Source organism: Cornus florida, unplaced genomic scaffold, assembly GCF_030987335.1.
Source record: "Cornus florida cultivar Cherokee Brave unplaced genomic scaffold, ASM3098733v1 CherokeeBrave_3.0.0_Hap2_Chr11, whole genome shotgun sequence".
NCBI classification, from domain to species: Eukaryota; Viridiplantae; Streptophyta; class Magnoliopsida; order Cornales; family Cornaceae; genus Cornus; species Cornus florida.
Genome location: NW_026775581.1, coordinates 98,728,908 through 98,873,086, shown reverse-complemented (window position 1 = coordinate 98,873,086; position 144,179 = coordinate 98,728,908). Strand labels below are relative to the sequence as shown.

Sequence of the window (144,179 nt, the reverse complement as noted above, 5' to 3'; positions counted from 1 at the left end):
CAATTTATTGTTTTATGCATTCTGAATTTGTAGTTTAGTGACAAACAAAACAAACCCTCTATGAACACCCCTTATCACTTTAAAATGACTCTAGACACTTAGGTTGCCATAGATTAGCGCAGTCCCAGTGGTTCGATTTACCCGGCCAATAGCCCTATTTTACAATGATTCGTGCTATTGCGAAGGTTGATGTATAGTTAATCAACCGATCAAACCTACTAACCTTAATAGCGATTCCACAATCAACTCCGACTCCAATCCCTTGGGACGATCCCTACTCGCCCTAGCTATATTTATAGTGAAAGGTAATAGTGGCTTTTAGAAATGTAAAACTTAGCCCTCGCCTAAATTGCACGCTTCTCCAAGCTTGTGGTCACCGCGACCTACTAATATAAGGACCAACATTCATTAATTTTTATATACCTAGTTCAAAATAAAAGTTTGTTTATACCTGTTCGGTTGGTGGAGTCCTGGGATGACTGAAGTTAGTGGTAGGACAATATGTCATTTGGTCGATATTTGTTTCCGAATGTAAACGTGCACATGGGTGATGATCTTCGTAAATCCAAGTGGCGTCGCTAGGAATGTCACAACCCTTATTTCAATATAAACATTCTTAATTAAGAGATTATCGTACTGAAAATTATAATAATATATAAAAAATAAAAAATCAATGTTTTCATTTAAGAAAAGGAGAAAACTCACATTCAGACGTACAAATGTAATAGGTGGCACGGTACCACTGCCACCTACCCCTGCACCAACACTGTTGTTGCCATTTGATTTTATAAAACAATAGATTTATTCATTGTAAAAACAAAATTATGACATTGCTAATATCAAAATGTTAATGACATATACTAGAAAATTAAATTATCAAATAATAAAAAATAAATTAAATTAACCTTTCGTTTCGCATAGTTTTTTTTTTCTCTGCATGTATTATTCAAACTTATTCTTCTTTCTGCGCCTTGGTCCCTTACCACCTATTTCTTTATTCTTTATACCCTTGGCATTACTTCCGGTCACGGCTTACCCAATGATTCTTTCATTACGTTCATGATTATTACTTCTTTCAGTTGAAAAAGCTGAATTGGTTGCCTCTTGTTCAACATCGGAACATTGCCTTTCAACATTAATGTGTTTCCTTTTCCATTTCATCCCCTTTAGCATCAAATTATTGAATACCTCTTCTTTCTCGGATGCAAATGAGCTAATTTCTGTAAAAAAAAATGACATAACATCCTATACCTTCTGCATACTTCAAGTTTAGGATCAGCAATAACTTCATATCCACGGATGTCTTGTACGCTGTTATCCCTAGCTTTTCTCGTCCACCTTTTTAGTATATACATAGAAGGTAATTCTTTGAAATAATGAGTGTCGTCTTTCAGTACTTTAAGTACATGGTTGCACAAAATACCCTCCATTGCATATTTCCCGCATGAACAACTTAGAAAGCCATCATCATACCTTGTCACAGTCTGATCCATACTGTCATCATGAACGGATACTCTAGAAACACGTAATCCATTTTCATCTAAATTTGTTCCTTCCACGGTAGCAAACACACAAGCTTCTATGAATTGGTCTTGGAAAAGTTCAAAAATCTTCAACATGTATATAGTGCCCACTTGTTTTAGAATGGGACAATTTTGTTTAAGTCTAGGTAGCTTACTGAGTAAACCATACTCAGCTTGATATTCCTTGTACAGTTTGTCTGACAATAGCCTGTCAAGGTACATGAAGAAATCTGGAATACTCATTTTCCTGGTTAAGTACTTTTTCAAGCAGCTATTTAGACTTTCACTCAGCTGCGTTGTCCGCATTCTAGCAGTAAACCAATATTTAACAAATGGATACCCCATTTTTCTCTCAAACCAAACAAATTGTTCAACAATGTGTTACCAACAACATTGTAGTCCCTTAACATTACATCCCATTGTATACAAAAATCATCCTCATCATCATAACAGTACATGAATTGACTCAGCACACTTTTAATCCCTTTATCATTCCTAAAAATAGTGCCTACATGCTTCTGTGCATTTGCCATGATGTGCCACGTGCAAAGTAATTGTCTTATCCTCGGCATAACTTGTGCCAACGCCTTTGCCATTGCACTATCTTGGTCAGTAAGAATCATTTATGGTGCTTTACCTAACATCACATTCAAGAATATATCAAAAAGGCATGTAAATGAATAGGCAATCTTATCATACATCATTACTAAAATTTTTAACAGTATTGAAAATTTAAAGGCAAGAATATTATGGCCCAATAAAATATCTTCATTTGAAAAAATAATTCACATAAAAAAGGTAAAAAAGAATGGTCATGTTCAATTATTAAAGGCTTAAAACATATCTATATATATATATATATATATATATATATATATATATATATGATGACCAAAATAATTGGAAGAAGAAAAAAAAAATTACATTTATAATATTTACCTGACGTTGCATTCAAGAATGAATCAAACAGCCACGCAAAGGAATTGGCAGTCTCGTCATACATCAATGCTAGTCCAAAGACAGCAGTCTCCCGATGATGATTTAAACCAAGAAAAGCCGCAAAAGGACGATTATTTTGGACGAGCTTGTACGTTATGTCGAATGTGATGACGTCTCCAAAATGCCCATAGTCAATTATCATGCTCAAATCTGCCCAGAAGATATTAGTTATCATTTCACCGCTATCTAACTGCACAGTGTGGAAAAATGAAGGATTCTCACAAGATTGAATTTTGAAATAATTCATCAGCCACGTCTTCTCTCCATATTCTAACTCACTCAGTCTTCTTGTCCTTAGAAAATTTTGTTGATCAACTTTGGTGTAGCCAATTGATTGCCTCCCACCAGCCTGCCTGCTCATTAACTCAAATGCATTACCGAGTGGAACTCTAGATTGGCAGGCCAATTCCACATCAATTGCTTGGGCAACACTTATTCTTCGTTGTGATGGCATCATATGTGTGCATTCTTCAATTATCATAGGATGATTGTGAGATTCGATAAAATTATATACAACATACTTTCCCTTCTTGCGGTCATATCTAATTTTCATCAATGCACCATAACCGGTTCGAGTTTCAGCCATAGGCTTTCTTGTATGGATATCCCTCTTGTCCTTCACCCTAAAACCTTGTTTGGAACACACAAACTTGCTTGTTGTAATATTTCCTGTTTTACGGCTTTTATTTGCATAATCCTTACGAATACTGAATCCAACTTTACCCTAATAAGCATTGTAAAAGTCGTATGCTTCATCCTCAGTGTCAAACTGCATGTTCAATTTTGGTGTGAATTCTATGTCAATGGGATTGACAACTTCTGCTACTAAGTTTTCAAAAATATTGATTTCGGCAATGATTGGAACGCTTGATCTTACATCATTAATACTTAAGTCGTCGTCCATTGGGATAACTTCAGTATGAATGCTACAAGAAGCAAAAGGTCCATCAAAATGTTAATGTCAGTTTGTATAACTTGTGACAAAAAAAAAATACTAAATATTTACTAAACTAATGAAAAGGCCTAAAAAATCGTAAAATTATCCAAGATTTCAGATACACTAGAATGCTTAACCAATGTCAATTTCAAGTAAAAAAAAATATCAAAATTTACACTAACTGATGACAAATGAAAGAATTAAAAAATGTTAACTTTAGGTATGAAATTAGTTTTTAAGAGTTGTGAAATTAGTTTGCAGAACTATATGAATAGCTTATTTTGATGGTCAAGGTGATCAGTGTCCTTACTTATTAAACTTCACAATATTTTTTTCCTCATAAATATCACATAATAATCTGCGAAATGTGTAATTGCCGCATACAGGAGAAGACAAAATATTTGGATAACACATTGGTACCTAATGAAGCCAACTCAGTTAAAAAAAAAAAAAATTATGGAAGATTTTACATTCACTAGAATGGTTATTGAAGATTATAGAATAAAATCCAACATTTATCCAAGATTTCAAATACACTAGAATGCTTAACCAATGTTAATTTCAAGTAAAAAAAATATCATAATTTACACTAACGGATGACAAATGAAAGAATTAAAAAATGTTAAATTTAGGTGTGAAATTAGTTTTGCAGAACTGTGTGAATAACTTATTTTGATGGTAAAGGTGATCAGTGTCCCAACTTATTAAACTTCACAATGTTTTTTTCCTCACAAATATCACATAATAACCTGTGAAATGTGTAATTGCCGCATAAATGAGAAGACAAAATATTTGGATAACACATTGATACCTAATGAAGCCAACTCAGTTAAAAAAAAACAATTATGGAAGATTTTACATTCACTAGAATGGTTGTTGAAGATTATAGAAGTAAATCCTACAATTATCAAAGATTTCAAATACATTAGAATGCTTAATCAATGTTAATTTCAAGTAAAAAACTATTATAATTTACACTAACTGAAGACAAATGAAAAATTAAAAAATGTAAAATTTAGGTGTGAAATTAGTTTTGCAGAAGTGTGAAATTAGATTTGCAGAACTGTGTGAATAACTTTATTTGATGGTGAAGGTGATCAGTGTACCTACTTATTAAACTTCACAATATTTTTTTTCTCATAAATATCACATAATAACCTGTGAAATGTGTAATTACCGCATACATGAGAAGAAAAAATATTTGGATAACACATTGGTACCTAATGAAGCCAACTTAGTTAAAAAAAACAATTATGGAAGATTCTACATTCACTAGAATGGTTATTGAAGATTATAGAAGAAAATTTTACAATTATCCAAGATTTCAAATAAACTATAATGCTTAACCAATGTCAATTTCAAGTAAAAAAATATCATAATTTACACTAACTGATGACAAATGAAAGAATTAAAAAATGTTAAATTTAGGTGTGAAATTAGTTTAACAGAACTATGTGAATAACTTAATTTGATGGTGAAGGTGATCAGTGTCCCTACTTATTAAACTTCACAATGTTTTTTTTCTCATAAAAATCACATAATAACCTGTGAAATGTGTAATTGCAGAATACATGAGAAGACAAAATATTTGGATAACAGATTGGTACCCAATGAAGCCAACTCAGCTAAAAAAACAATTATGGAAGATTTTATATTCACTAAAATGGTTATTGAAGATTATAGAAGAAAATCTTACAATTATCCAATATTTCAAATACGCTAGAAGGCTTAACCAATGTCAATTTCAAGTAAAAAAATATCATAATTTACACTAACGGATGACAATTGAAAGAATTAAAAAAATATTAAATTTAGGTGTGAAATTAGTTTTGTAGAGGTGTGTCATTAGTTTTGCAAAGGTGTGAAATTAGTTTTGCAGAACTGTGAGAATAGCTTATTTTGATGGTGAAAGTGATCAATGTCCCGACTTATTAAATTTCACAATGTTTTTTTTCACATAAATATCACATAATATCCTGTGAAATGTGTAATTGCCGCATACATGAGAAGACAAAATATTTGGTTAATAAATTAATACCTAATGAAACCAACTCAGTTAAAAAAAATAATTATGGAAGATTTTACATTCACTAGAATGGGTATTAAAGATTATAGAATAAAATCCTACATTTATCTAAGATTTCAAATACACTAGAATACTTAACCAATGTCAATTTAAAGTAAAAAAAAAAAATATTATAATTTACACTAACGGATGACTAATGAAAGAACTAAAAAATGTTAAATTTAGGTGTGAAATTAGTTATGCAAAGGTGTGAAATTAGTTTTGTAGAACTGTGTGAATAATTTAATTTGATGGTAAAGGTGATAAGTGTCCCTACTTATTAAACTTCACAATGTTTTTTTTCTCATAAATATCACATAATAACCTGTGAAATGTAAAATTGCAGCATATATGAGAAGACAAAATATTTGGATCACACATTGGTACCAAATGAAGCCAACTCAGTTAAAAAAAACAATTATGGAAAATTTTACATTCACTAGAATGGTTATTGAAGATTATAGAAGAAAATCCTACAATTATCCAAGATTTCAAATACGCTAGAACGCTTAACCAATATCAATTTCAAGCAAAAAAATATCATAATTTACACTAACTGATGACAAATGAAAAAATTAAAAAATGTTAAATTTAGGTGTGAAATTAGTTTTGCAGAGGTGCGAAATTAGTTTTACAGAACTGTGTGAATAACTTAATTTGATGGTGAAGGTGATTAGTGTCCCTACTTATTAAACTTCACAATGTTTTTTTTCTCATAAATATCACATAATAACCTGTGAAATGTGTAATTACCGCATACATAAGAAGACAGAATATTAGAATAACACATTAGTACCTAATGAAGCCAACTCAGTTAAAAATAAACAATTATGGAAGATTTTACATTCAGTAGAATGGTTATTGAAGATTATATAATAAAATCCTACATTTATCCAAGATTTCAAATACACTAGAATGCTTAACCAATGTGAATTTCAAGTAAAAAAATATCATAATTTACACTAACGGATGACAAATTAAAGAATTAAAAAATGTTAAATTTAGGTGTGAAATTAGTTTTGCAGAGGTGTAAAATTAGTTTTGCAGAACTGTGTGAATAGCTTATTTTGATGGTGAAGGTGATCAGTGTCCCTATATATTAAACTTCACAATGTTTTTTTCCTCATAAATATCACATAATAACCTGTGAAATGTATAATTGCCGCATACATGAGAAGACAAAATATTTCGATAACACATTGGTACCTAATGAAGCCAACTCAGTTAAAAAAAAAATAATTACGGAAGATTTTACATTCACTAGAATGGTTATTTAAGATTATAGAATAAAATTCTATATTTGTCCAAGATTTCGAATACACTAAAATGCTTAACCAATGTCAATTTCAAGTAAAAAAATATCATAATTTACACTAATGGATGACAAATGAAAGAATTAAAAAATGTTAAATTTAGGTGTGAAATTAGTTTTCAGAGGTCTGAAATTAGTTTTGCAGAATTGTGTGAATAACTTAATTTGATGGTAAAGGTGATCAGTGTCCTTACTTAACAAACTTCAAAATGTTTTTTTTTCTCATAAATATCACATAATAACCTGTGAAATGTGTAATCGCCGAATACATGAGAAGACAAAATATTTGGATAACACATTGGTACCTAATGAAGCCAACTCAGTTAAAAAAAAAACAATTATGGAAGATTTTACATTCACTAGAATAGTTATTAAAGATTATAGAAGAAAATCCTACAATTATCCAAGAATTCAAATACACTATAATGCTTAACCAATATCAATTTCAAGTAAAAGAAAATCATAATTTACACTAACGGATGACAAATGAAAGAATTAAAAAATGTTAAATTTAGGTGTGAAATTAGTTTTGCAAAGGTGTGAAATTACTTTTGCAGAGTTGTGTGAATAACTTAATGTGATGGTGAAGGTGATCAGTGTCTCTACTTATTAAACTTCACAATATTTTTTTTCTCATAAATATCACAGAATAACCTATGAAATGTATAATTGCCGCGTACATGAGAAAGCAAAATATTTGGATAACACATTGGTACCTAATGAAGCCAACTCAGTTAAAAAAAAACAATTATGGAAGATTTTATATTCACTAGAATGGTTATTGAAGATTAAAGAAGAAAATCTTACAATTATCCAAGATTTAAAATAAACTATAATGCTTAACCATGTCAATTTCAATTAAAAAAATATCATAATTTACACTAACTGATGACAAATGAAAGAATTAAAAAATGTTAAATTTAGGTGTGAAATTACTTTAGCAGAACTATGTGAATAACTTAATTTGATGGTGAAGGTGATCAGTGTCCCGACTTATTAAACTTCACAATGTTTTTTTTCACATAAATATCGCATAATATCCTGTGAAATGTGTAATTGCAGCATACATGAGAAGACAAAATATTTGGATAATACATTAGTACCTAATGAAGCTAACTCGGTTAAAAAAAAATAATTATAGAAGATTTTACATTCACTAGAATAGGTTTTAAAGAATATAGAATAAAATACTACATTTATCCAAGATTTCAAATACACTAGAATGCTTAACCAATGTCAATTTAAAGTAAAAAAATATTATAATTTACACTAACGGATGACAAATGAAAGAATTAAAAAATGTTAAATTTAGGTGTGAAATTAGTATTGCAGAACTGTGTGAATAACTTAATTTGATGGTAAAGGTGATCAGTGTCCCTACCTATTAAACTTCACAATGTTTTTTTTTCTCATAAATATCGCATAATAACCTGTGAAATGTGTAATTGCAGCATACATGAGAAGACAAAATATTTGGATTACACATTGGTAACAAATGAAGCCAACTCAGTTAAAAAAAACAATTATGGAAAATTTTACATTCACTAGAATGGTTATTGAAGATTATAGAAGAAAATCAAACACTTCTCCAAGATTTCAAATACGCTAGAACGCTTAACCAATATTAATTTCAAGTAAAAAAATATCATAATTTAGATTAACTGATGACAAATGAAAAAATTAAAAAATGTTAAATTTAGGTATGAAATTAGTTTTGCAGAGGTGCGAAATTAGTTTTGCAGAACTGTGTGAATAACTTAATTTGATGGTGAAGGTGATTAATGTCCCTACTTATTAAACTTCATAATGTTTTTTTTCTCATAAATATCACATAATAACCTGTGAAATGCGTAATTACCGCATACATGAGAAGACAAAATATTTGAATAACACATTGGTACCTAATGAAGCCAACTCAGTTAAAAAAAAAAAAACAATTATTGAAGATTATATAATAAAATCCTACATTTATCCAAGATTTCAAATACACTAGAATGCTTAATCAATGTCAATTTCAAGTAAAAAAATATCATAATTTACACTAACGGATGACAAATTAAAGAATTAAGAAATGTTAAATTTAGGTGTGAAATTAGTTTTGCAGATGTGTGAAATTAGTTTTGCAGAACTGTGTGAATAGCTTATTTTGATGGTGAAGGTGATCAGTGTCCCTATATATTAAACTTCACAATGTTTTTTTCCTCATAAATATCACATAATAACCTGTGAAATGTGTAATTGCTGCATACATGAGAAAACAAAATATTTGGATAACACATTGGTACCTAATGACGCCTACTCAATTAAAAAAAAATAATTACGGAAGATTTTACATTCACTAGAATGGTTATAGAATAAAATTCTACATTTATCCAAGATTTCAAATACACTAGAATGCTTAACCAATGTCAATTTCAAGTAAAAAAATATCATAATTTACAGTAATGGATGACAAATGAAAGAATTAAAAAATGTTAAATTTAGGTGTGAAATTTGTTTCGCAGAGGTCTGAAATTAGTTTTGCAGAACTGTGTGAATAATTTAATTTGATGGTGAAGGTGATCAGTGTCCCTACTTAATAAACTTCACAATGTTTTTTTTCTCAAAAATATCAGATAATAACCTGTGAAACGTGTAATTGCCGCATACATGAAAAGACAAAATATTTGGATAATATATTGGTACCTAATGAAGCCAACTCAGTTAAAAATAACCAATTATGGAAGATTTCACATTCACTAGAATGGTTATTAAAGATTATAGAAGAAAATGCTACAATTATCCAAGATTTCAAATACACTATAATGCTTAACCAATATCAATTTCAAGTAAAAAAAAATCATAATTTATACTAACGGATGACAAATGAAAGAATTAAAAAATGTTAAATTTAGGTGTAAAATTAGTTTTGCAGAGTTGTGTGAATAACTTTATTTGATGGTGAAGGTGATCAGTGTCCCCAATTATTAAACTTCACAATATTTTTTTTCTCATAAATATCACAGAATAACGTGTGAAATGTATAATTGCCGCCTACATGAGAAGGCAAAATATTTGGATAACACATTGGTACCTAATGAAGCCAACTCAGTTAAAAAAAAAAACAATTATGGAAGATTTTACATTCACTAGAATGGTTATTGAAGATTATAGAAGAAAATCCTACAATTATCCAAGATTTCAAATAAACTATAATGCTTAACCAATGTCAATTTCTTGTAAAAAAATATCATAATTTACACTAACTGATGACAAATGAAAGAATTAAAAAATGTTAAATTTAGGTACGAAATTAGTTTAACAGAACTATATGAATAACTTAATTTGATGGTGAAGCTGATCAGTGTCTCGACTTATAAAACTTCACAATGTTTTTTTTCACATAAATATCACATAATATCCTGTGAAATATGTAATTGCTGCATACAAAAGAAGACAAAATATTAGGATAATACATTGGTACCTAATGATAGCAAATGAAAAAATTATCCAAGATTTTACATTCACTAGAATAGGTATTAAAGATTATAGAATAAAATCCTACATTTATCCAAGATTTCAAATACACTAGAATGCTTAACCAATGTCTATTTAAAGTAAAAAAATATTATAATTTACACCAACGGATGACGAATGAAAGAATTAAAAAATGTTAAATTTAGGAGTGAAATTAGTTTTGCAGAGGTGTGAAATTAGTTTTGCAGAACTGTGTGAATAACTTAATTTGATGGTAAAGGTGATCAGTATCCCTACTTATTAAACTTAACAATGTTTTTTTTCTCATAAATATCACGTAATAACCTGTGAAATGTGTAATTGCAGCATACATGAGAATACAAAATATTTGGATCACACATTGGTACCAAATGAAGCCAACTCAGTTAAAAAAAAAGAATTATGAAAAATTTTACATTCACTAGAATGGTTATTGAAGATTATAGAGGAAAATCCTACAATTACCCAAGATTTCAAATACGCTAGAATGCTTAACCAATATCAATTTCAAGTAAAAAAATATCATAATTTACACTAGCTGATAGCAAATGAAAAAATTAAAAAATGTTAAATTTAGGTGTGAATTTGGTTTTGCAGATGTGCGAAATTAGTTTGCAGAACTGTGTGAATAACTTAATTTGATAGTGAAGGAGATTAGTGTCCCTACTTATTAAACTTCACAATGTTTTTTTTCTCATAAATATCACATAATAACCTGTGAAATGTGTAATTGCCGCATACATGAGAAGACAAAATATTTGAATAACACATTGGTACCTAATGAAGCCAACTCAGTTAAAAAAAAAATAATTATGGAAGATTTTACATTCACTAGAATGGTTATTGAAGATTATATAATAAAATCCTACATTTATCCAAAATTTCAGATACACTAGAATGCTTAACCAATGTCAATTTCAAGTAAAAAAATATCATAATTTACACTAACGGATGACAAATTAAAGAATTAAAAAATGTTAAATTTAGGTGTGAAATTAGTTTTGCAGAGGTGTGAAATTAGTTTGGCAGAACTGTGTGAATAGCTTATTTTGATGGTCAAGGTGATCAGTGTCCCTATATATTAAACTTCACAATATTTTTTTCCTCATAAATATCACATAATAATTTATGAAATGTGTAATTGCCGCATACATGAGAAGAAAAAATATTTGAAAAACACATTGGTACCTAATGAAGCCAACTCAGTTAAAAAAAACAATTATGGAAGATTTTACATGCACTAGAATGGTTATTAAAGATTATATAAGAAAATCCTACAATTATCCAAAATTTCAAATACACTATAATGCTTAACCAATATCAATTTCAAGTAAAAAAAAAATCATAATTTACACTAACGGATGACAAATGAAATAATTAAAAAAATTTAAATTTAGGTGTGAAATTAGTTTTGCAGAGTTGTGAAATTAGTTTTGTAGAGTTGTGTGAATAACTTTATTTGATGGTGAAGGTGATTAGTGTCCCTACTTATTAAACTTCGCAATATTTTTTTTCTCATAAATATCACAGAATAACCTGTGAAATGTATAATTGCCGCATACATGAGAAGGCAAAATATTTGGATAAAACATTGGTACCTAATGAAGTCAACTCAGTTAAAAAATAATAATTTTGGAAGATTTTACATTCACTAGAATGGTTATTGAAGATTATAGAAAAAATCCAACACTTATCCAAGATTTTAAATACACTATAATGCTTAACCAATGTCAAATTCAAGTAAAAAAAATATCAAAATTCACACTAACTGATGACAAATGAAAGAATTAAAAAATGTTAACTTTAGGTGTGAAATCAGTTTAGTAGCGGTGTGAAATTAGTTTTACAGAAATGTGGGAATAACTTAATTTGATGGTGAAGGTGATCATTGTCCATACTTATTAAACTTCACTATCTTTTTTTTCTCATAAATATCACATAATAACCAGTGAAATATGTAATTGCCGAATACATGAGATGACAAAATATTTGGATAACACATTGGTACCTAATGAAGCCAACTCAGTTGAAAAAAACAATTATGAAAGATTTTACATTCACTAGAATGGTTGTTGAAGATTATAGAAGTAAATCCTACAATTGTCTAAGATTTCAAATACACTAGAATGCTTAACCAATGTCAATTTTAAGTAAAAAGCTATTATAGTTTACACTAACTGATGATAAATGAAAGAATTAAAAATTGTTAAATTTAGGTGTGAAATTAGTTTTGCAGAGGTGTGAAATTAGTTTTGCAGAACTGTATGAATAACTTTATTTGATGTTGAAGGTGATCAGTGTACCTACTTATTAAACTTCACAATGTTTTTTTCTCATAAATATCACATAATAACCTGTGAAATGTGTAATTGCCGCATACATGAGAAGACAAAATATTTGGATAACACATTGGTACCTAATGAAGCCAACTCTGTTAAAAAGAAAAAAAAAAAAACAATTATGGAAGAATTTACATTCACTAGAATGGTTATTGAAGATTATAGAAGAAAATCCTACAATTATCCAAGATTTCAAATACACTATAATGCTTAACCAATGTCAATTTCAAGTAAAAAAAATCATAATTTACACTAACTGATGACAAATGAAAGAATTAAAAAATGTTAAATTTAGGTGTGAAATTAATTTAGCAGAACTGTGTGAATAACTTAATTTGATGGTGAAGGTAATCAGTGTCCCTACTTATTAAACTTCACAATGTTTTTTTTCTCATAAATATCACATAATAACCTGTCAAATGTGTGATTGCCGTATACATGAGAAGGCAAAATATTTGGATAACACATTGGTACCAAATGAAACCAACTCAGTTAAAAAAAAAAAAAAAACAATTATGGAAGATTTTACATTCACTAGAATGGTTATTGAAGATTATAGAAGAAAATCCTACAATTATCCAAGATTTCAAATACGATAAAATGCTTAACTAATGTCAATTTCAAGTAAAAAAATATGATAATTTACACTAACGGATGACAAATTAAAGAATTAAAAAAATGTTAAATTTAGGTGTGAAATTAGTTTTGTAGAGGTGTGAAATTAGTTTTGTAGAATTGTGAGAATAGCTTATTTTGATGGTGAAGGTGAGCAGTGTCCCAACTTATTAAACTTCACAATGTTTTTTTTCTTATAAATATCACATAATATCCTGTGAAATGTGTAATTGCCGCATACATGAGAAGACAAAATATTTAGATAACACATTGGTACCTAATGAAGCCAACTCAGTTAAAAAAAAATAATTATGGAAGATTTTACATTTACTAGAATGGGTATTAAAGATTATAGAATAAAATCCTACATTTATCCAAGATTTAAAATACACTAGAATGATTAACCAATGTCAATTTCAAGTAAAAAAATATTATAATTTATACTAATAGATGACAAATGAAAGAACTAAAAAATGTTAAATTTAGGTGTGAAATTTGTTTTGCAGAACTGTGTGAATAACTTAATTTGATGGTAAAGGTGAGCAGTGTCCCTACTTATTAAACTTCACAATGTTTTTTTTCTCATAAATATCACATAATAACCAGTGAAATGTGTAATTGCAGCATACATAAGAAGACAAAATATTTGAATAACACATTGATACCTAATGAAGCCAACTCAGTTAAATAAAATAATTATGGAAAATTTTACATTCACTAGAATGGTTATTGAAGATTATAGAAGAAACACCTACAATTATCCATGATTTCAAATACGCTAGAATGCTTAACCAATGTCAATTTCAAGTAAAAAAATATCATAATTTACACTAACGGATGACAAATTAAAGAATTAAAAAATGTTAAATTTAGGTGTGAAATTAGTTTTGCAGAGGTGTGAAATTAGTTTTGCAGAACTGTGTGAATAACTTATTTTGATGGTGAAGGTGATCAGTGTCCTTACTTATTAAACTTGACAATGTTTTTTTTCTTATAAATATCACATAATAACCTGTGAAATGTGTAATTGCTGCATACACGAGAAGAAAAAATATTCGGATAAAACATTGGTACCTAATGAAGCCAACTCAGTTAAAAAAAACAATTATAGAAGATTTTACATTCACTAGAATGGTTATTGAAGATTATAGAAGAAAATCCTACAATTATCCAAGATTTCAAATACGCTAGAATGCTTAACCAATGTCAATTTCAAGTAAAAAAATATCATAATTTAAACTAACTGATGAAAAATGAAAAAATTAAAAAATGTTAAATTTAGGTGTGAAATTAGTTTTGCAGAGGTATGAAATTAGTTTTGCAGAACTGTGTGAAAAATTTTATTTGATGGTGAAGGTGATCAGTGTCCCTACTTATTAAACTTCACAATGTTTTTTTCCTCATAAATATCACATAATAACCTGTGAAATGTGTAATTACCTCATACATGAGAAGACAAAATATTTGGATAACACATTGGTACCTAATGAAGCCAACTCAGTTAAAAAAAAAATAATTACGTAAGATTTTACATTCACTAGAATGGTTATTGAAGATTATAGAAGTAAATCCTACAATTATCCAATATTTCGAATACACTATAATGCTTAACCAATGTCAATTTCAAGTAAAAAAATATTATAATTTACACTAACGGATGACAAATGAAAGAATTAAAAAATGTTAAATTTAGGTGTGAAATTAGTTTTGCAGAGGTACGAAATTAGTTTTATAGAATTGTGTGAATAAATTTATTTGATGGTGAAGGTGATCAGTGTCCCTACTTATTAAACTTCACAATATTTTTTTCCTCATAAATATCACATAATAACCTGTGAAAAGTGTAATTGCGCATACATGAGAAGACAAAATATTTGGATAACACATTGGTACCTAATGAAGCCAACTTAGTTAAAAAAAAAATAATTACGGAAGATTTTACATTCACTAGAATGGTTATTGAAGATTATAGAATAAAATTCTACATTTATTCAAGATTTCAAATACACTAGAATGCCTAACCAATATCAATTTCAAGTAAAAAAATATCATAATTTACACTAATGGATGACAAATGAAAGAATTAAAAAATGTTAAATTTAGGTGTGAAATTAGTTTTACAGATGTATGAAATTAGTTTTGTAGAGCTGTGTGAATAACTCTATTTGATGGTGAAGGTGATCAGTGTCCCTACTTATTAAACTTCACAATATTTTTTTTTCCTCATAAATATCTCATAATAACCTGTGAAATGTGTAATTGACGCATACATAAGAAGGTAAAATATTTGGATAACACATTGGTACCTAATGAATACAACTCAGTTAAAAAAAACAATTATGGAAGATTTTACATTCACTAGAATGGTTATTGAAGATTATAGAAGAAAATACTACAATTATCCAAGATTTCAAATACACTATAATGCTTAATTAGTGTCAATTTCGAGTACAAAAAATATCATAATTTACACTAACTGATGACAAATGAAAGAATTAAAAAATGTTAACTTTCGATGTGAAATTAGTTTAGCAGAAGTGTGAAATTAGTTTTGCAGAACTGTGTGAATAACTTAATTTATGGTGAAGGTGATCAATGTCCATACTTATTAAACTTCACTATGTTTTTTTCCTCATAAATATCACATAATAACCAATGAAATATGTAATTGCCGAATACATGAGAAGACAAAATATTTGGATAACACATTGGTACCTAATGAAGCCAACTCAGTTAAAAAAAATAATTATGGAAGATTTTACATTCACTAGAATGGTTGTTGAAGATTATAGAAGTAAATCCTACAATTGTCTAAAATTTCAAATACACTAGAATGCTTAACCAATGTCAATTTCAAGTAAAAAACTATTATAATTTACACTAACTGATGACAAATGAAAGAATTAAAAAATGTTAAATTTAGGTGGGAAATTAGTTTTGCTGAGGTGTGGAATTAGTTTTGCAGAACTGCATGAATAACTTTATTTGATGTTGAAGGGGATCAGTGTACCTACTTATTAACCTTTACAATGTTTTTTTTCTCATAAATATCACATAATAACCTGTGAAATGTGTAATTGCCGCATACATGAGAAGACAAAATATTTGGATAACATATTGGTACCTAATGAAGCCAACTCAGTTAAAAAAAATAATTATGGAAGATTTTACATTCACTAGAATGGTTATGGAATATTATAGAAGAAAATCCTACAATTATCCCAGATTTCAAATACACTATAATGCTTAATCAATATCAATTTCAATTAAAAAAATATCATAATTTACACTAACAGATGACAAATGAAAGAATTAAAAAATGTTAAATTTAGGTGTGAAATTAGTTTAGCAGAACTGTGTTAATAACTTAATTTGATGGTGAAGGTGATCAGTGTCCCTACTTATTAAACTTCACAATGTTTTTATCCTCATAAATATCACATAATAACCGGTGAAATGTGTAATTGCCGCATACATGAGAAGACAAAATATTTGAATAACAAATTAGTACCTAATGAAACCAACTTAGTTAAAAAAAAAAATAATTACGGAAGATTTTACATTCACTAGAATGGTTATTGAAGATTATAGAAGTAAATCCTACAATTATCCAATATTTCAAATACACTATAATGCTTAACCAATGTCAATTTCAAGTAAAAAAATATCATAATTTACACTAACGGATGACAAATGAAAGAATTAAAAAATGTTAAATTTAGGTGTGAAATTAGTTTTGCAGAGGTGTGAAATTAGTTTTGCCGAACTGTGTGAATAACTTAATTTGATGGTGAAGGTGATCAGTGTCCCTACTTATTAAACTTCAGAATGTTTTTTTCCTCATAAATATAACATAATAACCGGAGAAATGTGTAATTGCCGCATACATGAGAAGACAAAATATTTGAATAACACATTGGTACCTATTGAAGCCAACTCAGTTAAAAAAAACAATTATGGAAGATTTTACATTCACTAGAATGGTTATTGATGATTGTATAATAAAATCCTACATTTATCCAAGATTTCAAATACACTAGAATGCTTAACCAATGTCAATTTCAAGTAAAAAAATATCATAATTTACACTAACGGATGACAAATTAAAGAATTAAAAAATGTTAAATTTAGGTGTGAAATTAGTTTTGCAGAGGTGTGAAATTAGTTTTGCCGAACTGTGTGAATAACTTAATTTGATGGTGAAGGTGATCAGTGTCCCTACTTATTAAACTTCACAATGTTTTTTTCCTCATAAATATCACGTAATAACCGGTGAAATGTGTAATTGCCGCATACATGAGAAGACAAAATATTTGAATAACACATTGGTACCTATTGAAGCCAACTCAGTTAAAAAAAAAAACAATTATGGAAGATTTTACATTCACTAGAATGGTTATTGATGATTATATAATAAAATCCTACATTTATCCAAGATTTCGAATTCACTAGAATGCTTAACCAATATCAATTTCAAGTAAAAAAATATCATAATTTACACTAACGGATGACAAATTAAAGAATTAAAAAATGTTAAATTTAGGTGTGAAATTAGTTTTGCAGAGGTGTGAAATTAGTTTTGCAGAACTGTGGGAATAGCTTATTTTAATGGTGAAGGTGATCTGTGTCCCTACATATTAAACTTCACAATGTTTTTTTCCTCATAAATATCACATAATAACCTGTGAAATGTGTAATTGCCGCATATATGAGAAGACAAAATATTTGGATAACACTTTGGTACCTAATGAGGCCAACTCAATTTTAAAAAAAATAATTATGAAAGATTTTACATTCACTAGAATACTTATTTTTTATTATAGAAGAAAGCCTTACAATTATCCAAGATTTCAGATTCACTATAATGCTTAACCAATGTCAATTTCAACTAAAAAAATATCATAATTTGCACTAACAGATGACAAATGAAAGAATCATAAATTCTTAAATTTATGTGTGACATAAGCTAGTCAGTACTATATGAATAGCTTATTTTGATGGTGAAGGCGATTAGAGTCCCTATTTGTTAAACTTTCCAATTTTTTTTTTCTCATAAATATCAAATATTGACCTCTGAAATGTCTAATTGCCGCATTCATTTAATACCAAATTTTTTTTATAACACATTCATACCTACTGAAGCCAATTCAGTTCTAAAAATCAATTATGGAAGATTTTACATTCATTACAATGATAGATCGATGACAAATGAAAGAATCATAAATGTTCTAAATCTACATTGTTCCGTTCAAAACAAAAATTTCACTGTAAATGAACAATATTTTAAATGCACAATATTAATAACATGTATTAAGACTTACCAACAATCAAGCATTAATTAGGTCAATTGTAGATACCAGCTCAGGTCCATTGTAGATTTCCTTCCTGTAGATGAAAAGGTGAAATTGCATTGAAGAAATCAACACACTGCAATCTGGGTTTTGATTCAAAAAAGATAGTAAAAGAGTAAGAATAAAGAAGAGAGGAATTAGGGTTTTCAATAAAAAAAGGAATTCAAAAGCAATATGTTTTTTTTATGGAACAAAGAGAGACGAATTAGGGTTTGGATTAAAGAAATTAAAAAGAAATAATGAACAAAATGAAAAAGGAATGAGGGTAATAACAAAAGCAAAAGGGAAGAAGGGGAAAGTGAAACTGCAGAAGCGCAGGGGCGGCAGTTTATTTCAACTTTTTTTTTTTTTTTTTGGCTTTACAGTTGGCACGTTAAGTTACTGTGCCGTTTGTGGACTTCTTTTTCTTATACCAAGCCAAACACGGCATTAATCAGCTGATAGTAGGGGAATTGAGCCCTCTTATCTTCACCCCAAAAGTCCAATATTTTTCTTTTATCTTTTTATTCTCTCCCTCATTCTCTCTCTCAAGTTTTTCTCTAGTCATCTCATCCATCTCCCTCACACAACCGGATCCCTTCGTGTAATTGCAGAGAGAGAGAAAAAGATTTGATTAATTGTTAGTTATGATGCCTACTTATAAAATTTCAATAAAACTAAATTGTATTACAGAATGTTAATGGAGTCCAAAGTGGTTGTTGAGTCCAAAGTGGTTGTTGAGGCTCTTTGTATAATTTTTAATGATAAAATCATCATATATACGTACCTTTATCTTTTGGGTATCGTCTCTTATTTTACAATCAATTAAACCTATCAAACCCATAAGTTTTTTTATTTTTTTTATTTTTTATTTTATTTTTTGAGTCAGCATGACCCACTGCTAAATATTATTTGTCTTTTTGTGTCACATAGATTCAGCCTAGCAAATCAGCCCGATAAATAAAAAACCTACTACTTTACTGAGTCTATATGGCTACTCATGTGTCAAATATAATGGGACCCATTTTAAAATATAAGGTAAATTTTTTTCCCTAAAATACAAGGTAATTAACTATTTAGAAAATTGTAATCTTTATTCTAAGTTTATCTTAATCTAGTATCTTTGTTGGCAATTAAAGTTTCAACCACCATGTATATATATATTTATTTTATATTTCAAATTGCAACTCTGTAAGGACCATTGAGATACTTTAGATTGTATTTTTTATCATTGATATCCATCTATTACTTTGATAGGCATTTGTTAATTGCTATAATAATCAAAATTAATTAATGATCTATTTAATTCCCAAAAACTAAGAGAAGAAGAGAAATTTTAAATATATATATATATATATTGCAAAGCATGAAAAAATTATAAAACATTGCACTTTTTGCTCTAAATTTTGTGCAAATTAAATTATTAAATTTGAGTACTATGAAACTTATGTAAAAAAGAAAAAGAAGATGATATGGCTATGGAAAACTAAAAAGATAGGGAAATGGGCTAGAAAACTAAAAAGATAAGGAAAGGGAAATGTACTATTTTATGGAAATAAACAAGAGTAGTAATGATATTTATTTAAGTTGAAATTTTTACGTCGGTTTTAAGTCAGGGATATTAAAATCGGTCAAAAATATCATTTTCCTTTTTATAAAGACAATTACACTCATTCCTTATTAATAAAGTTGTTATTATCAAATATAGTAACGTCCTATTAAAGAATACTATTGCAAAATTAGAAATAGAAATATTTAAAAAAATATTTTTATCAAATAAATTTAAAAATAAGTTAATTATGAAAATCAATTTTTTGACGAACACTACTTGCCTACTCACCGGTGATTAGGAAATTCATACTTATCCTGAAATGACGCAAAATTAATGAAACACGTGTCACTACAATATAAAATAATAAAAATGAAAATATTTGAAAGGTTATCCGGATTAAACCCAATATGAACCAAATCCCCCTCTGCCATTCTTTTTGTCTAGGGAATGAATAAAAAGATGATATTGTCGAAAAAAACTATTTTAAACTAAAAATTTTAAATAAAATAATATTACAAAATACAAAAAAAGCTCAGTATGATGAATAGAAATAATAACAATAATACATAAATATTTGTTTTCACCCAAAAAAAAAAAAAAAAAAGACAAGAAATAATTAATAATAATTTATCCTACCATCAACAAATCATCTACAAAACCACGTGAACCAAATTTTATGTAATTGGGTGTACTTTAGATAAAATAATTGATAAGTATATATATAAGGATTACACATTAAATGATAAAATTCAAAACTTCAGTATTAGCATATTAGGGTTTCGGAGTAGTTTGAGAGAGAGTGAGAGTTAAATAAATTTTACTACAAGAAATTTGCTTTTTAGGGACAGTCCATTCTGTCCCTAAAAGCCCTAAAATCGTCCCTAATGATCGATTCAACCGTCCCTAATAGTTGCATCACAAAAGCTTTTTAGGGACGGTAAAAATTGTCCGTCCCTAAAAAAATCGACCTTTAGGAACGGACTTACTATCCCAAATAGGACCGTCCCCTTTTGACTTATTATGGACGGACTTATTATCCCAAATAAGACCGTCCCCTTTTGATTTATTAGGGACGGTATTTACTGTCCCTAATAATTAATACAATACTCATTAGCTGCACAATTTGTACTATCCCCAATAGGATTTATTATTATTATTAAATTTGTGACCCTTATAAACTGTCCATAATACTTGATTATTATTATTTTTATTTTTATTTTTATTTTTTTTTTCCTCTGTTGGATTTGTGTTCTGGAAAAACTACTAAATGACACCCACCTTATATATCAAAACATTGGAACTAAAAAGTAGGTACATCTACAATATCATTCTAGAAAGAAAAAAATAGATTATCATCACAATACAATGCCAACAAACGAGCTCTTAATCTGACGAAGAAGCTACAAATTCTTTAGTTTTGTAAACAAGAACTAAAAGTATCTACTAGCTACTTTAACATCAAATGGTTCCAAACATCCTCAAAAATTAAAACATCATTTTAAACTAAATGCAATCATGAAAATGTTGTTGCTGCTCAAGTAGCTTCTGAATTGTATCCAACTTCTCTTCCAAACCAATGGTGCTTCCCATGCTTAACGGAGGACCTACTATATTCTGGATCGGAATCATATCACAAAGGATAAACTGAGCTGAGCTACCTATCTCCAGTACATCAGAGCAACACATACGTAAAACACTATCAACAAACATCATTTTCCTTATGACATGTGAATATCGAGGTGATGCTGTTGCATAAATAATTTCATCATTTACTAGAACTGCTTTATTAAGTATTAGCCTTAACATGATAATTAAGGACAGACTAGTTGTGAGGAAATAAACTTACCGAAACCGATGAGTAAACATTCTCAAGCTGTTTAGCTATAGAAGTGCATGCATCAGATAAGCTGCGCCTTGTAGCAAACATCATATCAGGATGTTTCCAACCCTAAAATAAAAAACCTGATCTCTTAACCTGGTAATTTTTAAATTTTTTGTATTAAAAAAAAAATTACAAGTATTTGACATGAGTACAAACAAAATAAATAAATAAATTAGGTGTATAACCTGTCCTAGGTCATGCTCAAGCCCTTTGCTGGAAATGGATATTCTTCGTGGTCAAGGTTTGGCACATCTTTTTCCAAATAAAGAATAGGCTAACAAAGTAAAAGCAAAAATAAAAGAAACAAACCAATGAATTATTGGGACCATGTCTGAATATTTGAATTTCAATAAAAAAAACATTGTAAGCCACGGTTCTTTTAAAGTTGACTCTTTTGAAAATTCCTTAGTTTATTGGCATGGCCATGGAACCAAGTCTCCTTGTTACAAACCAGTGCATTGAGATAATATTTGCTATCAATGGAAGGCCAGGCAGAATAAGAAAAAAACAAATTGAGAAAGAAAGCTATCTTTTTACTCTCTTCTTTGTTCGTATAAATAATTCTCTCCCTTTACATTTAGTGCTAATTGAAACAAAGTTGAAGCTACTACTCTACCTATGTGATAGCCCATTACCCCATTACATAAAACACGATACCACGGAAATTTCATAGAACACAACTTTAGTACCAAGGTTTCCACAAAAGGGTTCATCACAGGGTTTAGCTTTGACACTAAGTTTCTTATTTGTGGGCCCTTTTTAATAGCCTTATCTAAGCCCACAAAATCCAATGAAAGAGAGATCTCCATTTTTAGATGTTGCATTTCTCAAGTGGGATTCTTCAATGTGTCATGGAATGGCAGGACTAAAGTGTGATTAATTACTGTGTTAGTATTATGTTTCCTTTTTAACCACACTGAACAGATACTATTACTTGATCATGGAGTTTCAGTGCTAAAACATCATGAACAGATAGATCAACTACTCTAATATGTGTGTGTGTGTATATATATAGATACAAACATATATATACATATATATTAATGGAGACATGATTCACAGTTCATACAAATACGAGATAATCAAGTTTTTTTTTCCCTAAGACAATCAAGTTCACTTATGACATTTTTATCTCTGTTTAATAGATGCATATATACTTGCTAACAAGATTTTGAAGCCATAACTAATGCTAAAATAAGAAGAAAAAATGTTACATATGTTTTGGGAAATTAAAACAATTAAACAAATAAAAAAGAGCTCAAGGAGAAAAATATTCACAATAAATAGCACAAAAGCTAGAATTTATGGTAAAAGATATATATCCCATAATCTATTTTCTGTTGCATTCTCAAAAACCAACTCACGACTAGGAACATTCTTTCCTATTCTTCTAAGTAATTGGACATTAACACCAGTAATCGTCCAAGAAAAGCTATTTTACTACTAATAGATTTCTATATAACTAGTATGATATACATACAATCACAAGAAGATTGAAAACAAATCAAACATGTTATCAGACCACTTATGGGCTTAGAATTTTACTGTCATTCCCAAAAAAAAAAATATTTTCCCTATTTTTCCCATAGCAACAAATTAAATCAAATGGAAACAAATTAATGTTGAATTAATGAGCTTGAAAATTCCATTTACTTGTTAATAAGGATAAGAACACAATAATTTGAAAACTAAGTAGCACAGCTAGCTAGATTCACCTTGAAGGGTTGCTCGATCAAAAGCCCATGAGAGTCATTGTCTTGATGCACATTTGATCTTGGATGCTGAATTGATAGCTCAGGCCTTTTAAGGTTCTCAATATCAAACATTGAATCCTCAGAATTATCTCCGGATGACCCATTATCAAACACATCTGATTGACCTAAATCAACAAAAATAATTAAACCCCTATAATCTAAACTTGTAATGTTTACATCCTTCTAATTAATGTTTCAAAATAATTCACAGCAAAGCTGTTAATTGCTGCATCTGCATCAATCAGTGGGTGTTATGAATATTGAGGAATGAGGTCGTTCTTGGATGTTGCGAGGTTACCCCGTCTATTTCAAGGTGGAACTGTTAGATCTGCAAACACTTATCGACGGCATTCGTTTTTTTTGGATAATGATTCGGTTGGAAAAAGAAGAGAGACATTCGATCATGTTTGGTGGGTAAGTTCGACAAGGATGTGGGTGATAGGGCTCAAATCGCGGCTTGGGTTTCTCGTGTTTGGAAGGTTTCTTCCAGTGCTGTGGTCTTTCCTCTATCAGATTCTTTGTTGCTATTTCGCTTCCCCTCTTCGAAGGAGGTTTCTCATGTGCTCAAAGAAGGTCGCCGTGTTTGGGGGACGGCCACATTACTAGTGGAATCTTGGAGTTTTAGGGTTGGGTGTTCCGAGGTGTTAAAGGGTAAGGGCCTGAAGATTGTGACGTTGTATGGTCTCCCTCTCTATCTTTGGAGTATGCCCTGTTTGTGATGGTCGGTGATCTATGCGATGGTATCATCTGGGTGGAAGTTGATGAAGCAATTGACGCTGAAAGGGTTCGCATCATAGTGTTCGATGGCAAGGTTTGTCCTCCTTTTGTTTTCATCCACGATGATCGTCTAAGCTACAAAGTAAAGATGTGGGAAGAGAAGCCTCCTGAACTTGTGTCAACGACGAATAGTTTGGAAGAAGGTGATGGTTCACACCTGCTGAAGAAGACAGAATGGTTAAGGTGGGAATCTTTGGGGAAGAAAGGTTTGGCTAAGTTTCAGAGATGGGAGGAATGGAGGGACGATCTATGGAAGCGTAACTCAGAATGTTTTAGAAGATTATTCACTGTGAGAAGGATAGAAGGCTTTTCGGATGGGACTGATCTTCGACGGCAAAAGAGATTCTGGGAAAGACATAAGGGTGGTGGTCTCATCGAGTTTAGCCGTCCGGCGTTCACACAGATGTGGAGGAAGGAGCGTCGCCATAGTGTTTCTCACGTCAATCAAGCACGTGGGAAGGGGAAGATTAACGGCCATACACGTGGTTGGTGCAGATGATTTGGCCGTTCAAAGTGGATGACAGCTGCATCCACTTTTATTTCAAAATCTTGGGCTTCGAAAAATAATAAGGCCGAATTTGGGATTAAATCGGTGGCTGGGCCTAATAATGGGCTGGTGGGTAAGGTTTCTGGATCGAACTCATTTTCTTCTTGTAGGCCTATGGTTGGCGAGCCTGGATTTATTGATAAAGGTAAATTGTCATCTTGTGGTCCGGATGGAGGTGGAGCGGCCCACTCATCAGATGTTATATATCTTGGCCAAGGACTCATTGACTTGGGTTGTGAATTGAAGGGAGGACCGGGTTCTCCTAATGTTTTTTCTGGGTCAGTAACGGCAACCGTTACGGGCCTGTAATACCCCTAATTTTAAAAGGATATTTCAGGAATTTAATTTATTATTATTTGATTATCTGCTTAATTGTTTTATTTAATTGTTCGCTTAATTGTTTTATTCAATTATTTGTTAATTTTTTTTATTTTGTTTACTTAATTGGAATTATTTGTTTAAGTGGTTAATTGTATTCTCTTGCATTAATTGTTTAAGTGTTTTTAATTAATGAGTTGTCTTTTACTGTTTTAACTACTATAGTTATTTAATTGATTTAATTAATTAATTTGTTGTGTATTTATTTTTCTTTATCGTAATTTAGGGTTTTGGGTTTTAATGTGGCCGACTCATAGTTAGAATGGGAATAAGGTTTGGTTACTTGAACCCTATAAATACATAAGAATATTGGGGTTTAGGGTTTTAGAGAAACGTAAACTTAAGTCTGTGACACAGAGAGATACAGAGGAGGAAACACAGAGTGACCTTGGGTGCTTAACAAAGCAGTTCAAGGAGGAAGGAACAAGGTTGTTTCTGGGTGGAACCAAATTACCGGAGGAGTAAACCTGCAGTATAGGACACTAACGTAGCATTCAGAAACTGTGGAATTAGAGTTTCAAATCTGAAACTCAAAGACAAGTTTTGTTCTACTCTATCCCTTTAATCTGTGTTCTGTGCATGCTTAGAAAGACTCCAAGGATTAAACTAAGGCTTAATTACATCTGTTATGCATGTTTAATCTGTAATTAAATTCATGAAATAAATCTGTTCTTAGTTGCTTTAAAATTTTAACCTGAAACCTTGCTGCGTTGTGTTACAACTTATGTTTCAATTCAAGTTTTGATTGTATATTCTTGTTCTATAACCAATATGGAATCTGGATGGACTTTAAAACATGTATTGAAAACTACTACAGAGGACTGGTGATTATCAGAATTGGAGAGGAGGAAGATGAAACGAACAGAGGCTGCTAAGAGGAGGGAGAGAGGGCTCCCAAACCTCTTAGAGCCGGCTCCCAAAGGGGAGAGCTGGCTCTTGGTGTTGTGGAGCCGGCTCTAAGAGCCTAGAGCCACTCTAGATGAAAAAATAAAGCAGGCTCCCATTTTAAGAGCCTGCTCTCTCTTAAAACACACAAAAACGAGGTTTTTAGGGACTGTTTGGCGAAACGGGGTTTTCTAAAATTATTTAAAGGCCACAGAATGGTGTAATGCATTGCTAAAAACTTATATTAATGTTGGGAAGTATGTTTTACTCTTAAATATTGAGGACGGAATTAACATAAGATTAAACCAAGATCTGTATGTGGAAGATTGAACAATTGACTTGTATTGCAGACTATTTTAAAAATTTGATGCCTTTGCATGATCTTAAGTTATGAATCATGTTTTACAGCTGAGTTATAAGCATTCTGTTATTTAATTATAAGTATGTTTGGTTGGGATTAACTGACAATTAGCTCTGTTATATATCTCATCTGTTACGACACTGCTTGGAGGAGGTAATTGCATAGTTGGATTCTGTCAATTTAAAGGACTGGGATTTGGTTTCTAAATCTGTTATTGGATGCATGATTTAGTTTTACATATGTTAAATTGTATTTGTACTTGTTTTGGAATGTAGTTGATAACTATTTATACTGTTTGTGTCAACTATGGTAAATGGAGGATAGTATGCACCGGTATGGGATGGTAGCATATATACCAGGTATGGATTAGTCAGACACTAAGCCTACCTAATCTGGATTGAGGTTTGGATTAACAATAAAAGTTAAGTCCGACTTCTGTTAGTGTCAGGTCTGTAAATAACGGAATGACATAGTTGGATTTCTGGGATGAATTGTTATACAGATATCAAGTCACTATATCAGATGGATGATATTTTGTATTGGGAGGACACGGACTTTATATATTTATGGTATGATGCCATGGTATGAGCTTGAGTCTCATGACCATGATTAGGGTGCGTATATCGCCTAGAATGGACAGCTGGACAGTAGTTATTGTTCCCTAGTAGGTTTAGGTACACATGACCACGTAATGTGCGATTTGCATGGTATCTCTACTCAAGCTGAGACAGACCTATTGGACTAGTGAACATCCTATAGTGTGTAATATATACATATATGGACTACTCTAGATATTATTAAGTCTATCTAGGATGTATCTGCGTATCGGATTCCTGTTTGGATCGTAGTAGATCAGGACTTGAATGTGAGCCTGACCCACTCTTTTATTTTTTCAGGTGCTCGTCAGTTCCAGGGTTAGAGCTTGGTCGTGCAGAGCAGATACAGACTTCTATTCCACCGACTACGTAGGATTGCTTACTTATTAGCTTTGGATCTTAATTCAGTTATTTCATTTATAGTTAGGATTTTTATTAGGGGTCCACTAAATGGATTCCCGAGTTGTTAATTGATTGGAGGTTTTGGAGTTTGGATTTTTATAACATTATTTTGAGGATTTTCAATTAGAGTTCTTTTCAGCCATTTTTATTTACTTCTTATTATTTCATCTTGTATTCTGTGTTCGCATTAAATATTAATTGTTTGATATTCTCTTGGGTTTGGGCCTAGGCCTAATCAACCCGTGTCTCGGATCCGAGGGGTATCATAGGGCCTTTATGTGATGTTGTGGAAGACGTTGACATTCATCCATCTAGAGCTTTCCCAGAAGGATCGAGAAGAAATTGGCTTCCTAAGGGCATACGCAGGGACACCGTATGAAGAAGAAAATGTTATTTCCCCCTCTTCACAAAAAATGGTCTAGAAAGGAAAAGCAGAAGTGGATTCCGGTTTCGCAGATTGACTCTAGATCTGGTATGTCTTTTGTTTCGCCTGATCCTTCTCCTTCTCTCTCTTCTCCTTCCTCTTTTCACCTTTGCGGGGTATCACGAAGGAGCTTGGTGCCGAAAAAGGGAGTGGTGTCTTCTGTTTCAAAATGCTTATCCCCGATTTTTGAAAGGGAGCCAGTACCCATTTTTGAGAAAAGACCTGGTGAAGATGGTGGTATTGAGATGGGTTCCTCTCAGTTGTGTGATGTTAGCAGTGATAGAATTACTGTGTGTGTGGGCCAGGATGTGAAGATAAGGATTGATGATGTTTCAGCTGCTGTGCTCTTGAATGATTTGAGGGCTTATCTTGGGTCAAAGGGTTCTCTTATTGAGTAGAATGATCTTTTGGCTGATGAGACCCCACTTTTTTGCTACTCTCCATCTTTGTCATCTGTTGAGTATGGGGATGATGGGTCGTGTTCCTCTGTTCATGGTGATTTGGGTATGATTTTGTGGAATGGATGCGAGTCTGATTTTGATTTGCTTACACCTTTGGCTGTTGTTAGACCGGATGGGAATTTTGCAGAAGGGATGGGATTTGATGTAGGGTTGACTGATTTGGAGAATGATTGGATGAAGGAAAAGAAAGTTGAGATAGGTTCTCTTTTGGGTGTGTCTTTTGAGGGTCGGATAGAGGAGGCGACAAGTTTATTCCTTGATGTTCTTAATGCTCAGTTTGCGGATACAATGGATAGTAGGGGGAGTGTTCCAATAGAGAAAGAGGAGAGAGGGAGTCCAAGTCCCTCGACTCTCGTTACTTATGAAAGGAGGAGGAGAGGGGCTAAGGAGAGAGCCAATGGACAGAGAGGTGAGATGGTTAACACTACTGTTTCCCTATAAAGCTACAAATTCTTTCATGGAATAATGTCCGGGGTCTCAACGACCCGACTAGGAAAATGGTGAAATCGGTGATTCAAAAAGCGGGCGGTCATCTAGTGTGTCTTCAAGAAACCAAGATTGCCTCAATGTCGGATGTGATTGTTCGAAGCTTGTAGGGTGGGAGATTCGTGGAGTGGTTTGCCTTGGATGCGATTGGCTCTTCGGGTAATATCCTGATTATGTGGGATGTTCGTTAGATCTTATTGTTGGACTCTCAGGTTGGGTTTTTCTCAGCGTCTTGTGTTTTGTCCATGGTGGAGGATGGCTTTTGCTGGGTTTTTTCTGGAGTCTATGGGCCTACGAAGGATCGTGATTGCCATTTGCTCTTGGAAGAGCTGGGGGAAATTCGTAGGCAATGGTCGCTGCCTTGGTGTATCATAAGGGATTTCAATGTTGTGCGTTCCCCTTTTAAGAGGTCGACAGGGGGCAGGTGGACGGCTGATATGATGGTTTTTTCAGAGTTTATTGATGCTTTCTATTTGCTTGATTTTCCTTTGGTGGGTGGGCCTTTCACTTGGTCCAGTGGACGTTTTCCTCCTACTCTTTCTCATTTTGATAGATTTTTGGTGTCAAGTGATTGGGATGAAAAGTTTTCTGACGTTGTTCAAGCCACTTTTGCTCATCCTTTGTCCAATCATGTTCCGTTGTTGTTGGATTGTGGTGGGCTGCGTAGCAGGGATCCCCTTTTAGATTTGAGAATATGTGGTTCCGGGCTGAAGGCTTTCTAGAGCGAGTACGATCCTGGTGGGCGGGGTATGGAGTGGCTGGCACTCCTAGTCATTCTTTGGTAGGCAAGTTGCGTTTTTTAAAGAAGGATCTCAAAGTTTGGAACAAAGAGGTTTTTGGTAATTTGGCTTAGAGGAAGAATCGGGTTCTCTCTGAGATTGCTGATATTGATAAGATGGAAAGTCTGGGTCTTTTGACGGTTCCTTTGAAGCTTAGAAGGGTGGAGTGTCAAGCAGAGTTTGCTGAGATTGCTGTCATGGAGGAGATTTCATGGAGACAGAAATCTAGAGCTTTGTGGCTTAAGGAAGGTGATAATAACACTAAATTCTTTCATAGACTTGCCAATGCTCACAGAAGGGGCAACCGCATTGGGAGGATTCGGGTGGATGAGGTGTTGATTAGTAAAGAGGAGGAGATTTGTAAGAGTTTTTCTAAGTACTTTTCGAAGTTATTCACTGAATTAGCAGGTTGGCGTCCTTTGCATGATGGGCTTTACTTGAATCTATTTTGGGAGAGGAATGCTCTATTTTGGAAGAGCCTTTTTCAGAAGAGGAAGTTCTCTCTGCTCTGAAGAGCTGTAATGGGGACAAAGCCCCTGGGCCTGATGGTTTTACTATGAGGTTCCTTTTGGAATATTGGGATGTGGTTCGTGAGGAGCTGATGGGCTCTTTTCACGCCTTCCATGTGCAGGGCTCTTTTGAGAAAAGTTTAAATACAACTTTTATTGTTCTTATTCCGAATAAGGGAAAGGCAATGGATGTTAGAGATTTCAAAAAAGGTGATGCGAAAGTCTTGGCCTCTAGGTTGAAAAAGGTGATGGATGGCGTCATTTCTGACTCTCAGAATGCCTTTGCGAGAGGTCGTCATATTTTGGATTCAGTTATTATTGCTAGTGAATGTGTGGATTTTCGTTTGAGCAGCAGTGTTCCAGGTGTTCTTTGTAAGTTGGATATTGAAAAGGCGTACGACCATGTGAGCTGGAACTTCCTTCTCTACCTGTTGTAGATGATGGGTTTTGGTGGGCAGTGGAGGAGATGGATTCTTTTTTGCATTTCTAGCGTTCGGTTCTTTGTCTTTGTGAATGGAGTTCCGACGTGTAACGACCCTGGGTTTTTTTAACCCAGTGTCCTGTGATGACCCAAACTGGATCCAAGATGCAAAAGCTAGAAACAATACAATGGTCTTCCAAAGCATAACACACTTTAAAGACCCTAAGAAGACCTTTCATGAGGTCACGGAACCCAAAGGGATAAGTGCGGAAGCAAGAGATCGGAAAAGTAACAATTAAAACCCCAGGGGCAAAATTATCATCTGTGAGAATATAGATTCGGGTGCCACTGAGCACACCGGTGGAAAGACAATGAAAAACTAATCAAGATGGACTCAAGAATCACATGATTTGGAGTCCAGATGAAGGAGAAACGACAAGACGAAGAAAAATGAGCACTTATGGCTAAAAGGGTAAAATGGTAATTCCAAACTAAAATGAGTGCCCCCGTGTACACCATTAGATAGAAAATGAAAAATGAATGAAGTTGGACTCAAGAATCACCTGATTCGGAGTTCGGACGGCAAAGATATAAAGTCCTGAAGTCGAAGGAAGGAAAACCCTATCCCGGTTCGAACCAAATTCTGACACTATCTTGCTAAAACATGAATAACTTGAGCTAAAAATGGAATCTGGAGCTCTAATTGGTACCATTGGAAATCTTATTTCGACGCGGTCAGTTTAGACTCAAGAACGAACCAATTCAGAGTTAAAACGAGTGAGATATGGCCCGTTGAAGAAAGATGTCTGGAGCAGGAATTGTTCCCGCGGGAGCCAGCCAAAAACCTGCGGGGGCTGGCCAAATGCGGCAGATTCTCGCGGGCGCCCGCCAAAACACTGCGGGGGCCTGCCAAATGAGGCAGTGGGGTGGTTTGGAACCTCAAAAAATGCAGAAATAGTAATTTTAGCAAAAAAATGAGTTTGCAACGCGGTTTTCGTGGTCAAGATGACATTTTTTGGAAAAATACGAAGAAGAAACTCCCCCTAAAATCACATTTTCTAAGAGACAAAGTTAGGAACGGAATTTATTTCAAGAAGGAAATTCCCAAAATGCCTTTAAGCTAGAATTTTCAATAAAAAGGTTAAACGAGTCGATTGGAGTCTCAAAACACAAACGAAAGGGTTTTTCCTGGAAATGATCATGCACACAGACTTAAATGGTGATTTTGAGCACGGGGGAATAGTCCGCGGCTCCCGAAAATGGCCGAGTCAAAATCTGACCCCCCAACGGCCAAAAAGGCGAAAATGAACTTGAAATGGAAAATATGGAAACCAAAATTAGGAAATGGTTTCAAATGACCGTTTGGTCCTTAGCCACACTTCATACAAGATAAATGAGACCTAGTGGAGGTGCCGGAACACACTTTACACCACCCGAGTTGAAAATGGAGCCTTAAAGGCTCAGTTTATACTATTTTAGCCCAAAAATGCAATATGTGAACTAAAATGTAAAAATGAAAACTAAATGGTGTTTGGCCATTGGCCACACCTCACATATGGCAAATGAATGCTAAAGGATGAATTACATACACAATGCACACACCGGTGCGAAAATGACATATTGAAACCCAAGTTTTCATGCTTTTCTTATTAAAGGCAAAATTCTACATTTTTCAATATACATGGATTACAAATGAAGTTTGGCCTTTGGCCACATATCATATACATAGAATGAATACCAAAAAGTGTGCTTAAGCACATAATACAAGTTTGGAATTAAATATACACATTTGACAAAATGGCTACAAATGACATTTCTAGTCGACCTTTACAAGAATTGAAATCTTCAAGTCTACAAATCGTCCAAGCATGATAAGAATCACGAACTAAGTCTTCGTACCTGATTAAAACCCCCAGTATCTTCGGGGTGAGTAAACAAGTTTACTCGTAGAGAATGAGCATGTATCGACTCGATTTCTTTCAGATTTTTAGGACAAACATGATATATTTAAAAGGGATCACGCCACCTAACGTCTATGTCAAAGATTAAACTCAGGGATCATCCTAAGCTACCATGGAGTATAAGCAACAAGAATCATGATATATGTATATACATATATGAAACAAGTCAAGATTGGGATAATCCAAGAACACGATAAAATGATACATGAAATCAGGGACTAGGCATAATATCTACGCAACTAAATAAGGACGGAACATTCCATGAAACACGAAAAGAGTTACACATGAAATCAAGAACAAGGCATAATATCTATGCAATGAAACTAAGTTGGATCATTTCATAAAACACGAAAGGATTCTTAAATCTTCAAGAAATGCAACACTTGACATGTAAGGAATGAAATCACGAATGAAGCATAAAATCTATATAATGAACAAGGATGGGATATTCCATAAAACACGAAAAGGAGAATACATGAAATCAAGGATAATGCATAATATCTATGCAATGAAACAGGATTGGAGCATTTCACATACACGACAAGTTTAAATCTTCAAGGAATAACAATTTGAAATTTAAAGAGTGAAATCAACCAATGTGGAAAACTCGGATATCGCCCGGATTAAAACCGTACTCTTGAAATCACTTTAGGGCTACTAACCCATGGGTACCTTTCCCCTAGTGCGCACTATAGTGTAGAGGGACAATCCCCCGTACTAGAACCAAGTCCTAGCAATGTCAATTCTTGATTGATATCCCAAGTTCCAAAATCAACAAATTGTGCAAGTCAAGATCGTATCAAAATACAAGAAATGCATTAACCACATATCATGCACAACTAAGATTTTGGAACACACAGTCATGCCCTAAGTTCTCAATTATGATGGCATGTGAAATGTCAAGAAATCAAAATGTGCATCTACATAAACTAGAACCAAGATATATAGCACCAGAAATCCATTGAAGCAAATATACCACAAGTATAAGATACACGACGTCAAGACATGATTAACTCGAGGGAGGCACAAAAGGGAATTTAATCTACTTAAGGGATTAAATTATAAGAACTACAAGGCAAGTCTATATGTTCCACGAACAAGGCATATCAAGGATCATATCCAAAACAAGTTTAACACCAAGTTGTAAGTTCATCTTATACAAGACACGACCATGTGAGTTAAGTTCCATATATGGAAAATAAGTAAATATAAGTTTCAAAACTTATCCGATTATTCTCAAATTGATGCACGTGAAAGAACTTATCAAGGAAATCATGAATACAAGGTTAGAAACTTAATCAAGTACATAGAACCATTGAATGGATTTTAGATTTTGAAACTCGTCCAAATGATCTCAAATTAATATATGTTATTAAACATGTCAATGCTTGATTTAAGAGCATGATACAAGTACATTCCATACAAGTTACGGCCATGAGTATTAAACTTTAATACAAGAAAAATAATAAATGAAAGGTTTCAAAACCTATACGGCATGCACATCAAGAATATCAAGTCAGAAAACCAATGAGATGAATAGTGCACTTGGAGCAATTTAATTAATCTAATTAATTAAATATTACTAGATTTCGAAACACTTCCAATTACTCTCAAATTCACCTATGTTGAAGAGCATGCTAGGGCCTACTATAATATGTTAACACATATTGATTTCAAGCTAGTTAAGGCCACATGATTTAATATTTTATTCAAGATAAATATTAAATAAAAACTTCGTTACTTGTCCAAATGATCTAGATTTAATATATGTCAATCAACATATCAAGGGATAATATTCTATCATGCCACATGTTTAAACAAAGTTATGGATAACCGGGAAAATTAAATCCTTCACGAGAAAATAATAATAAAATCTCTAGATTTTGATATATAAGCGTGTAATCAAGTTGTATAAGCATCACAAGCATGTAATATAACAAGTAAGTAAATTATAACACTCCCTACCTCAATTTGAGATGAAAATCTCAAATCCCCACCGGAAGAAAAGTGTTCTGAATTCGCCGAAACTCCTAGGTTTTGTCGGGGACAACACGATCTATATGAATCCCCAAGAAGCCCCATGAAAATCACAACTTGACTTCAAACCTGAACTCAATAAATGGTCAGAAATGAATTCTAGTAAGGGGGAAAGATAGAACACGTTGAAGGGAACAATAAACGTAAAGGCCGAAGAGTTTTCACTTAGGAAATCAAGTGGAGGAGAAGGAGAAAGGGTGGCAGCCCAAGGAGCTCCCATGGCTGCCAGCCAAAGAGGGAGGAAGATGAAGTAAAAAGTGAATTTTTACTTTAAGTCATCCTATTTCTAGTAAGTCTCAAAAAGTGTCCCACCGGGTCTGGAAAAGTGGGATTTGAGCAAACGCACTCAAACGGAAAAAATCTATGAACGAAAAAGATTCAAAATGAGAAAATATGAACAACGGAAGAAACAACATTAAAAACTAAGGCCCGAGCAAGAGATATGCCCCAAACAAGTTCGGCGGCAACCGAGTCCAGAAACTCTGAAACTGGAAAAAAAAAAACAACCAGAGGGAAATTCTAAGAGTCCACGGCTTGACGAAATGTGAAAATGAATCCCGTACAAGGATCCAGGCTCTAGACGAGACATTTTGCAATAACTTTCGTTAATTGCACAATGGCCCCTCCTTTTACATTGCAGCATGGCCAGAGATTGTTGGGATTTGATGTTTGGTTTATTTGGGGTCCATTGGGCTATGCCTTGTTCCTCTAAAGGGTTGATTGAAGCTTGGAGAGGCGTCTCTATGGGGGCTTCCATTCGTGATGCTTGGAGGGTTACGTCGCTTTGTATTTGGTGGTGTTTTGGCTTGAGAGAAATAGGAGATATTTTGATGGAAAAAAGAAGCTTGTTTCTATGCTTAAGTTCTCTGTTATTTCTACTCTTTGTTGTTGGGTTTCAGGGAGAGATTATAGATCTACGGAGGAGATTATTGTTTTTTTGGCCTCTCTGAAGGTCTAAGGCGCCCTTTGGCCCTTTTGTTTTTTTGGGTTCCGCTCCCCTTTTGAGCGTTTTTAATAAAATCTTACTTAAAAAAAAAAAAAAAATTCACAGAAATAAGCATAAAAGAGTTATAAAAAAAAGAAAGCAAAGTACAAGTTATAACAAAATATAACTAAATTTAACCCACCTACTTCTCATATTTTCATTTTCTTCCACAACTCATGAATCTTTCTTTCATTTCTAATTCTTTTAATTCTAAATTTTCATTTTCCACGGCCAGAAATCAAATTTTGTTCTTTTCTACTATATTTTTTTTTTAAAATAATATCCTACATTTCTATATCAATCAAAGAATAGTAATAAAATTAAATTAAATAAAATTTCAGTTTTGGTATAACTCAATATATAACACGAATCAAATAACATTAATAAAGTTTCAAGACATCACACAACACTTAAAGAAGATATGCTTAAAGATTGAAGATATTAAAGACAAAGGAGAAAGAAATACCTCTAAAGTTGAATGTCATTAAGTCAATATAAAGATTTCTACGCAAGAACAAAGAGGCATTAGAATTATGTGACTTATCTGTCATTATCATTCTTATCAGTCTGCTTCTATAGATACCTTCCTTTCAGACTTCTGTTTTGGTTACTCTGTTAGCAAAGAAATTCCATCAGAAAAAATAGGTGATAATTTAGACTACATTAAAGACCAAATAGAAAATCACAATCAGAATCAGAATCTAGTTAAGTTTCCAAATAAGCAAGAAATTAAAATTTAATAGATGTGATGGATAATAGCAAGCCTAGGGAGATAGAAATTAAAATCAAAGACTAATAGAAAAACTAAACCAAGAGGTAGATATAATTAAAGAACCATAAACAAGAAATTAAAATTTACAGAATATATATATTTACCTAGTGGAAGCTGAGAAACAGGCGATGATGTTAATCCTTTGTCCACTTTCATATTAGCGCACTCTCCACAAGCTATAACAAAAGAAAGCAAAGTACAAGATTCTTGAATAAAGGGGAAAGTTAGAAAGGGGCAATTTTCTTCTCATCTTCTTAAGTAGGAGCAGCTCGTAAGCAACAATCAAAGATTGGAATTGAGTTTAAGCTTTCCCTAGATCTAAACCTTAAAAAGAAACTTGAAAGGAAAATTAAGCGCAAGCCGTCAATATAACAACAATTTTTAGCTTTTAATGACTAGCTTGAAAAAAACTTGACTTGTTTTTTTATGCATGTCGTCAATTAAAGGTCGTAAAATATTTATTTTCTTGTAGTGTATATATATATAAAGGATATATATACATATATATTTATATGTATATAAGGGATAAATTAATAAAGATAGAAAGTTCAAACAACCTGTATGATTTTCCACAGCGATTCAGACTCATACGACAAGCCTTTTCCAGATTTGTAATTTACCCCTTCAATTGTTAAGCCTTTTGCAATTTCGAAACCCTAAAAAAAACTAGGGCGAGGATCATGAACCCAAGTGGGTTATATGAACGTCAAATCGAAGAACTAAAGAGGAAGACATCTGCAACTTTTGAGATCGAAGAACTAAAGAGGTTTGTGATGGTGGAAGAGGTTTGCAAATGCTAATTTTTTTAGATTAAAACGACGTAGTTTGATGGGCTTCCCTATTTTGTAAAATAAAATAATTTTATATATTTCATTTTTGCCGCATACAATAGTGTCAAACAAGAGAATATTGAAGCGCTAAGTTTGGCACTATTTTTTTTTTTTTTTTTTTGTGTGTGGAATTTGGGAAGGTATTAGATAGACTGTGCCAAAAAAAATATTTTTAGGGACAGATTTTAGAGATTTGGTGATGGATCAAATTGATCGTCCCTAAAGGCTGTTATTAAGGATGGTAAAATTTGCTCGTCCCTAATAATAAGATTTTTAGGGACAAGTTTTAGTGCGTCACTAAAAGACTGTCCTAATAGCATATATATATTTGATTTGCATCCTTTTGGGTTGACTCGATAAGCAATTAATTTTTAAAATTTTTATTATTTTCTATTTTAGGGACATTTGCCACATTACTTTTGCGCCACATCAAGGGTAAACATAAACTTCCTACTCACCGGTGAGTAGGTAAATATTGTCTTTTTTTAACAACTGTATTGATAAAAGCAAATCTAAACACAATTTTTTAAAGAGTAATGATACGGCAACCGAATTTAATCACCGAATAAGACCCGAAATTGCCACATCACTCGCTCATTAATTAAATGAAAAATTCTACCATTTTAAAAAGACTACTTACCCTCAAAATATCATCTAAACTCTTCCACGTTTTCTTTCTCTCAAATAAATATCTTTGTGTTCAAAATGGCTCTCTCTCTCTCTCTTTATATTTATATATATATATATCAACCACAACCCCATCGTCTCATCAACAAGTATGCAATTCCCCTCCATGATCTACAATCTTTAGTTAATCCGATTGGGTCAAGCAATGAACAAGAAAGGTTATATCATCATCACCGATCTAATGTTCAATTTAACAATTCATTAGAAAAATTTAAGGGTGACCCATCAAACCAGCAAATAAATCATAATTTTTCTTCTCTCTTCTCTCTTCTCTCTCTGATTCTGACTCTCTTTCTCTCTCTAATTTCGCATCTCTCACATATATGCTCTAATCTTTAACTTCAATATTGCTTTGTGAAGGAAAATGGCTCTACTCATCTATGTCATGGTGTACTATTGATTTTGGTCTTCTTTGAATAAAGAAGACAATAGAAATGAATAGATAATTTGAAAGGTTTGATGGGTCAATGAGAAGGAATAAATTTGAAAGTCTTTTAGGGAGAGATGTGAAGCTAAGGGATTGTGGCAGTGCAACACGGAAATGGTGGTGATGGAGAGGTGGATAGGATAGTGAATAGAAAGATGGTGGCGGTGGAGGTGGAGAGGCGGGTAGGACAGTGACAGAGATGGAAGAATTTTGAGAGAAAAATAAGGAAGGGTTTGGATGATTATTTGAGAGAAAAAACGTGGAAGAGTTTGGATGATATTTTGAGAGTAAAGTAGTCTTTTTAAAATGGTAGAATTTTCCATTTAATGAATGAGTGAGTGATGTGGCAATTTCGGGTCTTATTTGGTGATTAAATTCGGTTGCCATATCATTATTCTTTTTTTAAAATCAAAGCTTAACAAATAAAAAAACAATCCCAAACAGACTCTTAAAAGTAGAAGTTTTATTTCTTATATAGAAGAAACACATGTTTAATTTACAATCGTGTACCACATACAAACGCTTTATTAATTAACACACTTTGGGGTTGTACTCAATTTCTAAAAAATTTACAAGAAATTTGAAAAAAATAAAATAAAAAATCTATTTCTAGAAGTTAGATAGCAAACGCAAAATGTCTATTGCATGAAACATAATTCAACAAAAATTCATCTTTCTCATGAGAGATGTGATCATTACATATATTTATTTGCATTCGAATAAGAGAAAGATTTAAATACACATTACTTTAAAATATATATATATATATATATATATATATATATATATATATATTTTAAAAGAAACCTGAGATCTCAAAGACATCGATCTTGGAGACATTATAAGTTCATGGTAAAATGAACCAAGAATTGGCTTGTTTTTATTATTTCGAACACTCACGGTACATAAAGGCCTTCCACAGGAAGCCCAAAAGAAAAGAAAACAAAGAAAGGCTCAACTAAGTTGTTGACCCAAACAAACCAACCTACTAATCACCAACCCAAACAAAGGAAGGAAGCCCAACGGTGAATTCGAAAAAAGAACCCAAAAAAAAAAAAAAAACATAGGTAAATTACATTGATCTTCCTTGATGTTTTGATAAATCTCACATAATTGAAGCGTTTCAAATTTATTGCTTTAACCTCCCTTAAGGGTTTGGCTGTATGCTCAATAAACCCCCCCGGCCTCTATATTAAAACTTGTAAAAAAAATTCATAAAATGACCAATTTGTCCTCACACCTATTTTTTTGTTATCAGTATTTTTCTTAGGAGGGGATAACGGCAGTGGAGAGGAGAAGAAAGTAATAAGATAGATGAGATAGAATATTTTTTTTTTTTTTAGCTTTTATAATATATTTTGTATTATAAATATATATTACATGTAAGGGTATAATTGACTTTTATAATATTAAGAGAGGTCAAAGTAATAAACCTCGAATGCTCTACCCATGTGAGATTTGTCCAAACCTCAAGGGAGGTATGTAATACCCCTAATTTTAAAAAGGATAGTCCTGATATTTTAATAAATTATTTGAGTGTATTTTTGTTTGTTAATTGTTTATTTGTGTTTATTATTTGCTTTTAATTGTTTTAGTTGATTTATTTGAGATTATTTGCATTTTGTGACTTATTTGATTTCATTACATCTAATTTTGTTATTTAATTAATTATTGTTGTTACATTGAACTACTTGATAAATTGTATGTTTTAAAATTGAATTTTTTGGTAATTGTTAAATTTTAGTAGGTTAATTATGTAAATACGTTAACTAAGGTTTTAAATATGTTTTCAGTTAGGGTTTTTCTTGGAGCCGTCATACAAGTATCTAACATGTATGTGACTTAAGTTTATGGGCCAGCTCTAGTTTAATTAGGGTTTCTGCCTTAACTCTAGTTTAATTAGGGTTTTCTAAGGGCCTATATATATACGTGTATGACTTTCACTAAGGGTTTGGAGAACCCTATTCACGGCACAGTGAAAATAGAACGTAATAGAGAGAGAGTTAAGAGAACAGAGGAAATCGTAAGAGCTACCAAGGACAAGAACAGAGAGGATCAAAGGAGGGTTGTGGTGGATTAAATCACACCCATAGGAGGCTTGAAGGAAGTTAGTAGTTGCCAGAAACTTAGAGATGACGCCGGGATTTCATAACTGAAATCACAGGCAAGTTCTTCTCTTTCTCCTTCTCTTTGGCTCATGTTCTATGCACCTAGATAATCTCTAGGGTTTAATCAATCAGTAACTGGAATTTACCTGTTTAACATATGCTATATTTATGATCTGTGGTGTTGAAAACAAATCTGTTACAGTGCATGCAAGTCTCGTTCTAGTTTTCTGTCCTTTAAGCATGTTGTTTATGTTATAACTTTAGTCTCTGTATTTGATTGCAACTACTGTAAACAAAATATAGGAACACTACTGGGGTTATATAAAACTCATAGGGTTGTTATTATTCTGTTTTAAATATGTGTTGCAATTTGTTCCGTTTCAATTCATGCATGTGGTTTCAGTTGGTACTAACGCATGTTAAGTTCAGTAGCAAGTTTAATCTTTGTAATTGGTTCAAACTACTATAATCAAACCTTGGGGATGCTATTAAAGTGGTATTAAACCCTTAAGATTAGTTTAAAAAACCAACAGAGGGGTAGGAATTGATCAGAGAATGAGCAGACAGATTGAAACGGAGCAGAGACTAAACTGGAGGCTCTCAAGGGGGAGAGAGCTGGCTCTGGAAAGCCAAGAGCTGACTCTCCTTCAGCAAGAGCCAGCTCCAAGGGAGTTTGGAGCCGGCTCCAAGTGGGAAAGAGCCTGCTCTTTCATTTTAAGAGCAGGCTCCAAACTTTTATGCGTTCTGAAATGGGTTCCTACGGCACTGTATGATACTTTTGACACTGTTTGAGTATTTGGATGGTTCTAATGGGTTGTAGGGACTTCACAAAGGTTTTAAGGGTTAACTCTAAGTAATATTAAACTTATTGTTGCATGGTTTAAGACTCTCTGATAAAGGATGAAGCTGTGTAAACATATACAACGGTGCATGCTATTAACTGAAGAAAGGAACTGAATGGCTTGATTAAATTTCAGAAATTTAATGGAACTTCACAGAGGGATTAAATAGTTAATTTAGGGTGTGATTAAAACCTGGAATTGATTTAAGTTGATCCATGGGACAAATAGTATAAAATTGATAAATTTTCTACGCTGATAACGGATGGAGGACGGATTAATTGCTTAATTAAATTTTAGCAATTTAAGGAGATCCAGTATGCTAATAAAACTTGTTTTAAATGCATGATAAGGTTTTTTATATTAGATTGGAACTATGCATGCCTTGAATATTAATTGTTAGAATATTAAATTCTTTGATGCAATTACATGGATTAATACTGGATTTTAATTGCGAGATTGTTAATCTTCTTTCTGCGATTATTTGGATATTTGGTTTGGACTGTAAATTACTTGTTTATTCTATATATGTTGTAATTTACATGGATCTGGAGGATTGTATGCACCAGTATGGGACGGTGGCATACTAGGGACGGTTTAGCTCAAAACGCATAAACCTACCCTAATGGATTAAAGGAATGGATTCAAAATATTGAATTCCTAATTATGTTTGAGGTCAGATGAACTGTGACTAAGTTGAATGGCTTACTGCATTAATGGATTGTAGTTAAGTCGTACCAACTGAATAAGTTGAGTGACTAACTAGATTGTATGTTGTATGATAATTCAATAAATAAATGAATGTCATACCCTGGTTTTAGACGGACTTTATATATATGTTTATGGTACCACGGGATGAGCTTGAGTCTCAGACTGTGGATGCATAGCTGGCTACAATAGGTTGTGGTGTACCCTATTAGGTCTATTCAGGTTGAGACCCCTACTGTAGTACAGTGAATGTCCCTTAGTGTGGATATATATATATATATATGTATGGACTAGATAGATATTGTGAGGTGTCTACGATGTATCTGCTTATCGGGTCACTGTATGGATTGTAGTTAGATTAGAACTTGCTCGTGGGCCTGACCCACTCTTCTATTATTCTTTTCAGGTGCAGGACGAGTCCAGCCTTAGAGCTTGATTGTGTTTGTCGAGGACAGTCTCACATTCATTTGTTGTGTAGGACTTCTCTCGATGATTCTAGCTTAATTTATTTTCAGTTTCCAGTTCGGTTGAGATTTTAATTTAGGGGTCCACTAGTTGGATTCCCAAGTTGTAAACTTAAAGGTTTTGGAGGATTAAATTATAATTTTTATCTGGAGGATTTTACATTTCTTTTCGTGTCCTTATTTAAATTCTTAAATTTCTATTCTGTGTTCATTTTAAAATACTTTAATTGTTTGATATTCCCTCGGGTTTGGGCCTGGGCCTGATCAACCCGTGTCTCGGATCTGAGGGGTATCACAAAGTAAGTGTAATTTACCCAAAAAAACATAGCACCATATATATGAAATTAACCCTAAAAAAAAAAAAAAAAAAAAAAAAAAAAAAAAAAAAAAAAAAAAAAAACTTAAAGTTCACTGAAAGGAGAGTTATTAATGCTATCAGTACCTAGCTCCACCACATTTATAATTATTGATTTGATTTTTATTATAAAAGTGAGTTAATAATATTTAGGTTGTTTTCGTTTCCTTAATTACTTAAATTTGGTATTTAATATGCTTAGCTTGACAAAACCAATGCAAACACATATTATTCTTGCGGAAAAGGTCTTTAAGTTATTTGTACTTGAAAAAGTTGAAAATTTCTTTGCGGTGACGCTTCATTGTTTTGTTTTTCTTTTTTTCTTTTCTTTGTTTTTTTTTAAGTTAAGAGTAAGCTTGTATTGAAGATAATAGAGTAATTACATGGTGCCCTCAAAAAGGGGAAAACAAAATAACAAAAAGGCCGAGGCCATCAACAGAGCAAGACAACAATATATAAGTCAAGGCAATATACAATGCACAACAACCATTGGAGTAAGGTATTAACTAACTTGCTGGTACTGAATAAAACAAGTGATTGACCCAAAGGGCAACTGCTATGTTTCAATCCATCCAACCAATATCTCTGATATCAGCTTTATGTTATCAACCAAGAGTGCCCATGTGTTGCTCCACAAGCTTGAACAAACAAGTTGTGAAGCTCATCCTCAGTTGAAATACTCTTAAGTTCAGCACAATTCTTCATCTTGATTGTTGCAAGCTTAGCTCGGACACAACACTTAACTTGGGAGTAGATGTGATTAGGGCTAGTGTATGAATTCCTGAAGGCTCATCCATTTCTCTCAAGCTAAAGATAATAAATTGCTGCAGACAACAAGAGTTTGTGGACCAGAAAGCTACCAGAAGACCAATGTGCTGAGCACTAATAGATTAGTTCATTCCAGGAGTTGGGAAGAATGTAGAAGCCTGCAACCTCTTGTATAGCATTCCATACATGTGAACTGAACTTACATCTGAAGAATAAATGGTCCAAGGATTCACTCTCAGCCAGACAAAGATAACACCTGTTAACATAGTGCTTATTAAGCATAGGCTTTGAATCCAATGTATACAGCCTACCCCTTACTACAAGCCAAGAAATGCAGCTATGCTTAGGGATATGGTATTTGAACCAAATTAATTTGTGCCATATAAAGGATGGGGAAAGAGGAACAAAGTAAGCAATTGTTTGGGAGAATGAGTAGGCACCAGATGAGCAAGGCATCCACATAATACTATCACTTTCCTCAGAGGGTGGTTGTATAGAGTACAGCTGAGAAAGGAAGTTTAGAGACTGAAAAAATTGAAAGTATACTAGAGATAGAGGTACCATCCAATGTCCATTAGAAATTAGGTTATCAACTGTAACTAAAGAGTCCAGTTGAAGAATTTTCAAGTCATTTAATCCCAACTGCTTTACAATTGGGCCATTTGGTAACCAAAAATCCAGCCAGAGCTTTGTATCCTTTCCACTACCAACCTTGTAAAAAATAATGCTTCTAGCTATTTCCCTAAGTTTCAACAAGTTTCTCCAAAAATCATAGCTGAGTGCAGATGGCTTTACAAACCAGAAACTCTTCCCTTTGATAAGATAACCATAAGACCAGGCTACCCAAAGACTCTCTTTCCTTAGACATAATTTCCATATATGCTTAAGGTTGGCAATTCTGTTTGAGAGCTCAAGGTCAGGAAAACCCAATCCCCCATAGATTTTAGGTTTATACACTGCATTCCAGGCAACCTTAGCTCCTCCTTTCTTCATTTTAACCCCAGACCAGTAGAAGCTTCTGAGAATCCTGTTGATTTCTTCAAAGACCTTCCTTCGTAACACAAATGCTTGAGACCAATAAGCTTGTATAGAGCACAACTTTGATTTGATTAGGACTTCTCTCCTAGCATAGGAGAAAAATTTAGATGTCCAGCTGCCAATTCCTTTAGTGATTCTTCCCACCAATGTTTGGCAATCCCTGGCCTTAATTGTTATAGCAGAGAGTGGCATTCCCAGGTATGTTACAGGGAGTGTACTAGCATCAAATTGTAAAAGGGAAAGAATAGAGGATTTTGTGTGAGAATCAACCCTTGAAAAGAAAGCTTTGCTTTTTTGCAGGGTTAAGTTGCAGACCAGAGAAAGAACAAAACAGATTAAGTGCAGTCACCAAACATTGAACTGAATCACTGTTAGCATGAGAGAATAACAAGAAGTCATCTGCAAATGTGAGATGAGTAATACTCAATTTTTTGCACCTCCAGTGGTACTTGAAGGTAGGGTTCAATCTGATCTGGTGGTTAATTGTGAAGGTGAGAACCTGAGAACCTTCATTGCAAGGACAAAAAGTAATGGGGAGATAGGATCACCCTGCCTAGTACCCCTCATTCCCTTAAAAAATCCAAACAATTCACCATTTAGGTAAATAGAATAGGCTAGGGTTGTGATACACTGAGATATCCAATGAACAAATGTTGGTGGAAAGGCTTTTATAAGGTCAATTTTTAGAGCACAATTAGGAGGATGATTAACCTTGTTGTAACCATTCAGTAATTCTGAGCAGAATAATATTCTCAGTGATGTGTCTCCCTTTTACAAAAGCATTCTGGTTAGGACTAATGAGGTGAGGAAGAATAGGTGCAAGTGTATTGGTTACTCTTCTGTTGAACATTGATCATTTGTTAATACATTGCATGTGACCTTTTATCATGTTTGTGTAGTTGAATGTGGGCTCTCTTTGTATTTTCTATAAAATCCTATATATGTACCTACCTTATCCAAAAAACCAAAAGAAAAGAAAAAAGCGCTTTAAATTTCCCTTGAAAAACATTTTCAGGACTCAAATTACGCGAGGAAAAAAAAAAAATAAGAAAAAGAAGTTCAGAATTGAAACAAATAAAGCATAAAGCATCAAATTTCTTGGCCATTTTCCCCAACTTCTTCTCCACCTGATCATCGGATAGACAGACCCACCGGCACCGGTGCTTTTGCTTACTGGAATGGAATTAGGGTTTTGTATTTCTACTGGCTTTCACTTCTTTAGATGGCCTGTTGATGAGTAGCCAACCAAGACCCATACCCGCACTCAGAGTCAAACCGGAAAACGCAGCCAAACCCACAACCTGAACCTTGGTAATTGGCTTCCCCTGGATATATATATATATATATATATATATATATATATATATATATATACATCATTCAATAATAAAAAGTTAAAAAGTTGAGTTGTGAGGATACTATTACTGGTTATTAATACAAATCATTCCATTATATATATATATATATATATATCAAGTAATTCTTTTCCGAAAAGAAGAAATAGTACACGTACCATCATCATCCTATTGCATATGAGGAGATTCAAATTAGTTCCGACAAGAGTCATTGAAAGAAGAAGGTTACTAGTATCATGTAACATCTGCTGCTAGCATAAATCATGATTAAGCAAAAGAAGTACATCACATTAGTTCATAGAAGAAATTTAAAAAGTATTGGCAATATATATTACACAAACAACATATCCAAAAAAATAAATAAGATCTTTTCAGGGAAAAAAAGAAAAAGAAAAAAAGGAAATTGCCCTAAACAGCACGAAATTCGATCTCTACGTCTAATCTCATACTCCAAACAACACAAATCCACTCGCACAAAAAAATATAAAATAAAATAATAATGATAAAACTTGTTTTTGACATATAAACATATATAATAAGATATATATATATATATATATATATATATATATATATATAGAAAATTAGGGCTTAGAGAGGATCCAAGAATGTATGGCCATGGTGATGATTAGATTCATTTGGTTCACGTTTAATTGCTTGTTCAGATGGATGAAGGACACCTAGATCATTAATACATGTGTTTGCTTCTAGTTCAGACGCATAAAATTCGACATATCAAAACATATCACCAGCGTACGTATCAAATTAAGTACATATAATATATATATATATATATATACACACACACACACATGGATCTTACCTTGTTGTGGGTAGTGGCCGCCATAGAAATAGATTCTTCTCTTCGATACTAATATCTGAATAGATACACAGAGAAGTTTTCTTTTTCTTTCTTTTAAGGGTAATAATAAATAGTAATAGACTTTGCTGACTTGCTTAAGAAGAAGGGGGGAGTTGAAAAGTGGAACAACTCCTATGCGTAGTACACAATATTATTCAGATTTGTCTAACCTTTTTTAAAAAAAATATTAAAATTATAGCAAGAAGAGTACATGACAAAAAAAAAAAAGGTACGGCGATTGAGGTTGAGTTTATCGGGCGTTATTTTTCTTATGTTTTAATATTTTTTTTCAAATATTTTATGACAACCAAACAAACGTAAAAAAATATTTTTATTATGTTTTAATTTTTTTTTTCAAATATTTTATGACAACCAAACACTATAAAAAAATAAAAAAATATTTTACATCCAAACAAGCGTAGCCTACATGTCAAATTAATTATCTCAGCTTCATGGGATGCATTTTATGGGACAATGACGACTAATGACTCCTGCATATATATTAATCCTTACAGAATGAATTCAGAAACAATTCAAAATTGATTTTAATCTTTAAACTATTTTTGTTAACACTTTTAGGATGAATTCAAAGCAATTCGTGATTTTAATTTTAAAACGATTTTAAAACATTGAGATTGTGCACAAGTTCACTAGAATTATTCTGAAGTTCGAATAGGGCATCTCAAAATTCTTGCTTGCTGTTGCTAAATGTGAGTGCAAAAATTGAGGGTTGTGCAAAAATTGAGGGTTCCATTTGACATTGATTTTGATTTTGATGTTTTTTTTTCCTTGCTGCTCATCTATTAAAAATTTATCATTCGTTAATAGAGAGGTAGAGAGCAGAAAATATGTGTTGATGAATCATGTATGTTTCTCAGAAATAGAAAAAAACATGCTTCAAATTATGGTTCAGAATATATGGATATGCTTCTCTGCCCTGAAAAAAAAAGGTTTTAAATTTCCCTTAAAAAAACATTAATTCAGAAGTCAGAACACAAGAAAAATAATCAAATAAAAATTATTGATAGTGGTCATAAACTTCCTTGAAAAAACGACTAAAATCCTCGTCAGAAAACCGAATACCAAGTTCCTCAAATTCTTTCCTTGTCTCGTCTGCATCTTTTGGGTCCTCCAATTTAGGAGGACTAAAGCCGTCATCAGAATCAACAAGTCGTTGTATTTTCTTCCTCATGACCTTGTCCCCATAAAACAAATGGGTAAAGCGATTCAAACCCTCGTTATCGGTAATGATCCACTTCACCACATGGTATGATATTGTCTGCTTTGGATCTGAGCTCGCACAGTTTTGCTCTTGGGCTTTACCCCAAAAGTCCTCAAACCAATTGGAGATAACACACTTACATATAAGCACTTCACATTTCCTTTAGTCAGGCGATGTGGGACTGTGCACCCGTAGCTCGCCAGTGTGGTAGCCTGACAGTGTCTCTTGCACCCGCCCACGGCACACCCGCCCACAAAGTCATCACAATCCACCCCCTTGGAGGCCCGACGTCCCTGTCGGCACACTTCCGGCTGGGTCAGGCTCTAATACCATTTGTAACGACCCACTCCACCACATGATATGATATTGTCCGCTTTGGACCTGAGCCTGCACGATTTTCAAGAATGGGAGACAGTGATAGCATTGCTGGGACTGATATTATTCTAAACCTGAAACCAGCTTCTTCTTCTTTCATCAGTCCCATCTTCATCGTCACCGATTCACCGTGTCCTTTAGCCGACAAAAAACACTAACCACATGGTCAGAAAACCTGACACCAGCTTAATTCTTCAAATTTCTTCAGCTCTTCCTCTGGCATTGGGAGAGAGTGATAGCATTGCTGGGACTGATATTATTCTAAACCTGAAACCAGCTTCTTCTTCTTTCATCAGTCCCATCTTCATCGTCACCGATTCACCATGTCCTTTAGCCGACAAAAAACACTAACCCCAGTTGGATATCTCTGGATATATACAATAATATTATTAATACATAGGATACTAGAAAATTAATAAATATTAATCAATCAAATCAATTAATACTATTTCTTTTCTTACAGTATTGAAATACACGTACCTGCAACTTCCACGCCCCATTAGAACACCGGAAAACATAATATATAGCGCCACCAGCATTTAATACCATCTGTTACCATTAATTTAACCAAAATGAGTACACAATATTTGTTTACACAAGAAAATAAGTAATGTCAATATATATGTATTGTTAGACACGTGTATTTATAACACGTGTGTGGCCTTTATTGCCATATTATAATCACATTCTGATCCACTATACTGACACAACGTTGCACGATTTGGGAAGTTACAGCGATGTGGTTATGGGATGTTGAAGGCGGTTACGATTTTTATTAGAATAAAATAATTGGGTTTGTATGATGGATTACTAGCTCTCTCGTTTTATTCATATAGTATCCTTACAGAGGTCCCATGTCTAACAAAAGCAGTCTGTTGTCTCCATCCATTATACGCATAAAGATTTGTATAGCCGTGAACATCATCAGGATTTCTAAACTTGTTTTGCAAGCATTAACTAATCTGATTTCATGGCTGGAGGTAACGCGATCTCTTTGAACTTAATAGTTTCTTTCATATATTACACGAAATCACTCGCTACAATAACATTTTGAAAAAATAACTAATATCTTCTCAGGGGAAAAAATAAAAATAAAAAGAATAAGAAAGCAACCAAAGAGAGGATTCAACAGAACAAAGCCTTTTTGTCTTATCCTAATTATTTGGTTTTTTGGCTTGCTGGTAATATGAAGCAAAACTGCATTTACTTCAAAACTTAAATTGAGTCGACCAGATGAAGACTGATCAAATATAGTCCAGCTAGTAAAAACCTCTCCTCCCTCAAAGGGGAGGTGAATGGTTTGAGCTTTATGGTGGTCATGAGTGGGTGTGTAGGGGTTGGAGTTGCCTTACACGGGTCTTGTGGATTAGTTGGGGTAAAACTCCAGACACTCCGGTTATCAGGAAAAAAAATCATGACACCACGAAAAAAAAAGAAAAAAAATTCCATTCATTTCCCTTCTCTTAACAATAAAGTAAGGTGTTACTGGCTTCTTTTTCTTCCATCCAACCAACTAAAAAGAAGGAAATGACACCATTCCTTCCCTAGGTATGTCTCATATTCATCCCTTATTCTTTCTTTCTATCCAATTTTCTTCTTTTCTAAGTACTAAAAACATATCATGGGATTGAATTTGATAGAACAATTATTGAACCCTCTAGTGGGCCTCTAAGGGTTAACCCGACTTTGACTTTTCACACCGATTATCAAACTCATCACCATTGTATTTAGAAGGTTCAAAATAAAAAAAATAAAAAAAAATTGGGTAATATTGCCTTCCTGCCTTCCAGCTTGAGCCCACCTTAAACCAAATATTAACGGCCAAAAGATCAATTTTAAGGTTTGACTTTTCCAACGAATAGTCAAATGGACAAACGGAAACCAACACTGTACTTGATAAATGGTAAAGGTGCACACGGTTGTGGTTTCTACAGTTCTTGGCGGAATCGTTGGGAACGATTCGGATTCCGGTTTCGATTGCGGCTCCAGTTCCTTTTTTTTTTAAAATAATAATAATAATTTAATAACTCGATCTAAATCCATTATTCGTAGTGCATTTTGATATATAATACTGTACATGAGAACATACATTTATTATATATATCTCTTGCATCAATAGGCATATATATTAGTAATTATATAATTAAAAACATAATATATATAATTATTCTACGGTTCTGGTTCTTAACGGTTCCTAGAAATTGGAAGAGGAACCAAAACCGAAACTAAAGCACGAACTCCGATTCCAGTTCTTAACGATTCCATCGATTCTGTGTGCACCTTTAATAAACGGATCAACTCAACAACGATGATGACTTTAGTTTTCTTTTGTATTGTACATAAAAGGTAATGAGGGGCTATGAACCCCTTAAGCACAGGCATAACACTCATTTTTATTTTTTATTTTTTCCTAAACTTTCTTGGTAAATGTATCACAAGCCTAGCTACCCACAAAATGAAGTGAGTGATAATAATCAACAAGACAATACTAAACCTCAAACAAAGAACCAAGGGTTTTTGCCTGGTATAGGCGACCCAGGCGGTTGCCTAGGTCTCCAATTTAGAAGGATTCAAAATTTAAGTTTTTTTTTTTATATATAAGGTATAAAATAATTATTTCTTAATATTATTAAAAACTAATTCATATTGAAATTTAATAGTGGGTTTCAAAAATTTATATCTTAAAATAACTTTTTTATTTTCTCTCTTTTATCTCTCCTCCTCATTCACGTTTTTTAATTTAACTCTAATCAATACAAAAATATGAGGCGTCCAAGATTATATCCTTAAATGACTTTTCTTTTTCTTTTTTCTATCTATATATTTCTCTCTCTCCTCCTCATTCAGAATTTTAATATTGGTCCCAAAGATTTATATTCTTAAATAAATTCGTTTTTTTCTCTCTCTAATTCGCATTTTTTTTACAGCTAACAACACAGTAGATATTTAAAATGTATTTAGCCATTGTTTTGAAAAGTGGTAAAACTTTCCATATTTCTTTTATATTTTATTTATTTATTTATTTTCTTATTCCTAACATACTTTCTCTCCTCTCTCAACAAGTCGTCTCTTTCATCTCTCGTTACAAGTTTATAGGTCTCTTTCTTATCCACTCGATCAATACTCATTACTCTCGATTAAACTCATTTTTATTCTATTGAATAATTTGTAGGAGCATTGGATTGGTGTTTTTTAAATCTGTTTCTATTGTTCTTTTTCTTTAATATTTTTTATTTTTATTAATTTTTGTTATTATAAATTTATGTATATATATATATTTCATATTTTTGTATATTTTGACCAAACTTAAATACAAGAATCTAATTAGTAATTTTGCATTTTACAAATAAGAAGGATGATTTTTGAATAAATATTATTTAATATTAATATATTATTAAAATGCCACCTTTTATTTTTTGCCTACGGTCCCAAATTATTTCAAGCCACCTTAGTGTTTATAGTCTCATTTTAATGAAAATTAAGCACTCAAACCTTATGTATAAATACCTCGCATTTTGAAAGTTCGCCTAAGACCTTCAAAATATTTGAAAATCTCAAGATCGGCGCTGGACTTTTGGTTGACGGTAAACCCAATGAATAATACTTTATCCATAACAGAAAGCTAAAGACAGCACTCCATTCCCAAAACTAGGAACATCAACAATGCAAAAGAGAGAAAAAAAAAAATAATAAAAAATAAAATAAAATCATAAATGTTATCTTCATCATCTCCAAGAATTACATGAAAATTCCATTCTAAAAAATAGGAACATCTACCATGCAATATAACAAACAAAGAAAAATCACAAATGCTACTCTTAATAATATCTAACGAATTAATGTAAAATTCCCATTCACAAATGATAAGCAAGAGTGGGTTGAGATGGCATTGGTAGCTACTTACATTTGGAGATTGTGGTGGTGGTAAAAGCAGCAGGTGAATGTTTGCTGTAAGACCTAATTTCTAAGTCCTAGGATTTTTATCAGGGCCGGATCTATTGTGAGCCTCTGTTCCACTGAAATTTTTTTATTATTGTATTTTATACTCTAAATTTTTTTTTTTTTTGTCTTTATATCCATAAATTTTTGAAATTATCTCCATTAAAATTATAAAAAAATCTCTCTATATAAATTTACCGCCTCATAGAAATTTCTAGATCTGTTCTTGATTTTAAAAGCCAGACATATCTCAAAATACAAAGAAGCCTTAGACAAAAATGTTTTTAATCATTTTATGATAAGTCCCCATTATATGTAATATATAATAAAATGATAAAATTCCAAGAATTCAAAAACAAGCTTTCTGAGTTAATTAAAACAAGAAATCAATTAACCAGGAAATAAAATAAAGTGAATCTATATGCATAAAGTAGAACAAAAAACCTAGAATCAAATGAATGCCAACGAAGGCAAAAAATTGATATATCAATACATATAAACAGCATGTATTAAAGTGCATATATATATATATATATAGTTTATAAACATAGAGACAATAGAAGAATGGAGCCTACCTTGTGTCGGTAGTCGCGAATATTTCTTTTTTTTTTTTTCTTTTTTTTTTTAGGGGTAAGGGGAGATTTGAGAGTTACAGAACAAATATATAGAGAGAAGGAGTCGTGGCTGTAATTGGAGTTCATGATTGTGGTCTTTCTATTAATCTTTATCTACAAGGGCGCCATTTTTTTTTAGCTTTTCAAAAAGAAAAAAAAAATATCACTTTCCAGAAAATAATTTAATTTTAAATAAATTTAATTCAAAAAATGAATATAGTTAAATATTTAACAATTATTAATAACAAAATTATCGTTCAATTAAAGAATATTTATTTATATATTTATTTCCAAACATATATGCGAGGAGTTTAATTGGCATTCCTTAATTTTATATTAAAATGGTTTATAACTTAGTAAAGGTTTATAATAATTAAATTTTAGTTAAGGAAATAAAATATTAAATAATATAAAATTTTGAAATCTTTCCAAGTTTTAGTAAAAATTAATTTTATTAAGTTGTAAAATATTCTAAGAACATCTCCACCATGTTAAATTTATAGAGAGTAATATTTGGAGTTGGGAGTTTCACTAAGTTGGGCTTAGATGTATTGGGCCTGGTTTTCAAACTTCTAATACCCTAGTGTAATGGGTGGATGTTTTCTCATTTATTAAAAAATTCAAACTATTGAGTAGTGTTGCATATCTATCCATCTATACACATGTCACTTCCTGTCCGGATCCGATATGTGATAAGTCTTCCCATGTAATATTCTTCCCCACCCGAACCCACGCAATACCTTCGTTGCGGTCGGACCACCCTGTCTATCCAGAGTGAAGACCTAGACGCCCTCCAGGTTCAGTGCTTAACCTGACATTGAATCAAGGACTGAGTCTGCCTCTGATACTAACTGTAACGGGTGGATACTTGCCCATTTATCTAAAAACTCAAGTTATTGGGTAGTGCTGCATACCCACCCGGATGTGGGACAAGACTCCTCTTGTAATACTTAGTCAATACCAATTTTCTGCTAATTTTCTATCCATTGGGCTGGGCTTGTAACAGTAGCAAATCCACCTCTACTGTCTACTGGCACAATATTCTGATGATAGAAAATACAAATAATTCTATATATATATTAGTATATAGTAATTCTTTTCGTGCAAAATACATAACATGCAGCACGGACCACTAGCATTAATGCTAGCTAGCATCATATATGTGGTCTCTTTTTGTTGAAAAAGAAAAGAAAGAAAATGGTTTATAAGTAATACATCCAACTGTAGCATGTAAATAATGTAATTATACCTATAACTCTCTTTTTTTTATTTTTCTTTGAAAAAATATGCAATACCCTACGAAAATTTACATGCCAAAAGCCTAACACACTCCGATTTATTAATTTAGTTTTATTTTTCTTTCATTTTTTTTTAATACTTTTAAATTGTTATAATATTTTTTGTTATGAGTGTATATGTGGGTTAGGAACTTAGGACGGCAAAAGAATCGAGACCACCCACAATGATGCACATGAACATTAAAAAATAAAAATTACAGGAAAAAAATAAAAAATAAAAAAATAATAATAAAACGTATTACCTTGGAGGCAGACTTCGTAGGTCCAAAAACTACACGGGCCTATAAATTTAGGCACATAATAAATGCCCAATCACCCTGCAACTTAATTATCCATATTTAGTATTTAGTCCTTGCCAAGGACGCAGTCGTTTGGCTACTTGTTGCGTCTTCGTTTTGTTTTTCAACTACTAGTTTTGGCTTGGTTTCAAGGCGTTTCCGCAAATCTCTTCGGGCTCTTGTTCACATCAGGTTCGACAAATCATCGTCTATATATCTCTCTCTTAAAAATTTCTCTCTCAAAATCTCTATATGACACTCGTGAATTTGGTTTTATACGTTTGATCGGTTTCTTATTGTTGGTATTGCTTTTGGATTTGTATTTTGAATTTTATCTGATGCGATCCATGTGTATATCTTGTATATCTTGCTTTTGGATTTGTATTTTGCTTAGGGTTTCTAACGTAGATATGTATTAGTTTTGGGCATTTGAATTGTTTACCAAACCCTAATTTGGGTTGAATTTCGATTGTCTCTACTAGTTTTAGCTCAATTTGTGTGTACTTATATATATTGTTTATCATGGCAACACTAAAGAATGATTCCAATCACACTGTAATAGCCCGATAATTCATGCGTGTGATGTAGAATTATTACCTAAGTTATATACACGAAATTCATTTTCAGCTGAGAATCTATTTAATCCCAACTATTGAGTTTGTGCTATTTGTTCGTTATATATATATATATTTTCTCCTATTGGTGCCGTTTAACTCTATCTTTGGCACAGAAATTATAGGGAATCATGTTTCTCTCACCTCATTTTTTCTGCATGCTTTAGTCCTTTTGGTATTACCAACATATAATTAAATTGCTGCTCTTGCTCGGGCATTTGTATCCTCTTTGTTGCACGTGACCTATTATTATAGCGAATTTTTCCTTATCTGGTCCATACTAGGTATAACCTCTATTTCTTGCTTATGCTTTTTCCTTTTCCATTTTCCCCCTAATCTATCCTTGTTTTACCGCATATGAAACATGACACTCCTCTAGGAAGTGTGGTGGCAGTGACCAAAATGGACACGCATGGGGGCACAGCCAAACACGTGTCCTACATGGTTAGAAGTGTTCTGAAGTTCAGTTTTTTTTTTTTGTTAATTGGTTGGACATGGCACAAATACAGCTGGTACATGGCAGGACATTTGGGACACTCTTAGGAGAGGACTTGTGTAATTTTGCAATCATGCTTTAAAAATGGGAAGTTCCAATGCAATTTTAAAGCATATTACTGGGTGAATAGAACAGGTAATATAAAATTTTAGAAAACAAAAACAACATTGATCCAACTCTAAGTTCCGAATTAGTGATTACATTCATTCCTATTAGAGTTTCTTACATTTACAAACTAATTGAATATATATATGATCAGTCTGATGTCATTTGTTCATATTCTCTTGATTGAGTTGCTTGTAGTAATTTATCAGGTTCAATCTGAAGCCTGGTCTCTTTTATTCATGCCAGCTTCATTGTTCTATATTGGTTTCCTTAATTAACCAATCAAATCCACTTCTACGCACGTTTGTTATTAACTCTTGCTATTGATGCACAAACAATTTCTTTAGTTTTTTCCCTTCAAACTTCTCAAAGTCCATCTCTAATTTATTTAACTTATGGTTGCAATCTGATTCTATTCAAACTGTGATTGAAGGTTAACAATTCGGTCCCGATTCGAGAAACAGTTGAACTATTAGTATTGGTTGTTCACGGTTCGGGGGTTAAAAAATTGATCCAATCCAAACTGATCCATAAAACTATATATAAGCATGCAGGGTTTTATTTTATGGTTCTTTGTATAGGTTTCTATGACCTTGCACACAGATGTTCATGGTTATATACGAACTCTTTCTACCAATTGGCTAATAGCCCGATGGTATAACCTCCCTTTGTGTGGGGGGGGTTTGAACCCCGGCATGGGCAGTGTGTGTGAGGATTTACCTGATAAACACACACACACACACATATATATAAACTCTTTCTAACCCAAAAATCTGTTTTCCCTAATCCCTAGACCCTTTCCACGTCATGAATCACCTAAAAAATTCATCAAATTGGAACTTCATGCTTCAATCTTTTTCATGTCATCAATATTAGCACCCTAAATTTCCGCAAAACTATACAAGATATCTGAAAAAGCTTATAGCAAACTTTTTTCACTTTCTATCCTTTGCATATCTTTCTATCCTGTTAGCGATTGCAAGCTTTTTGTGTTTCTTTTTCTTTTTTCTGTATTTTTCATCCCTTATTTTTGTCTTTTGAAGGTTTAAGATGTACGCTGCAAGCGCTCAAGAAGGCTTTTGCCAGTACAGTAACACAAAATATTGTTTGACATATTGATATAGTCTTCAAATGCAAATAATTATGTAAATCTTTGTGAATACTTCCAAATGCACCGTCTTATATAACAGATTCAATTCTATATTCAGCAGAGTGTTAACCACTGCTTTTGCATTTGATAATTTAAAAACCAGTTCTGTGTTCTTTCTTTCTTTATTTATCAGTATTTTTTTGTTAGCCTTTGTTAGGATCCTAATTACTTATGGTTGTACCTTTCAATGTTAGCATGCATATGCTAATTTCCCAAATAAATCTAGTGAGTGCAATATGGAAAAACCAAACTGTTGATTACATAGTGTAAAATATTGGATTTCAGTTTGGCTTGGCTCGGTTTATGCTGTTCTGTCAGTTCGGTATTGTTCCAATTTTCATGGAGCCATTAACATCGGGTTTGGTTCTGGTTTATCCTCTTAACGGAACAAATTGTACAATGTGCACCCCTAATATAACTTACTACTCTGCTCTTTAGTCTATTATTTGTAAGAAAGACATGTTAATTATTATTATGCTATTTTATTCAGCATTTTGAATATCTGATAAGATAGATAGCACCATTTCTTACTCATATGAATTTAATTTCTAAAAGGGCCAAACTTTCTCTCTTTTGTGCTATATTAGGGCTGTCTGTGGGAGCTTATTTAGGAAGAAGCAATTTGATTTCAGTGTAAAAGCACAAGTGAAAATAGTTATTTACTTGGTGACACAAATGCCTTCACAAAAGATTGAAAGTGGTCACCAAGATGTAGTTCATGATGTGGTGATGGATTACTATGGCAAGCGTCTTGCCACGGCATCTTCTGACAACACCATTAAGATAATTGGGGTCAACAATTCAGCCTCTCAGCATCTTGCAACTTTGAGTGGTCACCAAGGACCCGTATGGCAAGTAACTTGGGCTCACCCCAAGTTTGGATCCCTCCTTGCTTCCTGTTCTTATGATGGGCGGGTCATAATTTGGAAGGAAGGTAACCCTAATGAGTGGAGCCAAGCCCATGTTTTTGATGAGCACAAATCATCTGTAAATTCCATTGCTTGGGCTCCTCATGAAGTGGGTCTCTGTTTGGCTTGTGGATCCTCGGATGGGAATATCTCAGTTTTCACTGCAAGATCTGATGGTGGCTGGGATACATCACGAATTGACCAAGCTCATCCAGTTGGTGTTACTTCTGTATCATGGGCCCCATCAATGGCTCCCGGTGCTCTTGTTGGTTCTGGCATGCTGGACCCTGTTCAGAAGCTTGCATCTGGTGGTTGTGATAATACTGTTAAAGTGTGGAAGCTTTACAATGGAGTTTGGAAGATGGATTGCTTCCCTGCTCTTCAAATGCATACTGATTGGGTTAGAGATGTGGCTTGGGCACCAAACTTGGGACTTCCTAAATCTACAATTGCCAGTGCTTCACAGGACGGAAAAGTTATTATATGGACCGTGGCAAAGGAAGGGGACCAATGGGACGGTAAGGTTTTGAAGGATTTTGAGACCCCTGTTTGGAGGGTCTCATGGTCGCTCACTGGAAACATACTGGCGGTGGCTGATGGGAATAACAATGTAACATTGTGGAAAGAAGCAGTAGATGGGGAATGGCAACAGGTGACAACAGTGGATTCGTAAAGTTTAAATATATGAACTCTTATGTGAAGCTAGATCTTGTTTTCAGTCTTATCTTTTAACATAAGTCAGGACCTTATTCTCCAAGCACTGAGTTAATACAGTTGAGAACTTTTCTCAAACAATATTCCTTTAACATTAAAACTTATTTCAGATATTTGAACTTTTAGTTTCTTAGCAAGGCTTGAATGTTTATTAATGTTTATTAGTGTTTTACTAGATATTTGTTTTTTTAACAAATGCTCCCATGATTTTGATATTTATGCAGTAATATTGTAGAACTTTTCCCTTGGGCAATGATTTGATAAATTTTTTGTTAAATGGACGGAATGTGTGCGACTGTGTATGGTGGTACTGTTGATGATAGTGATCCAAGAGTAAGTTTATGTCCTGTACTACCTTAAAGCTAAATGGAATTTGGAGAGAGCGCGGTCTGTTTTCTTTATGAATCATGATCCGTAGGATAAGAAGAGGATGAATGAAGTTATATTTTTTATTGGATATGAATAGAATGAATGAAGTCGTCGTGTGATGCTGTTATTGTGTTAATGTTTCTGTGCTGTTAATTGTATTAATGTTTCGTGTACAATGGAAGAATTTGAAATATTTATTGGGCCAATGTTACTTTATGTTCTTATGTCCTAGCATATGAAGGAATGTGTTGATGATGCTTGCAGTTAACATTGTATTCCAGTTGGAGTACAGATTTTGGACAAGTAAAGCATGACTGGCTTTACGGAAAGAGATGATAAGATCTCTTGGCATGTGAAGCATTACAATTCAAGTGCAGGCTTTAACGGTTGAAATTGAAGAAATACTTGTACGAGGCAGTACTTCCTTGAGAAGCTGTTTTTGCCTAATGTCCAATCCTGGTTTCTGGAATTTTGTTACAAAGCAATGCATGAGATGCATGTCTCATGTGATCCTCAAGGCATAGAAGCAGCAGAGCTGATGTGGCATCAGATGTCACCAATCACCATTAATTTTCCACAAATGATATTTGGAGAACCTCCAAATGGCGATGTGTGAGGTCCACACAGCTGTGAGGCCCACACACCCCATTGTGTAATCGAAAATGTGTCACCATTCCATCCTTTTTGACGTTTTGAAGTTCACAGCAGCTTATCAGAAAATGATTCTCCGGTTGTGCACATACTACATGATTAAGTTGAGTAAGTAGGTCTCGAGTCGATTCACAATTGGCGCAAGACACAAGCATGACTATCATTAAACATTTCAAAATTGTATGGATGAAGTACTCTGAGTCCAAGGTACAAACCTTGAAAGGGCAAACAAATGGAGGGAAGTGAAATATTGATTGGAGCCGTCCTCACCTCACTCAAAGCCACATATCAAGGGGAGAGGCACGTGACTTGCTCTACACGTGCAACCACGTTGGTGATGGGGGTGGTGTAGGTAGACATGCAAGGGGTTGACGCACGTGTGAGAAGCATCAAAGAAGGATGGGTCGTGGGTTGAGGGACACAGACCGAAAATAAAAAAAGCCCATTCCAAGTTCTTCCAGCTATACTTGGAATTTGACCACCTCTGCGTTGGCCCTTTGAAAACCAACCTAATACTATGAACGAACCCCTCTCACATGACTGCTGACAGTACCACCCCACCTTTGTCACGTGCTCGGTTGGACCACATCCACCCATTTTAAGAACACAACACATATTATTATTATTATTTAAAAAAAAAAAAAAAACTCCAATAATAGACTAAACAAAAAGGATAAACACCATTTATCAAGAGTCCAAACAAAAACTAATTCATTTTTTATCATTTAATACAAGAATCCTTAATTAATTATGATATTGATAACTGACCACTAATTTATTCTATTTATCAAAGTGAATTAATTAAGACCAAACTTCAAATGAAATGTCATGTGCACAAGTGCGAATTCACATTTATATAATTTTTTTTTATTTTTATAGAATAAATTACAAATGTTTATGTTATAAATAAATGAACTGTAAATCCCCAATGGATGAAATTTGATAGGAATCAAATTTGACATATTTTATTCATCCACCGACCTAAAGTTATTGCATGTTTCACATAAACTTCACCGTTTTACCACATTAAATGCATGTAGAGAAATGTCTCAGGAGAAAATCAAGGCGTTAAGTGGGTAAACTAGATTTTGTGCTAAATGGGAATGAGAAGATTGAAAAAAAAAAAAAAAAAAAAAAAAAAAAAAAAAGGGTAAAAGCAGATAAGGAGGAGGAGGAAACACGTGGTTTAGATCATGACTGTTGGTTAGGTTAAGCCAAGCTGTAATCGTCGTGCTTAAACGTGGTTTATGGAATATGAGAACAGGAATGATAAGAGGGGGTAGAAAGTACAAATAATTCTATTTAAATATTTCAGAAAATCAGAGTAACAAATTTAAATTACAAAAAGCACGAGTCCCTATGGATAAATAATTAGAGAGAGAAAGTTTAAGAGAGAAAAAGAGAGTGTGTGTAGCGGAATCCGGCTGTAAACTTGGACATTAATGGAAGCGTCACGGCGACAAAGCCTCCTTATGATCGATTCTTTAGGGCTGAAAATTTTCTAACCATTACTTATCTCTTGGTTTTCAACTAGTTTACTTACATTAATTGCTCAATTATATACTAATTAATTGTTAGTTTGTAGTTAATTTACTTATCCACCCTCAATAATATGCTTAGTAATTGTTAGTTTAATATACTTATTCTAGTTAAGCCCACTTATGCTGATATATTGTATGTACCATGCAATTTTGTTTATGCCAGCTAGTTCCGATCCATAAAGTCCACTAGACTAATAAATTTTGAAACATAATGTTTAATTTTTATATTTAAATTTACTTTCTTATATTTGATTTTTTAAAAAAATAAATAGATAAAACTATATTTATTTTCTAATATTTTTATATTTTTATAGATGAATTGATATAATAATTTTTTAAAATAACAAATGTTTTAATCAGATAATTGTCTAAGTAAAAATTGAGATTAGTGTACCATTCTTCCAATTTAGTTGTTTAGCAAATAAGTTAGGAAAATGATATGGAACCGAACCAAACATCCAAATCATAGGCCAAATCAACTTATCGTACCGCACATGAGATGTTGTTATCTCTTTGTTTGTCTCTCTTCTGTTACTCTTCATTTTTCTTTCTTCTTTTCTTGCTCTTCCCTCTTTCAATTCTAGTTCTATTACGTTTTAATTTCTCAAAATTGAAGGTAAAAAAATAACCATTAAAATTTCTTCCAAAACAACATACACCAAAAAAATAAATAAAAAAAAATAATGGAAAAAAATTTGCCTGCCTGGATAGGGCTCTTCACACGGGGATAACATCGGATTCTTAGGGATAGGGAGGAGTTTGGATGTGATTGATTTCCTTGTAAAAGGAGAAAACAAAAGATACAGTCGTGTAGGAAATGGAAAAAGAAATAAGTCATTTGAGTTGGGCTGGTATTTGTTCGTAACTGTTGTTTCTTTTTTCGGATTTTGTATCCATATAAATTAAAGAAAAACTTAAAAAGATTCATCCATTTCTCTTTTCTAGTTAAATTTTTTATTTTTAAAATAAACAAATTGGTTTTCTTTTCAAGTATATTTTATTTTGTAAGAAAATAAATGTCTCTTGTAATGGAAATTCTTGTGCATGACTACCAAATTTTGAGAGAGAAAAAAAAGGTGAGAAGAATTTATGAAACAAATAGAGGAGAGAGAAAGGAAAAGTGGGGAGAGAAAGAAAAATAGATGGTAAGGAATTATTTCACGCGTAATGAGCCTGACATGACAAGTTTGGTGTTTTTTTCGAATAGAAAATTTTGATTTCTCTATCACTGTTCAATAAGTTAATATAATTTAGTTAATTAATAAATATAAGCAGAATCTTTAATAAATTACATCCAAATTACTAATAAGCAATTCCGTTCATTTGTAATATAAAGCGTATGAACATTCTTTGAGGAGTATTATTGCTCTCTTTGACATTATAAATGTCTTGAAATTTGATACATATATAAATATATATATTTTTATATGACTTGATTGAAAATTTATTAGACACAACTAGAAGTATTTTTTATTTTTAGTTATATATTATTAAAAAAAATAGATTTTCATTGTAGTTTTAATATATATTATGAATTAATTAAATATATTGGAAAGAGAAATAGCATTTATATAAATTCACGATCACATATATGATAATGTAGAAAAAATCAAAAAAATTATTATCAATTTAAAAGATAAAATAAAATTTATGAAATTATCATGTTTGTATGATACCGTACTCATGTCCTATAGGTTTTTTTTTTTTTTTTTTTTTTTTTTTTCCAGTCCGATTGGTATGTTTATCCGTGCCCCTTAGTTTGCATAAAAATAAAGAGTTATAGGAGATAAAGAAAAAACAGAAGTGCAATAACGTAATTTGAGCAGCTGAAACAGCTTTACAGAAGTAGCAAGTGACTTGCCATTATTTAATATTTTGCTCTCATCAGGTAATAAAGATGCTTCAATTTCCTCAAATTATAAATTGGCCCCTCCTCCTTTTTCACTCATCACCCACACCACTCCACTTTCAGCTCTTCTGTCCGCCTGTCATCTTCAAACGCAATCCAACGCCTCTTTTCTCTCTCCACCTTTTTCTCTCTCTAAAACTCCTACGAAAACCGTTGCTTTTGCGTCTCTCTTCTGTTTGCCCCCTGCCCTCAAACCAACACACACAACAATGGAAGCTCCAGACTTCTTCGTCGGCAGTTTTTTTGGCAACCAATTCTCGTCCGCAAATCACTATTCCGATCACAAACCGACCGCCGAAAACAACCACTTCACCGTCGAGGACCTTCTCGACTTCTCCAAAGAAGACGAAACCATGACCGACGCTTTCTTCGACACTTTCACCGGAAATTCAACTGATTCTTCCACATTAACCGCCATTGATAGCTGCAATTCATCTGTTTCCGGCAACATTAGCTGCCGGAGTTTCACCGACGCTCAATTCTCCAGCGAACTATGCGTCCCGGTAATTCCTGCTTTTAATTTGTTTCAAAAACAATGTCAATTTCAAGAAAAAATGTAGCTAGTTGTTTAACCAATTTTGTTTTGCTCTGTTGTTTCTTTACAGTACGATGATTTGGCTGAGCTCGAATGGCTCTCGAATATCACTGAAGAATCGTTCTCAAGCGACGATTTGCAGAATCTCCAACTCATCTCCGGAGCCAAAGCTTCCACCGACGCCTCAAATTCCGAAACAACCCACAGTTTTGGCACCGAAACAACCGCCGGTGACCGAAACAACCCGCCAGTGCTTCGACCGGACGTCTCAGTCCCCGGAAAAGCCCGAAGCAGGCGCTCACGCGCCGCCCCGTGCGACTGGACGTCCCGGCTCCTTGTTCTCTGTCCTACGACGTCGTCTTCAGATACAAACAACAAAACGCCTAAAACGATGACGTTGAAGAAGAGAGAGGGTTCAGAGACTGTGGGCCGGAAGTGCCTCCACTGCGCCTCCGAGAAGACCCCGCAGTGGCGGACTGGGCCTTTGGGTCCAAAAACACTCTGTAACGCCTGTGGGGTCCGATACAAGTCGGGTCGGTTGGTGCCCGAATACCGACCTGCCGCAAGCCCGACCTTTATGTCGACAAAGCACTCGAACTCTCACCGGAAAGTTCTTGAGCTTCGGAGGCAAAATGACATCCATAGGTCCCAGCCGCAACACTTTCTAAGTCAAAACACGATTTTCGGAGCATCGAACGGTGATGATTACTTGATTCATCATTCCAACGGCCCTGATGTCAGGCAGATGATCTAGCATGTGCGGTAGTAATAGCAGAACGTTAGCTTTTGGTATCTCTTTTTTTTACTGTTATTTTTCTAATTCACATGTTTTAGATATTTGAATTTTCAGAAGAAAAAAAAAAAATCTAGAAATAGGAAGGCAAAAAGGTGGGGATGGACGAAGTGGTCATTTCACTGTAGACTTTGTAATTTTGTTTTTTTATTGGGGTCCTATCTTTGATAAGTTGAGAATTAAATTTTTATTTTTTTATTATTTCTGAAAATGTTGAGTTGCTTTGCTTGGTGATGGAGCAAAGACGTGAGAGAAGTAATGCGAAAACCATGGGCCACAGAGGAGTTATGTGCCCATATTATGTCAAAAGGTTGACATGTGCACATGGATAGCTCATGGGTTCAACCAAAACCATTGTCTCTGCTATATCAATTTTCGGAGATATTTTCTTTTATGGAACTTAAAATATTATTATTTTCAATTTTTTTTTTTTTGGTCCCTATCCTCACCTTCATATATGTATAATACCTTTCTCTTTTTAAATATTTCAAAATAAATATTTCATTTAAAAAGTTAAAGTACTATTTATTTTATAATATTATCAATTTAATTTCTAAATTTATAAAAAATAAACAATCACATCTGTGAACTCACTAACATAAATTTAATAATTCATTTTATTACAATAAAATCATGAGACTGGTATAATTGAATGTTAAAAAAATGATAAAAGCTCCTAATAGTATTACTGTATTGCAATTGATGGGTTCATTATTGATTTAAACATTTGAAAATATTTTAAAAGAAAAGAAAAAAAAATTCCCTTCATTGTTACATACCATTTTAAAGTATACAAGGGAAAGGAATAAGGCCAAAGCCCAGGACAGAAGAGGCCCCGACCCGTAAAATGGCCTTGTAGAATACAAGTGAGAGATGAGTTGTATAGGGCATTCACTATTCACAGCCCGAGTCTCTTTTAGGACATTCCCATTGCAAAGTACCTATCATTTAATATTTCAATAAATCAGCATTCATTATTTTATAATAATAAAAAGAAAAAAATAATCCGATTTTCTTTTGTTGTGTAATCACGGCATGTGACCGTTGGAAAAAAGTACTCTATTTTATTTTATTTTATTTAAAGTTGTCTTGAAAAATATAATACCGACTAAAAGAAGATTTATTCTAGTTCTTGCTTACCTAACGAGTTCCATAGTCTATTTAGTCTATTTTGTGAGTAGTTTGTTTACGAAGGACCATTGGACCCTAAATATCTAACCATCAAGAGAAGCAAGGAACATCACTTTGGCCAATGGTTATAAACTAACATCTTAATCAAGATTAAGGCATCATATTAGTCATTGACAGTGATTAATCTCCATACATATATGTTAAAAATCATAGAAACAATCATTTTAACAAGAAGTTTAACACTTCTTTTTCTTAACAAAGATCATTAATGCTAATGGAAGTCACAAGTCATGAATTTGTAATGAAACTAAAGAAAATTATGAGTTTGTTTGACTTGTAACTCTGAAAACAATTCTAAAAAATTTAGAGAATAGAAAACATTTTTCAGAGAATAATAAATGATAGTTATTTGAAAATAGGTCTTGTTTTTGTACCAATTTTCTGATAACAAAAAATTATTTTTAGAGTTACAAATCTATATAACTACGATTTTTCTTCATTAAAAACTCGAACTCTTTTGAAAAAAAAATAATAATAATAATAATAATAAATTTGAGAGTGAATTTGAATGATTTAAGTATGACCTGTTTGGCTGTTGAGAAAACAATGAACATCGTGTTTCCTACGTAGTAGTAGCAGCGTGGAAGTGTGGGTAGAATGAATGTGGTAAGAGATCGAGAAAGAGAAAAATGAGTTGGGTCAGGAATTAATTAAGGAGATGGAATTGAAAGATTAAAATAAAATGAGGCAACATCGGGGGAGATATAACTGTCCACCTGATCCTAGACATTTCCTCTGCCATGGGCTCCACTTACATTTTTAAATAATAAATGAATATTAATTAATATTCAACACACCACACATTTGTATATACAGTAATATTAGTACTCCATCAGCTTAATAGTTCTGAATCGAGTTTAGCAATATAATCATTATTGTCAAATATACAAGACATATACAATATTATATGCAAATCGAACTTTAAAAAAAAAAAAAAAACAAAAAACAAAAATAGAGACAGTTCTTCTTCTTCTTTCTTTCCTTTTTTCATTTTTTTTTTTCAGTACGTGAATAAAGTTTGACACACTTCCCTTCTATAATCCATTAGGATAAATAATTATTAATATATTTTCAACTTCTTCTTTTTATTTTCTAAAGTAAAAATGAAATTTGATATATTATGTATATGAGAAAGTGTTCCACATACACATTTTTTAGATTGAAGTGATTATATCAAAAAGAGTAATAAAAAAGCCTATATAAAGTCATGTAATAAACTCAGGTTATCAACTCTATATATGTCACTAATCCTGTCAAAAAAAAAAAAAAAAAACTAGATAATTTTTTTAAAAAGATCTTTGTAACACAGTTCAGCAGATCAAATTGACAATTATTGGGAGCTAAAGATTGTTGACCGATCAATTGGATGCCTCTGCATATAAATAGGCTGCATGGCCTAGCCCCCATGTATATCAGTGTATATCGGCCTACACATATATACAATTTTCTAAAACACCAAGAAGACACAATATATATATATATATATATATATATATATATATTTGTATACATATATAATCAGTGTATGTATAAAGGTACTTGGACGTACAACGTATGTACACTAGAAATGTCAGTGTATCATTATATATATGTATATATATATACACACGTACACTTGGGGGTGGAGTGATGAGTGATGTGTGTGTGTGTGTGTGTTTATATATATATGTGAAGTGATGAGGGTTAGACATGCATGTGGTGGATGAAGAATGGCACATGCACTACGTGACGTTCATGACTATATATATATATTTATATATATTTTTGTTGGATAATATATCCGACCTCCGGCATGTCTTGGTGTCCATGTCTAGGGATCTTTCCATGTTACCATTTGGTAAGAAAATGCAATTGTTCTTGTCTCCTCCCCCACCCTTTACTGACAAATGACTCTGGGGGCATATGTCTTTTAAAAATTAGGTAATCTGACTCCTTAATCTAACATATATATATATATATATATATATATATATATATGAAACAATACAGTAATTAATTAACTAAATTCAATCTTTGAATTTGAAAAGAACCTAAGAACAATCATTTTGTAAAAATAATCATATTGTAATTAAATTTAGTCCATTCCTACTAGCTCTTGCCTCAGAACAGCTAGTGTTTTTTTTTCCTTTTTCTATTGGACTTTTAATTTGAATTGGAGGTTTTGTGTGTGTGTGTGTGTGAATCTGGACAAGCCCATTTGGAGGTGGGTGGGTCACCATCAGTAGGTGATGGTTGAAGCCAAGCAATTGCTTGGCCAAATAGAGAAGTTGGGCGGTAGTACTCTTCTTTCATGTAGTGATATGGCTCCAACCATTGTGAAATATGTAACTAATTAGACCTATTATGATATGGATCCGTATATATTAATTATTGGACTTCAATCAGCCCATCGATGTTATTTAATTCATACTTATATAACCCACCCATCAATCAATTAAGGCAGAAGTTATGCAGAAGAAAAAATATATATATTTTCTTAATTATATAAAAGTGATACATAGTTTGACATTTTATGGCAAAGGTTGTCTTCAACATTGTCTTTATCATTTGACCCAATAGGGTTCCACTAGATAGGAACCCCATGCCACCCCCAACTTAAGCTGAGAAGCACCCTCCATCCACTTAACCAAACACCTCCTAATACACCTATTCTAATTCCTTTTTTTTTGTGAAATAACTGAGAACCTGAGTTGAATGGAACATTTAAAAATAAATAAATAAATAAAAACCCACCATTTTAATATTGTATCTATATACATTAAAATCCTAATTCATTGATCTCTTTGTTCGAGAAATAAGAATAAGAGAATCGAACCATTTCTTTTCTTTATTTTCAATTTTGAAAACTGTACATATATAGTTAGGTACTAATGTATGAAAAAAAACTAAAACTTCTAATAGCAACAAGAATTTCTGATTTTAGAAGTTTCTTAAGATCATCATTGTCCTAAGTCTAAATTAAAAGGTTCTTAATTAGCATTTCAAAAATTTATTTTAATTTCTATAAAAATAATGTTAGAGAGTACCATATATAAACAAATCACAAGACTCACAACTATGCCTATGCATACTCCTAAATTTGCATATAACCACGTGGCGTATTAATTCATATCAAAGCCCCGGTGGCATATTGTAATAAGGGTCATTTGTCCCACGTCAAATTCAGATGGAAAAATGATTAGTTATAAATGGGTGAATATACAGTACTACCCAACAACTTGAGATTTTAAGTAAATGGACAAATATTCATCGGTTACAGTTGATATCAGAGACAAACACAGTCCTTGATTCGGGCTTAGTCCTTGATTCGGGCTTATGTCAAGCGTTCGGCGCGAGTAGGCAGGATGTTCTTGGACCACTCCATAGTTCACATTAGTTAAACAAATGTGCCCTCCCAAAAGCTTTATACTGAAAGAAATTTTCTATATTTTGGTGTGACAAAAAATGTAAGCTTGATCAGGGCATATATATGGACCTCTTAGCATCCTGAATGCCCATCTGATCTTTTGGTCCAGGGCTGAGTGCAACCAGTGTAGCCTTAATTGCCTTAGCCTAAGAGGAGGCCCAAGAGAATTATTGGGTACCACGCCATAATGCTGATGTGGTATATCTGTCCAATCACATAAAGATAGGTCTGGGATCCTCTGCTCTATAAAAAAAAATTAAAAAAAAAAAATTCAAATATTCATTGATGGATGAAATGTTTCAGTTTACGAACACAAGTGAAAAATGTCACGCTGGATTATAATACGTTAATGTCTCATTTGATTGTAACATGTCAATGTCTCATTTGTTAGATAAATTGTCGGACCTCTCCTTTGTATGAGAGGATCCGTATTCCTAAACTTAACAATTTTTATCCGAAAGGATGACATGGAACTCCCAAAATATTTAATAATTTCTCCAATCTTGCAACCTTTGCTAGTACAAAGTTGTAGTATAGTATTTTTTTGTCGTGGTTATAAAAAAACAGTGGACCATAAGAGTCCTGATATTGTAAGCACAATTTGATAGTCGACTTCAATGGCCCACCTCTGCTAACCAATTGAATAAGGAAGGTATAATCCCCGTGAAGTAGTGTAAATGATAAAAAGGGTGAGAGAAAGATGTGAAGAGGAAGTTTGTAAACATGAAAAGTCACGGGATGTGAATGAAATGAGAGTCTCTCTTTGTTTCCTAACCTCTTATTTCACTACAATTTAAGTCAAAAGCTAGCCCGTGAAATTTAACCCAAAATATCCATCTCAATGGCTATATATAGGCAGGCATACACAGGAAGAAATGAAAGTGACATTGTTTGTGGTAATGGGCTGCAACCCAATCTGTTTGCATGAGAGTTTTCGACTTGCGTTTCATCCATGGCCAGTTTTTGCTGCTCCATTGAAATGGAGCCCAGGACATTGAATGAAGGGCAAATCACCCTTGCCAGAGTAAAATCTTCTCGCTCTTCTTATAGCATCAAAACTAGGGGTGCACACAGTTCGGTTTGGTTCAGTTTTGTGATGAATGAGAACTAAACCAATTATCGAACCTTTAAGTGGATTACGGATTCAAAAGTTATATATATTATCTACTTTTTAGTGATTTTTGTAGTTTTTTTTTTCATTGATCAGGAAGTAGCGGAAGACATTGTGCAAAAGAAGGAGCACAATGAAGCATCGGGTATCTTCATTGAGGTTTGCTTCTACTACACAGAGTCACACACACACACACGCAGTGGATTACATATCTATGCATTTCATATCTATGCTTGATAATTTAGTGCAAATTAAGAGGTGCTAATTAAATGGTTTCCCTACAGGGACTTAGACCAGTTGTTACCGTCAAGGAGATGACAGAAATGGCTCAAAATCAAAAGGGAGATTCAATGCTTGACATTATTGGTTGCAAGGAGAAGGCTGCTGCAGCTGGCATCTCAGAAACATCTTGCCAATGCTTACGTGCTTCTGATATCGTCGAATCCCCGGATCAAGCTGAAGTACTTAAGGAGCCACTTTCGGCTCCTTTTTGAAACTTCCCACTGAAGTTGAGATTGGTGGTAAATTGATCCATCTTGTAAAACCAGAGGTTTTGAAGTGATTGGTTTATATTTATTGAATGTTATGTATTAGTTGATCTGTATTAATTAATTAAGCTGGTTAAAGAGTTGATCAAGGATCACAATTATGGAAGACCCTCTCTCTGTTGGCATATATATTGTAATTATTATACACTGCTGTCTTCTAGGCTTTGGACTTGCATGTGTCTAATAAAATGTGCACTTCTTTCCTTGCTGCTTCTTTTTTCTTTTTATGCATCCTGGGATTTTATCAATTCAATGTAACAGGATTTTATATATAATTCATTCATTCTGCAATTAATACAATTATATATCGTAGTTGCAATATTTGATGAGCAATTATGAAAGAGCGAAGAAGAAGAGGAACAAAGTTGAGATCAAGACATTCACTCTCTAAAGAATGTAAATAAGAAAAATCCAATTTACACAAAGGCCTAATTTGACCTGTTCAACATCCTTTTAACTGAATTGAACATGGGATAAGAACCTCTGCATTTCTCATTCACTAAAAAAAAAGAATCTTGCAAATTTCCATTCTCTTAATAGCAAGGCCTATGATATTTGGCCAAATCTAAAAGAATGTGAGTGAAATTAACCCTACATTTTATGTTGTATGCATAGTTATTAAGAGAATGGGCCTTTACAAGTTTGTTTAAAAAAAAAAAAAAAAAAAAAAAAAAAAACTGAGGAGATCCATAGTATCATTTCACAATTCAAAATTAATTTTTGCCTTCTCCGTAATAGAAATATTGGGTCAGTGGGTCACATAAGGGAGTGGACACTGGACAACCACAAAATCACCAGTCATTTATTGTGTGTATAAGCTATACATATACATATATATATATACATATATATATATACACATGGGTTGTGGAGAAGAGAGGTGAGTGATCAGTGGGTCTCTTGAGGTGTCTGAGACCTTGGAAGGAAAAGTGGGTCTGCAGAAGGTTAGGAGATGAAAGAAGATAAGAGTGGAGAAATAAATAAATGAGGGTAATTTTGTTTTGGGTAAAGTACACTAACACTCCCTGAGGTTTGTCAAAAGGACAGCCAGATTAAACTTGCTCTGTTTTGGGACAATGACACCCCCTCATAATATTTACAAGCCAAACAGAGCCTTAAAACATATGAAAAGTCAACATTACCCTTCACTATTTTATTAATTTTAATTATAAAATATTAAAATAATTAAATTCCCAAATTACCCTCAACACCCCATCAATCCTACAACCGGATTCTGCAGCAACCACACCAAAACTCCACAACCACCAACACCCACCCCCAAACCACCGTGCCTTCAAGCTCTCCAATGGAAGGGAAGGATCAACCTTTTGGTCTATCACCATGGCAATGTGAACAACTTCAAAAACACCGTGGCAACGTCAACAACTTCACCTCATCCTCTCTTCCTGAAAAACCCTAACCTTCACCTTCTCAAAAGCCCCAACACAATCACCACCACCCACTTCAATGGCTTCCCCCTCAACCTATCTTCGTGCCTCAACAAACCCATATCGATCACCTATTCAACAACCCAAGTCCAAGATCGCCCAACCTCCACCTCCCAATCCCAAGATCGGGTCTTCAATTTCGCCGCCAGTCCAGCCACTCTACCTGAAAACGTGCCCAAGATGGCCAAATCTGAGCTCTAAAATTGGCGTGGAACCAGAATGAGCGTGATGGAAATGAGCCACAGAGGGAAAGAGTTCCTCTCAATCATCCAGAAAGTAGAGTCAGATCTGCGTACCCTTCTCAGCATACCCTCCGATTACGCAAGGCGGCGCAACCACCCAGTTCTCTGCGATCCCTCTCAATCTGTTGAAACCTCATTCTCTTCTTCTGGGTCGCGGGAACTGTTCGTGCTTGGGTTCGTCGATCTGAACTAGGCTTCACCGGATTTGGGGCTCGCTGGACAGAATCGGGTCTTGTAGTTTGAAGCTTCGTCAGACTGATGGCTCCAATTTTGTGCGCTGCCGTGGGATATATCAAGACCTGACAGAGAGAATCAACCAAGCGAGAGCACTCACCGTCGCCCTCGTCGAACAACTATTGCCACTGCTGCCATTAAGCCCAACTCATGACTTGCGTACTCCGGCGTTAGGTAAGCTCACCGATGGAATCGAAGGATAAAGGCCCGCATCCATTCACCATCGCCACCTGTCTATACATACATATATGTGTGTGTATATATATATATGTATTTGTATATACATATATATGTGTGTATGTGTCTGTGTATATATGTATGTGTGTGCGTTGGTGTTGGGGCGGCGGAAGAGAGAACAGAGGAGAGAGAGAGAAATTAGAACGGGTATCTGAGGATAGAATTGTCATTTCATGGTCAATATAAAAGTCAAAGGACAGAAATGTCAACTCATTACCATTGGGGTGTCTTTGGTTATTATATCAAATTTGAGGGGGTGTCTTTGTCCCAAAATAGGCTAAGTTTCATCTGGCTGTCCTTATCCCAAACTTCAGGGGGTGTCAGTGTACTTTACCCTTTTGTTTTTTTAAGTTTGTTGATGTTTTGGATTAAAATGAATTAAAAAAATTAGAGTTAAAATTATCTTTTCGAATGCTTTTAGTGTTATTAGTGACTGAAAAGTATAATTGAATGTATGTGATAAAAATTTTTTAAAGGTATTTTAGGGTGTGGTATTTGACCAAACTTAAAAGGGTATCAGCGAAGTTAAACCTAAAATGCAAGTGAAGCTGACGAGCCGCTCTCGTGAGCTCAAGACCTTTCCAATCCAGCTTGTGACGAAACAAACCTAATATATTCCCCCAAGGCCGAAAGCCCTCCAAAATTCAAAACAAAAACCCTTCAAAATTCAAAACCTTAATCGATCTCTGCAGCTCAATCATCAAATACAGGCCTCTCTCTCTCTTTCTCTCTTTCTCTCAATTATTTCACTGCTTGATTTGTAGACACAATAAAGAAAAATGAGCCCCATTGTCCAAAGAACTCCCATATCTGGAAGAAACTCAGTTTTCTTTCATGATTTGGCGACACCTGTTTCTGCTCGTAGAGGCGGACCAAAATCCACTACCCCAGGTCAGGCTGAGGCTGTTTCAGCTGTATGGAGTGAGAATTTCCCTAATTCCCATCTTCCACCACCACCAATTTTCACCCTCCAAGACCGCTCTGATTTCTCCCCAGAATCTGGAATTCCAGACTACCGGGAAATCAATTCGGACCCAAGAACCCCGGTCCAGAGCTCGGGCCGCGTGTTTTCAACTCCAAAAAGCAAGTATGGAGCGAGAACTTCATATGCTGTAATGGGTAGGCGGAAGCAGAATCAACAGGGTTCGGTGGCGAGTTTGAGTTGGTGGTCACCTATGAAGAATGGTGGTAGCAGTGAGCAAGATGATAAGATGCAGTGTTCCCCGGTCGAGGGAGTGGTTCAGTCTGGAGCTTTACTTACACTTCCACCCCCGGAGGAAGTTGCGAGGCCAGAGATGCACAGGAATACCTTACCTGTTGGTGATCTTGATGAGGAAGAATGGGTTACTGTTTATGGGTATTGTTTAATTTTCTCTATTTCTAGTTACTATTGTAAATTGCCTTTGGTCTGTTAGTATCGCATGCAAATTGTTAATGTGACAACCTTTGGGAAATTTACCCTCATTATGGAAATTTTGAGTGCAAGACACATACTTGTTTTATCAATGCATGATTTGCCTATTTCTCACACCAATAACATGGTATTTTTTAAATTTGTCTCTCAAAAGTGAGCCTGGTATGCCAAACTTTCTGCAGTCTTGTTATAACAGTGTCAGTTTTCATGTTGTGTATGATGCCAGAAACAATTTTCTATTCCTTGTTATATGCAAAAGAAATTGCCAGTATCTGATAGACACTACTCCTTAAAATTGAATTAAGATAGAGAATGTGGAACTCTATAAATATTGCTATAAAACAGTTGTGCAATCAGAAATATTAGAGAGTCTATGTTGTGCTACTTGCTTGGCGATTGATTAGGTTTGCATTCACTGCAAAGAGAGTTCTTGAAGTTTGTTCTTGGCAGAGGAAAAACAATTTACAAAAAAGTATGAGGGCCATCAGAAACAAATTGTGAGGCTCACAATCACAGATCAATGGGAAACAAAAGGAATGACCTTGATACGAGCAACTTACAGGGGAGGAAAAAGAATAACTTACTATTCGTAGTTTGCAATCTGATGCTTATATTTGAATTTATTTATTAATTTTGTTTTATTGCCTTTTCCCCTCAAATAAATGTACAAAAAAAGAGATACTTTTTCTGTAAGTTTAGGAGAATAAGGATTGAATGAGTTGAAAAAATTCAAAGACGAAAAGACTGAATATAATATACCCCTCTGATGGAAGGATATAGACAGAATGACATGGATATTATTGGAATGCAGTTGTATATAAGCATCCCTTAAATCTCATTTATATGTGTATTTAACAGTTAAATTGTTCTTCTTGGTTTAAGGCACATGCCTTGCTAGTGTTTTCACACTTTTTGAGGCACAAATGTAAGAAAATTAGAGCTTTTATGATCCTCTGTACTTATCTCTGTGCTTGCACTATTTATGCCGTGTCTATTGCAATGTTTATTTTATAATAGCAGCTATCACTAGTTTCAGTCATTTATATATGTTCTAGACATATAACGCGGTGATCCAATCTTCATTTGCAGATTTTCTCCAGGAGATACCAATTTAGTTTTGCAGGAGTTTGAAAAATGTGGTGTGATTTTGAAACATGTTCCAGGTCTAAGAGATGCTAATTGGATGCACATCCTGTTTCAGGTTATTTTGCTCTCCCATAATGTCAAGTTGGAACTGCTCATGTTAGGTTTCTTTTGTTCAACATTCATATCTCTTTATCCTTGTCCATTATATATTCTCTCTCTCGGTCTATGGTATTTCCCCCTTTTTGTCAACTAAAAGTCATGGAAGTCATCTTCATTGCTTAAAAGAAATCTTTATTAATTGGAAATAAAAACTATTAAGGTGGCATAAAGATGTGAAGAATTATTGTGTTAACATAACTAACAGAAGAGTCTTCTTGGGAACGAAAAAATCCAGCAAGCTTTCATCTTCATTATTTGGAAATATACGGAAAAAAAAAAAAAATCAAAAATCAATTTGATAGATGTGAAAAATAGTCATGTTGATTTAGTTAGAAAAGGTATTGTGGGGAACCAAATGAACAGCAAGTTGAACAGGGCACCCTTCTTATCTTTGAAAATGGTATTAAGGTCGTAGTTTTGAGTTGACAAGGAGTTTAACCTCTTTAGAGAAATGTCTCCTAGTGGTATTCTTCATATCATTACTCCATGGGTTTCTGATATTTCCATATTTTGCGAATAAAATTTTTACAAGTTGCCCCTATAAATATATGCGGATTTGGAATAAAAAAATCAAGGTGGTAAATTCAGACAGGTATTGTCTGGGAGCCTTATTGTTTTCACAGTGCTTCAGGTCTGGTAAATGGAGCCGTTAAATGCTTTTTTGAGTTTCCCTATGGGAACCCTGGTTGGGGTGAGTGTGGATGCTATGAGATGGAATAGGGCCTCTAATGATCTATTGGGGGTTAGATCTTATCTTATTATAGAGTGCTATGTGGAGGAATCAGTCTTTGCTTTCAGTTGAAGGATATATCAAATGTAAAAGTGCCTTCCAAGTTGCCTTTTGTTTACCAATGGATAATATAGGATGGAGAGGGAACCTGCTTTCGATTGGTACTGCATGTGCAAGAAGGCAGAGGAAAACACCAATTCATCACCTACTTTGTTGTGAGATTTCTCAGGACTTGTGGCGCATGATTGGGTTGCTTGGGTTATGTCATGGATGTTGGAAGAGTTTTTTTGCTTGTTTGGAATAGGTCTTCCCAGAAACAAAAAAACTCCAGCAAGCATATCTTAATAGTTTTTATACAATTAGCACTTCTGATTTGTCAGGGTGTTCAACTTACTTGGAAATATATATTGTTTTTAGCGTAAAATGTACGAGTTATGCTCTTTGATTTTCTAAACCGGCTCGGTTCACTCTTTGTTGGTTGGTTGCAAAGAGTCTGTAGATTTTGACGACATCTTGTGTTTTATGTGTTCAAACAGTGCTAGAAATAGAAATTGTTAACCCAGTCCTTGTCCATTATTATGTTTATTGGGTTGGGGCTTTGGACCCATTTAGTTGCAAGAATTGACATTAGGTTGGTGTTTCTCAGTCAGGTTATATAATTTTAGTAGTATGATTTTTTTTTGTTTCTGAGTCAGATTATATAATTTTATTATTATAAAAAATGTATAATTTTCTTATATTATGTATTTTATCAGGTTTTATGTTCCTTTGGTCTTTTATTAATAATAACTTGTATAATTAACATGTTTAAACATGTTGGCTATGGATTGAATTTGTTATTAATGGATTGACATATTGAGGGTTTTCATTATAACCACAATGTAGAAATCTTACATTGCCCATACCCACATACTTTGCTTGTTCCTTCCGGAGTTGTCAAGAACTTGCTTTTGAATTTGCCACAGTTGATCTGCCCTTTCCCTAACAATTGTGGCTGTTGCTTATGAGTAAACTTCTTTGCTGGTGCAGAATCGATATGATGCTCACAAAGCTCTCAACAAGAACGGAATGCAAATAAATGGAGTTGTCATCATTGGAGTGAAGGCAGTGGATCCAATTCAACACCAAGCTCTGAATGGAAGGCTTAATAATCAAGGATTCGTGACTTTGCCCCCTGCACCATGTAGTAAAATCCTCGAGTCAAAGCCATTGAGGTACCCCTGTTATCTTCAAAATGGCAGTAATGGTACCCGGGAGTCAGCTGGGACCATTGCCACCCCCGCGAAATCCATGGCGTCCAAGATCATTGATTTAATGTTTGGTGTCTAGTTGAGCTTTCATTTCCATCATTTTTACTTATTAGAGCTCTCTTCATTTTCATTCTATGGTGGAATCTCTTCGGAGGATGGCAAATGTTTAACTTTCCCCTCTGGCAAAAGTAATTCAAACAAAAGTGAAGCTCTCAACAAAATTTTCTACATATTCATTTTTTCCTTTCATTAATTTTTGCCAGTAACTTGGACTATTTAATTAGATACTTCAACTTTCTTGTTCCATTAGTTTGAAAATTGTTGCTATCTTGAATTTGTGGTTATGGAGGTTGTAAAATAAGACTACAGGACTTTACTCTTTGTAGATTCAGAGGTGTCATTTTCTTCTTGTGGTTGTGGTAGATGCACTTGTTTACTAAGCCTGCTTAGCATGTCTTAACTGTAGTGTGAAAAACCCTAAAAGAAATGGATCTGTTCATTTCAATTCCCGGATCATTTGTTTTTCTCTTAGAATTAATTTGGGTAAATTGCCAATAGCCCCTTACTATTTGACTTGTACCAGTAATCTTGTTGTACTAAAATTTCATGCAAAATAATCTCCTTGATCTACCTAAAATATATAGAATTAGCTCACGAATTGTTTGGATTGAGGAAATTGAAGAGGATAAGAAGGGATAGCTTCTGGTGTGTTTGCTTGAAAGAGGGGAAGAAAGGGAGAGAATTAGGTGACAGCATTTGGAACCAAAGGGTAGGAGAGCTATTCTCTATATTCTTCTTATTTTTTAAAACAAGTGAATTCTTGCTTTAAAAGGTTTTAACCATCTTAATTGTTATATTTTAAACATTTAGCTTCTGACTCAAAAATTTAAGTCGTTCAAAAATACTGTATACCTGTTTATATATACTTAATTCATTTTTTTTATCCTGTATACCTGTTTATATATACTTAATTCATTTTTTTTATCCGGATACGGAACACCATTTCTTCTCTCACCTTTTTCATTCTTAATTTTCCATTTCCCTTAGCATGTATTTTCTTTGCAAAACTGAAAACAAAGTGTTTTGTTCCCAATGAAACACTTGAAATGATATAAACCAACTAAATCATGAATAATTATGACAGTACGTGGGCTTCCTTCCAAACTGGAATTGAATCATCAATTAAGTTGATGAATATTACTACTAATTTGTAAGGCTTACGACCTCCTTCACCAACCATGTGGGACATTGGTGTTTTTAATGTACTGTGTAGTCTTTATCGTCATCTGATCATCTGATGTGGTTGATACCATCACGTACAACCAACCGTCTTACTCATTGAAACCACTGCTTCTGAATGAGTACCAATCCTGCACCTTATCCTTCCTCTATGCATCACAATAATTGTACTCTACGTATTGTGACTGTGACCTATATATATATATATATATATATATATATATCAAAATCCATTACGCCAGCACAATTAAAGTAGATCCATAAAAATGGAGTAGTAGTGTAGGTGTCCATTTATGGAGGTTGCGCGTGGATTGTTTTAGCATGCACTTTTGACAGTGTCCTGGAAGAGGAGGGCATGACGCATTCCACTTCCAGGCAACCTGGGTTTTATTGTTCACCACAAATCCTGGAATTGAAGTCAGCCCCACCATTGTTTTTTTATTTCTTGTGCACATAATATAATGGTCACAAGACTCGTACGGAATTGGTAAAATAATAGAAGCTCATAATAAAAACTAAAAATCACATCATAAAAGGTGGCATGATATGGTTGGTAACACCCAAGATTAATTGCCTTTGAAAAATTATTTTCTCTTTGTCTAGTTTTGTTTCATTTAGATTACAACTGTAAAAGAAATTACAGTTCTATATTCAAATTCTATAATTATATGTTATTGATAACTTAATTACTTACTTTTGAATGTTTCAAAAAAATATCTCCACATCAATAACAATGACAGTTAAATATGATTTAAGTATACAAAAATTAATTTTCTATATACATATATATATAATAATCATATCCAACGGTTACTATTGTGGATGAATTTTTTTACACTAGCTTGTAATAGATCATTTTTATATTTAATTAACTGTATTTGATAAAATAGTAAGGATGCAACTTAAAATGAATAAATGTAACTTAAAAAAAGAAAAGAAAAAAGTGATGGCCACTTCAATTATTACTTAAAATCCAATAAATAAATAAATAAATAAAAACAAATAAAGAAAATTCTTGATTCCTAATTTGGACTTCTGATTTAACTCTTAAATCAAACAACACCCTAAATATACTGAACTTTTTTTTTCAAATTATTGTATTGTGATGGAGGGCTATGATCAATGGCATTTGATGTTGTCCAAAGATTAATATTTCAAAAGTTCAAACTTCATCGGGTAAGAACTGGGACGGGAACATGATAAGTCTGTTTTACAAGTACAAAGCTGTTTGTGTCGACTCAATTTTGTCAATATGGATACAAACACCTACTTAAACCAGTGTATACCATTGCTATTTGGGCTAATTCAGTCTTAACTGGACAACAGACGTGCTAAGCCAGCAAGAATGTGGTACCCACCATATTCACCTTGTTCGGTAGCACCACCGTCTTTGAAAACGTTTTCACTTTTGACCAGTATTTACCGAAAGTTTTGGCAATGTACAAAACAAAATATTTTTCAACACCAAAAATAAATGTCTATCAAACATGCCCTAATGTGATGTGCTCCTGCCTTTGCTCCCATTCTATATGATTTAAATTTTATCATTTTTGGGTTTTATTTTGCCATTTTTTGCATTAGCTCTTGCTCCGCTCTATGTGACATAAGTATTACCTAGATTTGGAAAAAAAAAATTCTCTCCAAATTAATTATTAATCAAATACGTGGAATTAAAGTTAGTTAAAATTAAAATATATAAAAGCTCTTTAGAAATTTAATTTACTAATTTGATTAATTAAGCAAGTAAACAATAGAACTCCAGTTTTTTTTTTAAAACAAATAGAAGTCACAGATTGATGAAGATAAATTGAGGTGGTGTAAATTCCAAAAGGGCCTGAACCAACAAAACAAACAAAGCACCAATTCCACCGTACTGAAACTGTTCAGTCACGGACTCTGTGACACACCCAACCCACCTGACTCTGTTCCAACACAAACCCTACACGTGTCTCCTCACTGTCACAGGCAGGTAATCCACACACTCCCCCATACCCGCTTCCCCATTTAAAAAACCCCGATTCTCTCGCTCACACTCCCAAACCCCACTCCTTCTAGAGAGAGAAACTAACACGATGATGATGAGCGGCCGGAAAACACCGTCGGAGGTGGGGATACAGCTGCCGGAGGCGAAGGTCGCGGCGGAGACTGGATCAATGAGCGGCCCGCTGGTTCCGACGAGGCCTGATCGGAACAGTAGCCGGAGAACTGACATCACTCACGTTGTTCTCCGGCTACTGTGTCTGTCGACCTCGGTGGTTGCACTCTCGTTCATGGCCACGGCGAAGAAATCTGCCACCATCTCCATCTACGGCTTTAGCCTTCCTGTGTACTCCAAGTGGTCCTTCTCTGACTCGTTCGAGTAAGTTCGCTTGACCACCTTCAAATTACTGAAATGTCCATTTGATTTCTTGTAAGATATGTTTAATTTGTTGTTAACACACTCCGTTTGGTTGCCCAGAAACCTTGAGAAAAGAAAAGAAAAGACCAAGTTCGAATCCAATGCTTCATATTAAACTTATTTAAACCAAAAAAAAAAAAAATAGTTAAACTGTTCCGAACAAGTCCTAAGCCAGATAGTTGCCTTGGAACCCTATATTCAAAATATTACCTACTTTTTTTCAATTTCCTTAATTTCTTATATTTTCGTACTTAAATCCCTTTCAGTTGTCATTGACTAAAATACCCATGTTTTGTGATTCTATTTTAAAACCTAAAGGGTCCATCTCGCCGTATCTCTTTGTTTGTCTTGTGAGTTGTGATGGAGGTTATGCTGCTGTGGTTGAATTTTATATTGACGACGTTACCAGTGGGGGTTGATGTTTCTGAAAAGCGACAAATATTGGCAAACCCTCTTTCATTTCAATGAATAGAAACCCACACCCGTGAGTGAATTTCTCCTTTGGACATTACTGTACCTTGGAATTTATGGTATTGCCTCCTAGGTCCTCCTTTGGTACTACCATAACTAATTAGCTATGGAAGCCTATGGAAGCTCACTCTTGAGTCTTGAGTTGGGTATCATACCATCTCTTAAACTAACTAATAATTTTGTGAAGTCACTGATTTGGGGCAAAAATAGATATTCCTTTTATGATCTCTGTTTGATTCGTATACATTAAAGGGTCATCTTTGTCAACTCCCTTTGAAAGAAATGCTTATTTTATATAGTAATGCTACGATGGCTTAATCTGTTTTTGGCAATAAGCGGTGTCCAACAAGGACTCTTGCAGAGTAATCAACGATGGCCATATCAGTCAGTTACAAAAATCGAACGGGACTTTTATCATTTTCCATATTTACAAAGAGGTGTCACTCTACTGGCTTATAATTTATAAGTACGTAATTTATTAATGAATTTTTATGAGGTTGAGTGCAATGGGACTACAAGAGATTACGTGGGTCATTATTGCATTGAGTGGGTGAAGTTCATCTAATCAGTGTGATAATGGTACTGGCAAGTATCTGAAACAGCTGTTAAGTGTATATTGAGGACTGTTTGAGCGCAAGGTTAGGTTTAGAAATGTGTTTTGAATGATCAAAGTTGTTGATACTGTGAATTTGTGCTGAACAGGTATCTGGTAGGAGTTTCGGCGGCTGTTGCGGCTCATTCTTTGCTTCAGCTGCTTATTAGCGCGTCGAGACTGCTGCGGAAATCTCCAGTGGTTCCTTCTCGGAATCATGCGTGGCTTATTTTTGCTGGGGATCAGGTAAAGTGGTATTTTCATTTTTAAATTAGAATTAAATGTTAGTGTGTTTAATCTGCCAAGGCACAGGTAGTTAGTCCCAGCAAAAGTACTACTGCATCATGTCATCAACTACCAAACCTTTCTCAATCAATAGGGTTCGGGTACATGAATCTTGTGTTTCCATTCGGCTGAGGTCACAGCCTTAGTTAGTCAATCCACGTACTATCAAAAGAACATGCCTTAACTGTCATTCATTCATATATCTCATATTGCCACTTCATGACCTTTAGCACATCTTCTACAAGCTATGTTGGTTAGCATATCTTTAGTTTCTGCTTATGTTGTGGTTATTTGTATTCTGATGTAATCATGTTTGACAAGTCCATTTATTGTTTTAGGCAAAGCTAGCAGGATTTTGGTTTATATAATCTTCTCAGTAGACCTGAATTGTTCAATTAGGAAGCTAGAAATAGGATCTAGAAGCCCCGCCCTCCAAACAATAAAGTAAGTAAAATAAAAATTATAAGGAAGAACTTGGATCAGAACTATGATGAGATCCTCCAAGTCTCAGACCAGGCAAGAGTATGTTTTTGGGTCCATGAATTCAAATGTCCTGGGGAGGCAAGGGGGGACAGATTCTTTCTTTCATGGTATGACAACATTTTTTTTTTTTTTTTTTCCTAGTTGGTACTCACACACACATGTCTCTTCTGAGACTTGAACCCCTGACCTCCCTTTGGGAAGTAAGAGGCCGATACCGCTAGGCCATTTGCCTGTTGGTCCAAACTTTTTTCTCTAGAAAAGGTTTAAGACTTCTTAATGGAGAACATCTTACTGTTTACATCTTTGGTCCAACTGATTGCTTGAAACTACATATAACAAGAGTGCCTTACCATTTACAGCGTAGGTATCTGTAGAAATTATGATATTGCATTGAAAAAATTTCAGGCTTGATATTTGTTTCTACATTCTCCCCAAATATATGCATCCATATATTTTTCTTGGTCCAACTGATTGCTTGAAGCTACATAGGAATGTATTGCCCTTTTACGAGAGAGACATGAATCAAGAAGGAATTTGGGGCACATTGAATTTGTGCAGGAGCTTAAATGGCATAATTTGAATATTTGTATATATACTGGATTACCAGTTGAGGGACCTATGGTTGAGGCCAGAACATGGGAATTTTTATTTTTCTCATTTTCTTGTTTAATTAGTACGGTAGCCTTATCTTTTATAATGCTGCAGGTGTTTGCATATGCAATGATGAGTGCTGGATCCGCTGCTTCAGGTGTCACCAACCTGAACCGCACAGGAATCCGACATTCAGCGCTACCAAATTTCTGCAAGCCATTACATAGCTTCTGTGACCATGTTGCTGTCTCAATCGCCTTCAGTTTCTTCAGCTGTTTCTTGCTTGCTGCCTCGGCTATTGTCGATGTAATTTGGCTATCCAAGTACTGAATTTCCTTCTTCCCACATACTTTAGATTATGACCCTGTATGAATATGTTGCTTAGGAAGTTATCTATATCCTGTTATCAGTCAAGTGGTAATATATCTGCTTATGGAAGTTCGACAAACCAGGGCAGTGATTGTCCTCTTTAGAAAGCAAAATGGCCGCCTTGTTTGTGATCAGAACAAATTATGCACCAATTATCTATCTATGAGCTGTTCAAAATTAAGTGCAAGCATAGTGAGTTGGGCTGGTGTGATATCTATGAACTGTTCAAGATCAATTGTATTCACATTGAACTCATATATCGAAATGTATCCAATGAGATAGTTGCATACAGGGTGGTTATTTACAACCAATTCTTTAAACAGGGTCCCTGGAGTGACATTCAAAACAGAGGGTACTATTGCAAGTGAAACTGTGAAAGGACAGGCAATCACCTGTTCATTTATATCATGGTTGAGCGGAAATCAATTATGACTGCTGCACAAACCCTAATTGCTGTAACGATTTCCTACTTTGGGCATCATCAAATTGGAAACAGAAATTGAAATCAAGCATTATTTTATCATGGAAACTAACCTTTGCGAGCTTCGTCTACCATAGCCGGAAGGAACGCAACAATCGAATATTCGAAACCTTCCAAAACCTACACTTGAAACCCTTTCCACCATTGTTGAATCTGTTCGAATGCGCTTCTTCTCTACCACACAATGCAATTGCCCCCCTTGCTTCATCCATTGATGCCTCTGTATCGAACATATTCGTTCTCCTTTTGAATTGCTCAAGCAAAGGCAGTTAATGTTGTTCCAAGGCAGTTGGTGACACAGTGGGCTTGGACTTGAACCTTTGGGTTACTTGGGCTCAATCCCATTTTGGTCTTGTTAAATTTTCTGTTTGCTTTTTGGGTGTAAGCCCTTTTGGGCCTTGTTTGGTTTTCAGGCTTGGCCCTTGTACATTCTCTTATATCTCTATATACTTCTTACTTTTAAATCAAAATTAAATTAAAAAAATACGCCAGCCCGTAAGGCCATCTGCAGCTGTCTCTCTAAAATTTTGCTCTCTAAGTTAGCCATATCAGTATTTCCAAGAGCCACGTAGGTAACTTCTGCTCTCCAATTTTTGGCGCTGCAACAATTTTCGCTCTCTAAAAATGATAGTTATTTAATTATATATATACATATATTTTTACCAACGACTATATTTTAACAAGTATATTTTTTCTCTTATATAATAACTCATTTATTCATCATCTGAGAATCATCCTTATATTCATCTCTTTCAATATAGCAAAATATCATTATCCATCTCCTTAAATCTCGAAATTCCAATGGCTTCGTCGTCACAAAAATTTCCTTTGTCAGACTCAAATTCTTCATCTTCTTAATCATCTACCTCATCAAATGACTCTATTGAGGCATTGATTCAATGGAATTGCGATTATACTCAGCAACTTTTGCATTGTGAGAAGCTAAAGATAGTAGAGGAAGTCTTTCAAGTCCGTAAGAAACGGTACATTCATCGTGACCAAGAGGTAAGCCATCGCTAGCTAATGAAAGACTACTTTGCCAAGAATTACACATATCCACCGGAGTACTTTCATAGACAATTCAGGTTGTGACGGGTTGTTTGGGTTATCTTATATACAAAAGATGACAACTGCTATTGTTGCTGTGTATAAAGAGGAGTACTTGCGCACACCCAACGAAGCTGACGTAACACGGTGACTCCAAGAAAGGGAAGAGAGAGGATTCATGGGTATGTTAGGTTCTATCGACTATATGCATTGGGAGTAGAAAACTTGCCCAGTGAAGTGGCATGACACGCATAAGGGACGCTCCCATAGGGCTACTCTCATATTGGAAGCGCTTGTGTCAAAAGATTTGTGAATCTGGCATGCATTATTTAGAATTTCAAGTTCACACAATGATATAAATGTACTAGATCATTACTGATATTCAATAGTATTGTCAATGGTCGATTGCTGTAATACCCCTAATTTTAAAAAGATAGTCTCGGTATTTATTTATTTGTTTTAATTGTATTTTTTAATTATTTAATTAATTATTTGACTAATTGCTTATGTGTTTAATTGAATTAGGTATTACTTGATTATTTGATTATGTGTCTATGTATTATTTGTATTTGTCTATGTGTTAGTTGTTTAATTAGATTATGTGCTTAAATGGTGTTTTGATTAATTGTAAATTAAATATTTTCTTTTCTTTTATTATTTTATTTTATTTTTCTTTTATGGTTATGGTTAGTAGTAATGGGCCAACCAATTGGGTCTCATGGACTACTTGGATAGGAGGTTAGATATGTATGGATTATTACCCATGGATAATGTATGTATATATATTATATACATATATAAAAAGAAAAGTAATTTATTAATTATTTTTATGGTAACTTGGGTAGTAATATTTAATCTAATGTATATGTTTTATATTTAAATAATAAAAATATACATAGATTTGATACGTGTTATATTTTAAGTTACTTTATAATATTATGGTAACTTAAGTATTATTGGATAATCCATTAATAAATAATGGAATATGTATAATTTATTTATTTAATAAACATATACATAAATTATATACGTAACATATTTTACTTATCTTTTTAATATATATATATATATATAAAAGAGAAAGTAATTTATTAATTACTTTTATGGTAATTTGGGTAGTAATATTTAATCTGATGTATATGTTTATTTAAATAATAAAAATATACATAGATTTGATACGTGTTATGTTTTAAGTTACTTTATAATATTATGGTAACTTAAATATTATTGGATAATCCATTAATAAATAATGGAATGTGTATAATTTATTTATTTAATAAACATATACATAAATTATATACGTAACATATTTTGCTTACCTTTTTAATATTTTTATTTTCATTTTTTTTAGTTGACTTGGATTGGGAAAAGGGTTAGGGTTATTTTATTTAGCTTATAAATATATAGCTATAGGTTGTAAAGGGGGGTTAGAAATATTCACGTGATATATACTGGAGAGATAGTGTTAGAGAGGGAAGGAGGAAAAGGAAGGAATGAAGAGAAAAACCCTATAGAGAGAAGATCAAGGAAGAAGAAGTTTAACTTTCGATCCGAAAGTTTAAGGCAAGTTCTTCTTCTATCTCTTTCCCTTTGATTCGTGTTTCTGTAAATGCCTAGGAAATTTCAGGATTTATCAAACACATAAAATTAAATAATTATGCATGTTTAATTAGGTTAGAATATAAGTTTTATGAAATTAGTTCATATCTGTTCTTGTGTTATGAATTGATAAAATGCATGATTTTGATTTGATTTCTTATGTGAATTTTTACATGTTTAAATTACGTATTTTTCATATCTGTGGAATGATGGAACGTAGAAACATGCCTAGGATTCCTAAACATTAAATAGGGACTAGGTTTGGGTTTTAATAAATTTAAATAGACTCAATCATAATGATACTTGCTATTTGAATGTTTTAAACAAACGAATGGATTTAATCTTTTAAAATATTTTAGCAATTGAGATTAAATGTGTAGGATGAATTGGATATAGAGAATCCTTATTTAACGGTATAATAAAATATCATCATGTATAAGATTCAGTTTGTGTAGGACATATGATATAGGAAATTTAAAGAAATAATAAGTCATTCCTATTATGTGATAACTTGATATCATATTTATCATAATTATTTATGAAATGTTTGATGTATTTCCTTAATTGTTACATCAATTGTTGGATTGTGTGGTTTAATGCACCAGTATGGGATGGTGGCATTCTAGGGATGGATTAACTTATCAGTTAAGTCCTACCTATTTTATATAAGGGAATGGATTAACTAAAATGTTAAGTCCTACTTATATTTAAGTCAGGTCAGCTGAACAAGTTGAATGACTTATGGATGATTAATTTATTATATAAGGGAATGGATTAATTAAAATGTTAAGTCCTACTTATATTTAAGTCAGGTCAGCTGAACAAGTTGAATGACTTATGGAGGATTAATTTATACTGGATAGGATGGTCACTAGATCATATATATATAAGTATGGTGCCATGATATGAGCTTGAGTCTCAGGATCAATGGTTAGGGCGCGTATATCGCTAGGGATGTGTAGTTAGATATAGTGTAGTTGTGTACCCTGGTAGGTCTAGGTACTCATGCCCACTATATGTGCGTTTTGCATGTTGCCTACTATTCAGGTTGAGACAACCCTATAGTCTAGTGGGGTTCCTTTAGTGTGTGTATATATATATATACGGACTACTAGTTATTGTTGGATTGACTAGGATGTATACGTGTATCGGATCTCTGCTTGGACTGTAGTAGAGTAGAACTTGTTTGTAGGCCTGACCCACCATTATTTTTCAGGTGTTTGTCACGAGTAGAGATTGTTCGTGCTGAGCGGGGATCAGTCTACTTCATTCTTCCGATGCTACATAGGAGTTCCTTTATGATTCAGTTTCCTATTTTAGATTACTGTCATTTGTTTAGTTTGGATTTTCTAGGGGTTCACACAGTATGGATTCCCGAGTTGTATTTTGGAGGATCAGTTGTATCAGAAGAGTTTATTAATTAATGGAAATATATTATGAGGTTTATTATTAGATTATCATTTTAGTTTCTTGTCAGCATTTTATTTATTCTTCTTTATTCTTTTGTACTCTGTGTTCGTTTATTATCAATTTGTTTTGATATCATCGGGTATTCGGGCGTGGGCCTGGCCAACCCGCACTCGGAAATTCGAGGGTATCACAATTGCCCCTGGTTAATTTTTTGGTGAATGGCATGCAAATCGAATGGGGTATTATCTAACTGATGGTATGTACTTTAAGTGGGCAACTTTGACGTAAAGCATCCCGCACCCAACCACTGCGAAAGAAAGATTATTTACTAAAAAACAAGAGGCCTGTAGGAAGGATTTGGAACAAGCTTTTGGGGTTTTACAGATCGAGTGGGTAATCACACAAGAACTAGTCAAATTTTGGAAGAAAGAAAATTTATGCATCATAATGAAAACGTGCATTATCCTTCATAACATGATCGTCAAAGATGAGCAGCACACCAATTTAGAAGAGATGGACTCCGCCATTGGAGGATACAATCCCGATTCCCACTTCTAGTCAACAACCATCAATTTTAGCGGCACAAATCTACGCTCGACACTTCTAGATTCGCAACCAAGAGATAAATTTTGAAGATGAGAATATCGTAAAGAAAATAAATATAATAAGTATTTGTGTGTGTGTGAATTGGGGAGAAGCAAATACTCTCACATTTGAAAGGATAGCAAGATTAATTTTTGAGTAGTGATAAACATATCATTCTTCTCATAATTTTTTTTTTTTTGCTTTCACTTTTTAACCTAACACTTTGCAACGGAAGCAAATCCTTTTCATTCTGTTTTGCACCAACTATATCGTTTTGAGAGTGCAAAATTATTTTCTTCAAAGTGCAACATTCATTAGAGAATACAACATCTATTATTTCAAAATACAATACATTTTTAATTTAAAAATTCAACACTTTTACTTTGAAGTAGTGAGTATTGCATTCTAATTGCATTTTAAAATAAATAGATGTTGCATTTTGAAAACAAATAAGTATTGCGATTTGAAAACGAATTAACTTGAAAACGAATTGATTAAGTATTGTTAAAACAATGGTGTAGTATTTTTTAAATAAACATCGCTTTAATGCACAACACAATAAAATAAGAGAATAAGAACATAGAAGAATTCAAAACTATTTGCAACTTCTTTAATCGAAACAAGATCAATTTACAATTTTTTTCGTGCGAACAAGTTGTCCATTTCAATCAAATCTTATCCATTAGTACTATAATTGTTTTTTAAAATGTACAAATAAAAATGGTATCTTAGTATGATATACGGTAACTACACAAGAATTTTCCTTTCCATTCCAAAAAAATATAAAGAAAAAAAAAGAGAGGCATTTACACTAGTCTGAGAACAAGTCCAAAAGCTAGAGAAACAAATTGAAAAGGTGATGGGCTGGCGGGAGATAAACCCTATGGCTTGACAAACGTATAATACTCTTTTTTTCTTTGGATTCTCCAACACACGCGCGCGCGCGCACACACACACACTCTCTCTCTCTCTCTCTACCTCGATGGGTTCGCGCGAGAGACCTCTCTATTTATTTCTTCTCCATTTCCTTTCTCCTCTCTTTTCCACTTTCTATCTCTCCTTCTATGGCCTCCCATCTGTCTCTGCAACTCTCCCAATTTTTCTACCACGCGTAAGCTCTTTCTCTCTCTATATATGTATATATATAAACACACACAGATACACGTAATGATTCAGTGAAGTATATGTGATGCTACACTGTTTGTATATTTGTATATGTTTGTACTAATTTTGGACCTGCAACGTTAAAAATTTGAATCTACTGATATCTGATGAGTGATCTGCAATTAGAATGTTTTTTGAAAAAATTCTGGTTTGAATTTTGATTTCTCATTAAGTGATACTTCAGCAATTGGAAATTATGGATTGATTTGTTCTAAAAGGGTTTTCTGTAGTTCTATTAGTAGTATAAGCGCTTCTCAACTGCTTTTGGTTGAACTCTTGTGTAGAATTTAGATCTCGAAAATGTATACACTCTGTCTTGCATATTGTGTTTGTCTTCTTTGGATTAATTGGGTATATGTTAGTTGAGATTATATAATGTCTTATTAATCAGTATAATGTCTTATTAATCAGCTCCAAAAAAATTAAACCCATGTGAATGCTTCTGTGGTTGTTATTTATTTCTATCGAGCTGTACAATTCTGCACTCACCCACCCTTCAATTTATACAGAGAGTAAGTTGGAAAAGACAAATTAATTCCAAATTTAAATCTGGATTACTTGATAGAAAAAAATAATAATAATAAATAAAGCAACTGTGCCTAATTCAATTATTTAGCTTACTTGAGTAAGGTTTTGTCTTTCAGGGAACCAGACCAACAAGGAACATAAGATTCAAAATTTCCTGTTCTTTTCTTTGTCACCGTTTCTTAGTAACTAAAGAGTGCGTCCGAGGAGACAAAGGCCCTTAGATTTTGTTTCTTTTGGAAATTCTGGATGAGAAAAGCTCATTTTTGTCCTTCTCTTCATGTGACAGAAAACCTTTTGAATCTGAAGACAGAGAAAAGTTTAGAGCTGATGCCTCTTCTACATCAAAGTTCAATGTAAAAGAGCACTACAATTGTGGCTCTCTGAGGAACAACGTTTCACATGGATTTCCGCTTACACGTTACACATTTTCATCACGAATTACTGCACCAAAATGGTTTCCTTCAGGAGCATTATCATCCTATGCTTCATCACCTGGCTCTGACCAAACCAATCGTGAAGACAAGCCTTCTGTGGCTACAGCTTACAGTCATGAAGTGGAATTCAACCGGGTTAATTGTCTTGTATGGGTATTGCATGAATCTGCTAGGAGTTTTTCTCTGGCGATTCAAACACTTGAATTGGCTGGAAGTGGTCCAGAACTTGCAATGGCATGGGTAGGGGTGGATGTGCATGCGTGGCACAAACCCATTGCATATCAGGTATACATGAACAACACAATAGTTTTGGCACCATGATAGTTTCTCACTGAAGCATGAAATATATAAATCTGAATAGCATGTGAAAATGTATTACTTTCATTTTTTGGAATCTTAAATGCTGCCACTACTTTTTTCATGTTTGGAATAACACTTATGTGCGCTGGTGCATGGTGTAGCATATTTCTTTTCCAAAATCTGACCTGAACGATTAATTTAGAATTTGATGATTGAGTGGAGGCAGAACATCCTCGTTGAGTCATCAGCATTCATGCAGTAAATGGAAAAAGCATCACCTATTAGTGTGTTTTACAGGTAGCAGTTTATGCTTTACTGAAAGCAGCAATCGAAGTCGAGTTGTTCCTTTCTCATAAACGTTTCAACAACCCTTCGCCAGTTCGTGAAATGTAAGTACCAGATTACTTTTTCTGGAGACTTGTTGTCACTCAATCTGCATGACTTGTGGAAGTTGCAGTAGTTAAACTCATAACCAATTACCTGAAATGCTGAAAATTCCAGATACTTATTCCACTTTCACCACAGGCACACAAGTCACCTAAAACTGGAATTCGTATAATAAATTTTTGTAATACCTATGCTTGATTTTTTCCTTTTGATCTCAGATATGCTTCTAGAAATTGACTGTGTACCTAAAACTGTTATAAGTATTACCCAAAGTCTAAATTAAACCTCTGCTTAAGATCCCATGATTGTCTGTTAGGTCTGACATATTATTCCTTCATATGGTTCAGCTTGTACCCAACTGTAAATTATCTTGAAGAGTGCATTGAAGGTCAATTGAACAGGAGGCATTCGAAATTGGTACAATGGTTTAGAACTGTGGAACTACCGCGAATAGCAGGATTGTTTATTCCCTTATTCAAGAAATGGTCTATGGAATATGCAGGAAGGTTTGCTAATACAGTCCTCTATATCTATAAGATTAATTATATCTATGTGCATTCTATGATTGGAGGATGGAACAAAAATAAAAGTATAGATCTTGTTTTGATCAGTAATCATCCCAACCTCAGCCCTATTGACCCAACAGTGGATTTTATTCTTTCTGCACATTAGTACACATTTCCTCTGGTATGTTTCACCATATAATCGGCAGTTACGGATATAGTCTAAACACAAATGTATTCAGTGGTGTTGCAGGGATAATTCTGGCTATAAGTTGCTGTGCTGCAGTGAGGAAGTTGGGTCCAAGGCGAGTTTCTTGTCCCTTTTTCTCAGTATCAACTGAAGATATATTAGTAGAGCTCATGAACTTGTCGCATAGCCTTGTCTCGGTGGATAAGTTGTACCACTTAGCAACTGAAGCAGGATTTGAGCAAGAATTCCTGTCCCATTTTGGTACAAAGATTTTGCCTTGTAAGAATACTGAAGAGATAGAATTTTGGATTGGGTTGGTTCATGAAAAACTTTTTGTAGCATTCCACAGAGAGAGTGTAATTTCAGGCAAGCTTTCTTTTCGCAACAAGGTTAGTTCCCTGATTCGTTTAATAATCACCCAGATCTCATGTGAAATTGCTTGGAAACAATTAGCTAATCTCAGTTGCATTTTCTTTATAATTAAGATTTTCTATTGAAATTTGTTTTACTTGGATTGAGTAATCGTAGAAAATGTTATAATTTTAAATCCTGATTCTCCATGTGTGTCTATTTCGAAAAATACGAGACCCAATCTAAAAGTAAAGGTACCCATTGTTGGTCCTGTCAAATGGAGTACTGGAAGAATGGACTAGGTATGGACATATGACTATTCACAAATCGAACCCTGAGGGGAACTTTATCCCAGACTTTTAAATTTTAAGGAACTTCCTCCAATGATTAGTTCTATCCTTTAATCTTCATTTTACTAACTTCGAAATTGCTCTCTGAAATGATTTACATGTTGACAAATTATGCTATCTTTGTATCCTAGAGTGTTCTCAGATATAGAATCTTGTCAGGTTCAAGAGAAAAGTTTGGCTACTCTGGGACTTTTTGCATATCTGGGAAGAGAGACGAGAGTATTCTTGTCAGGTATGGGTATAAAGGATCTTGACGAGCAGGTGAAGGATTTCCTCAGGTAGATCCCTTCAATTTTGGATCACACAACTTTTCCATGTTGACCTTGAACAGAGAAACTAATGCATTGACTGCAGCTACTTGGAGTGTGGAAGCCTTTTCATTTGTCCTGAATTTTCCTCCCTATCAGAGTATCAGCTCTTCATGGAGGTTAGTTTGATTTATACTTGAGGCATAAAATCTGAACCATCCTGATGTGATAACTTTGCTGTTACAGGTAGTCACTGATGAAATTAAATGGCTTGATTTTTATGCTGCATTTCGTGGAAAAATCAACCAAGAGAGAAGAAGATCGAAACATCATGCCAACCAAGCGGAGAAGGAGATTGTCATATATACTGTTTTTACTATTTGCTATGATGTTTTTTCTGGGTTTGCTCACTATAGCAATTCAACTAAACAGCCATTGGATGAAAATTTACTTGCATTCTTGCTCCGGAGGTAGTATATATTTGCACAAATATATTATTTTGAATTTTTTTAACACCACAGTTACTTGGCCTCTAACTGACTCTGCTGTCAAATTTTATAGCCAAAGCCTGCTTTCTATTTGTCTGGAGGATTACTGGGCTGCTTATGATAAATCAAGGTCTGTTGGCTGTGCTAGTTAATATCTGGCTTTTTATTGTTTATTGCAATTGGAAGAGCAAGTGCCTCAAAAAAGATAATCGCCTTTGTTGATTTTCTCTGGCAGTGAATTGCTAAAATTTTCGGAAAGAGATTCCGATAAACCAACACCATCTTTAAGAAGTAAAGGCTCAACAAATTCATCTGTAAAATTGGAGGCACAGCAAAAACCAATTGACTTGATAAACAGGGGAAGTCATCAACGTGGATCTAAACTGAGTAAGGTGTGACTGCAAGATGGATGAAGAGTTGTCATGACACCTTTGTTTGGTTATCAATAATATACAATCCCAAATCATGTGGCTCAGAATATATAATGCTGGGAAAATAACAGTCCCTATCAAAAAATATAATGTTCTTTTTTCTAAACTAAATCTCGTTTTTCCTTTTTGGGTATGTGAATATTTTGTTTATTACTTCTATGGCATACTAAAACATTTTAGGACTAAAAAAGAAGCTAAGAACCTAACAGCCTTTAGTAAGTGACATGATGTAGTTTGCACTTTCCCTCAGTAAGTCCATTACAAACTTTGTTTAACTGAACTTTGGTAAATATATTTATGTTTGTCCATAGGTCCAGGTGCTCATACATACTTTGTAAAAATGGCAGGTCAACAGCTCAGCCGGAATGGATCCAACAATCCTTGCAGATATGGGGACAATCCTTGCAGATATGGGGAGTGCTACTGAAACAGGGGCCCTGCATAATAGTTTCCTTAGGAAATCCACTACCAAGCTGGTATCAGCAAGCGCAGTAAGAACAATGACCCTCGGCATTTTGTTGGCTTAATTTGATGTCTGATTGCTAATATTGCCAACTGATCTGTCTTACAGGATATATGGATGGGTAGTCAATTGCTCTTCATAGACATCTTGGATGCTCTAGGAATTCTTATGAAGCAATTGCAAGGGCACAAGGTTACGGAAAGGGAGAGGAAAAAGATTCAAAGAACAGTGTCTGATATCGCTACACTCATCCCAGTTACAATCCTAATGCTACTTCCTGTAAGCACCTTTAACCTTTTACTTTCCAGTCATTTTCTTGAAGCCGTAATTGTTTCTGCACTGGTCACTGTTCAATTGTAACCCGCAGTTAATTAGGAGAATAGGTCACTAAACAAAGAATTACCCACCTTAATACAAGTGTATGTGGACAAAACAGAGAGAGTTTCAGAGAGCCTGTGTAGAAAATCCGATACAATCATCAGATCTTTGATTAGTAATGACATGACAGTCCGTCTTATATTCACCCATTGTGTAAAAGATTTTCCAAACCATTAGGACCAACTGCAGTGTCGTGGCATCATGCTATGAGGGTGCTGGCATTGTTTAACCAATGTGGGAGCTGTGTCATTTACATGAACTGTTGAACTGCACAACTGCTAACAAGACTTATCCTTGGATGCTTTAAAATGCAGATCAATAACCGCATTTTACAATGTTCCTTGAACATAAATGCATGGAAATTCCTGCTTCAGATGTGAATCATTTCAGAATCAATCACCTTTTGTTTATTTGTTATTGTTTGGAATATGTAGAAACTTCCAAAAATTCTAATGTGATCGGAAAAAATCCTTTCAAACATCTAGCCATAATCAATTCTTTCCTCGACTTAGTTGTTTGCTGGATGAAATCTTCTACTCCATTGGCCTCCCATAGAGATGACTTAATTGTTTGAAAGGACTAAGAAACGTGATCCATGCTGGTAAGTTTTAATTAGAATTTGATGAAAAGCTTACTAAAACTTCTTTCCCTTGTGTGTGACTAGGTATCTGCAATAGGCCATGCTGCCATGTTTGCAGCAATCAAGAGATACGTGCCATCCTTGGTAAATTGAGTCAACTTTTACTATGTTCTCTTCTTTTGAAATCATCTCTTTCATCTCATCTTTTTTACATATTTGAATTTGAACTAGATTCCCTCTCCATATTCATCCGAACGGCTGGATATCGTGAAACAACTGAAGAGAACTAAGAAGATGGAAGTTCAGACATGGAGCACCATTGAAGATTCTTCCTCTACAATCCTCTGATGTGAATCATCTTCCCTACTTAATGATGCAAAGCAACTGTATTCTCTTAATCTCTTTGCGTTGAACCAGAATTATGCATTCGGAGTCTGTAAATAGGTGAATGCACATGCAGATACGATTAACTACAATGTAAAAGTACTTTTAGAATGTATAATTTTAGACTTCCATATACAGACATGACCAAGCTGTAGAATGAAAACCTATTATACAGCATTTACATCTAGAACTTATTAAGTATTGTATATGTCATTAATATGATCCTTTGCAATAGTAAACTTGCAATATATCACCAAACTCGTGCACATAATGGTGACAATAGACACGGTTGAATTGTTTCTTAAACCCAACAAACAGACTCTATTCTGTTTTAGTTACATCAATGGAAATCCGACCCATTTAATCTACTTATTTAAATTGTTCTCTTTTGAGTTTTGATGCAAAAATTTAGTTTAAAATGTATTTTCAAAATTACTTTCAATAATTTCTGAACATATTTTTGTCACAATCACATCATCAAGTTGCAAACTAATCCAATTGACGCTGAGCCAAAATAATTAATTTAAATGTAACAAAAAAATACTAGTATAACTCAAACTGACCCTTTCATTGGCAGAATAAGATCGAAACTCAAACCTGATACTATCAGATAAACGCATCTAGAACCTGACATCTTAAGCACAAAGGGATGGTTGAGAAGCCAAGTCATGAATTGCCATCCTAATATCTTTCTTATCAAATACTATTCAAAACAATGCAAAGTTCCAGTTCCAAACCATTTATTTTACTTGTTGCAACTTCCATGATAGTCACCAAGACTACCCTATCTTTTATCGCTGAATCTGGTTTGTCAAGGGGCAGAAATTTTTTTTTTTTTTTTCACCTGAAAATCATCAGCAGATATGCCACATCTATGCACAGCTAAAAGATGCAACATTTATCTCCAGAATGCATGTGACATCAGTAAAACCAATAAAATGAAGGTCATTGTTCAACAACGAAGACCCTGCCTATATATCGGGTCCTAGAAGGATAAGTTGGAAATGCCCTATCTTTTCAACATTATTTTACACAAAGTAAGTGCTTTCAAAAACTCCAACATGCATTCTCACACTAGCAATCTGAGCCAAGCTTTTTCAAGGGGAAGAAATGCAACCAATGCCTCATTACAAAATCCAAAACTAGGCCAACTGCACAACTGCATTCTCACTCATCTCCCACCCCACAATACAAGAAGACACCCATGAACTTCCTCACCCACTCTTTTCAGTTCCAGAAGTTTCCCTGAATTTTATCAATTAAAATACAGTTGCCAAGGAAACATGATCTTAACATCTGCAAATGGAACATTATTGCAAAAATAATATATGATCTTCTCAGCTTAAGGAGAAAAACCAGCTGCAATCATAATTAAGCTGTTGTTGAGGTGACAGAGTCCATGAATTCAATCATCAGCTCTACGATTCAAACCACCCTCTTCGGATCACGAGCTGTTGCCAGATGATCCTGCAATACCAATAGAAATTTCATAAATCATATAATCAAGGAAGTCGTTTGGATGTGATAAACAATTTCTTGGATAATGGAACTGATTGATACCTGATAATAATGATAACAATGGAACAGATAAATATTTTCATTCTTAATTTCTAGATTACAGTATAAAACCATGTATTGCAGAAAAATAAAAAATCTAAAATTGTGCAGCAAGGCATGCATTCTAAAAGACACCTCTTAACCAGTTTTTTAAGTGAAAGAGCAGCAAAAATGCTTTGAGTCAAGGTGTTGAAACTGCTGTCACAAGAAAAGGTTAAGAGCTTTGGCATGACTTTAAGGATCCACCTACTAACCACAAATGATAAGCCATTACCTAGTGCTGGCAGTGTTAACTACAGGGCATGGTTGGAGGCAATGACCGGAGACCAACCTAACTTTTTCAGCATTATTTCTGCACAAATTGGCTGCTCTCAAACTTGAATTAGCAATCTCATGCTTATCAACTCAAGTTTTCACCATTGCACCAAGCAATAGCCCCTACTAGTCTCCAAAAACAATATAAAAATATGCCCTCTCTAAATCAACTTTCATCCTCCTCTTATGATGTCCCCGTGCTATCCCTGTATAAGCTAGCAGATCATCACTCCTCTCACTAGCTCCATCTGCACCTATGAATCACAATAATGCCACCCCCCACACCCATCATGCACACACACAAAATAATCACTAAAAGGATTGGTTGTCAAATGTAAAATATTCACAGGCCAAGAATTTGGCAATTCCAACACAACAGAGACGGCAAATACCATATAATCAATTCAAGAAAAAATAGGAATCTGTTTCTCATGCAAAACTGATTAGGATTCCCAAGTTCATACTGTTTGAAAAAACAAGCACACTAAGACCGTCATATTTATAAAAAGCTTAATTAAAATGGGTGCCTTACAGTATTGGAGAAAAAAACAAAAAGAAAAAATTCATACACATAATTAGGATCATTTCAATCAATTAAAACCAAAAAAAAAAAATTGTATAAAAACCCTTAATTTAAATTTTTGCACCTTTTTCCTTTATTCATGGTTTTCCTACAGCAATAGAACCTAAGAAACATGGGTCAGATACAAGATATGAAGCACAACATAGCACTAACTTGACACGGACAAGGTGAAGACACAGTATAAAATATTTTTTTTTTATATGTAAAAATGTATCATCGTACAAAACATCACTTCAGGACAAGGAAAAAAAAAACACTTCATGACAACTACATCATATTATATTCTATTGAGTGAAATTTATTACTTAACCTTGTCATGTAGGGAAAGTCCTACAAAAGCCTCGACACAGGTGTATACATTTTTTTTCTGTATGTACATAAATATGTATATGCATAACTCCTTTGTCCTCACTCACATGCCTACAGATTTACTAAAACCTCTACATTTTTATCTTTTAATATAGTAAAAACTTTTATAAATTTTCTATAAACCTTTAATTTGAAATTTGTTTCTTGAAATTGTTTTTATTCCATACTAAAAAGAAAGTCTTACAAACATTGGTAATTGGCTGAGAAATGGTGATCATTTATCTGAAATTATCAAATTTATTAAAAAAAAAAAAAAAAAGTCCAAATGTATTTGACACGTGTCCAAAAATGTCTAAGGAGTAAGAAGTATCAAGGTCCAAGACCTGTGAGTGTTTCTAGAAGTGTCGGAATTTCTTAGGTCATAACAAAGATAGAAGGGGTCTACAATGTGTAAAGAACAAAATCATGTTTTTGACGATGAAAGTGAGATATAGGAACTAGGAAGAACCAATTCTAGATGGCATATATATAGTATATGTAGTATATGCATATGTAGTCGTGTTGCAAAGAGAGCTTGATAACAAGCACACGGTGCAACCTTTCTGTTTCAAAAGAAATTCGAGTTTGTGACCGAGCCTAAGAGAGAGCTGGCAACACAAGAAAGGAGGAAGAGATTCAATCAAAGGCATTCTGGCCTATGCAGTATAAGAGAATTCTGCAACACAAGAAAGGAGGAAGAGATTCAATCAAAGGCATTCTGGCCTATGCAGTATAAGAGAATTCTGCATGGAGCCTGGAGCACCAACTGCTCCACCAATATCGTTAGCATCATATATATTAAAGGGAGATTAACCCGTTCTCGTCCCACTAAGAATTTCACAAAATTAGCATCATATATATCATTTATGTAACATTTTTTGTGATCCACATGGTTCCATAATAACTAAACAAAAACAGTGGACCTTTCATTTCATTTATAGATACGCTACTCATATGCACACTTGGGAAGGAAAAAAAAAACATTAATTAAGCTGTTAAACAGAAATTCTTTCCACACAGACCATTTAAGCTTCTCTACACACAATCGGCAGTCATAAAGGAGGCTGCCATGGCCAATCACAACTACCCATCCAATGGAGATGCTTTTAGCAGCCAGCATACACAATTATTACTGCCGACACAAGCTGTCTACTGCTCTCTCACATTTTATGCATCCAGCATCAACCACTGGAATCCCAAAATAATTGAAAACAAGAGTATACCAAGAAAGGGCTATATTGCCGCAATACAGACGGCAACCAAAATTCAACACCAAATGGATTGAAAAGGTGGCACACAATCAGATCTTGTTACTGACAGCCAGCTTCAATGTGCCACAATCCAAAATCCAATAAATAAATAAAATAAGAACCAAAACAAGAAGAAAACGAATAAGTAGATGATCATTGCTAACTGGTGCAGATTGGCTGTTGGAAGGAGAAAATAATTTGATAGTGATGTACTCAACAAGGAGCATTCCCTCTATCATTGGAACAAGTAAATGATATTCCTAAAATTCGTAATGCTATGTTAATATCAATTTATAATATAAAAAACTGTAGAAAAGAGTTAGACTCAGGCTTACCGAGATAAAATCAAATGCTCTTGTATCCTCTTTCTTTGAACTGCTCAACATTGAACTGGGAGTTTGAGTTGGAATGCTAGGATTGAAAATGTCAGGAAGGGGTGAAGGAAGTGCCCCTCCTTTAGTTCCAGCAGCAGGACTAACACCTGCATCTTGCATAGGCAGGTTCCCCAGCTGTTGGAAGTTGGACATTGTTGTTAGAAATTGCCCCTGGGCGAATAAATTTCCCATGGCACCATAATTCATTGGCTGAGAAGGAAATACTGGATTTAACATTATGCCGGAGGGTAAATTATACGGTATGGGACCCAAAGGAAACATAGTATTTGCATTCATCCCAGCGGCTTGAGAACCAAATATGCTGTTCAAAACATCGTTAGAAACCGGATGTGTGGGATTCATAGTGGAATCTGGGAAGATCTCAGAGAGTGCTCCATGGGAGGAGGCCCTGTTCTGCTTTGTCACCAGGGTATTTTCATTGATGGACAAACCAGCCACTAAATCATGAACATCTTTTTTATGGTTTGCATCTTCCTGTGGAAGTTGAGAATTGGACCCAAAAATATCAAAAATTTCAGCTTCATTTTTATTTGTGGCAGTATGGATTTCGGCAGCTCCTGCTTTATCAACATCCATCCCTGAAAATAGATCACCTTTGTAACTGGTGTGGAATGAGACATCCGCAAATGGATCATCATCATTTTTCTGTTCACTGTTTCTCATGCCAACAACCAAACTATCTCCAAATAAATCATCGATTACTGCAGTTGTTGATGTAGTTGGATTTGCAATGCTTTGGTCACTCTGCTCTTCCATGGAATTTTTTGTTCCATGGAAATCATCCGAATCACCAGTGTCTATTAAGTTGGGCATCTGAAAGGCGGCTGTCTCAACCTTCACTGGCTTTTCTGAATGACCCATTCTGCTTCCAGTTCGGTCTCCACCTAGAAGGCTCAAGACCTAGTTATCAAAAATCAGATAATTATTTAAACCACAATATGTACACACAAAGAAACTCTGGCAAGCTATAGGTTGTCATTTAATAACTACAAAATAAAACTTATGACTACAATTTTTGTGTATTTCAAAATTATCAGAGATTTTCTTAGCAAAATGGAAATGAAAAATATAATAAATCTACGAGCCACAGATACTTCTAAAAGAGAGTCCGATACTGATACTCCTTGGATACTCAGGAAATGTCTAGCACTTCAAAAACATATCCATAACTTGAAAATAAATTATTTGGAACACATACACAATGCTTCTCATATGTTAGAGATACGTGTCTGACAGGTTAAGAACATAAAGTTTAACTTTTCTAAGTACAATATCACAATACAATTGTTAGGAATATCATCAAAAGATCTCCAAATTCTTAGAATTTGTATAGAAAAAGAAGAAGAATTGAGATAGAATGAGAATAAATCATGTCCACGACCAAGGGTTGTAGCCTAGTGGTATCTCCTCTACCTACCACAGCGAGGCGAGTCAAGTCCCCATAGGGGCAAATGGGTGTGTAAGTTTCTTACCATGAAAAAAAGGGAAGATATCATGTCCAATCCAGTCCAAAGTATGTGGCCATGCATCATAACTCTCAGCTTGTTTGCCACAATTTTTTTAAGGGAATGTTACTAAAAATATTTATAACATGACATACCGCTCAATCTGAGGCAATATCCATATCTCATATCCAAGTCCGTGTCCATGCTTAAAAGACACAAATTAAGAAGTATAAAGTGAAATTTCGTAAGAACTGCAGCGTGTTGTTAATTTTCTTCAAAATTAGGAACTTTAACAACTAAATAGAGTATATATTGTATCAAGAAACACACTACTATTCTTTTCTCCCAGAAAGGAAGGACTTGTGAATCTTCCTGAAATTTCAAAATAAATATTCCTGGTGCAATTTAGAAGACTCAAATAATAAATACAGAAGCAACTCTTCACACATAATGCAAAATCTTGCAGAATACTTAACAGAAAGAAAAATACGAAGTTGACGCCTTCATCAGAGTTGTTTTAGGACGGCCATTTCCAAGCCTAGAAGATGAGACTCCAAAGTGATTTTGTAATAGTCACATGGATACCAATACTCTTTCTAATTATCATATCCAGGCAATCAAAAGTACTAATATCAGTTTTCTATACTAATAATATCATCAATATACATCAATCCCAGCTAAAAACACTGTTACTTATTAGTTAGTAATCTATGCTGCAAGGATCATATGTTGACAATGCCCAGCAAGAACTGAAAACAGATGAGCATATTCGAACGAATACACATGAAACAGATTTTAGCCTTTGGCTGAAAAGGTTGGGGCGCTGCTCACTTCTCAGAAAATAAAACCTCTAACATCTTCAAGGCATTAGCTAGAACCCTCAATTTGTGAACCCTTTGTATTAATGGAAGTATGAACACACCTAAAAGGCCAAAGTGGCTGCGAGTGTCGAACACAGACAAGTGTCGCACATGGCCCGACATGAGTCGGACATGCCAAAAAACGTGTTTGAATAATTTCTTTAAAAGAGGATTTAAAAAAAAAAGTGTGGTTCAAATATAAAGTGTGTGACACTCTTTGAAAAGTATCAATGATAAGGAGGTCAAAACATAAAAAATAAGAAGTTTTTAAAATGCGTTATCAAGTAGTTTTATTTGCTTAATCTTTTTATAGTTATAACTAGTTCGAAATTGTAAAAGATCACAAAGAGAGAATAGTAAGAATCTTGCTCTCTTTCGCAACCAAGCTTCAAACTATATAACAGATCATCAAATCTATACTGTTGGCAAACCTTCTTTTTCTCCTTCAATAAATCCTCTTGTCAGACTTTTTTTCTTTCTTTTTCTTTTATTTTTGTCTACTTCTTCCTACCACAAACCCCTTTCTTCCTCTACATGTTCACTCTCTCAATATCAACAAAGACTTTTCTTTTTCTCAATAACACCTTACTTTACTTATTTCTTTTTTCTTTAACTCTTGGTAAAATTCTCTTTTCTTTTTTCAACAAATCCCTAATTTTAGAAAGGGTTTAGAAATTCTACTTCAGCCAATTCTCTCTCTTTTTCTTTTCTATTTTCTTTCATTCTTTATACAACTGTAATATTTTGTTTATTTATTATTAGATTAAAACAAATTTTATAAATGGAGCTCAAAAATTATACTTCAACCTACTCTCTCTTCTTGAATAGGAGAATTGTTGACGTATTTCATTAGTTATTGTGATGTTGGAATTTTTATTCTTAATTCGATTAAAAAAAAAAAAAAAATCAGTCTTGTAATATATTATGATTATGAGATCATCACAAATATGAAGTATATTACATTATCCTCTGTGTTCCTGCTAAGTCCTGCCTTAATTGTTTAGGATTTGCCATGTCGTCGTGACTGTGTCATCTCGTATCAATGCTTCTTAGATTAAAATATTGAGGTTGCCTCAAAAGTCCAGGAAAATACTGCTGACCCTTGAGAATTTGTCCGTGGTTCCAAATATTAAAATTCCAATCTGGGACGGTCAAGCAGAAAGATGGTGGTTGCTCAAACAACATGCGATCATTTTCTTCCAAGTTGAATGTTTTTGGTGGTTGCCCAGTCATTGTGTGACCATTTTCTTGAAAGTTGAATGCTTTTTATTAACTGGTCAGACCCAGAATGCTATTGTGTTCCCTCCCTCCTTCCCCCAGCTCCTTTTGATCTCTTATAAGCAGAAGTTGAATCAGTTGCAGGCTATAACGTAGTATATGCACGGGATGCGATCCTCAATAGTTCATTGTTGGCAGAAGCCAATATCCCAGGATCACAGGGACTCATTCTGACTGAAACTGAATCAGTTGCAGCTATAAGGATGTGATCCTTAATAGTTCACTGTTGGTGGAAGCCAATGTTCCAGTGTCCCAGGGACTAATATTCACTGTTTGCAAAAGCCTATCTCATGAGGACTCATTCTGACCGAAAAAAAAAGACACAGGTATTTACTAACCTAAAAATATTCGATTTCAGGGAAGCCAAAAAACGTGAGCCCTACTTCTCTCTCTATTTTCATTGGGTCATTTGGGTTCTGTTGCATATCTAGTTTTCATTTTAGTCAATGTTAAATAAAATAATTGTTTATCACCAACAATTAAAAAGAGAAATGGAGTAGATATAAAAGAAAAACCTAAAAAGCATTACCTTCTCAGTTTTTTCCCTCAAAGAAGCTTGGGGAGATTCGGAACATCTCAGCACAACATCTTTATTTTCACTAAAGTAAGATGCTACAGTCATGAAACATTCAACATCCCTTTTCCTCAAAATTGCCTCAAGGACGCACATAGCTTTCATGCGGACCTGACAGAAGTCACAGTAACCAGAAACAAAAAAGTGAGTGAAGCTATTCAAGCGCACCTGTTATAAGCAATTCAAAAGGAAGAAAAAGTGGGGAACTACACCCAGATTTTTTCTAAAGAAACCAAAGCATTTACAAAGTTACAACCAATTTAGAGCTTTAGTGAAGCTAAAAGATTTCCTCTTGATGAATCTGTGTCTGTATGTGCTTGCGTTGGGTAGTCATACTTTTAAACATCATGTAACAATTACATTGTTATAAAGAAAATACCTGCCACAATGGAGATTGTAGCTTTGATTTAAGGGCCTCGCTTAAAGCCAATGTATCCAACTTTAAGGCCTCCATAAGGAAAACCTGGAGGGCATCTCGAGTTGGTTGTAGACGAACACCACCAGAAGTTACAATGGTCTCCAATAGCCTCTCCTCGCAAGTCTTATTCCTAGTAATACTTGAAGCGGACTCCCCATTGGTTGTATCTGTCTTGGTTATCCTCGAGTCTTTACCCCAAGGTCCAGCATCTGAATTCTTTGGGAAGCCATAAGCGCTTTGAGTTTCACTGTGATGTTCAACTTTGTCATATCTATCTGGATAGTTGGTTTCCGTAGTTAATGACCTTCGAAGTGTAGGACTCTTGTAACTTCCATTGTCATTCTTCCTTGACGATTGAGCTTGCGTTAAACTACTCAATCCCTGCTTTATCGTAGCACTTCCAATATCAACCACCTCACTAAGAAAGGATTTCTTATCCTCAGACACCATTCCAAAGTTTGTATTCCCAAACCCTTCTATCCGCTTATTAAGATCTTCTACCGGTGGTGGCTTGTTGTCATCTGCAGAAAATATTGCAGATATAGCTTCATGTGCAGTGTCCCGCACAGCCTTATTGAGTGCATCTCCCTTCAAAGGATCTGACTGACCCTTGTAGTGAAATAACTGGCGCACAGCCACAGAATTTCTTTGCATTTCCCTCCTGAATTCTACACCAGATTTCCCCACTGCATACTTGATCAGCCTTAAGGCCTAGGGAAAATGTAAGAATGAAGAGTATCAGCATATTATTAAAAATTACACCAAACTTTTAGCTTATCTCACTATCTCCTCCTCCTCCTTTAGCAGGGGAGGTTGAGGGTTCAAATCTAATTGGGACAATAGTGGGTCTGTTCGCTAGTTCTGTGTAGTTACCTAAAAAGGAAAATGTCTTAAAACTAAATATCACTAAATTGCATGATACAACTAACTCTCTTTCTGTGAATAACCAGAATGTAACAGCACAGAAGTACATATGTCTATAGAGTACTACTAACCCCATCTAAATTCGCCTGCATATGTCATTGAATTAGAAACGACATGAATTAGAACTTCGGAAAGGTTTTACTCGCAGAACCTCTTCACATAGTTATAGTGTAGAGCCTTGCAAGTCCAACATCTTTACTAAAATATGACCTCATCTTCCCCCTCCTCCTAATAATTATTTTTTCTGCACTTCTAAAACTGGGGGAATCTTTTCCAATGAAACAAATGGCAGTAAATATTCTCATGACAAATCAAACTAAACCCAATTCTTAAGAAGAGATAAGGAGTAAATTTATCTTTTCAACCATGCAATCAAAGACCTGAATCAGCTAATTAGATCAGCACAACCACAATTTACAGATTTTGAATAAAACTAATTTCTTTGATAAGCGGCCATCAGATGACACAATTTTTTAACATATTCAACTAAACTAGAGTTCACAGAAAAACATATATAATACCTTCTGTTTGACAATTGGGCTTTTATGTTCAAGGCGTTTGAAGATGAATTCGGAGACTTCTTTAACGATACTAAAGTGCGAAGACCGAAGAAGCTCGCAAATCTCTTCCAATTTATATACAGGTGTGACTTTATCTTCGTCCGATGTCGCGCCATCTATCATACGCGATCTCCAGTACGATTCCACGGCTCTCCGGCTCGAATCCATCTCTGTGCAAGCCCTTTGATAGCTCGAGTTCAATTGAAAAACCTTGAACAAAGAACTCAAAAAAGTATGGATATATATATATATATAAATTAAAAGCTGTAGGGTAACTGATCGATCTGAACAGCAATATAACTTCGCCGATGGATAGACGCGTCCTTACAAGATCGAGTTCAATTTGATTATACTAACCCTAAAAAGTAAATTATTTTAATTCATGCACGCATGAATTGGATGAATCTGGATAGCTAGGAATTAGGGTTCTTTGGGAAGGAAGGAAGAAATTTCCGAGGGAGAGAAAGACAGAGGTGTCGTGGAAGGCTTCGAAGTGTTGCAGAAGCTTTTTGGAGTACGGACAAATTTGCGAACCCAGATTACCCCGACATGTGGTTCACGTTTAGAGTGGACAGGACACCCCCGAGCATGCTAGCTTTGGGTGGTTAAAGGAGGAGTCAACAAATGCAAGCAGTACTATTGATTATTGAAGTTGAGAAGGAAACCAATTTGAAGTTTGTTATTTTGGGCTCCGGTTACAAAAATAAAAATAAAAATAAAAAAAATAATTTGTTGGGCTCCACTTAGTGTTAATGCCTAATGGGCCAACGGTGATTTTAAAAATTGTAATTATACTAGAGTGTAATTCACCTATTTTTAGTTTTAAAGAATCTTGTTAAGAAATTCCAATATGGTATTTTGTTAAGAAATTTCTTTGTAAATTAGTTATTTTTCTTAGTGTTTTCTTTACTATTATTATTATACTATCACTATTTTAATTTTCATTATCATCATTTTTTTTGGTAAATAAAAAAAGTAAAAAAGACAAATAATATGTAAAGTTTGTTTGGTACTTACCTTTTATTATTGTAATTAGTGATATTAGTAAATATTAAATTTAGAAACTAGAAATATTGATAGTAGTTTTGTATTAAAAGGAAATGATATAGGTGTTTTTGGAATGTGACTATTAAATTTAATCTAACGGTCATTATAGAAAGTGCAGAAGAATTTTCTTGCTTTACGGAAAGCAAAAGATCACTATTCATGATAATAATAATGAGAGAAGTGTTTTTAATACATATATGTTAGTGTTTGGTATAGTAAGTGCGAAGAATTTTCTTCTTCTTTTACGGAAAGTAAGAGATCACTATTGATGATAATAATAATAAGAGAAGTGTTTTGAATACATAAATGTTAGTGTTTGGTCGCATTGATCGGTGCTCTCGATTTTAAATTAGAAGAAATTTAATTCAAAATTTTAATTAAATTTCTTTCAATCTCAAATCCAAACTACGAATTCAGTACTATCAAACATGATATTTTCATTATTTTGTTATACACTATTAAACATATTAGCAACTATCCCTCGTTTAGAATTTTAATGCGAAAAGAGTGTCATAAAAAATTATACTCAGTAATAATAAGAATCATTGTCTGGCGGGGCCAGCATTTTGTTAGCAAGCATAGTGAGATTAAAAAAGTGAATCATTCCATAGTAAAAGGCTTACAAAATCTTCAATTGTTGAAGCACAAGGGGTTAATATTGCTGGTGGATCTTTACCAAGCGAAGGAATATCATAATTTTCCATGCCTTTTTCTTACGATGCATACACCAATTTATAGGTGAAATATGCCCATGCCCTCTGAATGTTGTTGCTGATATTTGCTTTCACATTGATTCTTTCATTCAAAACCCTAAAATCATACCACCAACGATTGTTGGAGATGTATCATGGTTACGTAGAGTAGATCATGCCAACGATGGCTCCTCTCACTTCATTTCTTTTGCCTCAACATCTTTTAACTTTTTTGTAGCTTACAATTTCGAAAAAAAAAACATCTTTTAACTTTTTTAATTCTTTCATTCAAAACCCTAAAATCATACCAACGACTGGCTCTTGGAGATGTATCATGGTTACATGGAGTAGATCATACCAACGATGGCTCCTCTCACTTCATTTCTTTTGCCTCAGCATCTTTTAACTTTTTTGATTCATTCATTCAAAACCCTAAAATCATACCAACGACGACTGCTGGAAATATATCATAGTTACGTTGAGTAGATCAGACATAATAAACATAGAAGATCAACAAGGTAAACCCACTCTTTCAAAGAGTGTATGTATGATTTATGGCTTCGTGATCCTTTGAGGGTCCAAAGTCAAGTAAACCATTACAAAGGAAAAGAAAGGAAACAGAGGAAATTAGAATGATACAATTTAGGCATCATGTATTGGTTTTGTTATTATGTCAAAAGTGGGAGGAAAGGGAAGGAAAGATAATTGTTTTTAATAAAATTTTGTTAATGCTAATTTTGCTCTTATTTTTTAATAAAAGACAAAATCTATAAAAACGGGTATGATAATAAATTTATGAAAATAATTTTCTTTCATTTCTTTCCCAAACATAATTACTATCCTTTTTTAATCAATCAAATACAATAAGTAATTAACAATATCTTCTCCTTTTCTTTTTTTTCTTTTCTCTTCTAACTAATGTTATCCTTTCTTTTCTAACATGCCTCTGCACAGGGATGACAAGCACAAATCAAAAAATTGTGCAATTTTTTTCTTAATAAAAAAAAAATGGAGAAAAAAAGTTGTACAAAGATTCTCAATGAAGCCCACGAAGCAATTTTTGACACACCTCCAACGGAGAGGAGCAGACCTCACCTATTCCATATAGCAAAATTTTGGATGGATAAAGTGAGCATAACCTCCCCATCCTAGGAGGGGAGAGGGTTTGAGTTCGGGTGTGAACAAAAAGTGTGTGGGTGTGTGAGTTTGTTTCTTACAAATAAATAAAATAAAAAAATACATTACTTTGTGTTTGTCATCCCCATCTAGACTGAGTAAAATATTGGAGATAAACCTACATTTGGGATAATTTTGCAAGTGGTAGTCTTAGCCAAATTCAAAATCATAAGAGGCAGTTTCTAATGCCAAAGAATGGTCAGGCCCATATGGCAAAAGTAACTAGTGAGGTATGGGGTTGTTTTACTTTCAAGGAACAACTTCAGAGAGGTCAATTAGTGCCCTACTCAGCCAAAACCAGTCAAAGTATTCAGCCCTTCAAGCAAAAGCCAATGCAGCTTGAAAATGCACAGGCATTCTGAGTCATTTGTGTTTCATAATTTTATTACTGAAGGCGCCTTTCCAAAAGCATCAGTTCTGAAGTAGATATGATGGTGAGAGCTCCTATACGCAATATCAATCTAGCCAGAAGGCTGACGGTTAGGAAATTCATTTTTGCCATATATATATATATATATATGATGGGCCAAACATGGCCTTAATTGCCGCGCATCACAAATATGAAAATCATGAGAACAAATCAGAATTAATTATGAACTATCCGTGTCAGAAATAGGATTGACTATGAATTCAACCCATAGAACACCGTACAGGTTGTGAAGTGTGTATTGAAGATACCTAAATGGCCAAGGGACACTATCGTCCCCCATTGCATGGACTGGGGCTTTTAATTTTCCCCATCTTTCCTTTTAGCCAAAAAAAACTATAAAAACAATATAAAGAAAAAGTAATATAACTCCGGAATCATGCATGAAAGAATAAGTCATTTACGAAGCTGCACCTACAGCGGTTACAACATCATCAGATTCATCAACAATCATCTCATCTCTAAAAAGGAGTTTGAGGAATGGGAGAACCTTTGGAAGCACATGTAGATCCGCTAAGTTAACACTCATCATATCGAAAGCAATGCATGTTTTATGCATGTGAGTTTCATCTAAAACTGGAATTTTAGGGTATCTCTGGCTGAAGTGTGTAAGGATGGTGCGATATGCTCCAGCAGAGTCCCCCACTTCAACAGCCTCCTTTGTCGTGCTGTGGTTTCTTGCTATAGCCTCCTCCACCATTGCATCCTCAAATGTTGCCTGCACAGCGGCCAGAAACCCAGGATAATGTTAGTCCCTTGAGAAAAGATGAGATGGAAGAAATGCTCAGAATTTCTCTCCCCCCGCTAGTATTGTCATTAGAATTTCATGGCAACACAATCAAGAAGAGTACCATTGTAAAAGGGGGACATAAATGGCTCTTCTATCTAGCCTTGTTATGGCAGGATTGTCAGTTGCGCATTTCCCTTTTCGAATAATGCACTCAGATATAAATAACACATGAATGAGCTGGACAATACAAGTACATTTGTAAACCTAATTCAAGGCAAGATACCAAATTCAAGCTTGGAGAACAATGAACAACTTACTTCATGTACCCGGTACATATGAGGAGTATTTGATCTCCGTTATACCACCCATCTTTGAATTTCAGTTTAAGTACCCAAATTCTAGTCATTAGACAGTCGTGACAATAATCAAGTTTTGCTACAGCAAGGCTCAAGCAATGATTCGAGTAAAAAATTAGTCATCTTTTGCAAAAGTCGAAGTTAAAATTTGTCATATCCTTCCTCTTCCAGCAAACGAAAGCTGGATGAGAACTGTAATGGCTCTTTTGTCATGTTTTTTCATATTCTCTTATTTCCATTTTCTAAGTAATTCTTTATTGTAACATCTATATCACATAGAAGTAAGATCTCATAACACTGTTCTAGGGAAGACTAATAGTATTTGAAAACACAACTAGACAAACACCAAAATGCACAATGATATGTGGTACTTGCCTCGTGTATAAGGACTGTTGCTCCATGAGACGCTTTTACTAGTTCTGGGCAGGGCCTAGTGTCACCAGAGTACACTATCTTCCACCCTGGTATCACTTTTCCAACACGACTGATTCTATCTGATGCCTTCAAGACAACACCAAAAGCCTGTGGACAGTGAACAACAGGAAAACTAATCAAAGCTTCTAAACCAGCTTCTCTGAGCACTCTCTTCAAGTTCTTTAGGATAGGAAGAGCCACGCTATTGTCAATAGGACTACCCGGTCTCTTCCAATAGCTCTGCATACGACTTCCTTTAGCAAACAAAGTAGAATCAATATCCTGATTTGTTAGCTCAACCGAGCTTCCATTGTTTTTATTCTCTAAACCATTTGAACTTCCGGGATTGGATTGACCATTATTTGATTCAGAAGCATCCCATAAAGATTCCACAGTGTTCCAGCAATCAAGGAACTGCATATCTAGATCTTCAAGCCTTCGGTATGCATCTAAAAATCTCTTAAGTTGCCTAGGACCAACGACAAGCAAAGGTTCATGCGGCACTCCCTTCAACAAATCACGACGTAGAGCAAGTATTCTTGCAAGACCAGTATGATGATCAGCATGAATATGAGAAATCCATATACACCTTAAACCTCGCACGGCATTATCGGCACCTTCAACACCAAACCTGCTCTTACGAATTACATAACAAATCCAAGTTTTTAAAAGAAATGAGTTTTTCAGAGGAGATAAAAAAAGTTATATACAGTTGAATGTATTTGAAAATTCCTAAAGGTCATGCTACCTTCTTTTTAGCTGTCCCAGGGTTCCTTCACCACAATCCAGGAGTAAACTTCCTTTAGAGAAAAGGTTAATGAAGATAGAACTAACATTTCGGTATTTTGAAGGCTGGGATGAACCAGTCCCCAGAAGAACGATCTCTACATCTTCTCTTGTTATATCTTCTAAACAACTAGGAAGAACATTTTCATCTAACCATGGTTCTTCAATCATCATATTGTTATCTTGCATGTGATTCGTCTCCTCGTTTGTTTCTCTGCCTCCATGCCAGAGCTTGGTAACTTGCTGCGCAGCATCTACAATCTCTGGAATCTCTGAAATTAACTCATCAATAAGTCCAGAGGGAGTCATTAAACTCGGTATACCAGATCGGTCCAATCCAAGCTGTGCATAAGGACGCAAATGGAACTGTTCCAGACATAACAACAAGAAGCATATTACTTATAGGAGTGCACAAATTCACCTAAAACCATCCAGCTTCAAATAAGTCTAAAAGGTTCAGTTGAGCATAAATGCTTGATACTACATATTTTAAAAGAGAGTTTACATTATATAAAGATTACTTTATTTGGATTGGCTGTATCAGAAGTTCAAAATACGTTGCATTACGCAATCTGAATGATGGATAAAGGGTTTTTTCAGAAGAAGTCTCTATTAGTGATAATGTTCAAATGAACAATAAGTTCATAATACAAAAAAAAAATATATATATATATATATACTGATGCCATCAGCTATTGGGAAGGGGAGAAGAGCTCCCATCCAAACTGGATTCAAGGACTCAATTGAACAAAGCTTGAATTTGTTTCAATTAGCGGAAGCAAAGATAACCAGATTTTATATTGGATTAAAGTTTTAACAGAAGCAAAGATATAACAAAAAATAGCCCCAATCCCTACCCCATTTTCTCTCTCTAAATTGTTAAATTTCCACAATCACTTGAATATTTGGTAAGTGGCCAATATGTCCATATCAGTCAACTACTCAACTCTTCATACCTTTAAGAGATTTTCAGCAGAAACGCTTTCACAAAGCTCTGAAACAGGACCCTAGAAGAGAGGAAGCAAGTCAATCATTCATTTGCCCTGAAAATGCTAAATATAACTATCAACTCATAACCTCCCAATAATAAACTAATCAGTGTCCTCCAACAAACAGACCTCATTAAATGCCCCGGAGCTAGATGCTGAGCACTCCAGTTGTTGAAGAGACCAAAAACCTGGAGCCGGAAAGAATTGGGGACACAGGTAATTAAGCCGTGTTGAAATTCTAGCACTGGATTTTAAAATTGGAATCTCGACATTCTTCCTGTGAATAAAATGTGGAATCAGAAATCAGGAATGATAAATGGAAGTAGAAAAATAATTTTATTTATACGGGAGGAAGAAGGTAGAAGAATAACCTTCTAAAAAAAACGAAGAAGAACAATAACTATATTCATTGAAACTCACATCTCATGTCCTGCCATTATATGTTGGGCTCCACCAAATTTTGTCATCCACCTTTTATAATCACTAGTATTTATGACAGATGCAGGACTTAAGTGAATTATACAGTTCACAATCTTGGAACTCTCTGCTCGGTTGCCAGTTGTATCTGTATAATAACTGTTGAGAGACTGTAGAGACAATAATTGTTGCAAATGTGATATTGTCGGGCAGTCAACAAGGAGCACAATAGGACCAGGAACAGAAGGACCCAGCACATCGCTTGGATGAACCTAAATAAACAGGCAAGAAAGGCTATTCATAAAAAAGAATAGATGAGAGAAATATAAACCAAAAAACATATGTGAAAGCAACAGATCTGCACCCACCATGATGTCTTGATAGTCCGATTTCACTGAATTCCCAAGTTGCAGTTCACGATACTTCGGCCCAGGTCTCAATCCAAGAGCCGCCGCTTTGTTGGTGTCAAATTTGCCCTTAATTTCAGGCAATTCACAAACATAAATTACAGAAATGTCACCAGCCTTTAAAACAACCTCGGCTTCACTATTTTGACTTCTTGGTGAAAGAGGTTCCGGAAATTGATCCCTTCTCTCTCCTACACCCAATTCTGAAGCATTTATTGTATTTGGTTCTACCTTCATCAGTTCAGACCCTTCCGAGCCACTTGGGTGCAGAAGAATAGCTGAAATTTTGACAATTTCATCATCAATGAGGATAATAGGGTCAGGAAACTTCCTTGAATCAGGAATAGCAACACCATTAGAACCAGGTGCATGTCCAAAGCTACGTGTGTTAACCATGGCAGCATTAGGGATGAATGATTTCATTGCATCAACTAAATACTTCAGATCTGAGGGACCCCACACATTCACCTTAAAAAAAAAGAAGGAATATCGTATTAAAATCATGTAGAGTTGTTGTTAATCAATTATATCAAGCTTAATCTCAAAGAAAAGACAGACAAATCAAGCCAATTTAACACTCACTGTCATTCCTTCTTCTCCAATGCCAGCCAAAGTTAACAGAAGACCTGAAAGGTAAAGTGAAAAACAAGCAATTCAGGCTCTTGTAATCATCCCCTTGCATCAGAATTCAGATAGTGAAGTAGAAAACTAGGGTTTATGAAATGATATTTGTAACAAGTTGCTATCATATTTTTGCTTATGGGTAACAGACAATGTATGAGTGAAATCTCTGGTCTGATTTCTAGGCACAAACCTGGAAGTCCACCCGCAGTTTCTGAGCAGACACGAGAGAGAAATATGTGATCAATCTGAAGAAAGAAACATCATCATTCCTCCACAAAGAGTATCACAGTCAAACAAGGGGGAACTTCAAAAATGAATCCAGAATAGAAGAAAAGAAACAAAAAATTAGCAGGTATATCATACCTTTGACAACTTAATCTTATGCTCAGTGCAGAAACGTTGCAATCCCTGGAAGAAGAACCACACCATATTGTTTTAAAGCTCTGTAAACTTCCCTTCGAAGAATGATATGTTAAACAAAAGATAGTTCTAGAAGAATCGAGAAGTAATAGTTTTAAGAAAGAGATAAAATAACCGCCTTTATATCCTTTTTACTTTCTCGTACTAGTTCCTATTGCATGGCTGGTCAACCCTATCAGAATTATGATACAGGGGTAAGAAATCGGATGCCACAACCGAAGGTGGACCCGAATTAATTAGGATCAAAACCAAAAAGTTGCATATCTGATTGATTTTATAATTCCAGAAATGAAAGCTTGAATGGCACTGGCTAAGGGACCCGGGGACAAGCCTTGAGTATGATATCCAAAAGAAATCTAAAAGCTTATTTGTCCAAAAAACTTCACTACTATCTTCTATTACAATGCAAATATCCATACAAGCCTCCCAACTTACTTGACCTCTATGTTAAGCTAATTCACCCCTAAGTCACCCTAAGTTGGATATAACTTAGACACAGAATATAAACCATGTCCAATATATAAGAAACTCATGAACATGAACATCGTCAACATCCTCAGGCTCCGTTTGTTTCAACGTAAAATATTTTTTTCTAAAAAAACATTTGACATGTAAAATAAGTTTTCTGTCTTAATTTTTTGGTGTTTGGTAACAATCCTAAAACATTTTCAACAAAAAGAAAAGAGTCAGTCTGCCATTAACTCTCTCTCTTCAGTGTTCCTCTTGTTATCAACCTCCAACAATTCATATCATCTCTCTCTCCAACATCCAATAACCCCCCTCTCTCTCTCTCTCTCTCTCCTCGTTATTTTCTCTCTCCTGCCCCTCTCTAGACCCAAATCTGTCCCTCTCTAAGCCAAACAACCCCCCTCCCCTTCCCCTTCCCCCTCCCCCTCTCCCTCTCTCTCTCTCCCCTCCCTCGATCGATAGTTTCTCTCCTCTCACTCTCTGCGAAAACAGTCTCCCTCTCATGACCCAAAACTATCCCCCCTCTCTCTACGCTAAATAATCCCTCTTTTCTCGGTACTTTCTCTCTCCTCTCTCTCTACAAGAATAGGCTCTCTATCTCGATCGACTGTTTTGTCTCCCTCTTTGTCTCTCCTCTCACTCGATGCCATGTTGGATAAGAATCCGACGGAAGGTAGCCAGGGAAAACAACTTACCCAACCTTTTTTCTTTTTTTTTCCGATAAGTAACTTACCCAACCTTTTTTGGTAAATCAATTACAGTCATTTGGGGTAACATGATTTACATGGAAAATAATTTCCTAATCTTAGAGTCTTCCAAACACCAGAAAAAAAGGAAAACGATTTCCAAAAATATTTTACATTGAAACAAGTGCAACCTTAATTCAAATTCTTAAGATACTCATAAAATCTAGATAAGCTAGATTATTATAAACTAAATCATATTCTTTCTTCTTTTTTTTACTTTGTTTTTTTGTTTTTCCCTTCTTCTCCTCCTCCTCCTCCTCCTCCTCCTCCTTCAGAAGCCCAATGAACCATCCAAAACAGCACCTTGATCTCAATCACTGAAGTTCCCTCCAATGAAGAAAACCTGACCTCAAGAATAGCAATACTGAAGCATAACGATCCTCTACCTTTGAAGTTTAAGCATTAAAGTAGGAGCTGAAACTTGTAGCCAATGAGATTCCACTTCCTTAATCTGATTTTAGTTAGGGGGAAGTTTATTCTCTTGTATACAGGTAAATTTATCTAGAATAATGAAATTGACAAGTGACAGTTTATATGAAAATACCAAAAATTTATTTTAGAACATAGAAACCGACCATATTCTTGTCCATTGATTTGGTTTTATGCATAATCTTATCGTCTTGTTCATTTGTATTCTTCTGGAGCACAGTATCAATTACATCCATCATTTCTCACCTCACCTTGTTGGTCTTCATAATAAACTTCACAAGAGTTTTTCATTAAAAAATACATAATATATATTTAGTCTGTTAAATTTGATTACTGTGATCTTTTGAACTTTTCATAGACCATTAGCCACAAAGTTGAGACGCTCAACCCTGTCACTGTGATATTGTATATTTGCAACACGTTCAGTAGTAGGCAAATGTTATTCAAAGTAACCGTATATGAGAACGGTTGCTTTGTGTAAAATAGTGCCAAAGATCAATTTTATTTCCAATCCACTAATCAAGCACCACGCTTAGGTGGGTTAAACTCCTGGTAATGGTTATTTTTTTCTCTCAATCTTGATTTTAAGCCTTAGAACTCGTGAATTTAAGCCATTTTGCAGAAAATTCCATCTGCATTGGAACTAAATTTTGAAAGTTTTCAACTTTAATCCAAGAATTTATTTGGGTCCATCTTCAATTGCAGCCATCGAACTCTATACTAGGCTACATTACCTTCATTAGTTTACTATTAAGGGTGGCCATTCATGTTGGCAGGTGATGTTAGTGTTGTGTCGACGTAATTATATTCTGAAATATAGGTCAACATGAACACCACTCGTTTAAGAATCGCGTTAGGAACTCTTGACACGAACACGACCTACTTATTAAACAGGAAAAATGACATGGCCCGTCCGTTTAATAAATGGGCCATTTAACTCACAACATGACACAACCCATTTAATAACCTATTTAATTTATTAACCTGTTTTTTAAAGTATAATGTAGTAAAAAAAAAAAATGAGATAATGGGGTACAAAAGCTTAAAAATTAATGCTTATTTTGATAGCACAAATTATCTATTAACTGTAAGATAGTTATTTTGTAGAGTACATAAAAAACCTATATTGATTATGGAGGGAAAACATTATAAAATAGCTAAAATACAGTAAATATTTTCTATTTTCCAGATAGAAAAACCCCTATACCATTGTAGCCAGTAATAGCATGACTTCCCATGCCTATAACCATGAAATGTGAGGAATATTAGAAGTTCCTATACTAATTTCATTGTAAAATTCAATGAGTGAAAACAATGTGTTTCCCTTCTGTTTGACAGCCTAGGACACTGTCATAGAACAGGGCAACAAACCAGTTCACTTAGAAGCTCAAGCAAATGTCAGTGAATTCATTAGGATCAAAGTTTTAAAGAACTATAACACAGCAATTCATAACAAACTAAATATGACATATACCAGGAAAGGAAATTGCAAACTCCATGTAAAGCATAAAATGAAGCAGAAACTTAGCATTCCATAAATCTTTTATTAGGGACAGTTAACCAGATATGGGATCAAATTCAATTTTAAACCACGTCTCTAATGAAATTATTAAACAATACTCACTTCCCCAGCATTAAATATAAATCTTTGTTTGTCAAAGAAAAGCAATACTGATGGCGATGTGTCATGAGTATCCATTCCAGTACCCATAATCTGCAGCATTCATTCAAAAACAATTCATGAATAATAATTTGATGTACAATGAAGAAAAGAACCAGGATGATAAAACAGTCCGGTAATTCAGAATCTATACTGAAATAATACAATCCAGAAATCCCAAATTCTGTCATATTACCAATTTTGAACCCAAAAAAATTACAATAATAGCAATAAGAAATCCCACAACCCAAGTGCAAGATCAGCTATTGGATTTGGAGCAAAAATTAGAATCCACGAAGTATTTTCTTTTTGTTGAACTCAGAAGATATCTCAACCATATTAAACATAAACACAGAGATCTCAATGCAGAGATGCTAGTTCAGTAAGTGCTTTGTATTAACATTCTTGATAGTTGGTTTCCCTCACCCTTTACTTAATAATAAACTGAAAATAACCAGGATATTTAAGTTTTGACAAACCCCATTTCCCATTGTAATCAGTCAACCAAATAACCAATATAACCAAACAGAACTTGGAAGCTTTTTTCCAATTAGCCGCAAGTCAAACGCAAGAATTAAAACAATCCCAATTGACAGAACCAATAATTAAAGATGCCCAGAAAGGCAAGAACCAGTTTTATACCTGAACATAGGATATGGTATTGACAGGGTTGAGCTTTCGGGCCTTCAACTGAAGGTTCTTCTTTGGCTGGTCACTCTTATCTCTACCCTCAGCCCTTCTCTTGTTAAACCCAAATGGCTTAGTTTCTTCCATTGCAACCCCTTTTTCACTTTCTGTGGATGATGTGTTGTTTCTGCGAGCTATATTGAAAGGACGAGAATGGTGTTTCTTGGAAGAGGAAGAGGAAGAGGAAGAGAAGACAGTGAAAAACGAAGTGGGTCTGAGAGTTGTTGATAGGTTTCTGGGTTTGAAGAAGAGAGAGGATGGTTTAAGAGGAGAGAGAAATAGAGAAGAGGCTAGGAGGCGAAGGCTTGTTATTTGGGGCATATTGTGATTTCAAAGCCCCTGCCCTCTTCTTTGTATAATGGGTTTTAGTCTGCTGTGCGCAGAGGTCTAACTAAAAACCCCCCAACTCTCTCGTTTTGGACAGTGATTGAACTGATATTTGGGTCGGATTCGTTATTCATGGGTTTCATTTCTTACCCGACCCTTATTATTTATGATTCATGGTTCAACACTTCAACTCTCTCGTCTTGGACGGTGATTGAACTGATATTTGGGTCGGATTCGTTATTAACGGATTTCATTTCTTACCCGACCCTTTTTATTTATGATTCATGGTTGGTTTTGATATGCGACGGTAACGAGGAAAAGCACTTTATTTTAATGTGTGGTATTATTGTGTAACAGTATTTAATAAGTTGGTAATAGTATGTTACCTCTATAACTGGTTTAATTAAATTTTTCTCTCGTTAGTTAGACCTTTGTTTTTTTTTCCTGCTTTTCATTCCATACTCTAAGTGGGGATGAAATAAATAACATTTTTTATTTAAAAAGTTAATATACTATTTTTTATAATTTTACCAATTTAACTTTCTTATATCAACTTATAAAAAGTAAACTATCACATCATTGTGACTCACGGCTAAAGTTAAGTAATTCATTCAATAGTACCGTAGTAGTAATACAATAAAAAAATAATATTGTAAAAATTATTCTTTTAACTAATTAATTTTTTTTTTAAATGACACTTATTTTATGACGGGGAGTATTTAACAAAGAAAATAAATAATAATATTAATAATAAACTTATCAATTTTTTCGCAATTTTCTTTCCATACATTTAGCCTCTTGTGGTGCAACGCAAGAGATCATTTTTTTTATTATTGGTTTTGTTGGTCTACTCCCAAGTTATGAGAGTTTTCTTTTTCCTTGAGAGAGAGGATACGGACTTCTATTGTAATATCAAATATATTTTTGACAAGAAAGCAAATTTCTGACGATATTAATAATGCAGGAAACTACTAATTCAACTCTTAAAAATTCTGTGATCTTGGAACGCTTCAAACGCCTTGACTTAGATTTGTTGGGAAGCTTGAGATTTGGTTAATTGGTTGTTTGGTGGGTAGGAATGGAATGAAATAAGTAGAAATGAAATGGGAATGGAAATAGAATGGATATTTGCATTATATTGTTTGGTTGTAAATATGAAATGTGTAGGAATAAAATGATAATAACCATTCTAATATTTGGTGGGTAGGAATGGAATGAAATACAAGTAGAAATGAATGAGAATGGAAATAGAATGGCTATTTGCATTATATTGTTTGGTTGTTAATATGAAATGTGTAAGAATAGAATAATAATAACCATTTTAGTGTTTAGTTATATCAATTTAAAATTTAGAATGTAATAAATTTCAAATTAAGTTCTCTAAAATTTCCTTTTTAGTAACAAATAAATTAAATTAGCAAAATGACATTCTTCTCTAATTTTTTTAAAAATAAATGGTGACAGTGGCGGTGACAATGGTTGCGGAGGTGGAAAGCGATAGTGGCGTAGGTGATGGTGTTGGAAGGCGGGGGTGGCGACAGAGCGGAAGGCGTTAGTGGTGTTGGTGGAAGGCGGGGGTATTAGTGTGGTGGTGGCAGTGGTGGAAGGAGATGGCGGTGTAGGTGACGGTGACGGTTGTGGAAGTCAATGGAGGTGATTGTAGTAGTGGTGGAATGCAGTGGAGGTAGCGATGCTGGTGGAAGGCAGTGACAGTGGTGGTGGAAGGCAGTGAAGGTGGTAGCGATGACGGTGGTGGCGGCGGCGGCAGCGATGGTGGAAGGCGGTGGTGGAAGGTAATGGTGGTGAAGGTGGTGGCTGTGGTGAAAAGCAATGGCGATGACGGCAGTAATGGTGGAAAGCAATAGACAGTGGTGAAAGTCAATAGCGGTGGTGGTGGTAAAAGGCAATGGTAGTGGTGGAAGTCGGTGGTAGTGGTGAAAGGTAGAGGTGATTGTGGTAATTTCTGGACTTAGAACATAAATTTTTTTTAGAAAAGTTGATTTTTAAAAAAATTTATTTGGGAATGAAATGCTCATTCTATGGGTAGAAATAAATTTTTTTTCTTAGGAATCAAGAACGAATTTTATTCCAATGGAAAGACCATAAAAGAATGGTTAGGTTAGAATGGACACACCAAACAACGGAATGGTTTGGTTAAAATGGACATTCATTCCAGCACACAAAAAGCAGAATTAACAATTTAACATATTAGTGAAGTCATTATTACACATTTTGCAATTTTTTTTGCCTTTTTTTGCTTTAAACAAAATAAATTAATTGCAAATAATTTTTAATTTAATTTTATTTATTTATGTTTTTGTTCGGAAAATTCCAAATAGAGGCTGCTTTCAAGAAATTGCAAGACTCTGCATTGGACCTTACCCTTTTTCGAAAGTTCGGCAAATTTGATAATAAATAGTTTTTTGCATTGGGACCCACTATTTATATATTTTATTCTTCTTCTTCGTTTGATATTGAAAATAATGTGGCTTTTGATTGAGAGTAAATAAAGGGTGGAGTATGGTAAGCACAGACAGCTGAAAGTGAAAACAAAGCAGAGATCATAAATAATAGTTATCACTTATCAGCAAAGAATAATAACTCAAAATCAATAAACCCTCCCATTGTTTATACTAGTATAAGCCCGACATTGGGCTTCAGCACAAAATCTAGTTGCTTTCAGGAAAAGGAATGCAAGTAATACAATGGTAATACCCATTTTCATCAAACATAAATCTTTGTGAAAGATGAGCTTCAGGGATAACATACTCGCCCCATTCCTCAGAACCATACTGCTTGAAAATGCCTCGTGCATCAAAGGAATCCCAATTTCGTGTCTTTTTCTTGCTGATCAATTCCGATCCCAAATATTAGCCACAAAAGTGAATAATGAAAAATCAACACAACCCATAGATAAAACTGAGACAGCAAAAGAAATGAAGCGCCAACAAAAGAATAAATAAAAAGCAAGCAAAAGAATAAAATTAGAGCACCTTTTCCTGTGCCTTGCATTCATCACGGTGGCATGCAACTGCAACTCGGAGAGAGGCAAAGCCTTGTTATAAATATTTGAAAGACCAAAACAAGAACAAAGCCAAAAAGGCGGTAAAGAATACAGCAACATACACAAATACTGCAGGATTTTCATAGGTACGAAAGTACAGAAATATTAGCATAACAATTCACAACAGTGTTAGAATTTGGCAAAGTTGAGATCAGGAACCATTCATAAACTTTCGGGGGAAAATAGTTTATAGAAATACAAAACCACCTTTGGCCGGTGAAAGTGACTTCTCTATTTCCAAGCTTTTCTTGGATGAAGTTAAGTGGGACATGAAAATAACTATAATGCTGGACTAGTCCCTAATTGGATTGCAATTTCGAAACCATATATGGAAAGGTAGATTGTGGAAGAACCCACCACATGGTGTTATCTTATGGTTTGTAGATTACATAGTTCCTCTTGTTTGTTGTTTTGAAACCATGTGTTGTTCGGTTGATTATCCCAGCCATAAATCTACAAGGTTCTCTCACGCTATGCTCTCAGCAAATAAGATAACTAGGATGGCGGGACATGAAATATGGAAGAAACTTGTACCCCAATTTGCCTAACGTGTATCACTAACAGCAACAAAAATATATACATTTGCTAGGACATGTCGTGTAGGAATCAATATTTAAATATGCTTTTGCAATTGAATCTCGCAGAAAAAGGCCATAAAATCCATAAAACATGACAAAAGCAGAGCTGGAAGTAAACAGAGAAAGGACATGCAGTTAAAGACACAACTCAGAAGATTAGAGCACATAAAATTAGATCATTATCATCGACCCAGATGCATCAATTAGAAAAGCAAAAGGGGAATAATAGCAATTATCAATACTTAGCATAATATTCACCACAAATATTTAGGACACTGGTAGAACAGCCAAACGGTGTGGCAAAGTGCAACATATTAACTACTTCAATTAGAGCATTGCCATCAAATAGATACTCATGAGACAAAAGAGAAAACAAGGGTATCTAAAGTCATGTCATACCTTCAACTTTTGTTGAGCATCTTTTTCAAGAACAAGACCAGCTTCAACAAAAGCATCAATAATGACTTCTAAGAAAGCTCAGGATAACAAAAAGGAATTCATTACAGTAATATCGACAACCACCAACATTTATGAAAACAACAGCCTTCTGTTTAACAGTTATTGAATAGAATATCATAAAGAAATGGCATAGACGATAAGAAATATGGATACGACAGGCACGCAAGAGTCTGTCCTCGCCCCCGATTTCTTCTATTGGAGCATAGAGAACACGTGCTCTGTTATAAGAACCTTTCATGCATTCCTGCAAGGCCCAAGAACAAAATTCCTGAGAGTACCATCTAAGTAATAATCAGTACACAATGATTAGAAACCAAAACAGCATTCCCCATCTTCAGATACAATAAGAAGAAGTCACCATCCACTTGATGTCAATATTAAGGTAGTCAAAATAGCTTAGAAAAGTAATTTGTGAGAAAAAGTATAACATTTTCAGGGGTCCAACAGGCCATGTGCGATTGTATGTGAATGAAGGTGGTGGGAATAGATGGGCTTGGTGGGTGGTAAACTGATAGCCAAAATTATATAAACAGAGACCATAATGCAAAGATCTATTTCTGACACGGTTGATTTAGATTCAGTATTGAAAGTTTATTGAATTTTCCCCAATAACCAAAGACTTTTTTTGTAGAGGAAGGGCTCAAAACCATGGGGACACACTCAAGAGAGACTCCCATGAATATTAGTATTCACAAAAATTAGCTTAAGGGGATTAAGCATCGACATTGATGTCGTCAATGTAGAAACGGTAGGACAGAGGCCCAGATAGTAACAAATTAAGCATGACAATAGAGGGGGAAGCTGGCGATACTCTATAGGCTGTTGTTCAATGAGTTCCTGAAGACTATGAAAAAGCTACAGAATTGTAAAATATTCTCTAATGTGTCCTAAAAGAAAATAATAAAAGGCTATACCAATATCAATAGAACAACAGTCTATTGAGAAAATGTACAAAAAAGCAGCAAGTACACAAAATGAGTTCAGATAGAAGTTAGAGTTGGAAAAGAGCCTTTTTGCTTTTCTTCTTTTCCACATTTTCTTTTTACGAATAAATTGACTACTTGAGTCACAAAGGTCTTCTTGGTCATGAAGCTATTCACAGAACTATTACTAAATCCAAGCATTCAACTTTATAAATCCCACCATTTAAGACCTTAGTGTTGTGTGTAAAAATATTTTTGGTCATCCAACAAAATTTAAAGGCACAGTATCCTCCATCATGGGCCATTAATCTTCCTCAAGACATTGCTCATGTCCTTTGTATTCAACTTGGATGAAACCACTCTCCCGTAAAATGTAATATTGGTCTTTCTAGCGACTGAAAAACCCATCCTAAATAACTTTGTATTATCTTCCAATGCATTTTGGGGCATGAAATAAGGAGAGAATTCCTTTAAAAAAATAAAACAATGTATGTTGATTAGAACTGAAGTCTAGGAAATAATTAACCCTCAATAACACACTCTCTTCTCTTTTTGTTAAATATCGTTTCTATTCCAGATCTAAGTAAAAACTGAATAACAACATTGTTGATTTTATATATATATATATATATATATATATATATATAGCTCATTTACATTCCAGATAAAGTGAATAACTATTATTCATAAAGCCACAATCAATACAACTTTGAGGTAATCTATAGATAGCAACTTCAAATCTGAAATTGGAAAACAGGAAAAAGGACAAAAAGTACTCATCAGTCACCCAGAACCTGAAAATGAGTGAAAACATTCATTAACAAAAAACCAACCAATAACAAATTTTAAAGATTTTTGGAGTATAAGCTAAACAATCATCTCAAACTCATAAAGCAATAACAAATTGTTGAAGGATATAAATATTAAAGTTGCACCCTCTCCAACAGCTTAAGCTTTTGGAGTAGACGGTTGTTAACACGGTATCAGAGCCAAAGGTCTCGAGTTCAAACCTCACCGTCACCCTAATTAAAAATTGAAAAACACGTGTTGGACCAAAAAAATAAGGCCACACGTGAGGGGGCGTGTTGAAGGATACAAATATTAAAGTTGCAACCTCTCCAACAGCTTAAGCTTTTGGAGTAGATGGTTGTTAACACAAATTCTATATACTACTAGTGATACAATGGATCTTACCAGCCCTTTAAGCTTTATAAAGACAGGCCGATTGTCCAAGGCATCCATTACTCTTGAGGAGACACTCTGAATAAGGACATGAAACATTTTTGTTCATCAACCAGATATTGCCATGAACCAATATTCATTTGCTTGTAGAAGCTTACCTGCAAAACCTCAGCAGCGGCATTAACTCGATCCTTGTTCCACAACTTCAGCATAAGTACGGTTAAGTGAAACGTTTTTGGTTTAATAAATATAGATTTCTCAATACCCAGATCTATCATGTGAAAGGTACATCAGTTAAAATTTGTTGAAGAAATAAAAATAAGATAAAGATGTGAGAGAAAAAACAAAAGATCAGTTGATATACAGGCAGATGACCTTCAATGTACTAGGAATAAGTTTACACATGAAATTCTTATGATATACACAAGCATAAGTAGGTAGCACAAACAATGAAAAGGAAATAAGGATTCAAGCCTTTGTGATTCGTAGACTAACAATTGCATAACATATTTAAGAGATTTTGTGTGTGCGCGCACATGCGGATAGAGATAGACTGCTAGCGGTGATTAAATGAATGCGTAGAACTTCCCCACAGTCGTATAATACAATTGCTTTCATACCTGATAAGGCAGAAGACTGTATTTTGTGATCAGCAGATGAAGTGGAAGACTTTGATGTTTTAGGTGGGTAACTTACACGACGTATATTGGTTAAACCCAATTTAACATGTTCACTATCATTGTTGACTGTAAGTTTAACTGAAACATCACTTGCTCTATCTAACAGCTGGTCCTTATCATCATCTTCTGAAGCACATTCGTTTGAATCACTATCCAGACTCTCATCTTGGTTAGGATCACTGATTCCCAGTATGCAGTTCTGAAAATTGAAGAGCTTATCAACCAGTTCAGCATGTAAAGCCAGGGGAAGCGACACGAAGTGAGAGTAGTCAAGACGTGGGCTTTTAACTACCTGTGAAAAATAGCTGTATAAATCATATGTTGCCTGCGCATGCTAAAGATGACAAAGAAGTGCTTGTATAAAACTAATAAAAGACAATTTATAATATATACAAAATGATAAATACTAAACTCATACAGCTTAAGCAGTTGATATGAATATTCAAGGAAAAAAAAAAGAAAGGCAGCACGTGAAACAAAATTGAAAATAATAATAATAAAATCTGAAGGATAGAAGGAACAAAATGAACATATTTTGAGCAGCATCAACAAAATTACCCTTTGTGCCCACACAATTAATAAGACATTCCTGTAAGCAATAGCTAAGGCATTACACAGCAGCCGCTTAATCCTACTTTTATATTTCTTCACTACTTCACATATTAAGCATGGCATAGTTCATCAATGAATTGCGTAAGAAATTGAAATTTACATGTGAAAATTACATTTTAAACTCAAAAAGGTTTTTGTATGTTCAATTACCCAGACAAAACACAAGCGAAAAATCAAAATACATTAATGGGTAACTGACCTCATCAACTATGACTTGTACTTTTGCCAGAGCTCTAGTTACATCTTCAGTAGAAATACCTTCAATGACTGCAGCACACATTCAAGAGTTGAAATTAATAAAAAATTAGCTGATGTTGTCAACCCATCACAAATTTCATTTCAAACTGAAAATTTATAATGAAGGAACCAGAACTACAGGATGAGAACAATCGTGCTTCTCTCCTCTAATAATGTTTTCAACACATTTAAAGTAAGATTACAGACACAACAATTACTCCCATGTCAAACACATTATGGTAATGAGATAACTAAATGTCAATGGCAATGACAAGATGGTCTGGAGAGGATAGAAAAAGTGGAATATTGATCAATAAAGTAAAAAAAATGAATGACGATAAGGGTTCAGAAATCACCCCGAAAAAGTGGATAGGGAAAAGGAGTGAAGATGGAATAAGAGAATTACAATAATTTTATAGGACTATTTAATATGTGATATATCATAAACGCAGAGATAAAGAATGTGAAGTAGAATTAACAATAATCAACAAAATAATTTTTGGAATGCAAGATAAGAATTAAATTTAGATCAATTAAGATACAATAACAAAAAGGGTTGGAAATTTTGAAGTATTAAAAGAACAGTATAATCCTAACAACCATATACAAGGTAAAAATGACTTATGATAAAACAAGAAACTTACTGATAGAATCCTCCTTCTTTGAGGAGGGAAATATGATTTTAACACCCATTTCCTCTTCAATTTTTTTCTGTGTAGATCCCCTGTGAGAGGAAAGAAGAAGTGAAATAGATATATGCATGCATGTATATATATTTTTTAATCGAAGAGAGATGACATGCTGAAAGTCATACTCTTTTCCTTTGATGAAACGCATTAAGGAAGCTCCTATCTGCATAGAAAATACAAAAAGTGAGAAACACACATAGAAAGAGACTTGACTAATTAACACCCGGCCATTGCTTACACTTGCAACATAGGGGGGAGTGATCAGCCGATTTTTATGGACAAGCCAAAGAAAAAACATGGAAAAGGTAAAAAATAAATAAATGAATAAATAACAAAGAAAGAAAGAAAGAAAGAAAAATATCAACCAAAAAAATGCCGGAGTTAGAAGGAGCAGCATGTTCATCATATATTCAAAAGAAAGCAAGTAACCATTAAAAAAAAAAACTCATGCCATATAATTAGCAATCAATGAGCAAGTAATTCAGTTTTAAGGAGCCAGTAAGCAAAAGTATCCACAGAGAATGACCACTATTCACAGGGTTTAATAATTTAAACCTTACCTCCATTGACATTGAATGCTTTTCAGCAGAAAGCAATGGTTCACGTCCTGGAACTCTGCCTTCATCATTATCCTGCAATTCTGCAGAACTAAGAGTTGTCTCAGCTGGTTCATTTGCTACTTCAGATTCCTCAGGGGCGTGTTGAGCATTTGAAGCACCACTATAAGTGCTATACTGTGCTTCTTGGACATGATTTCCAACTTCTAGCTTTCCACCATCCTCCACATTAGGCAAAATGTTAAACTCAACCTTAATATCCTTCACCGAACATCCTGCAAATTCACATATATATATTTTTGATAAGTACAAATTCACATAAAATAATGGGCAATCTTTGACATAACTCAACTGTCACAATCTAATGATTTCAACATACTTCCTACAAAAATATTTATTGGTTCTCAAGCCTTTATCACATGGAAAATAATACTCCGTATCAAAGGTTACAGTAGATAACTAAAGCAAAGCAATAGAGAGAACCACACAACCTGACAGCTTCTATCACCAGAGTAGAAAAGCTTATACACTGTTGGAACTGTTATATCACAAATATGTTCATTCCTTCTCTTTGAATAGAATAAAATAGAAGGGAAAAAGCGAAAGATATCATGGAACCAAACAGATCATAAACATGCATTATGTAGTAAAATAAAGAGTAAGGTAAGAAAATTGTTATACTATGAAACCTCACCCTCATTAGAACTAGATTGAGTACAAAGTGGTTTCCGTCTCCATGTGGGAGTGTACTTTTTCCCTTTTTTCCCATCCATCGCACTTTGTGTATCTTTTGTCCCACCCAATATCCAATTATAGTTCAGACTATGATGAGAACAGCACTGCAGTAACACAAGTTAGTGTGTGGCAAGATTTAAGCTAACAGCCGACTAAAATAAGTGTCAAGACAAACTATAAACATTTATTCATATTTAGTAATTTGGTTGCATTTGTAGGACATGATAATAATCTTACAAAACATTTTTCTTCTTTTGGGCTGCCAATACCCAACGTAGATCCTATTAATGATAAAATTAGAGAAAGTAGACTAAAAGGTTAGGTCACATACAACGTAGATTCGAAGATGCATTGGTTGGACGAGGAAGAATTTGCCTAGAAGGTAAGTAACAAAGAGGTTGACTAAAATTTTACATGGGATGATGTAATTAAAAATTAATTTTTTTAAAAAATCAAATATTAGAAAGAGATAGTGTATAATAGAAAAAAAATGATAAACGATAATTCATGTGGCTGACTCCATATGGGATAAAGGCTCTGATGATGATGAATTGATGAGGATGATGGTGGGCAGCCAATACCCTATGGCATCATACAATATTATAAACACTTATTCCACATGAGGCAATATTTTTCTTTAGGCTCCGTTTGGTTAGATGGAAATAGCAAGAAAGGAAAAGAAATGGAAAATGAAAAGAAAAGTGAAGTGAATGAAAAGATAATTGATTTTCTAGTATGTATTTGGTTAGGAGGAAAATTTCTTCAAGAAAATTGTAGGAAAATATGGTAGTATAGTTTGGATACCTAAATTACCCTTATTTAATAAAGTAATAAAATATATTAAAAAAATGATAAAGTTTTCAATTAATTTAGACCTTTTGAATTACTATTATTCATATATGATGAAAAATAACTAGGAATGGAAATCAAGTTAATTAAAAATTTATCAATGATAAAGTTGTTAGTGGACTCCAATTCTTTGAAACCTAGTAAAAAATTGTTGTTGTTTCCAAATATAAAATGAAGTTGTCGGGTAAAATAATATCAATGAAGTTGTTGGGTAAAATAGGAACACTAAATAAAAAGACATGCTGTCGCTGGAAAATAAAATTTCCCCGTGTTTTGTGAAGGAAACATTTTGGAGAAAATAAAGTGTTACAAGAATCCTAATTTTCTAGAACTTTTCCGTTTCTATCTAACCAAACTATTAAAAAAGTTTTAAAATTTTTTATTTCCTTTCTTTTCCCATTGATTCTATCTAACCAAACAAAGCCTTAGTAAAATGCGTATATGCTTCTTAAAAATTCTTCCTTTCAGTAACTTTTGAAACCTATGATGACCAATAAAACTACCTGAAATTCCTCAGTAAATTTGGCTTCAAAAGTGTCATAAAAATTGGGATTGGATACTCCAATTCCAACTCTATTGTTTGGCTGCTTTTGGAAACAGCAATTCTAGAGAAATAAATTCAAATTCATAGAATCCAAATTTGATAGATACAACCACCACCACCACCATGCCTTTTTCTGAATTGCTTAGCATCGGCTACATGATTCCGCTCTACTAAATTTCACAGATAAAAAACAGAAAATTCCGCTATTTAAAGCAAGCTTTCATATTTATAGGGAATGGGGTTATTTCTAAAGAACCGAAATGGAGAGAATTCAAGTTTCTTTTTTGTTTATTTTCCTATTAGTCCCAGTAGTTTTTTGGCCACCAAACAAAAACCTGAACTTTCTTCTTATCTATATATATCATATAGTTGTAAACAAGAAAGAGAGAGCAGTAAACCTGCAAGTGTGATACCGATATGACATAAGGGTTTGTTAATTTCCAAGCGCGATCGACTCTGCGATGCAAAATTCAGTGAAGATTGAATCATTTAAACCCACAATTAATACGCGTGTTACGAATATGAGATTGTTCCCCACAAATATATGTATCGGTGTGTGTTTGTTGAGTGTTGAAATGAATCCTAGAGACTTCGCAATACAGTGATGTGGCTTGGGAAAGAGAAGCAAGTTTTTAGAAACTGAAGCTAGGGTTTGGAGATGATAAAGCTTACCTGAAGAGTGACCTGCAATGATTCATCAGCGGTGATTACAGTGAATACAATAACACTGATTTTTTAATGGTTTTTCGTTCGGTTACGTGTGAAGTGGATATGCACTGTTGATAGAAGGAACATATCATCTGCAGCCGCCAACGGCCTAGCACTGCCAAGCCTAACTTTTTAAAGGATGGTCAAAACATACGGGAATATGCAAAGTCGGTAGCAAATTACGACAAGACAATGAATTTGATTTTGGCATAAATGGATTTAAGTCATTAAAAAGTCGACACGATTAATTCATTTATGCCAAACTCATACAATACAGCTAATGCTTTTACTTTTCAACTTTTACTTTTTTTTAAACTAAAATCATGATTTTCATTTCTAAAAATAAAATACAAGTAAAATCATATTCATTAACTTTTCATTCTTTTAATACTTTCAAAACAAGAAATTAAAAAGCAAGTTCAATAATTATAATTTTGATTTCTCACTTTTTGTAACTTGCCAGAATTGAACCCACTAGAAAGGAGAGAGAAATCAAAGAGAGTATCAAACCGTAGTTGATCACCTTATTCTTCATCATCAATTCAAAGTAGGTCTAGAGAACCCAGATTTTCAATCATCCCCTTTTCGACCACCAGTTTCAGCAGTCATTTGCTTGGTCTTTCCATTTTTTGATTTTTTGATTTTTTATTTTTTTTGTCTTTAAGCCCAAAAATTTTCTATCTGAATTTTGGGGCATTTTGTTGTTTCAGTTGGTTGGAATCCATCTCAAATTTTTTGGCATTTTGTTTGTTGTTTTGGCTCAAGGTGGGTTTGCCCAGTCAATTTTTCGGTGTTCTTGCAGCTCCTGAAATTGGATTTGATCCATTGCTGCTTCTGAAATCTATTCTGGATGCCTGGGCTTTTGAGTTTTGCATTTAACTTGACATTTATATCCAATTTCTGCATGTGAATATTGTAAACCAAGTCCCAATTTGTGTTTCTGTTTCAAATTTCTACAAACAGAATCACATTATGCCCTCTTTTTTATTCTTCTTTTAACTCTGCAACTTCGAAGGGAAGATAGGGGTAAGAGAAGGGAAGATGAATTCTAGCGGCAGTGTAATACCCCTAATTTTTAAAAAAGTATAAAATTGGAATTTCAATTATCTTTATTGCATTTTTATGTGACTAGTTGCTTAAATGTTTAATTGTTTTATTTGTTTTAAACTGTTAGTCTTGTATTGGAATTGCCTTATTTGGTTAAATATATTTTAATTAAATTAATTGTATTTTTTGTTGCTGTAGTTACTTTAATTGTATTATTAATTATTTTCTTGTATGGACGTAACTGTTTATTTAGATTAAGTGCATGACTTATCTTTTAGGGTTTTAGTATTTTTATGGGCTTGCCGACATAATTAATTGGGTTTTAAGTTTAGGGTTTTTTATGGACTTTGGAGTTGGAATTAGTTATAAATATATAACTTATACGTCCCTAGGGTTTGATAACCCTATTCACGACACAGTGAAAATACAAAGAGTTTGGAGAGAATTGAACGAAAGAAAAACAGAACAAAACTTAGAAGGAGAACAGAGAGGGCCAAGGGAGAGTTGTGGTGGATTAAACCAAAACCATAGGAGGCTTGAAGGTGGTCAGTGGTTGCCGGAAATTAGGAAGACGACAACACAATTTTGAGACCAAAGCTACAGGCAAGTTCTTCTACTTTCTCCTTCCCTTTGGCTTATGTTCTGTGCACCTAGGTAGTCTCTAGGGTTAAATAAATTATAAACTAAAACTTACATGTTAATTGTATGTTATATTGATAATCTGTTTGGGTTGTAATCGAATCTATTACAGTATTCGTACACATCTGTTTTCAGTTTTGTTGGAAAAGCTTGTTAGTCCTGTTGTAATTTTAGACTCTAGGGAATTTGTTGAGTCTTAAATGGATTTTGCATGATTATTATATGTCAAATTTCATTATCGGTTCTCTGAGAAATTGGTCTGAAATAAATTCGTTCTTGTCTGTTCCAGTTTTGCTCTTTAAGCGTGCTAGTAAATTGCTTAGTTAAATCTCTATATTTGATTTCAAATTGTTGTTCTAAAACCATTGGGAGTCTGTTTTGGTATTAATAAGACCTTAGGATAAGTTTTAGAAATCAACTGAAGGGTGGACATAGGCCAGAGAAGAAGCAGAAGGACGAGGACGGAGCAAACGGGGACTGGAAGCTCTCAAATGAGGTGAGAGCCGGCTCCATGGATGTGGGAGCCGGCTCCCATACTCATTGAGCCGGCTCTACATTCTTAGAGCCGGCTCCAGGCTCAAAAAGAGCCTGCTTTTGGAATTTAGAGTAGGCTCTTTCAAATAGTGGGTTTCTGGAATTTTTTTTTTTTTTTTTTTTTTTAACAAACTGTTTGCAACTGTTGGAGCATGGGAACTGTTTGGATGGGTCTGGGTCTACACAGAGGTATTAAGAAATTTATTTTGGGTGTAATTAAGACCTTAAGTTGATTAATGTTGACCTTTAAGTCATTGGGACAAACAGTATAAAATTAAGGAATTTTTTACGCTGTTAACGGATAGAAGAGAAATAAATTGCTTAACTAAATTTCAGCAAATGTTATGGGATTTAGTAAGTTGCTAAAACTTATTTTATATGCACGGTGAAGTATTTTAATTAATCAATTGGACTTGTGGCATAGTGTATGGCTCTGTGCTAAAAGATGAAACAGAATACGAGTATACAACTTAGTACGCTGTTATCGGACGAAAGGAACTAAATTGCCTAGATTAGTTTAAGAATTGATTGGATTATAATATGATTATAAAACTTAATTGTAATGCATGATAGAGTCATTGATGTATTAGATGTGATCTACGCATGCTTTGGATGTTAGTTGTTGAACCTTTAAACCGTTTCCTGCAAATACATGGTTTAACTCTTGGATTTAAATTGCTGAAACTATAACTAGTCTCCTGCAAGTATTTGGGATGGTTCTGGATTGTAAATTGCTAAACTGTTAATTGTGTGTTGTAATTTACATGGGTTAGATGTTAATTATGGAATCTTATATATTATTCTACAGTTAATTGGATTATGGTTTTGAACTGTAATTGTTGTGACATTGTATAAACTATTCTGCAATGATATGGATAATTGGTTTTGGACTGTAAATTACTTGCTTATTATTTATATGTTGTAATTTACATGGATATGGAGGATTGTATGCACCGGTATGGGACGGTGACATACTAGGTATGGTTTAGCTCAAAACGCTCATTCCTACCTTATGGATTTTAATTGGTGAACAGTTTTACCTGTTCAATCAATTATATGGATTTTGTGGATTGTATGCACCGGTATGGGACGGTGTCATACTAGGGACAGACTGATTCAAAATACTCAGTCCTACTTATTTTGGAATAAGGGTACGAATTATAAAAACATAATTCTCCTTATATTTAAGTCTGTGCAGTTGAATAAGCTGAACGACTTACTGGATCTCTTATATAAGTCTGTGCGGCTGAATAAGCAGAACGACTTATTGGATTTCTTATGGATGGATACAAACGGATTTTAAATATATGGTTATGGTACCATGACATGAGCTTGAGTCTTGATCGGTTGGTCAATTAAACATCAACCTTCGCAATAGCACGAATCATTGTAAAATAGGGCTATTGGTCGGGTAAGTCGAACCACTGGGACTGCGCTAGTCTATGGCAACCTAAGTGTCTAGAATTGTTCTTAGAATGATAAGGGGTTTATAGAGGTTTTGTTGGATGTCACTTAAGCTAGGAAAGTAAAAGTGCATAAAACAATAAATTGCAAGAATTCAAGGGAGTGAAGTACAAGTAAAGAAGGCTAGGGAAATGATTCCACCTCCATCCCTATACACATGCTAGGTTAAGATTAATTTAAGGGAAAAACAACATATATGATAGTCATGATACATAACAATACTAGGTTACTATAATATCCTCAAGAAGTTCATTTAAATAGGAAGGCAAGAATAAACCATCAAAGGTTCACATGATCAACTACCTAAACTAAAATGTAGCTTAGAACATGCTTACTAAGTCAAGGATTATCAAGCCCTAATTTAAATGGTGAATGCACATAAAGCAAAGAATCAAGTATAGACCATCAAAAGGAAACCCTAAGCCATGAACTATCTAGGTTCTCCAACTCCATGCCATTAAAACCATTCCATGATCTAACTTCCATTGTCACCATGGAAGTGCAAGCAATATGATTAAGAAAAGTAACCATCCAAGACAAGATGAATAACTCACAATAATCATTTATAAACATTCAACATTCATTACAACAAAAATGAGGCTCTTGATCATGGAAAGACTATCAAAAATACATTGTAATCCCCAAAAATAAACTATACTAACACATGCTTACAAGGGAGGGGTTTCATCACCTCCCTAGATGAGGTTTAGTTGCCCATTGGTGAGCTAGAAGAAGGAAGAAGCATCATCCTCATCTTCATTTTCGTGCACCCTCTTTGGAGCTTGAAGAACCCCTCTCTCTTGCTCTCTTCTCTCTCCTCTCACTTGCTAGAATATATGATATTGTTTTGTGTGGTCCTTCCTCTCTCTTATCAAGCTCAAGTCAAGGCTCTCTCTCCTCCAAGGAACACCTCCAACCACTTCATAAAGAAGGAAGATGGCATTGAGGAAACCAATGTGCAAGTGGCTGAAATTGAGCCATTTCCAAGTGCAATCTGCCTGATTTTCGAGCACTCGAAGAGTGGTCTCGAGCACTCTAAATTAGTGTAATGTGTAACATGCTCTTCTTGCTCAGCACTAACCTACTTTGGTAAAACTACTATAACTTTGTGCCCCGAACTCCGAATGATGATATGTTTGAAGATTTGGAGAGCTGATTCAGTGCTTTAAAAACTTCATGTTTTGATGAAGACCCAATTCTCAAGTCTGGTTGGTCAAAAATGGGGAGAAAGGCAGTACTTCAGTGCTGCCAGGCTGTTCTGCGCACCTCTGTTAAGAAGATCATAACTCTCTGCTCCAAACTCCGAATGACGAACCGCTTGAAGATTTGGAAATCTGATTCAGAGCTCTAAATCTTTCATGTTATGATAGAAGTCCAGTTCTTGAGTTTACTAGGTCGAAAATGGCGACAAAATTCAGGATCTACTGCTGCCAGAAATTCAGAATTGGCACCCTTTTTGTTCAAAATTCCACAAGGCATCATTTTTGCTTCCTTTTTGCACTTTAACCTGAAAATGCACAAAAACATGCAAATGGAGTTAATCTACATAAAATAATCACTTAATGGACTTTGTTAATGTAATTTAGGGCGCTTGAATATACAGTATTCAGCGCTTATCACACCCCCAAACTTACATTTTGCTAGTCCCTTAGCAAAACCAAAATGTAAAACTCAATGGAATGACAAACATGGGACTGCTACTACAAAAATATCTACCATGGTAAAATAAAATAGATACATAGCTCAAATACAACTTGAAACAGACAAAAACTGGAGATGGGGTCATTGGGAAAACTACCTTGCATATATGAAGCATTGATACAAAAATTTACAAAAACCATTTCAACATGCATGCATCAACATCATCGCCATATAAATAACTCAATTGTCATCTCTTAAATGGAAATCAACTCTACTTCAGTGAAAGTGAATTGAATTCTCAACATGGGGCTTTTACTTTCTTTTCCAATTCCAAGGCACAAGTTTTCAAATCAATGAATTCCCTTTACATGAAGTCCCTAAGGCATGATTTTATTTTCAAGACAACTTTTGTTGCCTGTTAACAATTTATTGCAACTCATAAGCGAAACATAGAATGGTTGTGCAATGCTAAAGTCCCTTAAGCTTTCTAACCAACCTATGTAGCAAGCGTTAGGCCAACAACTCCCAAACCAGACGGCTTTAGGGTGTTAAGTGTAGAGACACTCCAAAGGGCTTAATAGCTCAAGTTGGAAAGGCTACGAACTCTAGCGAACCATGTTTATTACAATTCTTTTGAATAACCGTGCAATGTTTAAGTCCTTTAAGCTTTCTAACCAACCCTTGTAGCAAGCGTTAGGCCAACAACTCCCAAACCAGACGGCTTTAGGGTGCTAAGTGTAGAAACACTCCTAGGGCTTAATAGCTCGAGTTGGAAAGGCTACGAACGTCAACTGGTCATTTTTTTCTTTCTTTCTCAGTTTTTTTTTTTTTTTTTTTTTTTTTTTTTTTTTCAACTTAAATCATGCCAAAGATATTCATCTATCAGGTTCATCAAATCAGATTAACTAGGCCAAGGTCAAGGTTGATCAAGTTGCATGCCTCACAGTTAAGTTTCCAATGTGCATCTGTGCATTGTGAAGCTTATAAGAGTGTACATCCAGCAAGAATCTAATTGAGGCATTTATACAGACTACATTGTGTTTGCATGATCACTTTAATTTCAAATTTCTTTATTTTCAAAAATTTCTCAATTGCTTCTATACACAAGGTATTAAACATATGTTTTGTCTCCGACAAGTTCCAAGTTACACTATCATTGCTTTTCAAAAATATGATACCAAAACTATGCCAAGAATGCTTTGGTGCACCCCCAAACTTAAACTACACAGTGTCCTCAATGTGGGACATGGATGTAAGTTAGAGACAAAAATGACAAAGAGTATAAAAAAGGAACAAAAATACCCAGGGGGAGGAAACGGCATGGGTTTGCATGCATGCATGCATGGAGCTTGCATGCATGCATGGATGTCTTGGGTGGTGAAGGAGAGGTTGTTGGGATGGTTGGATGAGAGAGATGAGGATGGTTTAGTTGGAGTTGGTGGGGAGAAGGGGGAAACCGAGAGCTTGAGAGTGGGAAGGTTGGCTGGTTGGTGTTGCTGGAGAGTGCTCGACCACTCGGCAGGTGGTTGCATGGGAAGGGTTGTGCAGGCATGCATGGTGGATAGGTGAGGGGTGGCCGAGAGATGACATGCATGATGTGTGGGGTTGGCTATTGAGAGAGAAAGAAGGTGGAGTTCGAGCACTCTAAATAGGCTCGGCGAGTGCTCGAACTGAGAGCAGTGAGGTGGGTGTTTGGTGCAAGCAATGTCGAGCACTCTAAATGGTATTACGAGTGCTCGAATTGAGAGCAGTAGGTTCAGTGGTGTAATGCATGGACCGCGAGCACTCTAAATTGGAGCTTAGATTGCTCAAAATGAAGCCAGAGAGGTCGAGGAAAAATGCAAGGAAGCTCGAGCACTCCAAATTGGAGTTTGAGTGCTCGAAAGTGGGTCAGTAGGCTCAGAATGTTGTGGTTTAAAAGAGGTTGTGAGCTTGAGCAATCAGGGCTTGGGTAGGAGGATGAAGCTGGTTCTTGAAACCATTGAACCATGGAGGGACAGTGAGCATGCCAGTGAGCAAATGACGACAGTGGCATGCCATGTAACATTGAGTCCAATGCATGCAAGGGGTTAAGGCATACAAGAATTGCTACATGGAATTTGCATGCATGCATGAAGGCAATGCATGCACTGAGAGCTGAATGCAGGTATCATGATGCATGAATGCAATACGTGCAAGAAAACTGTGAACTGTAACCTTAAAAATTGGCGTTATTATTATTATTATTAACAATAATAATAATAGTAAGTTGGCGTAAAATAATAATAATAATTATTATTATTATTAATTTTTTTTTTCTTTTTTTACGTTCATGTCAATGGAAAACTTTCCAAGCCTTGATACATTGCAACATGATGCAAAATGGATAGAATTTTTCAAAAAAAAGAAAATTTGAAGCTTAAAACATTGCAACATGATGCAAAATGGATGGAATTCTCAAAAATGAATATTTCAAGCATAGAGAATTTTTGAAAATTTGTATGTCAGTCCTAAATTCAAGCCATGCATGGAAAATTTGAAACTTGGCACATTATTCCAATCCAATGCATGGATGGATAATTTGTAAAACTTTGCAACATCTTGCTAATGCATTGATCAAATTGGAAAAAATTTCAAACTTTGCACTTCACACAATGCATGGATAAGTTTAAGAACATTTCAACAATGCATGGAAGATGAGAGGCTATGCATGTGAGTGCCATGTCGGAAGTCCGAGAAAATTGCCTGATAGAGCCGGAAACTTCCGGGAATGAAAACAAGAGTTGAGAAGGTCTAAGAAGCCAGTCTAAAAATGTGGAACACAACTTAAGATAGTTCCAGAGAAAGTTAAATTTTGGCATTTCTACACCGTTTCCCAGAAAATTTGCAAGGCACGAGCAATTTCAAAGAGAAGGAAGCTTGGAAATTGAAAGAATTTCTTCCCTTGAGTTGCTAAATTTAATGTCGATAGCTAGACAAAGCTAGAGCAGGCACTAATCCTCATAAATTGGATCCGTCAAGAAGACTTCCTCAACTTTTCGGGTTAGGATTGTGCCGTCAATGCAAGGCTTAAGCCTTTGGCCATTTACCTTGAAGAGTGATCCACTTGCAGGATCATGAAGTTCGATTGCTCCATGAGGAAAGACGGTAGTGACAATGTATGGACCATCCCATCTTGACCGGAGTTTACCGAGAAAGAGTTTCAAGCGGGAATTGAAAAGCCAGACCTTTTGTCCCGGGGCAAAAGACTTTTTGACGATGTGTTTGTCATGAAAAGCTTTAGTCTTTGCCTTGTAAATTTTTGCTCTTTCATACGCGTCATTACGCAATTCCTCAAGTTCATTTAATTGCAACGCACGATTAGAGCCGGCTTGTTTAAGATCAAAATTGAACCTTTTTATGGCCCAATAAGCACGGTGCTCTAATTCTACCGGGAGATGACATGCTTTGCCAAAGACAAGTCGATATGGTGACATGCCAATGGGTGTTTTATAAGCTGTCCGGTAAGCCCAAAGCGCATCGTTTAGCCTTACTGACCAATCTTTGCGGTCCGGTCTAACCGTTTTTTCCAAAATGTGCTTAATCTCCCGGTTAGAAATCTCTACTTGACCACTCGTTTGAGGGTGGTAAGGTGTAGCAACCTTATGAATGACGGAATACTTAGCAAGGACGGATTTTAGATAATGATTTCGGAAATGAGATCCGCCATCACTAATGATTGCTCGGGGCGTACCAAAACGACTAAAGATGTGAGACTGAATGAAATGGATCACGACTTTATGATCATCGGTTTTGGTAGCCTCGGCTTCAACCCATTTAGACACATAATCCACCGCTACAAGGATGTACTCATAGCCATAAGAAGATGGAAATGGTCCCATGAAGTCAATCCCCCACACATCAAAAATTTCAACAATTAAAATGTTGGTGAGGGGCATCATGTCTCTTCGGGACATGGATCCAAGTTTTTGACATCGTTCACACGATTTGTAAAAATTGTATGCATCCCGAAACAAGGTAGGCCAAAAGAATCCGCTTTGAAGGACTTTGTTAGCGGTCTTTTTGGCACTGAAATGGCCTCCACAAGCAAGAGTATGGCAAAAATTTAGAATGTTTGTGGCATCGGTTTCAGGAATGCATCGCCGGATGATTTGGTCCGGGCAATACTTGAATAGTTCCGGATCTTCCCAAAAGAAATGCTTCACGTGGGAGAAAAACCGGTCCCTCTCTTATTTGGACCAATGGGCTGGAATTTTGCCAACCGCAAGATAATTGACAATATCCGCAAACCATGGAAGAGTAGAATGTGAAACTTGAATAAGTTGCTCATCCGGAAAGGAATCACGGATGGCTGCGAATTCTAAAGATTTCTCAATAAGTAAGCGAGAGAGATGGTCGGCGACAACATTGTCGGTCCCTTTTTTGTCCCGGATGTCAATGTCAAACTCTTGAAGTAAGAGGATCCATCGAATTAAACGGGGTTTTATCTCTTTTTTCGCTAACAAATGCCTAAGAGCGGCATGATCTGAAAAGACGATGACCTTGGAGCCAAAAAGATAAGAGCGAAATTTATCCAAGGCGTACACCACAGCTAGCAATTCTTTTTCAGTAGTGGTGTAGTTCAATTGGGCATCGCAGAGAGTTTTGCTAGCATAATAAATGACATGCGGAAGTTTATCCACACGTTGGCCCAAAACCGCCCCTAATCCATAGTCGGATGCATCACACATGATCTCAAAGGGAAGAGACCAATTAAGGGGTTTCATGATTGGGGCGGATGAGAGGAGAATGTGAAGTTTGATGAAAGCTTCCATGCAAGCGTCATCAAAATTGAACGGAACATCCTTGGCTAAGAGATTACACAAGGGCCGTGAGATTTTGCTAAAATCTTTGATGAAGCGACGATAGAATCCGGCATGGCCAAGAAAAGAACGAATTTGACGGACGAAATTCGGAGGAGGAAGATTAGAGATTAACTCAACTTTTGCCTTATCTACCTCGATTCCCCGCTTAGAAATGACATGTCCTAAAACAATGCCTTCTTGGACCATGAAGTGGCTTTTCTCCCAACTTAGAATAAGATTCGTCTCTTTGCATCTTTGGAGCACAAGAGATAAATTTTTGAGACACGAGTCAAAGGAGGAGCCAAATACGGAAAAATCGTCCATGAAAACTTCCAAGAACTTTTCAACCATATCGGAGAATATGGACATCATGCACCTTTGGAATGTTGCCGGTGCATTGCATAGACCAAAAGGTATGCGTCGATAGGCAAAAGTACCAAAGGGACATGTGAATGTTGTTTTCTCTTGATCTTGGGGGGCGATTGCCACTTGGTTATAGCCGGAATAACCATCAAGAAAACAATAGAAGCTTTGGCCGGCTAACCTTTCTAGGATTTGATCAATAAATGGGAGTGGGAAATGATCCTTCCTAGTTGATGAATTGAGCTTCCGGTAGTCAATGCACACACGCCACCCGGTGGTGGTTTGTTGTGGCACGAGCTCACCCGCTGAATTTTCAACAACGGTGAGACCGGATTTCTTGGGGACAACTTATGTGGGGCTCACCCACTTGCTATCAGAGATAGGGTAGATGATTCTCGCATCTAGCAATTTGATCACCTCTTTCATGACCACTTCCTTCATATTTGGATTTAACCGGTGCTGGACCTCTCTAGTAGGCTTTGCGTCATCCTCTATATGAATGCAGTGCATACAAATGGAGGGGTCAATTCCTTTCAAATCTGCCACTGTCCAACCAATAGCTTCTTTATGCTCTTGGAGCACCGCTAAAAGGTTGGTCTTTTGGTCTTTTTGAAGGTCCGAGGCAATAATGACTGGAAAGGTTTGCTTTGGACCAAGGAACACATACTTGAGATGGGCCGGGAGCGGCTTAAGCTCAAGTTGTGGCGGAGATAACAATGATGGGACCGGAGGAGTGGTGGAAAGTTGGGGAAGTGGTTCTTTTGGAATTTTCCAAGGAGGTACATCCATGATAGCATTAATATCAAGCAAGGAATTTACTTCTTGAATGGCTTGATCAACATCAAAGTTTGAGAAGTCAAAATGGGACATGCAAGTTTCAAGAGGATCTTTGCTTAGAAGGAAGGGGAGAGATTATTCGACCACTTCATCAATGACATCCACAAGAAAACAATCATCCTCATTGGAGGGATGTTGAGTTGCATGAAAGATGTGGAGTTTGACTTGCATGTTTCCAAAAGCAATGTCCATCACCCCGGTTCGGCAATTAATTGATGCATTAGCCGTGGCTAAAAATGGCCTACCAAGGATCACGGGAATGTGCTTTTTTGGGTCATGGACCAGTTCTGTATCAAGAACCACAAAATCTACCGGGAAGTAGAATTTGTCCACTTTGATGATAACGTCCTCGAGAATACCTCGTGGATGTTTGACCGATCTATCGGCAAGTTGCAAAACCACGGAAGTCGGCTTAAGATCTCCCAAACCAAGTTGTAGGTAGACTGAGTATGGAATTAAATTCACACTAGCTCCTAAGTCAAGGAGGGCCCTCTCGATTTTGCTGTCACCAATGACGCAAGAGATTGTGGGGGCGCCCGGATCCTTATACTTCGGAGGAGTGCTGTGCTGAATGATAGCACTAACATTTTCAGTCAACCTTACCTTTTTTGGCAAATGATTTTTAGAAGTGCGCTTTTGAGTGCACAAATCTTTGAGAAATTTTGCATAGGGAGGGATTTGCTTGATAGCATCCAAGAGGGGCAAGTTAATCTTCACTTGCTTAAAAACTTCCCACATGTCTTGAATTTTACAATTCTTGTGTTCCAAAATGTGTCGACTCTTGAAGACGTTGAGGAAACGGAGCTTTTGGCTCATAAGTAGTTTCCACATTTGGGGTGACATGTGTGGGAGTTCCGTGCATGGTATTTGGATAAGAATTTGGATTAGAAGAGCTTGAATTTGGATTAGAAGAGCTTCGATTCGGATTTTTCAAAGGAGAAACTTCCTCACTTTTATCTCCATCGACCTTGTTGTCAACCATTCTACCACTGCGAAGGGTGGTGATAGCTTGAACTTGTTCATGAGTCGGCCCACTCGGAGGAGGGGTTTCGTCAATCACATGCATTCCTCTAGGATTTTTAAAAGGTTGAGAGGGAAGCTTGCCCTTGTCCTTTTGAAGCAATTGATTCACCGAGTTAGCTATTTGGCCCACTTGATTTTCGAGATTAGCTATGGATTGAGTATGAGAGTGAACCATTTGGAGAGTAGGCTGCAAGGATGTCAAGAGTTGCTTATTGGCATCCATTATTTGCTTATTTAATGATTCCATCATTTGCTTGTTTGCAGCTACTATCTCGTCAGTTGGACACACAGGAGGTTGATTGGAGACATTTGGATTGTAAGAAGGACGGTAGCTTGAAGAGGCTTGGAAAGGTCTACCTTG

General features: G+C 34.5%; 10 protein-coding genes across 24 annotated transcripts; 6 read left to right on the top strand and 4 right to left on the bottom strand.

Moving 5' to 3' along the window:
• Positions 1-21,492: 21,492 nt before the first annotated feature.
• On the bottom strand, positions 21,493-37,731 carry LOC132282727 (probable transcription factor KAN2). 14 transcript variants are annotated; one of them, XR_009471834.1, is made up of 7 exons: positions 37,142-37,731; positions 36,689-36,760; positions 36,279-36,424; positions 23,765-32,728; positions 22,235-22,323; positions 22,014-22,142; positions 21,493-21,912 (listed from the first exon to the last, which is right to left on the bottom strand). XR_009471834.1 is itself a non-coding variant. In XM_059784490.1 (6 exons), exons 3-6 carry the CDS (start codon positions 36,367-36,369, stop codon positions 21,886-21,888), a joined length of 384 nt encoding a protein of 127 aa, XP_059640473.1. In that variant the 5' UTR covers positions 36,370-36,424; positions 36,689-36,760; positions 37,142-37,286; the 3' UTR covers positions 21,493-21,885. The 14 variants fall into 14 exon arrangements, 4 of the variants coding, with proteins under 4 accessions (XP_059640473.1, XP_059640472.1, XP_059640471.1 ...); XR_009471839.1 differs by having other exon boundaries at positions 21,493-21,829; XR_009471837.1 differs by having other exon boundaries at positions 21,493-21,825.
• Positions 37,732-54,790: 17,059 nt separating this feature from the next.
• On the top strand, positions 54,791-58,875 carry LOC132283438 (protein transport protein SEC13 homolog B). 2 transcript variants are annotated; one of them, XM_059785382.1, is made up of 3 exons: positions 54,819-54,943; positions 57,010-57,111; positions 57,704-58,875. In XM_059785382.1, the coding sequence occupies exons 2-3, from the start codon at positions 57,098-57,100 to the stop codon at positions 58,695-58,697; spliced, it is 1,008 nt and encodes a 335-aa protein (XP_059641365.1). In that variant the 5' UTR covers positions 54,819-54,943; positions 57,010-57,097; the 3' UTR covers positions 58,698-58,875. The 2 variants fall into 2 exon arrangements, with proteins under 2 accessions (XP_059641366.1, XP_059641365.1); XM_059785383.1 differs by lacking the exon at positions 57,010-57,111 and having other exon boundaries at positions 54,791-54,943.
• A 4,326-nt stretch (positions 58,876-63,201) lies between these two features.
• LOC132285660 (GATA transcription factor 9-like) lies at positions 63,202-64,747 on the top strand. The gene is made up of 2 exons (XM_059787853.1): positions 63,202-63,711; positions 63,814-64,747. Exons 1-2 carry the CDS (start codon positions 63,418-63,420, stop codon positions 64,495-64,497), a joined length of 978 nt encoding a protein of 325 aa, XP_059643836.1. The 5' UTR covers positions 63,202-63,417; the 3' UTR covers positions 64,498-64,747.
• Positions 64,748-69,998: 5,251 nt separating this feature from the next.
• Positions 69,999-70,995, top strand: LOC132285916 (uncharacterized). The gene is made up of 3 exons (XM_059788153.1): positions 69,999-70,157; positions 70,341-70,403; positions 70,529-70,995. The coding sequence occupies exons 1-3, from the start codon at positions 70,086-70,088 to the stop codon at positions 70,736-70,738; spliced, it is 345 nt and encodes a 114-aa protein (XP_059644136.1). The 5' UTR covers positions 69,999-70,085; the 3' UTR covers positions 70,739-70,995.
• A 2,311-nt stretch (positions 70,996-73,306) lies between these two features.
• On the top strand, positions 73,307-78,001 carry LOC132285512 (nuclear pore complex protein NUP35-like). The gene is made up of 3 exons (XM_059787703.1): positions 73,307-74,310; positions 75,457-75,568; positions 77,372-78,001. The coding sequence occupies exons 1-3, from the start codon at positions 73,733-73,735 to the stop codon at positions 77,669-77,671; spliced, it is 990 nt and encodes a 329-aa protein (XP_059643686.1). The 5' UTR covers positions 73,307-73,732; the 3' UTR covers positions 77,672-78,001.
• Positions 78,002-80,690: 2,689 nt separating this feature from the next.
• Positions 80,691-84,275, top strand: LOC132285291 (CASP-like protein 3A1). The gene is made up of 3 exons (XM_059787461.1): positions 80,691-81,190; positions 82,403-82,538; positions 83,766-84,275. Exons 1-3 carry the CDS (start codon positions 80,904-80,906, stop codon positions 83,979-83,981), a joined length of 639 nt encoding a protein of 212 aa, XP_059643444.1. The 5' UTR covers positions 80,691-80,903; the 3' UTR covers positions 83,982-84,275.
• Positions 84,276-95,093: 10,818 nt separating this feature from the next.
• LOC132286792 (uncharacterized) lies at positions 95,094-96,461 on the top strand. The gene is made up of 3 exons (XM_059789180.1): positions 95,094-95,258; positions 96,022-96,081; positions 96,169-96,461. The coding sequence occupies exons 1-3, from the start codon at positions 95,097-95,099 to the stop codon at positions 96,283-96,285; spliced, it is 339 nt and encodes a 112-aa protein (XP_059645163.1). The 5' UTR covers positions 95,094-95,096; the 3' UTR covers positions 96,286-96,461.
• Positions 96,462-97,363: 902 nt separating this feature from the next.
• LOC132286846 (protein MODIFIED TRANSPORT TO THE VACUOLE 1-like) lies at positions 97,364-107,473 on the bottom strand. The gene is made up of 5 exons (XM_059789246.1): positions 106,790-107,473; positions 105,306-106,055; positions 104,882-105,037; positions 100,710-101,669; positions 97,364-97,788 (listed from the first exon to the last, which is right to left on the bottom strand). Exons 1-5 carry the CDS (start codon positions 106,994-106,996, stop codon positions 97,747-97,749), a joined length of 2,115 nt encoding a protein of 704 aa, XP_059645229.1. The 5' UTR covers positions 106,997-107,473; the 3' UTR covers positions 97,364-97,746.
• Positions 107,474-110,520: 3,047 nt separating this feature from the next.
• Positions 110,521-119,654, bottom strand: LOC132282895 (tRNase Z TRZ3, mitochondrial-like). The gene is made up of 12 exons (XM_059784712.1): positions 119,259-119,654; positions 118,581-118,670; positions 115,257-115,301; positions 115,084-115,138; positions 114,852-114,895; positions 114,231-114,737; positions 113,866-114,134; positions 113,575-113,722; positions 113,413-113,463; positions 112,419-112,822; positions 111,632-112,301; positions 110,521-110,888 (listed from the first exon to the last, which is right to left on the bottom strand). The coding sequence occupies exons 1-12, from the start codon at positions 119,622-119,624 to the stop codon at positions 110,571-110,573; spliced, it is 2,967 nt and encodes a 988-aa protein (XP_059640695.1). The 5' UTR covers positions 119,625-119,654; the 3' UTR covers positions 110,521-110,570.
• Positions 119,655-122,189: 2,535 nt separating this feature from the next.
• LOC132282344 (uncharacterized) lies at positions 122,190-131,584 on the bottom strand. Its single transcript, XM_059783993.1, has 14 exons — positions 131,412-131,584; positions 131,138-131,195; positions 129,306-129,450; positions 128,615-128,886; positions 128,180-128,217; positions 128,010-128,089; positions 127,328-127,395; positions 126,457-126,808; positions 125,995-126,107; positions 125,849-125,914; positions 123,885-123,975; positions 123,672-123,739; positions 122,624-122,661; positions 122,190-122,477 (listed from the first exon to the last, which is right to left on the bottom strand). The coding sequence occupies exons 1-14, from the start codon at positions 131,435-131,437 to the stop codon at positions 122,300-122,302; spliced, it is 1,593 nt and encodes a 530-aa protein (XP_059639976.1). The 5' UTR covers positions 131,438-131,584; the 3' UTR covers positions 122,190-122,299.
• Between the last annotated feature and the right edge of the window lie 12,595 nt (positions 131,585-144,179).

What these genes read in the sequence shown, in the direction of transcription:
- LOC132282727 (XM_059784487.1), bottom strand. Translation starts at nt 36,369, where the DNA reads ATGATAATGACAGATAAGTCACATAATTCTAATGCCTCTTTGTTCTTG. An exon ending in AATGACATTCAACTTTAGAG is followed by an intron (nt 23,929 to 36,278) that starts GTATTTCTTTCT and finishes TTGTTGATTTAG; the next exon opens with GTCAATCAGATGTGTTTGAT. An exon ending in TGATCGAGCAACCCTTCAAG is followed by an intron (nt 22,116 to 23,764) that starts GTGAATCTAGCT and finishes TTTTTATTTTAG; the next exon opens with GGTTGGAAACATCCTGATAT.
- LOC132285660 (XM_059787853.1), top strand. Translation starts at nt 63,418, where the DNA reads ATGGAAGCTCCAGACTTCTTCGTCGGCAGTTTTTTTGGCAACCAATTC. An exon ending in CCAGCGAACTATGCGTCCCG is followed by an intron (nt 63,712 to 63,813) that starts GTAATTCCTGCT and finishes GTTTCTTTACAG; the next exon opens with TACGATGATTTGGCTGAGCT.
- LOC132285916 (XM_059788153.1), top strand. Translation starts at nt 70,086, where the DNA reads ATGGCCAGTTTTTGCTGCTCCATTGAAATGGAGCCCAGGACATTGAAT. An exon ending in GGCAAATCACCCTTGCCAGA is followed by an intron (nt 70,158 to 70,340) that starts GTAAAATCTTCT and finishes TTCATTGATCAG; the next exon opens with GAAGTAGCGGAAGACATTGT. An exon ending in CATCGGGTATCTTCATTGAG is followed by an intron (nt 70,404 to 70,528) that starts GTTTGCTTCTAC and finishes GTTTCCCTACAG; the next exon opens with GGACTTAGACCAGTTGTTAC.
- LOC132285512 (XM_059787703.1), top strand. Translation starts at nt 73,733, where the DNA reads ATGAGCCCCATTGTCCAAAGAACTCCCATATCTGGAAGAAACTCAGTT. An exon ending in GAATGGGTTACTGTTTATGG is followed by an intron (nt 74,311 to 75,456) that starts GTATTGTTTAAT and finishes CTTCATTTGCAG; the next exon opens with ATTTTCTCCAGGAGATACCA. An exon ending in GGATGCACATCCTGTTTCAG is followed by an intron (nt 75,569 to 77,371) that starts GTTATTTTGCTC and finishes TTGCTGGTGCAG; the next exon opens with AATCGATATGATGCTCACAA.
- LOC132285291 (XM_059787461.1), top strand. Translation starts at nt 80,904, where the DNA reads ATGATGATGAGCGGCCGGAAAACACCGTCGGAGGTGGGGATACAGCTG. An exon ending in TCCTTCTCTGACTCGTTCGA is followed by an intron (nt 81,191 to 82,402) that starts GTAAGTTCGCTT and finishes TGTGCTGAACAG; the next exon opens with GTATCTGGTAGGAGTTTCGG. An exon ending in TTATTTTTGCTGGGGATCAG is followed by an intron (nt 82,539 to 83,765) that starts GTAAAGTGGTAT and finishes ATAATGCTGCAG; the next exon opens with GTGTTTGCATATGCAATGAT.
- LOC132286792 (XM_059789180.1), top strand. Translation starts at nt 95,097, where the DNA reads ATGGGTAGTCAATTGCTCTTCATAGACATCTTGGATGCTCTAGGAATT. An exon ending in CAATCCTAATGCTACTTCCT is followed by an intron (nt 95,259 to 96,021) that starts GTAAGCACCTTT and finishes GTGTGTGACTAG; the next exon opens with GTATCTGCAATAGGCCATGC. An exon ending in AGAGATACGTGCCATCCTTG is followed by an intron (nt 96,082 to 96,168) that starts GTAAATTGAGTC and finishes AATTTGAACTAG; the next exon opens with ATTCCCTCTCCATATTCATC.
- LOC132286846 (XM_059789246.1), bottom strand. Translation starts at nt 106,996, where the DNA reads ATGGATTCGAGCCGGAGAGCCGTGGAATCGTACTGGAGATCGCGTATG. An exon ending in GCCCAATTGTCAAACAGAAG is followed by an intron (nt 106,056 to 106,789) that starts GTATTATATATG and finishes CATTTTCCCTAG; the next exon opens with GCCTTAAGGCTGATCAAGTA. An exon ending in GAGCATTTGATTTTATCTCG is followed by an intron (nt 97,789 to 100,709) that starts GTAAGCCTGAGT and finishes TTGGTATTGCAG; the next exon opens with GATCATCTGGCAACAGCTCG.
- LOC132282895 (XM_059784712.1), bottom strand. Translation starts at nt 119,624, where the DNA reads ATGCCCCAAATAACAAGCCTTCGCCTCCTAGCCTCTTCTCTATTTCTC. An exon ending in GCTCCGGGGCATTTAATGAG is followed by an intron (nt 113,464 to 113,574) that starts GTCTGTTTGTTG and finishes CCTCTCTTCTAG; the next exon opens with GGTCCTGTTTCAGAGCTTTG. An exon ending in CTGGGACAGCTAAAAAGAAG is followed by an intron (nt 112,302 to 112,418) that starts GTAGCATGACCT and finishes TCGTAAGAGCAG; the next exon opens with GTTTGGTGTTGAAGGTGCCG.
- LOC132282344 (XM_059783993.1), bottom strand. Translation starts at nt 131,437, where the DNA reads ATGAATCATTGCAGGTCACTCTTCAG. An exon ending in TATCGGTATCACACTTGCAG is followed by an intron (nt 129,451 to 131,137) that starts GTTTACTGCTCT and finishes GTGTTACTGCAG; the next exon opens with TGCTGTTCTCATCATAGTCT. An exon ending in AATGCAAGGCACAGGAAAAG is followed by an intron (nt 122,478 to 122,623) that starts GTGCTCTAATTT and finishes GGAATTGATCAG; the next exon opens with CAAGAAAAAGACACGAAATT.